Genomic DNA, 144,179 nt, shown 5'->3' on the forward strand with positions numbered 1-144,179 from the left:
CTTCACCGCTACACCTGCAGCATATGGAAGTCCCTAGGCTAGGGGTTGAATTGGAGCCGCAGCTGCAGGCCTACACCACAGCCACAGCCACACCAGATCCGAGCTGCATCTGCAGCCTACATCAAAGCTTGCAGCAATGTTGGATCCTTAAGCCACTGAGTGAGGCCAGGGATCGAACCCACATTCTCAGAGACACCGTGTCAGGTTTTTAACCCACTGAGCCACAATGGGAACTCCAGGATGAGCTCTTTATAGCAAAGGTTCTTCAATGTCATCCTCAACAATCTGAGGTATTTTTCACTAGCTTAAAGCAATAAGAGAAAAATCTGGATAATGCAGTGAGTTTCTGTAAAGTTACATTTATTCAATTTAAAAGTCTATCCTTCATTCTGAGATTATGGCTATATATATTGCAGAGTGCTAAAAATGTTAAAACTTCCTAGGAATTGTTAGTAATATTTCTTTCTTTCTTTCTTTCTTTCTTTCTTTTTCTTTCTTTCTTTTTCTTTCTTTCTTTTTTTCTTCCTTCCTTCCTTCCTTCCTTCCTTCCTTTCTTTCTTTCAAGGCCGCACCCTCAGCATATGGAGGTTCCCAGGCTAGGGGTCGAATCAGAGGTATAGCCGCTTGCCTACACCATAACCACAGCAACATAGGATCCGAGCCACATCTGTGATCTGCACCACAGCTCACAGCAACGCTGAATCCTTAACCCACTGAGCAAGGCCAGGGATCGAACCTGAAACCTCATGGTTCCTAGTCGGATTTGTTTTTGCTGTACCACAACAGGAATTCCCCATGCTAGCTTTTTTTTAAAAATGCCATTTCTGGCAAAATAAAATCCTGTCGGTCCCTCTTTGCCACCACCAATTTTTCTTTTCTCACTGATCTATATAACATTACTGTCCAATAGAAATATAATGTGAGCCACACATGCAATTTTAAATTTTCTAGCAGCTATATTAAAAAGGTAAAGATAACCAGGCGAAGTTAGTTTTAATAAGATTTCATTAACCCAATATATCCAAAATATTCAACATGTAATCAGTACAAAACCTTTATTGAGATTTATATATATATATGTATATATATATGTATATATGTGTATATATGTATATATGTGTATATACGTATATACATATATTTATATATATATACATATATATATATTTTACTAAGTCTTAGAAACTATCAGAGTTCCTGTTGTGGCTCAGCCAGTTAAGAACCCGACATAGTGTCCATGAGGATTCGGGTTCGATCTCTGGTCTCGCTCAGTGGGTTCAGGATCTGGCATTGCCTCAAGCTGCGGCATAGATTGCAGATGCAGCTCAGGTCCGGAGCTGCTGTGATTGTGGTGTAGACCAGTAGCTGCAGCTCTGATTCGACCCCTAGCCTGGGCACTTCTGCATGTGGCAGGTGCAGCCCTAAAAAAGAAGAGAAAAAGAAAATCTATCAAGCAGGCTGATAGATTCAGCTGGTAAAGAAACAAGAAACCCACACAGATCCAGGCACTTTATTACTTATAGAAACAGCAAAAGCAAGGCCCACAATTGTACCCATTCCCTGTGTCCCTGTCCTATAGGATGACACTGGGACAAAAGGGACCAGAGGACATGCACCATGAATGGCGGGACACCGTGCTGCTGAGTACCAACCCCACACTGAGGCTAAGCAGCTCTGTGGCCTGCAGCTGGACCCTTTGGGGCAAAGGGGTGGCAGTGCAGCAGAAAGTCCCATGCCTCACCAGAATGAGGGAAGCAGATGAGAATATGCCGTGTGACAGCTTTCCTCAAAATAGAGAGGTGAATGAGAAACGGTCTTGTCACGAATTCTCAGGAGGCTGCCTTTCTTCCCAGGTTCCAGGAGAATCATGGGGCATCCTCCCTGGGGCCACCTAAAGTTGAGCCTTGCCTACCTGGCTTCTGTAGAGAGTGCGAGGTTGTCGGGGAGCCAGCACAGAGCAGTTCCCCTGCAGAAACCCAGTGCATGTTTTAGAGACACACCTTGGTTTGGACTAGCTGTGTGTCCAGTGTTCGAAAGCCCCATGTGGCTAGTGGATACCATATTGGAAGTGCAGTTCTGCAACACGTCAAAGTCAGAATCACTGGGTTGTAGAAAAGGAAAACTTCCTGAGGTATCACATGTTGTGTGTGTTGGGGAGGGAGGGCAGCAACAAGCCTTGGGTGACTGGAGGGCAGTGGGGAGGAAGTTCCGTGGGGTTGCAATGAGACGTGGTAGCAGAGGAATGGAAGGGCACTGCAGGTACACGCATGTGCTGCTGCCCCTTCTCCTGTTGTCTTTCCTCCCCCACTGCCTCTGAGCAGAACTCTGGCTGCTCTTGGGCTGCAGTTTAGGGACAGAGGCTGAACTAGGGCTCTTCTACCTCTCTCAGCCTTGGACGCCACTTGTGGCATATGTGCCACTCTCACTGGCCTGGGTTTCTCCAGCCAGGGTAGTTTGGGTTTCTGCCCCAGTCCCCTGCCAGCCTTCATCTGGAAAGGTCTATCTTCTTTTCAAATCCTGCCTCTTCTCCCAGCTTCTGCCTCTGACAATTCCTTTTCCATATTCTTTCTTCTCATCTTTTAAATTCTGGGTTTCTGTGTTTTTGGTTTTTTTTTTTTTTTTTTTTTTTTTTTTTTTTTTTTTGGTCCTTTTAGGGCTGCATGGCGTATGGAGGTTCCCAGGCTAGGGGTTGAATCGGAGCTGTAGCCACAGGCCTACGCCACAGCCACAGCAACTCCAGATCCAAGCCTTGTCTGTGACCTACACCACAGCTCATGGCAATGCTGGATCCCCAATCCACTGAGCAAGGCCAGGGATTGAACCTGCAACCTTATGGTTCCTAGTCAGATGCATTTCCGCTGCGCCATGACAGGAAGTCCCTGTGGGTTTTTTTCTTCTTTTTTTTTTCTTTTCTGGCTGCCCCCACAGCATATATAAGTTCCCAGGCCAGGGATTGAATCTGAGCCAGAGCTGCGACCACAACGGCAACAGTACTGGATCCTTAACCCACTGTGCCAGGTCAGGGATCAAATCTGCGCCTCCACAGAGACAAGCCAGATAATAACCCAGTGCACCACAGTGGCGACTCCTAAATTCTGGGTTTCTGAAAAAAAAATTTTTTTTTAAACTATCTTGGGGAATTCTCACTGTGGCTCTGACTAGTATCCATGAGGTAGCGTGTTTGATCCCTGGCCTCGCTCAGTGGGTTAAGGATCTGGCCTTGCCATGAGCAGTGGTGTAGTTCACAGACACAGCTCAGATCCTCTGTAGGCCGGGAGCTGCAGCTCCGATTCAGCCCCTAGCCCAGGAACTTCCATATGCCTCATGTGCGGCCCTAAAAAGCAAAAGAATAAAATAAAATAAAAAATCATCTTGGTTTTCAGGTTGTACTCTAACTTCTCTCCTGATCTGGGCTTCATTTTGTTTGTCCTTGTCTCTCTCCCTTAGTCTCATTTCATTCCTGCATTTGTCCCCAGCATTCTTTCTGTCTTCATCCCTCCTCCATAGGCCCTGCCCATACATACTGACTTCCCCTTCTCTGCCCTTGGCTTATTACGTTCAACTTGGAATAGGAGCACTAAAAATGGCAGAGAAAACTTGACAGTTCATTTCCTATAGTGGTACCAACTTTATCAATTGGGATCAGACCTGGGTCTAGCCGGGCTACTTCCAGAAAACCTTCAGATGCCTCTTGGTGATAAGCATAATCAGCCTTGATTTCCAGATGAGGAAACAGAGGCTCCAAGAGGAGTAGGAACTTGCCCAAGGAAGGTAGCAGAGCCAGGATTCCAACCTTATGTCCCTTCCACCACAACATAATTCAACGAAAATATTGGAGCTGCCATTTTTTATCACTTCTCTGTACCTTCTCTTGAAATCCCAATGATGTATGGTGAATATGAGATGATTTGCTTAGTTCATTAGGAGTTATCCTAAGAGCTCTTTGGAAGGATGCCCCAATATTGACAGCATCTTTTGTTATTTCCTAATTGTGGAGTTTACTGCTTGTCTCACCAGTTTCCTTCTGGATATTAATATACTTATCATGGGAGCTGTTTAATAAAGTGATAGTAATCCACTTAAGATAAGGAATTTATTTATTGCTTAAAGAATACAATCTAGAAAATCTTAATACAGATGAAAAAAACCCCAACCAGCCCAGGGTTTTTAAGGAGGTTTTCACAGGCATAAGAGGTATCTGTTTTTTCCTAACCTTTTCTGATGAGGTTAGAATGAAGAGGCTCAGAAAAAGGATAAGAGCTCAGAATTTCATCTCTGCTTTAACTATTCCCAGAGCTGCCAAATAACAGCTAGACACCATCCTAAAAACACAACAATGGAACAAAGACAGCAGCAGCAGGAAATCAGCCTCTAATGCCTGAACAGAGACAGAACACAATCTAGTATCGGCTATTGCCAGGTAGGCACTTAAATTCACTGTGGCAGGTCCTAGCCCTTGGTAGAAATGGCTTGATTTGTTCTGCATTTTAGGAACTATTTTAAACAAACAGAAGAAGAAAAAGCTAAAATGTATGCAAACTAGCTATATAGCCTTCAGGCTAGAAGGTCTGACTTTGGTAAGCAAGGCTGAATCATTTGATGGCACCACAGGACAGATGAAATATAAGTAATTCTCAAATTGATAAAGAGAAGCAAAGTCCTATAGATGAGTTGGGTCTTTAGGTCTACTACTTTTTTATATTCTGTACCTTTCTACATGGCTACAAACTTTCAATATAACTAGCAAAAAAGGTTCAGAGAAACAAATACAAATGATTCAATATAAGGCAATGAAAGGAGAAGCAGCAGAAACAATTTCATCTTGTCTTCAGTCTGGATGGTGAATCCAGGATTTATGCGCCAGGCTGAAGGCTCTCCTCACTTCTCCAGAAAATAGTTTAGTTGTTCCCGTAGAGAAATAAGCTGTGGGGTAAGGCAGAAAACATGAAAAAAAAATTCATCTGAAATCTTAAGTTCCGTTACTTGATCTAGAATTTGCTTATATAAACCCAAAGAAAAGATCATACTTCGGCATTTGTAAGGTTAACTTAGTCTTACATTGTTCCAAAGAACAGTGCCACAGTCAAGAACGCAAACATAATGATGTTGTCCTTCACCACTCCAACCTTATAAAAGGAAGCTTTAAAACTGAATATGCTTAAGAAATTAAATATGCTTGCTGTTAATATGCTTGCTGGGAAGAGTGTCCAGAGAACACAGCTCACTGTAGGGACAAAGGAGATGGGATTAATGTAGCCACAGTTGAAGAGTCAGAAGATAAAGCAGGAGTTCCTGTCGCGGCTCAGGAGAAATGAATCTGACTGACATCCATGAGGATGCAGGTTCGATCTCTGGCCTCATTCAGTGGGTTAAGGATCCAGTGCTGCTGTGAGCTGTAGGTCGCAGACGCGGCTTGGATCTGGCATTGCTGTGGATGTGGTGTAGGCCAGCAGCTACAGCTCTGATTCAACCTCTAGCCTGGGAACATCCATATGCCATGGGCGCAGCCATAAAAAATAAGGTGAGGCAGTTGCAATAGCCTTTTGTCCCACTGAACACATTGGGTCTTAAACCGAGTCTTAGCTGCTGCCTCCTCCCACATTATGAGACCCTTGAAAACCCGGTCAGAGTCCTAACCAATCAGGAGCCTGATAATGTTCCTCTTACCCTGATGCCTTCTAAATCAGAAGCCCTGAGCCTTTTGTGATATAGGATGGAAATTTTTCTTTTTTTACTTGAAATGGCAAAGTGACCAGTAACACTTAGAGAGGTATACTGTCTTTGAGACAAAGATTGTTTTTGAGTACTATTTAATTTAGGTTGACCCAGACCAGTGTGTGATTCCATTCTGTGGAATGACAAGAATGGAGCATTACAAAATGATCCTGGGCTATATATCAGCTACAGAACTGCTATAATTGCTACCTGTTATAATTGATTGAGAGCAACTTTTCACTCAGATGCCGACCATGATTACACCACTGGCTTCTCAGGTTCATTCTCCTTTGTATGCTCTTTCTCCTCCCACCACCCTCTAAAGGGGGGTATGGTTCCCTAGGTTCAGGGTCTGTGGTGAAGAGGCAACCTGGCTAACTCACCTGTCCCCACAGCTTCAATGATCATTTCTATGCATAAGACACTCTCCAATCTCCCATTTTTCAAAGTTCTTCCAACTCAACTCATCATCGTCCCCATCCCCTAACCTGCCAACAACCCTTTTCAAGTTGTCTTCATTCCTGCTAGTGGCACACCATTTTCCGATCACCCAGGTTCCACACTTCTCTTTGTTCCCCTTTTTGTCCTGAAAATCCAATCAATTTTAAGTTCTAAATCCTTCTATCACTTGCATCTTCCTCTAGTCTTTCCCCAGTCCAGTTTCTCCTCTATACTGCTGGCAGAGGTATCTTCCCGAGTTACTCCCCCAGTGAAAAAGATTTATGGTTTATTATGACCTACCCCCCAAATCTAAACTCTTAAGTCTGGCATCACAACCTCTGAACCATTGTGCAGGCTACTTTCTATACAGCATGCGTTCATTTCTCTATTGCTCTAAAAAAACCCGACCTATCTCTTAAGGCCCCAAACAAACGCCACCTCTCTACAGAGTTTTCGGTAATCTCCATGGACAAAAGTGAGCTCTCATTCCTTTAAATTCATACCCCTCTCATGGATTTCTCCCCAACTGAAGGCAGAGACTGTGTCATAAGCAGTCTGTAGTTCCCTGCAGAGCCTAGCTTAAAGTAGGCACCCAATAAATCTATGTTGAATCAATGAGCCACCATAAAGGGCTCTGAGCAAATAAAGTTTACAGCTATTGTTCTGTGTTGAAAATAGAACTCCCTAATACTAACTACTTACATGGAGGAAAGCAAAGCTGGTTAGTGGGTGGTAAAGCAATTCTAGCATTAACTGTTTACATGGCTGTTTAAAGGCAGTATTTGAGTGAGTGATTTTCTGAGAGGAAGGGAATATACAGAACACAAGAATTCTCCTGGATTGCTAGTATGGGGACAGGCATGGGGGATGGCATCACTACCTTAAGAGCCCCATGCTAAGTCCATCCTCATAATATTACCTCCAGTCTCTTTAAAACTCTTACCCTCAACAGTATGGGGCTGGAATCTGCATACATGTATGTCTGCAACAGCTACCTGACCCTCCCTTATCCCACACTGCCCTTTTCACTCTGCTCATTCTCTTGTGGCTTTAAATATACAGTCGTTCAAGTTAGAAATATGGCATACATCCTTAACCCTCCCTTCAACATCCAGTAACTGACCCAAATCCCATTTATTCTACCTTTAAAATACGTTATCTCATATATACATGTTCACAGCAGCATTATTCATGATAACCAAAAAGTGGAAGCAACCCAAATGTCCACTGATGTATGAGTGGATAAACAAAATGTGGTATATCTGTATAATAGAATGTTATTCTGCCATAAAATGAAATGAGGTACTGAACGCACCACAACATGAAAACAGTGTGCAAAGTAAAAGAAGCCAGACATAAAAGACCATATATTATGTTTCCTTTTATATGAAATAACCAGAATAGGCAAAGTAGTAGAAAGTAGATTAGTGGTTGCCTAGGACCGAGCAGGGGTGGGAGTGGGAGGGATTCAGAAGAAATGGGGAATGACTGCTAGTGGGTAGAGGTTTCTTTTGGGGGGGATGAAAATGTTGTAATGTTGTAAAATGGACTGTAGTGATGGTTGCACAATTTTGTGAATATACTAAAAGCCACTGAATTTAAATGGGTGAATTGTATGGTATATGAATTATACTCCAATAAAACTGTTATAAAGCAGTTTTATTGCAGTTAAAAAATATATATTGTTTCCAAATGAAATAATGCCATTTGCAGCAACATGGATGGACCTAGAGATTATCATACTAAGTGAAGTAAGTCATTAAAAGAAAGACAAATACTACATGATATCACTTCTATGTGGAATCTTAAAAAATGAACTTACCTACAAAACAGAAACAGATTCACAAAGAAAACAAACTTATGATTACCAAAGGGCAAAGGGAGGGATAAATTAGGAGTTTGGGATTAACATATATATACACACTACTATATATAAAATAGATAAACAACAAGGGAACTATATTCAATATCCTGTGATAAACAATAATGGAAAAGAATGTGAAAAATAATATATATGTATAACTGAATCGTTTTGCTGTACACTTGAAACTAACAAAGCATTGTAAATTAACTATACTTCAATTTTAAAAAGAGAACAAAAATTATTCTTTCCATCTCCATTTCCACCTCCTTAGTTCAAGTTACCATCATCACTTAGACTACAACACAGCCTCCCAACTGGCCAGCCTGCTTCTAGTTCTGTCCTCCCACAATCCATTCTACAGATAATAATCAAATCAATCTTTAAAACTTTAGAATTAGGAGTTCTTGTTGTGGCTCAGCAGGTTAAGAACCCAAAATAGTCTTCATGAGGATGTGGGTTTGATCCCTGGCCTCACTCAGTAGGTTAAGGATCTGATATTGCTGTGGCTGTGGCATAGGCTGGCATCTGCTGCTCCAATTTGACCCCTACCTAGCGTGGGAACTTCCATATGCTACAGGTGTGGCCATTAAAAAAAAGAAAAAAAAGGAAAAAACTTTAAAATTAAATGTGACTCTCTTGCTTAAAACTCTCCAAGGGGGAGTTCCCGTTGTTGCTTCATGGCAATGAACCCGACCAGTATCCATGAGGATGCAGGTTTGATCCCTGGCCCCGTTCAGTGGGTTAAGGATCCCGCTTTGCCATGAGCTGTGGTAGGTCACAGATGTGACTCAGATCCTGCATTGCTGTGGCTGTGGCATAGGCTGGCAGCTGGAGCTCCGATTTGACCCCTAGCCTGGAAACTTCCCATTGCACTTAAGACTAAAACCCATCCTCCTTAACATGGCCTGCAAGGGACCATGCAATATGGCCTCTGCCTACTTCTCCAACCTCATGTTAAGTCACTCTCCTACTTGTTTTAAATACTCTAGAGGTACTCAAAGAAGCCAAGCTCTCTTTCCATGTGGGACCTGGCATATGCTCCATCCAAGAAACTCTTCATACCCTTTTTGTCTGGACTTAATCCTCCAGGTCTCAGTTTAAATATTACTTCCTCAGAAAGGCTGATCATGATCCCCCCAATTTTTTTTGTTTTTGTTTTTTGTTTTCTTTAGGGACACACCCTTGGCCTATGGAAGTTCCCAGGCTAGGGGTCAAACTGGAGCTGCAGCCACTGGCCTACACCACAGCCGCAGCAATGCCAGATCCTTAACCCACTGAGCGAGGCCAGGGATTGAACCTGCGTCCTCGTGGATGCTAGTCAGATTCGTTTCTGCTAAGCCACCGCGGGAACTCCCAGATCCCTAAATTTAATTCAGGACTCTTTTTATTCGAATAGCAACAGTGACTTTTTCTCCCTCACAGCTCTTCTTTATTCTTTGCACATTTGTATTTGTACAATAATTTGGTTCTTTTTTTTTTTTTTTTTTTCACTTTTTAGGGCCACACCTGTGGCATGTGGACGTTCCCAGGCCAGGGGTTGAATCGGAGCCATAGTTGCCAGCCTACGCCACAGCCACAGCAACTCGGGATCTGAGCCATGTCTGTGACCTATACCACAGCTCATGGCAATGCTGGATCTTTAACACCCTGAGCGAGACCAGGGATTGAACTGGCATCCTCATGGACCCTAGTTGGGTTCGTTAACCACTGAGCCATGAAGGGAACTCTCTGTACAAGAATTTGTTGACTGCCAATCTTCCCTGCTAGACTGTTAGCTCCATAAGGACAAGTAATGCACCTGACTCATTCAACACTGCATGTACATCCAGTGCTTTTCACTTAACAGCACTGAGTGAGTGAATTTACACAAAGACTTTGCCCCAACCTGCTACCCATATTTAGAAGATCTGGCCACTACTATTCCTGTGAAAAGAACAGCCAGAAATGAGATTGGGCGAGGGGAGGGGGGTTCTTTGCATCAAATGTTTTTTGGTTGATGTGAAAAAACACTTCTCACCTGCTCACTTTTTTGTTTTTCCTGTAATTTAAGCTGCTCCAGCACAGACTGAAAATGACTCTGGAAAACAAATTGTATAAATGAATGCAGAGTCTCAAAGGAAAAGAGAACCAAGACAGACAAAGAGTTTGGCAAATAATTTGATAAGAAAATCACCAGTCGTAACAAAAGAGTACTTTTTCAAAGAGAACTTAGAGCATTCCCCAACTATACTTCTCAACTACAGGGTCATCTGATTTGATTTTATACACCCTACACAGCATTTTTTTTCTTGCCATAAAAAAAAATAGTTGGAATGCCTCATGTTACCTTTTTCTAGTTTAGCACAAATCCTTTGACTGTGGTGAACTATTTAAAAAGCTGGCTTGGAATTTGGTGCTGACTCCTTCATTCCTCTGCACTAGGGCAGAATATTGCTATTTTTAACTAGTATTATATGCAACAACAATCGTAATAATATTACATATCTGTATCTTTCAAAGTAGAGCCACAATTATTATCTCACTTGTTTATTCTGAAGGACAACCCTCTAAATAAGTATAGTTCTGTGTCAGGTTGCTCCCCTTCAATGACCATAACTCTACAGAAAAAGAAATCTGGCAAGTCACTCTCCAGATGCTTCAGAATTTCCCTCACTATAAAAAGGGAAGCAAACAGGGTCTAAACATACATTTTCCTTTAGCTGAAATGTGTGTTAATAAAATATGTATTGATAACAATAAAGCACAATATTAATTCTTATTCAAGCAGGCATTATAAAAATTTTAAATTAATTTACCTTAATTCTCTTTCACTGCAATGACTATATTTTGGTACAGAGCAACAGGATTCAATCTATGCCCTACCCACTTACTGTGGTGCCTTGGCAAGTTACTTAACCTCTTTGAATTTCAATTTCTTATCTATACAACGGGAATAGTGGCAATGCCCACATTTTAAGGATGTCAGGATGAAATGAGATAATACATGTAAAATGCTTAGCTCTGTATGTGCCTTTCACACAGTAAATACTCAATATTATCAGTTATTGCCTCAAGTCTCCTGGTCCCTTCCCAAAACAGATTACATGAGATGATAAAAATTAATAGGTAAATAGTGCTGCAATGAACATTGGGGTGCATATATATTTTTGAAATATGGTTTTCTCTGGATATATGCCCAGGAGTCAGATATCTGGGCATATGGTAGTTCTAGATTTAGTTTTTTTAACGAATCTCCATACTGTTCTCCACAGTGGTTGTATCAGCTTACATTCCCACCAACAGTGTAGGAGGGTTCCCTTTTCTTCACACCCTCTCCAGCATTTATTGTTTGAAGACTTTTTGAGGATGGCCATTCTGACTGGTGTGAAGAGATACCTAATTGCAGTTTTGATTACATGGAAACAACCTAAATATCAATCAATAGAGGCTTGGGTAAAGAAGATGTGGTTCATATATACAATGGAATGTTATTCAGACATAAAAAGAATGAAATAATGTCATTTGCAGCAGCATGGATGGACCTAGAAATTATCATATTAAGTGAAGTAAACCAGTCAAGACAACCTATAAGATCACTCATATGTGGAATCTAATAAAAAATGATACAAAAGATCTTACAAAACAAAAACAGACTCAAATATTCTGAAACTAAATTTATGGTTACCAAAGGGGAAATGTGTGTGTGGGGGGTAAATTAGGGGGCTGGGATGGACACATATACATACTATATGTAAAATAGATAGGTAACAAGGACCTACTGTAAGAGCATAGAGTAATCTAATCGATATTGTATAAAAACCTATATGGGAAAATAATCTGAAAAGGAATGGCTATATGTATAACTGGTTTACTTTGCTGTACACCTGAAAGTAACACAACTTTGTAAGTCAACTGTACCCCAATAAAGTTTATTTTAAACATTACTAGGTAAAAGGAAATAGGCTATCTTCTATTAGGGGTTTCTAAGAGGTTATTCAGATTTACAAAAAGAACAAGAATGCTGCATAGAGATGACATGAATGGAAACACAAAGATGGGATTTTGATAGTAAAATATCAAGATATCTTTATACCAACCAACAGGAATTTACCTTGAGCGTCAGGTTTTCCACTTTCTTGATGAGATCCTTTTGTCTTTGTGCTTTGCACCGAATCTGTTGCAGCTTTTTCTCCACGTAATGAGTCCGCTTCTGAATTTCCATGACTAACAGAGATAGACAAAACTTCATGTATCTAAACATGGACTAAACTAGTAGACCAAGATCAAAATCCGTGAAACTCTACCACACATTTCAGCAATAACTTCTCAAACTTAACTTTGCATCTAATGTGTGTTTACAGACAGTCTTTAGCACTGCCACCCACTGTGTCCCATCCCTTTGTTTTTTTCCTCTAACTCACCCACTGAACTGGTTCCTTCCTTTGCTTCATACTGGCCAGATTCAATGAACTTGGCCTGTAGCTCCCTTTCTGGATCCTCTTCAAAATAATCTTCCTCTTCTTCCTCCTCATCATCCACATCATCATAGTCATCCTCCTCCTCTTCATCATCCTCATCCTCATCCTCATCATTATCACTGTTACTGCTAGACTCACTGAACACTTCCCGAAGCACATTATATTCTATGGGTGTTAAGCAAAAGTAAGGTGAAACTATCTGAAACATTTCAAATGACTTCCACTCCAGCTGCAATTATACTCCCCATCAAGTCTATTGGGCAACCAATGAATTTTCAAAATAATTTTTCTCACAGGAAGATCATTCCCTTTATAAAAACAAGAACAGGAAATGCAGAATACTGTAACATTCATTATGTATTCAATGATCAAAATATTTAGAGAATCCAAGGGCCCACAGGAATTTAGAATAACAGGGTGGGATATGAGAAGCCCAATCTAAAGCCCCTAGAGTTAAGGGACCAATAAGAGGAGAGAAGGGCAAAAGCACCCATTTTCTGTGATTGACCTGTGAGTCCATGGAGAATGGTCCTGTACCCAGTCAACACTCACCCTCTCTGAAGCTCCTGCTATACCTATAGTGACGTACCTGGTGAGATAGGACCCTGCTTATAGCCACTCATTCCTGAGGCTATCCCAAAGCTTGGAATGGAGCCTTGACTCTCTATTTCTTTGGTTTCACCTTCAGCAATGACCTCCCATCCTGAAAGGAGAGGCAGTCAAGGAAAAAAGCTGAAAGGAGAAGGCAAAGTTGAAAGGGAAGAGGCTCTCTGGCTGAAAGTGCTATTTAATTTAGTCCACCTTCAGGCCATTTGTACTTGGATTCCTAGTACGGAAAAGTGAGTTATGTTGAATCACACAAATAAATAATTTCTATTACAGGAATGTACTGTTCCTAGCTAGAAAGTAACATATCCCAAAATCCTGAGTTCTGTACCTTAAAATTGGCAAACAAATATCAGAAATGAGGGCCTGTCATCAAGTGCATATGGGGTGAAACAGACTACCCAGAAAATAATTAGTATAAAAGGATACGGGCACTGACGGCTTCAGCATCTGAACACAGCAATCTTTTCACTTCCTTTTCCACATCGGGAGATTCAATATACTGAACCAAAGTAGGAGGGGAAGGGGGAATACCAGGAATGTCATTTAACACCCTGTGTTTTGCAGGAATGCCCTTTTCCTACATACAAATGAATTCAAATAATTAGGTCTCTTTATAATACATCCAATCAAATTCCTACTTTAAACAATGCTATTTATGAAGGAAACTTTAATCAGGGTCTGTATTTTTGTAGAGTAAGCTTATTTTTCCCAATCAAATTACTTGAAACATTTATTCTTGTCAATCTGCACCTCTGTGTTAAAGATCTTTCTCAGAGGCACAACCTGTGAGCCTCAGTTACTAATTATTTACCCTGACCCACAATGGCAAAGAATTATAATTCTTTTTTGTTACTTAGAAGTAATTTTGTTTTAAAGGTCCAAATTCCCAGATTTCACTTTCCCACATCTTTATTATTAGAGAGTTTCCTATAAAAACTGGGTCTTAGCTACATGTTCTCCCTTAAATCCAGTTTTAGACAATTATCTCCACAGCAACCAATTCGTCATGCCACAAATAGAAATTAGAACTTTGAGGGAGAATAAGCAATTGCAAACAACTGCTTGTAAAAGTGAACTCTGGCTTCCAAGAAATGGTTTTTAAAATAAGTATCACAGAAAAGAAGCAAACTAAAATACACAGGGTCACTGACCAAATTGTATCTTTTGCTCTAGGAGTTATCAGACATTAAACAATGAATTCATTCTTCAGTGAATCAAATTCAGTGTATGTCTATATGAGTGGGGGTTACATGTGAGAAGAAAGGCTTGAAAGTAATCTTTATGATTTTTTGATTTGTTTGGAATTAACGAGCTATGCAATTAAACACACTATAGGTAAACAATAAAATTATGTTATGATTGCTCTACCTCAGTAAAGCTGATTTCTTCGATTTGTTTGAAATCAATGTGCTATGAAATAAGAAACAATGAAGTTATATTACAAGTAGTTATATTACAACTGTTCTACTACTTTACCAAAGCTTACAGAGTTCTAAAACTATTCCTTTTTTTTTTTTTTTTTTTCTTTTTAGGGCCACACCTGAGGCATATGGAAGTTCCCAGGCTAGGGGTCTAATCAGAGCTACAGCTGCCAGCCTACGCCACAGCCCCAGCAACACCAGATCCGAGCCATGTCTGTGACCTACACCACAGCTCATGGCGACGCCAGATACTTAACCCACTGAGCAAGGCCAGGGATCGAACCTGCAAACTCATGGTTCCTAGTCCGATTCACTTCTGCTGTGCCATGATGAGAACTCCCTAAAACTATTTTTAATGTAGTTTTACATTTAGTAGGTACTTCATAAATGCTGTTGATTAACAGTATAAAGCTAAGATAACCATGTTCATAGATTGAAAGACTCAACACAGTAAAGCTATCAATTCTCCCCAAATTTATCTATAGGTTTAATATGATTCCTATCAAAATTCCAACAAGGTTTTCTATAGACATAGATAAACTTATTCTAAAATGTATATGGAAAGGTACGGGCTCTAGAATGGCTACAACAATCTAGAATAAAAAATAAAGTGAGAATAATTTTCCTGATTTCAAGAATTATTAAAAAGCTACGTTGTGGAACTGGTGATCAACACATGGGTCAGAATAGGGAACCCAGAAAAAAAAGCTCTCACAAATATGCCCAACTGATTTTTGACAAAGGTGCAAAAGCAATACAATGGAGGAAGGATAGCCTTCTTAACAAATAGTGCTGGAGCAAATGGACATGCAAAGGCAAAAAAAAAATCCTTGAACTAACTCACATCTTTAAAAAAATTATTTTAAAAATGGATTGCAGACTTAAATGTAAAACTTTTAGAAAAAAGAGGATAAATTATCAGGATCTAGGCTAGGCAAATAGTTCTTATACTTGTCACAAAAAGCAAGATCCTTCAAAGGAAAAATCAATAAATTGGACCTCATCAAACAAAAAACTTTTGCTCTTTGAAAGACTGTGTGAAGATGAAAAGACAAGCTACACACTGGGGGAAAATACTTGCAAACCACATATCTGACAGAAGATCAGTATTTGGAATATAAAAAAGAGCTCTTAAAACTCAACAATAAAAAACAATCCATTTAGAAATGAGCACAAGGCATGAACATACATTTCACTGAAGTGGATATATAGATGGCAAACAAGCACGTGAGAAGATGCTTAACATCATTACCCATCAGGGGAATGTAAATTAATACCACAATGAGATAGATCACTACATATCTATCAGTATGGTTAAAGTAAAAAATAGTAACAATATCTACTGCTGGTGAACAGGTAAAGAAACTGAATCACAAGGACATTGCTGGTGTGAATGTAAAACGGCGCAGCCACTCTGGAAAGTGCTGTCAATAGCTTCTTTTAAAACTAAATATGCAGGAGTTCCTGTTGTGGCTCAGTGGTTAACGAATGCGACTAGGAACCATGAGGTTGTGGGTTCGATCCCTGGCCTCACTCAGTGGGTTAAGGATCTGGCGTTGCCGTGAGATATGGTGCAGGTTGCAGATGCGGCTCAGATATGGCGTTGCTGTGGCTCTGGTGTAGGCCAGCAGCTCCAGCTCTGATTCGACCCCTAGCCTGGTAACCTCCATATGCCTCGGGAGCGGCCCTAGAAAAGGCAAAAAGACAAAACAAACAAACAAAAAAACTGAATATGCAATTTTCACAGCAACTGCACTCTTGGGCATTTATGCCAAAGAAATGAATACTTATGTTCACACAAAACCCTGCGGATAGCTTTATCTATAATAGTCAAAAACTAGAAACAGGAGTTCCTGTTGTGGTTCAGTGGTGACTAACCCAACTAGTATCCATGAGGATGTGGATTAGATCTCTGGCCTTGTTCAGTGGGTTAAGGATCCTGCGTTGCTGTACGCTGGTGGCTGCAGCTCTGATTGGACCCCTATTCTGGGAACTTCCATATGCCGTGGGTACAGCCCTAAAAAGACAAAAAAAAAAAAAAAAGAAAAGAAAACCCAGATGTTCCTCTATGAATGAATAATTAAGCAACCTGTGGTTCATTCATAACATGGCATACTACTCAGCAATAAAAAGGAAGGAACTATTGATACACACAATAACTTGCATGGACCTTAAGGGAATCAAGCCCAGTGAAAAACAAAAGCCAGTTGTAAATGTTATACTTTGTATGATTCCATTTATATGACATTCTTGAAATGACAAAATTACAGAGATGAGGAACATACTAGTGATTACTAGGGATTAGATAAAACTTGGGGGTATGGGGTGGGAGGGAGGTCAGTGTGGCTTTAAAAGGGCAAAATGAGGGATCCTTCTGGTGACTGTGAAGGTGGATACACCAACATACACATAGGATAAAACCACATAGAAATAAACATGCACACACATACAAAGGAGTAAAAGTATAAGTGGAGCAATTTGAATAAGATTGGTGAATAGTAATTATGTCAATTTCCTATTTGTGATATTGTACAATAATTTTGCAAAAAGTTACAATGGGGGTAACTGGGTATAGGGTACACAGTACCTCTCTTTAATTGCTTACTACTGCATATGAATCTATAATTATTTCAAAACAAAAATCTAATTAAAAAAGAAGCCAAAGCATAGTACTCCTGTAGCTTACCGAGGGTTCTAACAAATCTGAAGTAAGATTAGGAATACAACCGCAATTCTCAATTCCCAAGTTCTAGATGAGTTCACTTTAAAACTAGATTTTAGAATTGAAAACTAAAAGTGTTAGCAGAAGTTTCAAATTCATGACACATTTAGATCCTTAAACGACTAGTCTATAACTTCAAGAATCAAGTCTGGTTTTTTTCATTATGCATTTCCAATTGTTAGCACACAGTGCCTGGCATTTAGATTACACTCAGAAAATGTTTACTGAACATATAAATGAGTGAACAAACAAATACCTTCCCCCCCTACTCATAATCTTCTTCCAATTCACCCAGTAGACACAGAAATAGCATGCAACTAACCTTTTTTGTTGTTTTTCGGAACCTTTTCTTTTTGACATTCTTAAGTGGTGGAGTAACTAAAATAAATTCAACATGGTGAAATGTATAAATGACGGATGGTAGTCACAGATCTCTCTGAATTTGATAGAGAAAGGTCATGCTATAAGCCACTGGCTCATAACACAACTCATTCCTCTAAGAGTGTCTGGATGCCTACTGAACCAAATACCCAAGTGTGGTAACAGTTCCCTAGCTCACAAGTAATCAGAATTCAGCAGATAAATGTAGTCAGCCAGAATGAGCAAGGGACCATTGACTTACTGCCATGCTTCCAGATATATTTTTTCTGTCTCTGTTTTTCATTTTTCCTGATTGCTGTAACATCAGTAGAGGTAACTGGTTCTTCAGGAGGAGCGTGAACACCACCAGCAGCAGTGCACACAAGCATCTACATTTAACAAAGACAAAGAAGTTGACTATGGCCACAAATCTTGGGTTAGTAATGGATCATGATCATTCGTGCCACCAGCAACCCTGGAGCATACAAATAAGGATAATGTTACTTGGCATTTCTGGAAAACCATGTATTATATACACTAATATTCATCCTCTCACTATCTCGGCAATACTGCATATGGACTCTGAGGTTGCTGGGGTTTTTTGTTTTTTTTTTGTTTTGTCTTTATACTTAGAAAGGAAACAAACAAACAAAAATCAACAGCAGAGATGATGAATAAGAATCAATGTAAATCTCCAGAGTTAACAGCATACTGCTTTAGCAGGAAGTCCAGATGAAGATACCAGACGCTCATATTTTTCAAGTAGTGAAAGTCACTATAAATGGCAAACAGGAGGCTCTAAAAGTTATTTGGATAAATAGTGAAAAGTTGAGGATCAAACACCAAACCAGAACATGACATTGTATTCCTGTAAAATTGAGCCAAAAATGAGACATGACAAGCAGATGAAGGAGAATGGAAAGAAAGCAGAGGAGGGAGAAAGGAATTCTTTGAAGGATGTGAGGGCAGATGGGTTAAGAAAACTTGTCCTTACCTGGGAAATATCTGCTGTTTTGTAAAAAGTTTTTTTATCCAGAGTTTTCAGGCTTCCAATAACACAAGGCAAATCAACCAGCTTAGCAGCTAGTGGGACATTTTCCACCTCAACAACTGCATGACGTCCGTCGGCTGAAGAGAAGTTGAAAAGATTAAAGTTGACATCTTTCCAATGTACTCTTAAGACTCCTGGGGTTTTAATGATGAAGACTTATGTGGGACACACGAGTCTTTCACTGAAACTTACTATTTCTCATGATGCTAGAATCATGTAGGCAACCAGTAACTTCCCAGAGGAAAAAAAGGCAGAGTATATCTAGCTCTTTTTTTTTCCCCAGGGTATGTCACGCCATCAAAAGTAGCTAGGTTTCTTGGTAATGGTTGTGAACTAAATGTGGATGAAGTGGTAAATATTTCATTCTCATCTTGAAAAGCCAATTCCATTCATTTGGACCCATTCATTTGGACACCATCAGGAGCATTTGATCATGTCATTGCACATGGGTGTTTTCAAAGGGCTGAGTAAGGGAAGGACTGATTCTTGGATAGTGCTAATAAGTCTCAAGTTACAATCTCTAGTTAGCTTCACAAAGATAAAGTTCTACACAATAGACATATGGGGATATATATATTATATATATATACATATATGTGTATATACAGACAACCTCTGAATCCTGCCTAGATGTCTCAAACATGAATGTCTTTTGACACAAGAGGATTCAAATGTAATCTTCTAATAGTAAATGTAAAAAGAAAGATGAAGAACCATGTTTGACATGACACTTTTTGCGTAAATTATCTTTAAAAATATAGAGAGACTATTGAAATGTATTATGCATAAAAGTTTTGTCTATAAGGAAATGCAAGGAGAAAAAGTTATTTTTTGCATTGAGGTTGGGGCACTGTGAAGTAGTGTTTCACTTTTCCTTTTGAACCTTTCTGTTTTATTTGAATTTTTTAATCCATGCACTTATATTCCTGACATGCATTCATGTCAATGAGTGCTAGGATTATGGGCCATTTTAAATTTTATTCTTTATACACATCTCTGTATTTAAAAATCTAATAAATATTATTTAAATGAGAGAAAGGTATGTCAGTTTCATGAACAAAGAACAGTACATGATAATTCATGCCTTTGTCATTCCCTTGGACAGTGAGAAATCACAAAACTTGCACATAGGAGACAATCAGTAGGATGCAAATCCCACAGTTGACCACCAAGTTCTTCCTTATATACGCCATGATAATTACCTCAAGCTGCATAAGTTCTCCTTCTTTCCTTTGTTTTTGTTTTTGTTTTTGGTCTTTTTAGGGCTGTACCCATGTCATATGGAGGTTCCCAGGCTAGGGGTCCAATCGGAGTTATAGCTGCCAGCCTACACTACAGCCACAGCAACTTGGGATCTGAGCCATGTCTGCCACCTACATGACAGCTCACAGCAACGCCAGATCCTTAACCCACTGAGCAAGGCCAGGGATCAAACCTGTGTCCTCATAGATACTAGTCAGATTCATTTCCACTGAGCCACAGCAGGAACTCCTCCTTCTTTCCTTCTTAAAAGAAAAGATGGAAGTGACTTAAGCCTCTCTTCACGAGTCCATCAAGGCAGAGACCACATTCTAATCTCTGTCACATTTCTGGTATCTAGTATTGAGCCTGATACATAGCAATCCCTTAATAAATTACTGTTCAATGTATGATGAATGGATATTAACTACTTACAAGATAAGTCAATTTTTAGTTTATCCTTCATGGCTCTTCCAGAATGTACCATCTTCCTGACAGTAGAAGCATGTTCCTAAAAAGGAGGTAAATTGAAAAATCAGAAGGATGAATTATCTTCTTAGCAGCTAATAAGGAGATGTGTCAGAGACAGACATCTCTTAAATAAAACCTTAAACTTCCCAAACATTTGGAAAAATGTCATGGTACCACGAGATACTGTTCACTGTGTACGTCAAGTTAGGATGAGGTTGATTCTAATCTCGTTGCTGTCTTTTAGTAGCTACAGAAAATACCTTCCAGCTTTACATTCCAGCCTTTTACTGGAATGAGCTACAACTTCAGTTGTAGTTGCTAAGGAAAGGTTGCACTGCAGTTTACTGGGTATATTAATTAATCCTAATTGGAGAAATACCTTTCTGAAGCCCATCCTTAATATACTTTTCTTAGACTAAATAAGACTTGAATACAGGTATTAATAGAAGAGACCCTAACACAATATTGAGGTGAGCTTCAACAGTCTTCCATGGTGATGAATTTGAGGAGAAAGTGCTGATCCCTCCACTGCCCCTTTTGAGGTGACAGAAAGGAACTCTCTTTTAGAAGAGCCTTATCTTGGCTGTCCAGTGGGCGAGGCTGTTAGCATCTGTCATAAATGACTGAATCCATCATTGTCCCACCTGTTTGCCAGGAAATCAACCCACAATGATAGGTTGCATGTGCAGGACGAAAGAAATATTGCTTAAAAGAATACTTGATAGGAAAGGACTGCTTAATAGGACATGATTCCTGGGAAACAAATGTTTTCGGTTTTTATAGCCAACCTTAAATAAACAGAAATGCTACTGAATGGAAACAGACCTAATATTATACACTGAAGATGTATGGTCTGAGATTCAAGGGTTTCTTACCAGAGGCAGACGCAGTATAAACTGGTTCTCAAGTTCGTGAGGAGGTTCATCCTGGCTTTTACTCATCTCTTGTTTTTAAGTTCACGAAAACAAAAACAAAACCAACAGAAAGTTACCAAAAACTCCTCTTGCTCCCTCTACTGACCACTTCTGGCAGTACTGATTACTTTACACAAGATCTTGCTGATAACCCTCACTGGAATGATGTGTGTACAAGCTCCGAAATACCTTATCTGACATAACTTGATTATTTCTAAAAGTCATCTTATCTCTCCTCCAATGTGTGCAGATTTTCCAGTGGTAGTTCTAACTGCATAATAACAAATGAAGCAAGAGCTGTTAGGCATGATTTAGTCTCCTGGATATTCTCAGACTCAAGTAAAGGACTAATTCATCAATTCAGTGGGGACTACCAAAGCAAACTACATACCTTTGCAGAGAAGAATGTCAACCAAAGGCCGAAGTCAACCTGAAAATAACTGCCAGAAATGCACTATGATGATTTGAAGGAAACAGAGCTTAATTTTCAACACTTCATTCACCTTCGTGGTAGGAATTAGAAACAGTCCAGCAGAAAGCAGCCAGCTTTTTAATGACTCTAGAGCCAGCATCAACAGCTCTGAGCTACCTCGGGGAAAAGTTAGGAGTCCCGATCTTACAGCCAGTCTATCTATATGAGTACATCTAATTTCATGGAGTAGACACATTTCTGAAGGGATGACATGGAAAAAAAAAAAAGTAAAATCCAATTCGATTTACTCATTACTAACATTTACTGCATGCACTTCATGTACTGGCCCCTACATTAAGTGCATCAGGTCTATTATTTCATTTAATCCTCACAACCACCACTTATTTGAAATACCCCTAAAAGCTATTTGAAGGAATCCTAAGATGGATCCCTTATATATTATACATAAACCTTCTGTAAAGTGAATAACCTCCAAGTTAATCTTACGTTTCATCTTATTTTCCATCTATTTGGGATATATCTGTATTGGCTTGCATTTGGGGTTTAAGGGCCCATGCTACTTCTGAGGAATTTTTTTCTCAAAGATGGAATGAAAGCAATGTAATCACATGAAAACTGACAAAATATTCTTATGTTCTAAGTACACTATGCTAGACAACAAGTTATAAAATCTTATACTTTAAGTGAGATGAAAAGCTCCAACTAATGTACAGCTCCTAATACTCTGTAAGCCACTGAGTTCTGAGTTTTGAATTCAAATCTCATTTAAAAGCACTGGAAACTTTTTAAAAAACCACATGCAAGTGAATGTATCTGTTCTCACAGAGAGAACAAACTAATGGTTATTAGTGAGGAGAGGGAAGAGGGAAGGGGAAATTTAAGGGTAGAGGATTAAGAGGTACAAAATATTAGGTATAAAACAAGCTACGAAGATATATTGTACAACACCAGGAATATAGCCAATATTTTATAATAACAATAAATGGAGTATAACCTTTAAAAATTGCAAAATCACTATATCGTACAGCCGTTAACATATAATATTGTACATCAGCTATACTTTAATAAAAGAAAAAAGGGGGGGAAAGCATATTTAGAATTATCAGTTAAAATAGAGAAAAAGGAAAAACAAACAAATAAAACTACATACAAGTGAGTTTGAGACCCTATTACAGTTAAATCATTCACCAGTTTTGATTTCAGTTCTTCAGGCTGATTTCAGAAACTACCAGAAAGCCAAAGAAAGCACAAGAGAAATCAGGAGTGAAAAATCAGGCATCCAGGATGAGGGGAGGGGAGAAAAATAGAAAGAAAGGGAGGAAAAAACCCAGATATTGACTATTTGTGATAGTCATTTCTCCTTTTCCTGCTTCATAGTTATACACACACACACACACACACACACAGAGAGAGAGAGAGAGAGAGAGAGAGGGAGAGGTACAAAAACTAAATGTAAAGGTAAGGGGAAAAGTTAATTAAAATAAAGTAAATTAAATAAAAAATCCTGGGATTGGGTACACTGTCTAACAAAAGAGTAACAAACACTTAAGGCTGGGAGCAGAAATACAGATTTGAAGAACTAGCTGCTAAGCAAAATTTTATCAGATCAGTAGTAACTTTTATATTTCCCAGCAGAACTAAGACTAGGGCATTTTGTTCATTTCAATGCCTTTCTGGCAACTCCTCTTATGAAAGAATATATGAACTGAAACTATTTCAGAGAAGGTGGACACCCCTTCTTGAAATGAGTTTTAGTGATTTTTTTAGATGTGTTACCTGCATTCATACTATGAACTGGTTGTATCATATTCATTTTAAGAAAAGGCATCCACTTTTTTCTAGCAAGCAATCTTTGATACCTAATTAAATTAAAAGGACCGCTCTCCACCATCCACCCACCCCCAGCTCCCTCACTTCACCAGAATTATAACTGGAATTAGAATTACAGCTAAATGGAGGGCACCTGACGCATGCTCCCAGCAGAGCAAGTCAGCACAAGCCTAAATTGGTACTTTCTCAAGTTCATAGCCGCTGGCTGCACTTCGGAAGGCAGTGACCACTCCATCCTTATCCCTGGGGCACTAAGTTCCCAAGAGAAGAGTGCAGTCTCAGGCCTTGATCCCATTTCCCTAGAAAACCTCTCTTGGGGCCAAGGAACCCCAAGCCTTCGAGACACTTCAGGCGGGCTGGGGAGGGAAGCTCAGGGAGCTGCCCTTTGACGCTGACCCGGGACCAGGAGCCCTCCGATCGCCAGATCCCCAGACTCACTCGCTGCTCCTCCGTCGACTAGCGCAGGGACAGCGTCTCCGAGGGATGAGGAGGCGGGCCGCGGGTGGCAACAGGTAGGAGCTTCTCGCGCCACCCCTCCCCACCTCGCCACGCCCCGCGTCCCCGCCTGCCAGAGGCCAGCTTGCCGCGTGCCAGGTCAGTCGGGGAGGCTAGAAGGGTGTTGATCAAGGTCGACTGCTCAGGGACCTTGGGCAGCAAGGCTTTAGAACAAATACCCTTTACACAGGGGCGACCTTCAGGGCGGCTGTGGGAGTTTTACCAGTACACAGTGATATCTATAAAAGGGGTGGCCTAATTGGGCACTCTGCAAATCCGTTAGCTTGGACCAATTTGTTCCTTGGCGAGGCGACCTCGCCTGGTGACAAATACACTGCCGCACAAATCCATTAAATAACTAGAATCCGCACCCAAACTACTCTAACAGAATTAGCCGCTCCCTTTTCAACAGACACTATTTTACATCTTTTGGACAGAGATACAAGTTACTCTATTTCTCTAAAGGGGGGTGGGTGTCGAAGTTCAAATAAACTTCTTGCAGCTCCGTTCTCTCAAAGATTCTTAGCTTTTGAGGGAAAAAAAATCTTAAAACCACTTACCTTTCTCTTCTGGTAAGTTTTCCAGAGGGGTTTTGGCAGCAGCCTGGGTGCCGGTGGCGCCATCTGTTTGGGCGCCATCAGTTTGGGCGCCACAATCGGCAGGAGTTTGGGTGCTTTGATCGTGGGCTGTTGGGGCGCTGAGGTCGTCAGCAGTTCCAGCTCGGGGGTCAACAGGAGCTTGGAAATCTTGGAGGCTTGTTACTTCGGATGTTGAAGTCGATGACACTAAATCATTTTCTGAGGAACTGGGGGGCTGTTGTTTGTCAGGGCACTCCATACTCTATCTCGTTGAGGTCCTAAAATGGCTTCCAGTTTAGTCATGTGACCTAAACAATTCTAGAACTTTCCTAAAAATGATGTCAAAGATATCCTCCTTAAAGACGCAGGGGTAATATTAGAGACGTTCCGGGGTGCCTGTTAGAGATTATAGCCGTGATATCTTCGTCGCCTTATGCTTACCTAAACGTCATGGAAAAGAATAAATATTTTTAGTAGATGAATTATTGTACAATCATTTCTTCTGGATATGCGATTTTTTTTTCACTCAGTAAAGCTATATTACCAGAGCTTCAGAGCTAGACAGAACCATTTTTTGTTCCTCTGAGAATTCATCCACTGATCTTTACATTAGCATTATGTGGTGGGCAACGCTGAGAATCCTAATACAAAATAGACCAATGAACCTCGTTTTTCATTTATAGTGGAATACACTTGATGGCACTTATTATATAAAAAATAATTCTTTAAAAATAACTAAAAGGAAAAATTCTATATTCAGTAACTGAAATAGCTGAGTAAATTGTGTGTTTTGAATCGTATGGACACTGTGAATTATGTAATTAACTTTCTTTGCAATGGCTGCTAAGAACCTCAGAACCAATTTTTGCAACCCACCTCTAACAATTGTGAACCCTACTGGCATGTATTGCTCTTTCCCTTGTCTTAGATAACCACATTCTCTCCCAATCCCTAGTTATTTTTATACTGTGTGGTATGTAGCACTAAAAACTGCTTCAAAACTGTTTTCAAGGAGAATCAGATATAAATATTAGGAAAATAAAGCTATGCTCTGACAGAAGTGTCACAGGGAGTATTGCTATGGATGAAGGAGGGGAGCATAGTAAGCAACTGCTCACTTATAAATTCCGTCAACCAACACATGTTAACTGAGAATCTAATATGCCAGATTTGATTTGAAATATTTATAAAATACTTAATATGGTAGTACTTTCATGAAAAGAGTCAAAAAATTAAGATGCAGGCATACATGTGTAATTTCCTCTTTATTGCCAGGTTTCCAGTCCTTTCTTAAGTAAGAAGAGAATGAAAAGTGAAAAAAAAAAAAAAAGGAAAAGGCATGAATTATGGTTTTTCTTGGTAGGAGAGCTGATTCAAGAAGTAGCAGTGATGTACAGGTAAAAAATCCTGTCGTATACATACTGTCATATTTGTCAAATAGAATATGAATACCCTTCTGGATATTGTTCTGTAATGTTGCTGTTTTTCTGAAAAGTTCTTCGGGGCCCCCATCCCTTCAAAAGCGCTCCTCCCTCTCCTCCAACTATGGCTTCATATAATTAATTATATAATCATTATAGCAAATACTCACTTGAATATATTCCTTCAACAGGAATTTGAGTTATGTGCCAGGAACTGTTCTAAGGTTAATAATGGCTAACATTCACTGGGACGCTTAATAGGTGCTAAGCTCTTGACTAAGTGTTTTGCATGCATTCTCTCAGTGTGACTCTGATCTTGTTTTTTTTTTTTTTTTCTTTTTTTCAGATGAGTGAATAGAGATTTTTAAAAGGTTAATTATCTTGACTCAAGTTACACATCTAGTAAATGGCAGAGCCAATACTTAATTTAAGCTCAGTTCCATTTGACTCTGTGTCTATATCTACATATTCCGACTTCCCCTAAACAATTAGTTGTGCAGTTATTCCCCATTCCCCCCAGTCCCTGGTAACTTATTTCTACTTTCTGTCTCTATGAATTTGCCTATTCCAGATATCTCATATAAGTTAAATCGTACAGTATTTTTCCTTCTGTGTCTGGCTTCTTTCACTCAGCATAATATTCTCAAGGTACATGTTGTAGCATGTATCAGAGTTTCATACCTTTTAAAGGCTGAATAATATTTCCTTGTATGGATATACCACATTTTGTTTATACATTTATCTATCGATGGACATGTGGGATGTTACCACCTTTTGGCTACTGTGAATAGTGCTGCTATGAGCATTGCTGTTCAGGTATCTGTTTTAGCTCCTGCTTGCAATTGTTTGAAGGTGTATACCTGGAAGTTGAATTGCTAGATCACATGGTAAATCTGTGTCTAAAATTCTGAGGAACCACCAAGCTGTTTTTCATAGGGGCTGATCCATTTCATATCCCACTAACTATGCACAGAGTTCCAGTTTCTCCACATCTTCATATACTCACCAACACTTGTTATTTTCCATTTAAAAAAACCAGCTATCCTAATGAGTATATAGTGATATCTCATTGTGGGGTTTTTTAGCACTCCTATTCATTTTTATTATATGCATTTTTGAACAAATCTCTAGAATATCACAGAAGATCAATCACATCCATTCCCTGAAATAACACTCTTGTCAAAGTAGCTTGCACAGAACACTTATATAACCATGATTATCATTGTGATTTTGATTTACATTTTCCTGATGATGTTTGATTCCTCTAGTGATGTTGAGCATTTTTTCATGTGATAATTGACCATTTGTATATCTTCTTTGGTGAAATGATCATTCAAGTTCTTTGCCCATTTTAAAAATTGAGTTGATTGGTTTTTATTTTTTGCTGTCATTGAGTTGTAGGAATTCCTCATATATTCTGGAAACTAACCACTTATATATATATGTTTCAAAAATATTTTCTCCCATTCTGTGGATTATTTCATAATCATCATTGTATCCTTTGATGCATAAAACTTTTGATTGATTTTGATGGCATACAATTTATCTGTTTTTCCTTTGTGCCCTGTACCTCTGATGTTATATCCAAGATATTGTTACCAAAACCACCAACATCATGAAGATTTCTCCTTTTTTTTTTTTTTGGCCGCACCTGTGGCATGAGAAAGTTCCCAGGCCAGGGACTGAACCCAAAGCCACAGCGGTGATAATGCTGGATCCTTAATCTGCTAAGCCACCAGGGAAATCCTTCCCTATTTTTTTTACTTCTTTTATTTTAATTTTATTTTTTTTTTCAAAATAAAATACATATATTTAAACACAATTACATTCACAGATTATTATATCATGGATCTTAAGAAACAGATTGAGTGTCTCCCTCTGGAGAAGTGGAATGGAAAATATGCTGAGACAAATAGGAAATTTATTCTGTACTTTATCCCATTTTGTATGGCTTTCATCTTTACTATTTAGTATTAACTATTACATTTCAATTTTTCTTTAAATATTAGCATTATATTAAAATTGTGTATATTGTGCAACTAAAATTTATAAAGACGAAAGCCTTATATACCATTAAATATTTTATATAGCATAATAAAAAGAATAACTTAACTGGTAAGAATAACAGAAATAATACACCCTCTGAAAATAAGTAAAATACAAAATGCATAAGTTGGTTAAAAAACAGTGTAACTATATAAATATGTCCTCACAATTTGTTACATCTTATTGATTCTTCAATATAGGCATTACACCATTCTAGGTGATGTGATAAACAAGACTTTATAGACCTTACATTGTACCATGGAGAGAAATGGTTATTAATAATACAGTTGTAGAACTGTATTATTTAATTGTGCAGTGGCATTATTTAATTGTAATTATCAAAAATTCTTTGATGGGGAGGAAATCAGAATCAGATCTAAGAAGACTTCAGCATTCCAAGAATGATGTCAAATGACCCCCTTCATGGTGGATTATGCACTTATTTACTATGAGATATGTTTCTTCTCCAGAGATTCCTTGTTTGTGTATCAATTGTAGACTTTTGGTTTGCAGTTACTCTGAAGTTTTGATATAAGAGTCTGTATGCATATGAGATTGTTTTAAGTTGTTCCCTTAATTGCAAGTTCATCTCCAGTGTCCTGCATTTGTACCCTCCTCTTCTTATGATTTCCAATTTTGGTGGCATAATTGTGCATGGATGATTTCACATCTTTACTGTATATATACCTTTACTGGTGAGCCTTGTCATTTGTGGAAGTTTTGTTTCCTGTTGCTGTGTTTTCTTTTCTGCCTAGAGAAGTTCCTTTAGTATTTGTTGTGAGGCTGGTTTAGTGTTGCTGAATTCTCTCAACTTTTGCTTACCTGTGAAGGTTTTGCTTTCTCCTTCAAATCTGAATGAGAGCCTTGCTGGGTAAAGTCATCTTGGTTGGAGGTTTTTTCCTTTCATCACGTTAAGTATATCATGCCACTCCCTTCTGGCCTGCAGAGTTTCTGCTGAGAAATCTGCCAATAACCTTATTGGGGTTCCCTTGTATGTTACTTGTTTCTTTTCCCTAGCTGCTTTCAAGATGTTCTCTTTGTCTTTCATTTTGGTCAGTTGGATTAATATGTGTCTTGGGGTGTTCCTCCTTGGGTTTATTTTATATGGTACTTGTTGTGCTTCCTGGATTTGAGTGAGGGGTTCCTTTCCCACGTTAGGGAAGTTGTTGGCTATTATCTCTTGGAATATGTTTTCTGTCCCCCTCTCTCTCTCTTCTCCTTCTGGCACCCCTATAATACGGGTGTTGGTGCGTTTGACGTTGTCCCAGAGTTCTCTGAGACTCTCTTCATTTGTTTTCAATTTTTTTTCTCTTTTCTGTTCCGCATCCGTAATTTCCAATCTGTCTTCCACCTCACTTATTCGTTCTTCTGCCTCCTGCATTCTGCTGTTGGCTGCTTCTAGTGAGTTTTTTATTTCAGTTATTGTATTTTGCATCTCTTCTTGTTTCAGTTTTATATCTTGTATCTCTTTGCTCAGTGTTTCCTGTAAGTTATCCATCTTTGCCTCCAGTTTATTTCCAATGTCTTGCATCATCTTCAGCATCAACAGTCTAAAGTCTTTTTCCTGGAGGCTGAGAATCTCCTCCTTGCTTAGCTGATTTTCTGGAGTTTTTCCTTTCTCCCTCATCTGAGTTATAGTTCTCTGTCTTTTCATTTGTATAGGTTTTTGGTGTGGTGACCTATTTACAGATACTAGAGTTGTAGCCTCCCTTACTTCTGGTGTGTGCCCCCGTGTGGATGGGGTCGGTTTGGGGGCTTGCTGTAGGCTTCCTGATGGTAGGGGCTGGTGCCTGCCCACTGGTAAGTGGAGCTGATTCTAATCCCTCTGGTGGGTGGGGCTCAGTCTCTGGATGGGATTAGAGGCAGCTGTGTGCCTGAGGGTCTTTAGGTAGCCTGTTTACTCAGGGGCAGGGCTGTGATCCCACCTGGATTGTTGTTTGCCCTGGGGCTTCTCAGTGCTGACTGATGGGTGGGGCCAGATTTTCTCAAATGGCCACCTCCAGAGAAAGGCAGCTGCTGAATAATCCTGAGAGCTTTGCCTCCAATGTCCCTCCCTCACAATAAGCCACATTCACCCCTGTTTTCCCAGGATGTCCTCCAAGAACTGCAGTCAGGTTTGACCCAGATGCCTATGGAGACCTCACTCTGCCCTGGGACCCAGTGCACGTGAAAGTCCATGTGCGCCTTTTAAGAATGGGGTCTCCATTTCCCCCAGTCCTGTGGAGCTCCTGCACACAAGCCCCACTGGCCTTCAATTCCAGATGCTCCAGGGGTTCTTTCTCCCAGTGCCAGATCCCAGCATGTGAGGGTTTGATGTGGGGCTCAGACCTCGCACTCCTGTAGGTGGGTCTCTGTGAACCAGTTAGTTTTCAGTCTGCGGAGCTTCCCACCCGGCAGGTATGGGGTTTTTTATAACATGAAATTGCCCCCCCACCTCTTGATGTGGCCTCCTCTTTTTCTTCTGGAGTAGGGTATCTTTTTTAAGGTTTCCTGTCCATTTGGGTGGAGATTGCTCAGCCTTTAGTTGTGAATTTTGTTGTTTTTAGGAGAGAATTTGAGCTCCAGTCCTTCTATTCCACCATCTTAATCCTCTCCCATCATGATTCAGTTTTGATAGTCATTGGTTTCTAGGAATTTCTCCATTTCATCTTAATTGCCTAATTTGCTGATGTACTGTTGTCAAAAGCATTCTCCTATAATCCCTTTTATTTATGTAAAATTAGCTGTAATGTTTTTGGTCTCTTTTCTGGACTCGCTGATTTGTTTTCTTTTTGTCTTGGTCTAGCTAAAGATTTCTCAATTTTGTTGATATTTTCAATGAAATATCTTTCAGTGTCATTGATTTTCTCTATCGTTTTTCTATTCTCTATCTCTGCTCTAAAATTTTCTTGTGGTCCTCAATCTTTTTTGGTTTTATTTTTGCATGCTTGCCCATGTTAACGCTTTTGTAAGCATCCTTAGATTTTATTTTAAGATTTCTATTGTATAAATTTCAGGTGTACAACATTGCAGTGTAACAACTGTATACACTACGGAGTGTTCAATGCCACAAATCTAGTTACCATTCATCACTATGGTTGATCCTCTTCACCCACCCTCTAACCCCCTTCCCCTCTTGTAACCACTAATCTGTTCTCTGTATCTGTGAGTTTGTTTTATTTGGTTTGTTTTATTTTGTTTTTAGATTCCACATATGGGTGAAATCACATGGTATTTGTCTTTCTCTATCTGACTTATTTCACTTAGCATAATACCCTCAAGGTCCATCCATGTTGTCACAAATGGCAGGATTTCAGTCTTTTTATGGCTGAGTAGTATTCCATTGTATGTATATACAACATTTTCTTTATCCATTCATCCATTGATGGACATTTAAGTTGTTTCCATATCTTGGCTATTGTAAATAATTCTGCAGTGAAGAGGGGTGCACATATCTCTTCACATTAGTGTTATTGTGGTCTTTGGAAAATACTCAAAAGTGGAATAGCTGGATCATATGGTAGTTCTATTGGTAATTTTTTAACATTTTCTATTTCTTTGTTGTTACTTTGTTATTAACTCTGTGTTTATCCATTCTTTTCTCAAGTATGTTGAGCATCTTTTTTTGTTGTTGTTGGGTTTTTTTTGCCATTTCTTGAGCTGCTCTCACGGCATATGGAGGTTCCCAGGCTAGGGGGTCTAATCCGAGCTGTAGCTGCCAGCCTATGCCAGAGCCACAGCAACGCGGGATCCGAGCCGCATCTGCAACCTACACCACCGCTCTCAGCAATGCCAGATCGTTAACCCATTGAGCAAGGGCAGGGATCGAACCCGCAACCTCATGGTTCCTAGTCAGATTTGTTGACCACTGCACCACGATGGGTTCTCCTTTGTGTGTGTGTGTGTGTGTGTGTGTGTGTGTGTGTGTGTGTGTGTGTTGAGCATCTTTATGTCTATTACTTTGAACTCTTTATTAGGTGGATTGCTTATCTTCATTTTGTTTAGTGCTTTTCCTGAGGCTTTGTCATGTTCTTTTGATTGGAACAACCTCTGGTTCCTTACTTTGCCTAATTCTCTGTGGGTTTTTTTTTTTTTTTCTGTGTACTTGGTAAATCGGCTACCTCTCTCAGTTTTGAAGGAATGGTTTTATATAGATATCTGTGGGGCTCAGAAGTGCACTCCCACCTGGCCACCAGAGCCAGGCACTCAAGGAGTGCCCCTATGTGGGCTGCTTACACTCTCCTGTTATGGCATGATTATGGCTGCACATGAGCCCTTCAAGAGTGGGTTTTCTGTTTCCTGTAGTTCTACAGTTTTCCTGGATATATTACCCATTGATTTTCAAAGCCAGGTGTTTGGGGGTCTTGTATCTCCTGTGCAGAACCTAAAGGTTGGGGTGCTTTATGTGGAGCTCAAACCCCTTACTCACCAGGAAAAATAAAGTGTTTTTTGTCATTTTGCTATTTGTTTTCTACATGCCTTATAGCTTTTTGGTCCCTCATTTCCCTTTGTGTTTAGTTAATTTTTTGTAGTGGCACATTTAGGTTCCCTTCTCAATGTTTAGGTTCCCTATTCATTTCCTTTTGTGTGCAGTCTATAGATATTTTCTTAGCAGTTACCATGGGGAAGACATTTAACATCCTAAGTTTATAACAATCTAATTTGAATTGATATCAATTTAACTTCGATGGTATACAAAAATTCTTCTACTGTATAGTCCTGTCCCTCACTCTTTCTGTTATTAATGTCACAAATTACATCTTTATACATCGTGTGTCCAATAACATAGATTTATAAGTATTTTTTAGGTATTTGTCTTTTAAATACTGTAGGAAAAAAAGACAAGTTACAAGCTAACTATGCAATAATACTGGCCTGTAAATTTACCTCTGTAGCTCTCTTTGTGTTATTTCTTCATATGGCTTTGAGTAACAGTGCATCCTTTCATTTCAGCCTGAAGGATTTCTTTTAGCATTTCTTGTATAGCAGGTCTACTAGCAACAAACTCCCTCAGTGTTTGTTTATCCCTCTGGGATTATCTTAATTTCTATTTTGTTTTTGAAGGATAATTTGACAACATATAGAATTCTTGCTTGACAGTATTCTTCCTTCAGCACTTCGAATATGTGACCCCATTGTCTTCCAGCCTCCATGGCTTCTGAAGAGAAAGAGGCTGTTAATCTTATTGAGGCTTCCATGTACATCATGAGCCACTTCTTTATTATTTCAAAATTATCTGTTTGGCTTTGGCTTTGGCTTTTGACTGTAATGGGCCTCTGTGGATCTTTTGAATTTATCCTCCTTTCTGGTTGTTAGCATACACACACACACACACACACACACCCACACACACACACACACATTCACATCTTTCATCAAATTTGGGAAGTTATCAGTTATTATTTCTTCAAATATTTTTATTTCCCTTTCTCTCCCTTCCCTCCCTACAGGAATACCATTATGCATATGTTAGTATGATTGATAGTGTCTCATCAGTCTCTTAGGCTCTATTAATTTCTCCTTCCTGCTCCTCAGACTGGATAATCTGGATCAATCTACCTTCAATTTCATTGGTGCTTTCTTCTCCTTGCTCAAATCTTGCTCAGAACTCTGTCCTCTAGTGAATTTTTAAATTTCAGTTATTGTACTTTTCAACTCCAGAATTTCTTTTTGGTTCCTTTTTACAGTTTATATATCTGTATTAATATTTCTTGCTTAGTGTGACATTTGTTTTACTATTTCCTTTAGTTATTTGATCTTGATCTCCTTTAGCTCTTTGTGTATATTTAGGACCCTTGATTTAAAAATATTAGTCTAGTAAATCCAGTATCTTGGCTTCTTTAGGGATGGTTTCTATTAATTTTTTTTCCTGTTAATGGACCATTCTTCCTTCTTTCTTTGTATGCCTTGAAATTTTTGTTGAAAACTGGATAATTTGAATATTATATATGGCAACTTCTGAAATATGACTCTTCCCCTTCCCCAGGTTGTGTTTTTGCTTCCTATTGTGCCTGTTTGTTTAATTTAATGACTTTTCTAAACTATTCTTTGTAAAGTCTCTACAGTAGTCTCCCCTTAAACTCAGTTTTACCTTCCATGGTTTTAGTTACCCACAGTCAACCATGGCCTGGAAATATTAAATCGAAAATTCCAGAAATATACAATTAATAAGTTTTAAATTGTGTATTATTCTGAGTAGCATGATGAAATTTCACTGTCCACTCTGTCTCACTTATGATATGAATTATCCCTCTGTCCCACATATCCTGCCTGTTAGTCACTTAGTAGCCATCTTGGTTATCGGATCAACTGTCATGGTATTACAGTGCTTGTGTCTAAGTAACCATTATTTTACTTAATTATGGTCCCAAAATATAACAGTAGTGATGCTGTAAATTCACATATGCCATAGAGAAGCTGTAAAGTGCTTCTTTTAAGTGAAAAGGTGAAAGTTCTTAATAAGGAAAGAAAAAAATTGTTTGCTGAAGTTGCTAATATTTATAGTAGGAACAAATTTTCTATCTGAAATCATGAAGAAGGAAAAAGAAATTCACATTAGCTTTGCTGTCGGACCTCAAACTATAAAACTTATGGCCACAGTGCATGATACATGTTTAGTTAGGATAGAAAAGGTGGAGTTCCCTGGTGGTCTAGTGATTAGGTCTTGGCACTTTCACCACTGCAGCCCGGTTTCAATCCCTGTTCTGGGAATTGAGATCCTACATCACGTTGCTGCATGCAGCAATGCTCTAGCCAAAAAAAAAAAAAGATGGAAAAAGCATTGAAGGTGTACAATATAATATTTTGATAGAGACTACATTCACATAACATTTATTACATTATACTGTTATAACTGTTCAATTTTATTATTAGTTTTTGTTAATCTCTCACTGTGCCTGATTTGAAACTTGAGTTTTATCATAAATATGTATGTATAGGAAAAAAACACAGTATATATACATAAATATATAAAATTTGGTACTACCTGCAGTTTCACTGACCCACTGGGCGTATCCCCCACAGATAAGGGAGGACTATTATATTGTGTAATATGACAGTTAGATCTGTATTCTGTTAGCTTAGTGGTCAACTAGTATTTTCACATAATTTTCTTAAATGCCTGGCACCAAGAAAAGAAATACAGAAAGGAAAAAAAGAGAAAGAAAAAAGTACTCTCCCAGTGTTTGCAGACTGGCTCTGTGTTGGGCGACTCTGTAAACGCCTAGCCAGTCCATTTACAACTCTTGTCTTAGCCTTCAGTTCCTATTTGCACAAATCCTGAAGATCAGCCAGAGGTGAAAGCTTAGATCTTCTCAGGCCTTTTCTGAACATGTGTCTAGCTCTTGCATACCTGTGGCTTTCTCTGTTCTCTGGTATACACGAGTGCTATTGGAAGGTTTCCTTTCCCAACTTCTTGTTTCCTGGGCTTTTCAGCCTGTCTATTGCTTGTCCCTACTGTTATCTCTTTTCCTGGGCTGCTCTAGACAGTATTTCTGCATTTAAATGTTTTCGGCCAAAGCCACCCAGGAAAAGATTTCCTGCTGTTGCACAGTGGGTGAAGGATCCGGTGTTGCTGCAGCTGTGGCATAGGTTGCAGCTGCACCTCAGATTTGATCCCTGACCCAGGAACTTCTATATGCCATGGTGTGGTCAAAAAAAAAAAAAAAAAAAAAAAAAAAGGCACCCAGGAAACCCTGAGAATGCTCCAATTCTGGTGAAATAAAGGCAGCCCCTTATACAAGTCCTCGAGGGTGCCACTAGTCAGATTGAAACAGACAATCACAATCTTTGGAAACAAGGTCTATATTGCTCACTCTGACAATATCAACCTGTGCCAAGAGTGCAGGATGTCATCTTCATGGCTGCCACTAACCTGGGAACTGAGGAGTTGGTAGGCAGGTGCTTAAAAATATGACAGCACTCTTTTACTGCAGCATGGCCACTTTTTCCTTCATTAAGCTTTCCCCTGCTTATTATATTTCTTTAAAAATTAGATTCCAGGGAGTTCCCATCGTGGCGCAGTGGTTAACGAATCCGACTAGGAACCATGAGGTTGCGGGTTCGGTCCCTGCCATTGCTCAGTGGGTTAACGATCCGGCGTTGCCGTGAGCTGTGGTGTAGGTTGCAGACGCGGCTCGGATTCCGCATTGCTGTGGCTCTGGCGTAGGCCGGTGGCTACAGCTCCGATTCAACCCCTAGCCTGGGAACCTCCATATGCCGCGGGAGCGGCCCAACAAATAGCAACAACAACAACAAAAGACAAAAGACAAAAAAAAAAAATTAGATTCCAGAATTCTGCAAAAATTGACAGTTTTTTCTCACTTATTAGTTGTTTTTCAAACCCAGGTAAATATCTCGTTTTACAAATGGAATGCAAGAAATTTGATGAATGTAATAAGGAAAAAAATCCAAGCTTCTTTGTAAAGTGTATAAAGAACCATTACATTTTTCAATTATCTTTTCACCTGAAGAAAAATATAAATAGCCATAGTATATTATTAAATTACAGTGCTTTAGAATTGATATAGTAATAATTTTTCTGCCTTTATTTAGGTCATGGTGGCCACACATAACTGAAGGAATGGTTCTGGTGGGTTGGACTAATATTCAGTAAGCACTTTTCAGTTTACAACCTATTGGAATTATATTTAACCCAGTGCTCAGATAAAAAAAGTTTGTTTTTTCCATGGATCTCAGTCCAGTTTAGAATAAGCCAAGAAGCATTCAGGGTTGCTCTTTTTCCCAGATATTTGCAGTAAAACCTCATTTCCTCCCATAATCACATGCACACTCATATACACATAGTTACATAAGCATAGATACATATTTACTTACTTTTATATAATAAAAAAATCATCTCAAGAGTGTATTTCTGTCTCTGCCCTACATTCAGATCCATTTCTGTGTGGCTAAGCAAAAGCAAATTTAACTTCAGCTCCTGTTGCCTTGGCCTAGAGTTTATACAGTTGAGTCTCACTTCTCAAGGCCTGAACTACAGAGAAGCAGCTTTGCTAGGAAAATCATCCACATGGGGAGGCACTCTGGGAACAAATAAGAGAAAGAGACAAGGATAAAGTCAATATCAGACTCTAAAAATTGAGGCTGTCTGTGAACCTTTCAATAGAATCCTGCCTTTTTGGTTTTCTGTTCTAGCAGAAATAGAGCTTTCTTAATCACTGTAAAATATAAATTAAATGCTGATCTGCTGCTCATTTCTCTAGAAACATGATGCACTTTTTCCTTATTTACCAGTCATTTGTGCACATTTACTGCTACTTTGATTAGTGGGTCATAACCTATTAGAAACTAGGAACTTAAAAAAAAAAAAACTGTCAACCTTGGATTACTGGAATAATGATAAAATTTACTAGGGCATCAGTTAAGAACTGTCCTGTTAGGAGTTCCTGTTGTGGCTCAGCAGAAGTGAATCTGACTAATATCCATGAGGATGCAGGTTCAATCCCTGGCCTAACTCAGTGGGTTAAGTACACGGCATTGCTGTGAGCTGTGATGTAGGCCAGCAGCTGTAGCTCCAATTTGACCCAAAGTCCTGTTTTATAGCTTCTGTGGGATTTATTTAATCTGGAAAAAGGGTAGTGCTAAACTGGAATTTTGGTAGAAGTTCAGAATTTATACAGCACAAGTGGATGTATAAGAGCTTTTGATTCTTTATGTAGACTGGACTTAATATTAAGTATAGTATATGTAAAAAGTACAACAGATATGCCAAGTTTTGTTTATACATAATCATGTTCCCTCATGTAACCATGAACTTTGTGAACTCCTTTGAAGTGGGAATTGGAGACACTGCCAATTTTGTAGCCTGTGCCTTTGCCCTAGCAACCCTTGGATGCACTGAGGGTATCAGTCAGATAGGCAGAATTTTTTATCTGGGACTTCTGTTAGTATCATGATTTTTACTCTGCCTTTCTCATTTTTGATTCTTATACTCCCAAATTAGTTCTAACTGATAGTATTTTACTTCTGTGGAAGATGGTCTTTTATTTCATTTATCACTTTTTTTTTTCTTTTTAGGGCTGCACTTGCAGCATATGGAGGTTCCCAGGTTAGGGGTCTAATCAGAGCTACAGCTGCCAGCCTATGCCACAGCTCACAGCAATGCTGGATCCTTAAACCCACTGAGCGAGGCCAGGGATCGAACCTGAAACCACATAGTTCCTAGTTGGATTCATTTCCACTGTGCCATGATGGGAACTCCTCATTTATCACTTTATTTGGGAGAACTTTTAATTTGTAGAGTGTTTAGAAAATACTATATATTTCAATGAATATTTGCCTATATATAAAACTCACCAACTGTGACTTTTTTTTTTTTTTTAGGGCCGCACCTGTGGCACATGGAGGTCCCCAGGCTAGGAGTCAACTTGAAGCTGCAGTTGCCAGCCTACGCCACAGCAATACCAGATCCAAGCCGTATCTGTGACCTATGCTGTGGCTTGCGGCAACGCCAAATACTTAACCCACTGAGCGGGACCAAGGATCGAACCTGCATTCTCATGGATACTAGTCAGGTTCTTAACCTGCTGAGCCACAATGGGAACTGCCCCCACCAACTGTAACTTTGCTTAAATTGTTACCTCAGCAATAATTTTTCTTTAATTTATCTATCTTACAGGCCCCTTGCTGCCTGTTATTTTGGCCGGGAACAGCCCAGTAGAATTAAACCCATCAGCCATTTTTTTAATTTCTATTTGACACACTAAAAAAAAAAAAAATCTGTGGAGTATAAGGACTTGTAATAATCCTGTTTACTTTCTACCATTTTTCCAGGAATTGCCTAGCCTAAGTCTAGAGAAGGAATTTTAGGCTTATTTACCTTTTATCTGTTTTCTCCTAGTTCAGTTTTATCTTCTTACATTTCATATGAGTAATTAAATATGCATGTGAAGATGGGCTGCAACCTAAGTGGTCTGAGCTATATAGAAATGGTGATCAATGCCCAACAAGGGGGACAGAGTTCTAGCTTGTCACAGCAGAGAAATAGAAAGATCTAGGTACTGATGAAGAAACTAGAACATAATTTCTAGTTTAAAAAAATCACTTTGAATTTTTTTATTTTAAAAACATTTAATAACAAGTTAGGCAATCACCAAACATGGTTTATTCCAGGAATGAGGGTGGTTAGACTTAAGAAAATCTATCGTCATAATCCATTATATCACCAAATTAAAGGAGAAAAGCCCATGATCACATAAATAGTGGAAAATAATGTGAGGAGTTCCCTGGTGGCTTAGCGGTTAGGGACTCGGTGTTGTCACTGCTGTGGCTCAGGTTACTACTGTGGCTTGTGTCCAATCCCTGGCCCGGGAAAAAAAATTAATTTGATAAAATTCAGCGGGAATTCCTAATAAAACTCTAAGTAAAATGGAAATAGAAAAACCTCATATATAGTAGCCTGTTTACCAAAAACCAAACAGCAAAGAGTATTTCAAGTAGCAAAAACTAAAACTTTTGATTAAAAGCAGGGACTATATAGATAAACCCACTATTGTTATTATTTAACATTATTTTAGATAATCTAGCCCTGTGCTATTCAATATGGTAGCTACAAGTTACATGTGGCTGTTAAAATTATATGAGATTTGGAGTTCCCGTCGTGGCGCAGTGGTTAACGAATCTGACTAGGAACCATGAGGTTGCGGGTTCGGTCCCTGCCCTTGCTCAGTGGGTTAAGGATCCGGCATTGCCGTGAGCTGTGGTGTAGGTTGCAGACGCGGCTCGGATCCCGTGTTGCTGTGGCTCTGGCGTAGGCCGGCGGCTACAGCTCCGATTGGACCCCTAGCCTAGGAAACTCCATATGCCGTGGAAGCGGCCCAAGAAATAGCAAAAAGCCAAATAAATAAATAAATAAAATAAAAATTCTTGGAGTTCCCGTCGTGGCGCAGTGGTTAACGAATCCGACTAGGAACCATGAGGTTGCGGGTTCGATCCCTGCCCTATGCTCAGTGGGTTAACGATCCGGCGTTGCCGTGAGCTGTGGTGTAGGTTGCAGACGCGGCTCGGATCCCGCGTTGCTGTGGCTCTGGCTTAGGCCGGTGGCTACAGCTCCGATTCAACCCCTAGCCTGGGAACCTCCATATGCTGCGGGAGCGGCCCAAGAAATAGCAACAACAACAACAAAAAAAGACAAAAAGACAAAAAAAAAAAATTATATGAGATTTAAAATGTTGAAGTTTCCATGTGGCTCAGCGGAAATGAATCTGACTAGCATCCATAAGGATGCAGGCTCAATCCCTGGCCTCACTTAGTGGGTTAAGGATCCGGCGTTGCCGTGAGCTGTGGTGTAGGTTGCAGACGTGGCTTGGATCTGACATTGCTGTGACTGTAGTGTAGGCCAGTGGCTATAGCTCCGATTCAACCCCTAGCTTGAGAACCTCCATATGCTGTGGGGGCAGCCCCAAAAAGCAAAATAAATAAATAAATAAGTAAATAAATAAATAAAATGTAGTTCCTTGTTCTTAGTAGTCACATTCAAAGTGATCAATAGCCATATGTGTCTAGTGGCTACTGTATTAAAATGCACAGCTGTATAACATTTCTATCATCACAGAAAATTCTACTGGACAATGGTGTTCTAGGGAATGAAGTAAGATAAGAAAATCTGTATATACAGTGCAAAAGATGAGATTAAATGATCTATCTTGTTTGGCTAATATATAGAAAACTCAAGAGACTTTAGTAACAAAAAAATCTATAATTAGCTAAAGAGTTTGGATTTAAGATAAATAGACAACAATAAACAATCTTCTGTATTATAGCTATACACATCTAGAAATGGAAATGAGAAAAATATTACATTTGCAATAGCAGAAAAAAGAACTCATAAGTCAGACAAGGAAATACAAATACTGCCTGATTTTACTTATGCGTGGAATCTAAAAAATTTGAACTCATAAAAGCAGAGAGTAGAATGGTGGTTTCCAGAGCCTGGGTAGATGAGGGGAATGGGAAGATGTTTGTCAAAAGCTGCAAAGTTTCATTTATGTAGGATGAATATGTTCTGGGGATCTAATGTCCAGCATGTTGACTATAGTTTGTAATACTGTATTATACACTTGAAAAATTTTAAGAGAGTTAATCTTAAGTGTTCTCATCACAAAAAAATCATAACTATGTGAAGTGATGGATATGTTAATTAGTTTGATTGTGGTAATAATTTCACAAAGTATGGGTACATCAAAACATCACGTTGTACACCTTAAATATATACAATTTTTATTTGTCAAGTATACATACCACAGTAAAGCTGAAAAAAAAAAAAAAACTTCCAAGAACGTGTAAAATACTTTGGAATATATTTAGCCAGAAAGACACAGGACCTATATGAAGAAATCTATAAAATCTCATCATAAATATTTTATAAATGTAAGACAATCTCATGAGCTAATAAAAAGGTACATACAGCATTCTCGAATGAGGAGACAATGGGAAAATATCAATTCTCCCAGAATTAATATGTAGATGTAATGAAATTCCAAAAAGAATCCCAAGATATTTTAGGGGGAGTTGGATAAAATGAGTAGTCAAGAAAAGTCTGAAAAATATGAACATTGAAGGAGAATTGGTCTTGCTAGGTATTAGGAAATGCTATTAAGCCAGTGTGATCAAATCAACATAATATTAATATAAGATTAGACAAACAGGTCAGTGAAACAGAATAACAAGTCCAAAATGAGATACTGGGATATGTGAAAAGTTAATGTATGACCAAGGCAATAGTTCAGTTCAGTTGGAAAAAGATATATCATTTAATAATTGATACCGGCACAATTGGCTATCCATTTAAAAGAATAAAAATGGATTCTTATCTTATACAATTTTGAAAAATAAATTCCAGGTAGTTTAATAAAAAGTAAAACAGTAAACATGGAAAGTCTGGTAGACTGTGGATACAGTATAGGGGCAGAAGAAATCTTGCTAACAAAGACTGCATATCAAGAAGCTATACAAAAGAAGAGAGACTTTCAACTAAATAAACATTAAAAGTATATTTTTAGAAAAACTAAATCAGTTCATTCTGATATTTTCAGTTCAAAATTAAAATTATAGAATCTGCACTCAACTTCTTAGTTTTTTTGTCTTTTTTTTAGGGCCACACCTACAGCATATGGAGGTTCCCAAGGCTAGGGTTCAAATTGGATCTGTAGACTCTGGCCTATACCACAGCCATGGCAACACCAGATCTGAGCCACGTCTCCAACCTACACCACAGCTCATGGCAATGCCAGAACCTTAACCCACTGAGCAAGGCCAAGGATCGAACCTGCATCCTCATGGATGCTACAGATTTGTTTCCGCTAAGCCACAATGGAAACTCTCTCAATATCTTTGATTTTATATTTGTATCTCTTTTCTCATGCTGAAATCTCAGTTGCTAATGACATTAATTACTTATTTATTCTACAATAAATATCTTACAGTTTTAAAATAACAATTCCAGTACAACTGTTTCCCTGAGTTCTGTGAGCCATTCTAGCAAATTATTAAACCAAACTCAAGGAGGGGGTCATGGGCACTCCAATGGCATGCAGAAGTTCTGGGCCAAGGATAGAAGCCACAGCAATGACAATGCTGATTCCTTAACCATTAGGCCGCCAGGGAATTCTCAGGAACCCTGATTTTTAGCTGGCCAGTTAGAAATACGAGTGACAACCTGGGACTTTCAATGGGTGTCTGAAGTAGAGGCAATCTTACGGGAGTGAACTCTTAATTTGGGGGATCTGACACTAAGTAGATAGCATTAGGATTGAATTGAATAGTTGGACACCTAGCTGGTGTCAGGGAATTGCATGATGTGTGGAAAAACCACACATCTGGTGTCAGAGGTATTGTGTGGTAGCAGTGTGAGAGTAAAGAAGCACAGGAGAATGAATGCTTGCCCCCATACAGGTATTCTTACACATCGATGATAGAAATATTTAGTATTACAGCTGTGGTAAACAATATGGAAATAACTATTGATGTATATAATACGATCCCATTAAAAAAAATCAATGACCAAAAACATCTACCTATCCATCTATCTATCTACCACTACCTCTCACCTATCTTATCTAACCGTATAGATTTCTTTCAGTATGGGGAAAATAGAAAGATACATATTAGGTTACTAACATGTGTGGCAGGGGTAGAAGTGGAGAAGAGTTGGGGTAACCAAGCGAAAAACAAAGAAAAAAAGGCTGTGGTTAATAAATAAAGCATGTATATATTCACATTTATGCATTCAGGTTAAATTGTGTAGATATAGGTAAAAGTATTTTTAATTATTTAGAAAATATAATGGAGGGGAAAAGATCCCATTTAATATAGCAGTGTAAACGTTTAGATTGCCTAGGAATAAAATGTATGTAAGAGCCTATGTGAAAAGAATTTTGAATCTTTTATGATAACCATGAAAGAAGACATGACAGAGGCATTCCATATTGCATGAATTTTGCAATACTGCAAAAATGTCTGTTCTCAAGTGATTTGTAATTATAAAGCAATCCCACTAGAATTTTTATTTTGGAATTTGGTAAAAGATTCTGAGTTTCATGTAGAAGCAGAAGTGGTGATTTTTTTGGAGAGAACAATAAGGGGTACTTACTCTATTAGATATTAAGATATAAAGCAATAGTAAATAAGACAGTATGGCAATGGCACAAGAATAGGCAATGGATAGGGTGACTAACCACTGTATCCAGTGAGGGGGTTGCCCAGGATATGGTACTTTTGGTTCTAAAACCGAAATAGTCCTAGAGTTCCCTGGTGGCTCAGGGGGTTAAGGATCCAGTGTTGTCACTGCTATGGTTCTTGTTGCTGCTGTGGTGGAGGTTCAATCCCTGGCCCAGGAACTTCCACATGCCATAGGCATGGCCAAAAAAATTTAAAGTTTATTAAGAATTTATATGACAAAAATGGCTAATATCCACATTTTATTGCTATAAAACGTTATATAACTTAATCTGTATTATATGTAGCATATAAATATATATACATATAACACATATATATTATTCAATATGTAACCCTATAGCATAAAAACAAATTAGAAAAATGAACATCTCTGAAGAAACATGGGTAAAGCATATAAATACGTCGTCAATATATGAAAATATATTCAATTCTATTCTCATTAATTACCAATGGATATGTAAATAGTTTCGGTCTTTTTGCTGGAAAGCAGTTTGCCAACTTATATTAAGAGCCTTAAAATGTTCGTATTTTTTTACTTAGTTTAAGTCCACTTCAGACTGACTACCCTAAAAGGTGTATCTGAAGTACATATAATGTTTTACAGGCAAAGATGGGTTATTTTATTAATTAATTAATTAATTTATTTATTGTCTTTTGTCTTTTTAGGGCTGCACCCGCAGCGTATGGAGGTTCCCAGGCTAGGGGTCGAATCAGAGCTGTTGTTACCGGCCTACACCACAGCCATGGCAATGCCAGATCTGAGCTGCATCTACAACCTACACCACAGTTCACAGCAATGCCAGATCCTTAACCCACTGAGCGAGGCCAGGGGTCGAACCTGCAACCTCATCATTCCTAGTCGGATTCATTTCCACTGAGCCACGACGGGAACTCCAAAGATGGGTTATTTTAATAAGAAATAAGTAGAAAAGGGAGTTCCCATAGTGGCTCAGTGGTTGACGAATCTGACTAGCATCCGTGAGGACGAAGGTTTGATCCCTGGCCTTGCTCAGTGGGATAAGGATCCAGCATTGCCATGAGCTGTGGTGTGGGTCACAGACGCAGCTCAGATCCCAAGTTGCTGTGGCTGTGGCGTAGGCCAGCAGCTATAGCTCTGATTGGACCCCTAGCCTGGGAAACTTCATATGCTGCAGGTGCATAAAAAGCGAAAAGAAAGACAGAGAGAGAGAGAGAGAGAGAGAGAGAGAGAGAAAGTAAAAGATCTAAATGTGCAACATTTGGGGAATATTGTGATGAACTTTATGATTTCTGCATACTATGAAGCCATTCAAACTCATCGAAGAAGAGTGTAGCATGACAATCAAGAGAATTGGTTTTGGATACATCTGAATTCAAGTTGAAGCACCATCACTGGCTATATGTTTTGGCAAATCACTTTAACAGTCTTTTCTCATCTGTAAAATAGGAGCAATAACAGTTTTAACCCACAGGGATTTTGTGAGGATTAAATGATATTATTAATGTGTTTAGCATAGTGCCTGGCAGATAGCTTAGTAAATAGTATAATTCACAATAACCCTGGGCTGGAGGTTCTTACAGATGAGAAAATGAAAAAGGACAATTCACTTAACCAAGATCACACAGCTAGTAAGTTGTGAGCTGAGATTCAAACACAGAAAGTTTGACTTCAAAAACCAAGGTTCATAACCACAACACTGTTAGCTGTTGTTTATGCCTTTGTTGCTGCTGTTGCTTAATGACATGGGAAAAACTTTTGGAAAAATGTTGTGTAAAAGAAATAGAACGCAAAATTATATGTGTGCCATTATCCCGAGTTTTCTTTGAAATTTTTGTATATATACATAAACATACTTGGATAAAAGACTGGAAGAAAATATGCCAATATATTAAAATGACTGTTTTTTGAGTAAAGTGTTGAGTAAAGTGAGAACAATCCTGGTACATAGAAAATGTTGAGTATTAGCAATTTATGATCATTTGTTTTGAAGATCTGAAGTTTCACCAAAATAGTCTAGATGTGAATTTAGCTTGTATTTTTCCTGCTCAGGAATCTGAGAAATCACATCTTTAATTCATCAGTTCCAGAACACTCTGAGCCATTATTTCTTTGAATATTATTTTTTTCCATTTGTCCTGTCTCTTTACCTCTCAATATTTTTAATTCTTTCTCTCTCTGCCGTATTTTGAGCATCTGTGTTCCACTTTATCATTTTTTCTCTTTAGCTGTGCTCAATCTATGGCTATGGTTTAATCTATCCATTAAGTTTTGGGTTTTTTTTTTTTTTTTTGGCCATACCCACAGCATGTGGAAGTTCCTGGGCCAAGGATTAAACCATGTCACAGTAGGAACCCAAGCTGCTACAGTGACAACATCGGATCTTTAACCCGCTGTGCCATGAGGGAACTCCTCTACCCATTAAAGTTTAAATATTAAAACTTTTTAAAATTTCTAGAATTCTCTTTCAAAACTATTTGGTCTCGGATTTCCTACCATGGTGCAGGTTCAGTCCCCGGCCTGGTGCTGAGGGTTAAAGATCTGGCATTGTTATCACAGGTGTAGCATATGTCAAAGCTGTGGCTTGGATTTAATCCCTGGCACGGGAACTTCCAAATGCTGTGGGTGCAGCCGTTAAAAAAAAAAAACAACCAAAAAAACCCCAACCCTATTTGGTCTTTAAAAAAAATACTGTCTTATTCTTTTTCATGTTTTCAATTGTCTTTAATCATTTTAAACAGTTATTTTATAGTGTGTATTAGATGATTCTATTATCTGAAGATTTGGGGTCTAATCCTGCTGTAGTATCTTGAGACATTGGCTTATGCTGGGTGTTTCTTCATGTGTTTTTGTAATTTTTTATTGTATATGCAGCCTTACCTGTGAGGATCTGGGGGATTTGTCCCTCTAGAGATGTTTTGTGTTGTTTCTGCCAGGTAGTTTGAGGGATATCGACAGCTTGGGACCCACTTTGTGCTAATTTTTTTTTTTTTTTTTTTTTTTTTTAGGGCCACACGCGCAGCATGTGGAGGTTCCCAGGCTAGGGGTCTAATAGGAGCTACACCTGCTGGCCACAGTCACAGCCACAGCAATGCCAGATCTGAGCCACCTCTGACTATACCACAGCTCACAGCAACGCCGGATCCTTAACCCACTGAGCGAGGCCAGGGGCCGAACACACAACCTCATGGTTCCTAGCCAGATTCACTTCCGCTGTTCCACGGCGAGAACTCCTGTGCTAATTTTTAGACCTGGAAGATTCCTAGACTTTGCAGGAAGTATATACATTTTGAATCTCAAGCCCGTGTGAAAGATGACTTGAGGTTACAAAACCTCATAGGAAGACCTTTTTTTCTACCTTCCCAGATCCCAAGTTGTCTCCCGATGCTAGTGAATGGACTGTTGTCTAGTTCACCCTTATTGAAAATGTAGTCCTTTGAAAGTTCCAACTTTCCACAGGTGGCTCAGCTCCAACTCCCTGCCTTACTTATGCCCAAGGCTCTGTCCTCTGCCTCTACCTGGGCATCAGAACCTAAGCACCTTACTTGGTGAGATAACCAAGCCACCTGCACCCCACCATCGGAGCAGCTAAAATTTCAACTCCCACTAAATGCTCTGGTTTTCATTTTTCCCCTTTGTGTTTTGGCCCTTAGTGATTTCCTTTACTTACTTGCAAACTCAGCTATACATTTAAAAGAATGTTATATTTTATTCTGCATTTCCAAGTGTTTTGTAATGTGGGAGAACTTTCAGGTCATTTTGGCCACCATATTACTGGAAATTGACACCAAAGATTATTTTTAAAGGAAAATAATCTTAGGATGGCAGGCAGCATTGTCTTAGATACAAACTACTATGCATAAAATAGATAAGTGACGAGGATATTTTGTACAGCACGGGGGAATTATATAGCCATTATCTTGTAAAAACTTAAGAGTATAATCTGTAATAATACTGAATCACTATGCTGTACACCTAAAACTAATATTGTAAATCAACTATATCTCAATTAAAAATTCTTATTTAGAGGGAGTTCCTGTTGTGGCACAGCAGAAATGAATCCAACTAGTACCCATGAGGATGCAGGTTTGATCTCTGGCCTCGCTCAGTGGGCTAAGGAATCCGGCGTTGCTGTGAGCTGTGGTGTAGGTTGCAGATGCAGCTTGGATCCTGCATTGCTGTGGCTGTGGTGTAGGTCAGCGGCTACAGCTCCGATTAGACCCCTAGCCCAGGAACTTCCATAAGCCACGGGTGCAGCCCTAAAAAAAAACCACAATAATGTAAATGTACTTTCTGCCCTATTTCATCATCTTTAGGTATTTTTTGTTTGACCAAAAAAGAAAACGTCAACCTACCAGTTACCTGAGGTCTGTTGCCTTTATTTTTACCCTAATCTTGGCACATTTAGTAGAACATCAGATTTCATGCCAGGTTCTTGAAAAGGATTTTTTTTGCAAAGGGCTATAGTGAGGGTGAGGAGAAGGCTACATTTCACATATGCCATGTATACACACAGACACACACACACACACACACTTGTATTATGAATGTGTCGTTTTTTTCTTTCTTTTTTGGCCTCTCCCATGGCATATGGAGTTCCCAGGTCAGGGATGGGAATCTGAGCCAGAACGGTGGTCTACGCCACAGATGCAGCAATGCCACTTCCTCAACCCACTGCGCTGGACCTAGGATCGAACCTGCACCTCCAGAGACAAGCCAAAACATTAACCCACTGCACCACAGCAGGAACTCTAATGGGTCATTTTTAATATGAAAAAATTGATCAGATTAATGATTCTCAACTTTTTTGGTGAGCTCTGCTACAAAGTAAAAGGTGCCTGACATACTTCTTAGAAAGGAGAAGGTAATATATTTCCTCTCACATATTTCAAGAACAAACATGTAATACAGATACAGGTTATAAATGGCCTAATCTTGAATGGTGGGTCATCCTTTTTTTCCCTTTTGCTCCTCTTATTTAGTCATCAAAACCTATCCTATCTACCTCAGAATTACATTTCTAAGTTAAAAATCCATCAGGTCTCTACTTCTAGTCTTATCCTTTTCAGTCCTTGACACTGGTGCGATTACATCAGGAGGCAGTTGAGCTCTGGAGTCAAACTGCTTGGGTTCAAATCCCACCCCTACAACTTATTAGCTGTGTAACCTTAATTTCCCCAAGCTTCAGCTTCTCCATCTGCAAAGTGAGTATGATAATAGTTTCTCTCCCACAGAATTGTCATTTGTAAAAAGATGATGATATAAAATACTTAGGTACAATGTGTGGCAAATAGCATGCATATCCTCAATAAAGCATAGCTATTACCATTACATTACAGATGCATCTCAAAATTCTGTTGGCCCTTTTGCTCATTTGGAGTTCCTCATCAGTATATCTGGATCCTGGTTTGCCATATCCTAATTGTCTCTTCTATGTTATTTCTGTGTAGCAAAAACTGTCATAATTATATTGCATAAGCTTTGCCTTTTTGAGGGTGATTTTTGCAAGATATAGCTTTAGGTACACAAAACAAATTTTAATTCACACATTAAATGGCTAACTGCTCAAATGCTGCCTATTTATTAAGGTGTTATGAATGTAATGAATTAATTGTCAAATTGCTTTAGCATTTCTTGTATAAGTGCTAACAATAGTAATTCACTTCTTTTATTGTGGAATTAATTTTTCCCCCTGTATACATATAGTGATCAGTTCCATTTGCCTGTTTTCATAGTGGGACCTCAGGGTGGCTGGAGTAACCTGCTGATGTATATTCTCACCTGCTCTTCTGCTGGCTCACTTTCTGTGACAGGTGTCAAGTTTGGATATTGCCTTGAAGCAGTTGTTTTAGGGCAGCCAAGGACAGAACCAGCACTGGACTGGACAGTCTTAATTTGTCTTTTGTGTAAACATTCAAATAAACTATCAGAACAGGGCCTTGGATATTTTCAGTACCTATGCAATCACTCCCATGTAGTATTGCCTTTCCCTACGGCTGTTATCACCTTCTCTGCCATTCTTTTCAAGAAATGGTAGCGTATGGCCCTCAACAACTTTAGTAGTACCTCCTGTGATTTCCTTTCCATAGTTCTTGGCCCTTGTTCCTCTATACCTTTTGAGATGTCCCTTTTGGTCCTATTGCCCTCTGACTTAAGATCAATAAATCTAAACAATACCTTACTTCTCCATGGAATGAAAAAGAAGGTTACCAGAATTTTTTCTCCATTAACCTCTTTTGAGTCCAGATGATGCCAACAAAAATGATGCTGAGAGTATGAGGAGTCTTAAAAGAAGTACTATAGGGAGGACTTTGGGTTAAAACCTCCCTGGGCCCAAATTTTGTACTAAGGTATTGATACAAGGGAAAATTGGTTAAAAAAGGACCACTGATTGCTTTCTGCGTAAAGGCTATTTTACGTGGGGGTTTATTGACTTATGTTTCTTAAACTCCTGTTAGCATAAATAAATATCAAGTTCTTGCTCAATTTCCTTGTACTTTTTATCTAATATTCATTCATGGATTCATGGGCAGGGGCCCTTAGTCTGGATCCAGTTTTCACAGTACACCTGCATAAACCCTAGAGGTCCTGAGACAATGCCTTAGGCAAAGGGGTGGCAGGGGTGTTGGGGTTGGCAGGGGAAGGCAGGGAGGACCGGGGGGAGGGGAAGGAGACAATAGTAAGTAGGCCTCTGGAGCCACTTGGCTTTTCTATCTTATGGTTTAGGCTTCATTTCTTTCTTTGCTTTTTAGGGCCACACTCACAGCATTTGGAGGTTCCTGGGTTAGGGGTCCAATCAGAGCTGTAGCTGCAGACCTACGCCAGAGCTACAGCAACGCAGGATCTGAGATGTGTCTTTGACCTACACCACAGCTCACGGCAACGCCAGATCCTTAACCCATTGAGTCAGGCCATGGATCGAACCTGTATCTTCGTGGATACTAGTCAGGTTTGTTATCCACTGAGCCACAATGGGAACTCCTGACAGTACCCTTTCTATCAAGGTTCTGAGAATAAATTTCTGAGACTGATAAAACAAGCAAGTTCAAATTGTTGCTCTGGTATTTAACCTCCTAGAGAATGTGGGCAAATGGTCTACCTTTTCTTTCCCCTTATATCTAGTAGCTAGTGTCGAACACATACTTGGTGCTCAAGCATACTGCATGTATCTGGCAGACCCTCTTTCTCATTTTTGTATATTAGTGGAGCAAGTGATACTTTTTACATCACATCACTGCCTGTTAAAAATCCTCAAATGGTTCCCCATCTTGTTTGGTAAAAGCTAAGTCCTCACAATGGCCCATAATGCCCTACATGATCAGTGCATGTCTCCATCCCCAACCATTATCTGTCTCTGACTGTATTTTCTTACTATTCTTTCTCATTTTACTCCAGCCATAGTGACCTTTGACTCTTCTGCGCTGGCATCACAGCATGTGGTTCCACCTTGGGGCCTTTGGCTCTATCATCACCCCTACCTTAAATGTTCTCTCAGATACCTACATGGCTTGGTTACTTTATTCTTTCAAGTCTCTACCGAAATGCCACCTCCCCTAGAAGGCCTTCTCCAACCATCTTTATCTAAAATAACAATGCCCCACAAATACCCTTACTCCGCTGCTTCTCCATGACACTCATTATACTGACATATTGATGTGTTTGTCACCTGGGGCCCCTCTCTAAAGCATAAGCTCCACACAGGCAGGGACTGTTTCTGCACACTGCTGAAATCCTGGCACCAAAAATACTGTCTGGCAGAGTAAGTACTTAAATGTTTGTTGAATTGTGTTTTCATCAGGAGTTTTAAAAATTTCCTAATAGTGCCTATATGGTCAGAAGTTAAACAGGGACTTGAAGCTTCTAGAGATGTGTATCTCCCAACCTTCATGGATTTGCACTAGAAGCTGCCAACAAGTAGTTCCATTTTAGGTCTACACTTCCGGTCAACTAGCATCCGAAGAGGGAATCCAGTCACTATCATCTCTTCTACTACACTCAGGGAATTGACTATCAGCACTGAATTCTTTTCCTCCCCATCTCATCTCAAGGTTCTCTTTTCTCACAAAAAGGTCAGGGGTGGGGGTGGGGTCCCTGGAATACTGTGCCATAACTTGCACAGGATGGGCTGCCCAGGCTGACTACATTTCAGCCTTGGAACTAGCCCACGTCAAATCTCTCCAGGATGTAGGAGACAACCAGAATAGAAAGCCTTCTCAATCACAGACTTCAATCTTGTAGAAGCTTTTATTTCGGTGATTAAAAGAACGCAGTAAATGGAAACTATACTGATTTACATTACGCATGCACCTCTACCTGAAATTGTATTAGTTTTTGACTGGCCTAAATTTTTATAACGTATTTTTTTTTCATTTAGGCACATCTTTGAATTTTTTTGAACCCTGATATACAGGGTAAGTTAACTTCTTCCTTGCGGCAGTTTAGTATGACAAGTATGTTTACTGGCTACATTCCTTTAACCTTAAAGGCCTCTAGACTCTCAGGCTACCTGTACTAGCTTGAGACTGTACTTTATAGAGATACTTAAGTGAATCACAATATAAGAGAGGGAGATAATCTAAAAAGCTGAAATGTACTGTATTCCATACATTTTTTTCCCCAGCACTGATAGTCCAACACTAGATAAGGAGGCCTACAGTTAAGTACCAAATTACTCTTTCCCCACTGCTGTCCTTTCTGAGAGATACAAAAATATGTATCAATCTCCCCAGAAATCTTCAATGAATCCACACAAATAACAGATCTTTACCTATGTGGTTCCACTATCAAAATTATAGGAAGCAGTGAATTAATGGGGCTATGAGAAAAGCATCGTCCCTCACACAGTAATATGCATCTAGTAGAGTTTTCCATTCATCTGTCAATTGTTTTCACAAGATTAGCATTAAAAAACACAATCCCAAACACATTTGACCCTCAAACCCCACACACACAAAAATTGGTCTTTGTTCTTTCTCAGAAGACAGGATGTCCCAAGAGTGACAAGGTGGGAGCCAATCCCCCCATAGCCTTTTCTTCAACCATCCCATCAACCGCTCTTCATTTCTTGAACTACCTTCCTTTTTCCAAAGAGGTAATGCTGAGATCAGTCAGAAAGGCTTTCTGAGAAGACTGGCTTGGATTTCTGGGTCTGTTCCAGTCGATTCAAGATGAACTGGCTTGTATCAATGAAGCGCTCAACGCAGTTCACAAAACAGGCCTCAGCCCGATTGTCCAACTTTGGCCCAGGCTTGTCCATGCACTTTTCCTGCTCAGAACAAGATACAGTATCACAAAGGGAACTGGGGGTGTTGGGGAGGGAGGGAGCTTCATGTTGCTTAGAGGAAAGACTTCACTAAAAAACAGTATCTATATGTTAATAGTTTCCATTTGACAGCTTACTTTGTGGCAATTTTCTACAGACTTACAATTTTTTACAATAACCACCCAATAGATACTATTATTAGTCTTCATTTTACAAAGAGGGAAGCTGTGGCACAGAGATACTTTGTCTCAAGTCATAGGGCCAGAAAATGGTGGAGCTGAGATATTACAAAGCAAGATACAAGGGAAATTCATCCGAATTTGGTTAGAACTCTGCAATGCTGTTTGCATTAAATGCCTTTAACTTAACTGCAGAATAAAAGGGTTAAAGGATAAATCTTTGCAGCAAGACACCCTAAAACCTACCAAAGACAGAAAGAAAATGTATGACCCGAGATTTGTAACACTGTCTACTTAAGCCACAGGTTCTTGAGTCCTCAACTACACCCCCTCCTGGCCCAAATGTAAATGTATCAGATTTTTTAAAATAATCAAAGCACTCTGGCTCAAGGCAGACGGGAGTTAAGTAAGCATTTGTTAAGGGTCAGATTTCAGCTTTACCATAAGTTTATGGTTCAAATGAATTTTGTTCATTATTCTCAGTTGTGTACACAAGCCTCTCAGACCCTCCACTTGTACAGAAAATGATCTTTGTCTCTTTATTCTGTGAATTTTGTTATGTCAAGGCAGGGCAGTTACTCTGTCCTTGGCATCCAGAGAACACTTTGATCCCAAGCTGCAAATAAGTGCCTTCTACCCTTTTGCCAAAGTTCCCTCACAACGCATACTCAATTCCTCAACCTTCAGACCTGAAACGGCTTGGTATTGCACAACAATCCAACTAGAAGGCAAAAAAGTGTGTATCTTGGTAGAGATTACGCCATTTTTATAGTTGGTGGGCTAGAGCCATTCACTTCTCACGAGGGACGGTTGGAGCAAATGAATAATCAAGGTAAACTCTATGAGTGCAGGGACAGGGATTCATTAACTCCTTGGGAATCAGGGTGCCAGAAATAAAATCCCAGTACTGGAGGTTCTCATCAGTCTTAGAGACCAGCCCTAGGAAGGTTCAACCTTCGGTTCCTAAAGCGCTGGTTGGGACAACTGCTTAAGACTGCTACAATCAATCTCCAGTCCTCTGCACTAACAAAGCCGAGGTCCGGTGTGACAGTTCCCTGAGAAGTGGAGTAACCCTTTCTCCCTTCAGGCTCGGCCTGAGGAACCTAAGGAAACCGAGGGGATGCTGCCAGGTCCTTTCCCTTCCCCGAATCCCAGACGTTGTGGTGAGTCGCGCCGGGCAAGGACAGGGGTGAAGTAGGTACACTGGCTAGATCCCAGCCCCAGGCTTCTCACCCAACAAAGTTCCGTCATCTGGTGCACCAGCTGCTGGAAGCGCTGTTTCTGAGTCTCCACCTCGATGAAATGCTGCAGCTGCGGGTCCACTGAGCCCAAACCCGCCGCGGAGGAAGACGAGGAGGAATCCATCCCAGCGCGGCCACGCGTGCCGAGACGAACTCCGCACCAACTCACCGACCTTCACGTGTCTCCGTGGCGGAACCGGAACCACAACCCGCCGCCTCCGGGACCGCCCCGTGAGCATACGGCGCCGGCGCGCGGCCCAGCACCAAGGACCGCCTACGCCCCTCCCCGGAGCCCCCCCTCTCCTCTCCGGACTTTCCTCCCAGTCGCCGGCTCCCCTTGCTCCCGCCCCTGCGACCCGGTGGCGGCGCCCTACCTGCGCCTAGAAGTCTCAGGACTGGCGGCCCAGCGCTGTGGCGCTGTCGAGACGTTATTTCAAAAAGCAAAGAAAAAAATAAGGTAAAAAAGGGAAGTTACTTCAGACCACGTGGCCCGTTCCCGAAGGGCCCAACAGCCCCGCCCCTGACCGCTTCCAAATTGGCCCGCGCTTTCCCAGCTGCAGCTCTGGTGCTAGGCTCGGACTGCTTGGTCCATCATTTAGTCGTCCCGGACCCCTGGCTCTACCTAGTTCTTTGATGGAGTTCACCCGTCCTGACGCAGGGGGAAGAGGCTCCGGCGCAGCTTGTCCCCAACTGTCAGATTCGTTCCGATAATACCGCATGCCTACTGTGTGCTTTTTAGTTTGTGATCACTGTCTCTGATTCAGAAGCAGAATTTTTCTAGAGCCAGAGGGGTTAAATGCGAAGGATCCCGTCGAGTTCTCAAAGTAGGAATATGACAAACTAAGGTCACACAGCAGTTTCCTGGAACACTGAGATAGGGCGCTTCAGGGGCGCTGCATGATTAATCAAAATAGCAAGAAACTTTCATGCTTTCCAGTAATTTTATTTTATCAAAACACCCTCCCCTCCCATTTTTATAACACCGTTTCATTCCTGCCAAATTCTACCTCCCTCCCCTCAAGTTCTATTGCCTACCTAGAGAGCGGTTGGACCCCTTGTGAGGCTATTTACATCCCTCCCTCCCCCCAAAACGTTTCTATTCCCAATTCAGTCTGTCTTAATACTCTTAGGAAATGTCCTCTCTGGGGGAAAATACCAGGCACAATAATTCCTTGCCCTCAGAAGGTACTATCCCAGGAAAAAGAGAGGCATTCCTAGATGTAGAGAGGGGCCTTTGTGTATTCAGCGAGGGTGCAAAGGCTCCAGGGCCTGTAAGCCTGGGATTTCCTCAGAGAAAGTGAAATTGGGGCTTGCGGAGGCGAGGAGTGGAACCAAGAAACTTATTGGTGAGCTCAGGATTCTTCATCCATGACATCTAGAATGTTGCTCAGAAGAATTTTGAAAGTGGGACGTTCATCTGCTTTCTAAAACCAAAGAAAAAAAGAGTATTATACTGAGCTAGAATCCAGAATTCAAGGGAAATGCAATGAGTAAATAGCAAATGTTAATAAAGTTTATTTTTACTTTTTTAATTTATTTCTTTCATTATAGCTGGTTTACAGTGTTCTGTCAATTTTCTACTGTACTATATGCCCAGTAGCATACCCTGTGGATTAACCCCTCCCCCCCAAAAGGGAAAAGAAATAGAAGTGCTCGATAAAGGCTTTGTGCACTTTATTTATTTATTTATTTATTTATTTATTTTTTGTCTTTTTGCTATTTCTTGGTCCGCTCCCGCGGCATATGGAGGTTCCCAGGCTGGGGGTCCCCCCGCGGCATATGGAGGTTCCCAGGCTGGGGGTCCAATCGGAGCTGTAGCCACTGGCCTACGCCAGAGCCACAGCAACGCGGGATCCGACTGCAACCTACACCACAGCTCACGGCAACGCCGGATCGTTAACCCACTGAGCTGGGGCAGGGATCGAACCCACAACTTCATGGTTCCTAGTCGGATTTGTTAACCACTGCGCCACGACGGGAACTCTGGCCTTGTGCACTTTAAATCTTTGGTAACTCAGGTTATTAATGCGGCTAGGACAATTTGAGAATTTCGCTGACAAACATCGATTAAAACTAAGGACAAATTCATCACGTAATGTACACCAATGCATTTTTATTTTGGAAACTCAAGTGAAAAATGGCTACCAGCAAAGTTTAAGTGGTTGACAGAACTGAAATCCTATAAACTGTGATAATTTGTAGTTTGGTTTCAAACTTGTTTCTATCACCCTGTAGCCAAGGCTAGCAAAGGAATTAACATTTCAAGACCACAGGCTGCATTACTGGGCAGGGATCCTAAGCACCTGGGACCTCCTATTACCACCATCTAGCCTCCAGGCTAAGGTCCTTTGTCACAGCCATGGCCCATAAGTCCCTGAGGCATTTAGTAATTCAGGGCATATTCATGCAAGAAAGGTCTCAATCCATCAGAATGAAAAAGTCTTGAGTTTCTTCTTCCTTTGAATCAGTGGGGTTTTTTTGTTTGTTTGTTTTTGTTTTTTTTTGTCTTTTTGCCATTTCTTGGGCCGCTCCCGCGGCACATGGAGGTTCCCAGGCTAGGGGTCTAATCAGAGCTGTAGCCGACGGCCTACACCAGAGCCACAGCAATGTGGGATCCGAGCTGAGTCTGCAGCCTACACCACAGCGCAAGGCAACGCCGGATCATCAACCCACTGAGCAAGGCCAGGGATCGAACCCGCAACCTCATGGTTCCCAGTCGGATTCATTAACCACTGCGCCACAATGGGAACTCCTGAATCAGTGGTTCTTAAACCTACCTGAGTATCAGAATTTCCTTGCAAATTTAAAAAAACATACCTGAGTTTCCCTCCAGACATACCCAATCAGAATCTTTGGAGATAAGGCCTAGTTGTCTGTATTTTTAAGAGTTCCCAGGGATTCTGATGTGAATCCAGTTTCATGACTACTACTACCATGGAGAAAGTGGTTTCTTAAATACTTAACTAGCATAGTGAGGATGTCCTGGTTGGGAGGAAGCATAGCCAATCACCCTTAATCCTGTTCAGCACAGGACAGAGAAATGGCTCCTCAGGGTTCTCCCTTACTCCACTTTTTCTTTGTGACCTCAGTCATTTGTCAAAGGGAAAGGATCCAGATGCTTTCACCCCACAGAGACGGCCCCAGATTCACAGATGTGCTTGTTAGACACTGTCTGTCTTTCCCTGTTTCTTGTGGGGCAGAACTGAGAGCTGAGCACTCATTTCCTACTAGAGAATTAGGTTGCCAAATTAAGGTTGCCAAGGATCTGGAAAGTGGAGAAGGTACCCCTGGAAGAACCCAAGGTTAGAAGAGCAAAGCATTCTAATAATAGTGGGACAGGCTCTTTATTTTCAAAATACCACATCTACCCACATATCCCGTAATGCACTGCATTTTAAAAAAAAAGCCACGAGCACTACCTATTTTAGTTCCTTTTCAGGCCTTGGGGTTTAAAAAAAAAATGATCTCATTTAGGACCACAGCCAGAAAAGTTTCAGTTAGTAGAGTAGAAGAAGGGCCAATGATCCTCAAAGAATGAATATAAATTTTAATGACTTTTCTTTTTTTCATGTCCATACACTCGTTTGAGTGCCTTTGGCTGCCTACCTAGGCCAGGTAACATAGCCCCCCAGTAACATAGCCCCCATACCCCCACTCCCTAAAGCTGAGTTGGTATTGGGGTCTGCTTATGATACTCCAGTGATGATTGGAGTGGGGCTAGAAAAACTCCTGGCCATGAAAGGACTGGGATGCAGGCCAGGGCCTGAGAATGGTACAGCTATTGGTCTGTGCCCATCTGCTATGTACCAGGGGGAGTGGGGCCTGGGTGCCTGGCCAGCTAAATGGCAGAGTAGGTTCCAGGAAAATAATTTAAGAGGTCTCAAGAAAATTCTTACCTCATGCCAGCAGCTGTACATGATGGTATAGACCCTCTCTGAAGCTAGATGAGGCCTGTAGAGACGTAGGCCTTGGGCAATGTGTTCAGCTGTTTCGCTGTTGGTAAATCTCTCATATGGCATCTTCCCCAGAGAGTAAATTTCCCACATCAACACCCCTAGAAAATGGAAAAAAATGTATTAAGTTGTTTTGGGGTAGTAGGGATCCTAGTCTTCCAAGAACAACGTCAGACCTTACATTCAGCCGATTCCCTCCTCTGTGCTTTTTTTCAGTTTGTTCAGACTTCAGCTATATTACTGACTATATTGGACAGTAATCAGAGTTGCCCTGGACTGTTGGCTCTTCTGGGAGAGAGACAACATCGTATTTGTCTTTGCAGTTATAGGGTCTGGCAGAGTCCCTAGTACATAATCAGTATTCAGAAGCTGTGGAATACTGAATGAATGAATACTGTTTGTTTCCCTCAATATATTTTAAGTTCTAAGAAGGCAGGGATCACGTCTAATTTACTGTTTTTAATCCCCAGAAACCCCTGTGGTGCCCGACTCCCTAAAATGAATAAAATGAAAGCAAGAACAAATAAGTTTTTCTGTGCAAGTTGCAAAGTGTGAATTCCCCCACTGCTTTCCTTTTTCTTTGAGCTCTGTAGTCCATATGATCTTATCCACTCACCAAAAGCCCAAATATCAGATTTGCTGCTGAACTTGCTATACATGAGGACTTCTGGTGGAGACCACCGGACTGGAAATTTGGAGCCTACTGAGCTTGTGTATTCATCATCCAGAACATACCTGCAAAGGATTCAGGACTTGTTACTGTTAGGATTTGGAGAGTTTGATGGTTGCTTAAATTTTCATGGCATAGTCATAAGAATTGCACAAATACACTCCTACAGGCCAACCAGTGTCTTCTACAAATGTTACTTCTAATATATTCTTGTTTTCATATACGATTTAGCTTTCCTGGTTGACAATATGATTACAGCAAGCATGAAGTGGAAATAAGATCTAATAGATGCTCCCTTCCTCTTCTCTATCCCTCTTTCCTTTCTCTTTTCTTCTCCTTCCCTTCCTTCTATTCTGCAGAGGTCAGTGGGAATTAGACCGATTATGAAAGGAGAGATGGAGTAAAGTCGGCAGAATTAACAGATCAAGATAAAGTGTTGGGAAAATTAGCTTTAAAAAAAAAGAGGAAGGGGTTGGATTCCCCTTGTGGCTCAGTGGAAACAAATCTGACTAGGATCCATGAGGACGCAGGTTCAATCCCTGGTCTTGCTCAGTGGGTTAAGGATCTGGTGTTGCCATGAGCTGTGGTGTAGTTGCAGATGTAGCTCAGTTCTGGTGTGGCTGTGGCTGTGGTGTAGGCTGGTGGCTACAGCTCCGATTCAACCCCTAGTCTGGGAACCTCCATATGCCGTGGGTGTGACCCTAAACACACACACACACACACACACACACACACACACACACGAAAGAGGAAGGGAGAAAGGAGAAGAGGGGGAGATAACCATAAAACAACAAGGGTGAAAGAAATGACAAATCATTCAGAGAAAGAAACGGGTATAGAAAGATGGTGGAAAAGATTAGCATTAAGGGCGACAAGGGAGAGGATTAAAAAGGCATGCTCACCTGGATAGGCCAAAGTCTGATACTTTAACAACTCCTTGGTCATTCACCAAACAGTTCCGAGCCGCCTGTAGTGCAACAAATTCCAGTGAGACTCTGTCCCTGGCATGCAGGTTAAAGGCACAGGGCTTCTGGCCAGCAGGGGAGGGAAGCCAGGGAAGCCAGGGAAGCCTCATCTCCTTCACCTAGAGACACCTTCCCACCTAACAGGAGCCTGCTGATGCCACTGAGAAATTGTGATTCACTTTCACCTCATGGAGAGCAACTTGCTTTGTAGGCAGAAGTAAAGCACTGAGGACTTGCAGAATTGATTTCACTCACATTGGCAAGTCCATAACATCGCTTCCTGTGCTGAAATGCCGAATTAAGAGAATGGAAGGCAGGTGTGTTTTGTTTTCTACATTTCTGCCAGTGGCACAGGGCCGTTTGAGCCTTGGCCTGGCTGAAATGAACAGGGGCCAAAACGCAGATGGCTCCAGAAGGCAGGCAGGGGAAGTGATAGAGTGAAGGGGGGGTGGGGTGGAGATGGCAGGAGAGTGAAGAACTCAGAACTGGTCAAAAAGAGGCCCCTGCTCAGCTCCAGCTGACTGTTAGCATAGCCTGTGAGAATGTGGGCCTGGTGTTACCAGACGGTCTCGATTTTCAAGAGAAACTGAAAATTCAGTTCTCTAACTGTGAAATATTTCTTTTTAAGTGTTTGCTCATTAATATATAACATAAAAAACCCCACCAAATGTACCAATGGGCCCCCAGTTTGTGACTCTGGTGGAACCCGATGATGCTTCTGTGCTAAGAGCAGTCCTGTTGGGAAGCAGGGCTGCCCTTTTGCCCCTGAAGGACCCCAGCATTTCTTTGTCATGGTAGGGGGCTGGGAGTGGGCGCTCTAACTCCCATGGTAGCAGAACTGGTAATGTTGAGCCTGGAGATTGTTGACTGGCTGACCTCTGAGGGAGAGGCTCAGCAAACTTTGAGTGTTTTCTAGAACTGAAATGATGGTTCCAACAACCCTCTTCATCCACTTGTCTTCCTTTTCTACTTCCACCCCCCCCCCCAGCCCTTGGACCCAGGCTAATCCTTCTGAGGTCCTACCAGGTCTCGGTGGAGGAACTGCTTTGACTCCAGGTATTCCATAGCTTCACAGACATCCTTGCACATCTCCAGCAGCTGCTGAGTCTGGAAGCGGTGGCGCATCTCCCTCAGGTAGTTCAGGAGGCAGCCATTGGCCATGTACTCAGTGATGATGAAGATGGGGCGCTGTTTGGTGCAGACACCATACAGCTGCACCAGCTTCTCGTGGGAAAGATTCCTACAGGAGAGTCAACGAATTAGTCCCCCCTTTCTGGCTCTGCATACTATTCAGAAGGGGGCTTGGGAGGAAAGGAGTTGGCCTGGGAATAGAGTATCAGATAAGGGACCATAGTAACAAGTTGACTTTCTTCTTTCCCACCCTAAACTCCAGAAGTGCCTAATATGTGATGGTGAGTTGGGATTTGGAGCCCATCAGTAGAACAGGAAACAAGCCCAGGGCTGAATGAGCACTAAGGCTACATCAGAATCAGTCTTCCTTTTCAAAGTCTCATTTTCTATGTTCACCCCCAGATGCTACTAAGATGGTACCCACCCATGATCAGTACTCTTCTCCACCAAAATCCAAGGCAGAGAAATGAGTACCTTAGCAGTTAGGACTCCCACAAATCACATGTTGACCTCAGGCCCTGGTCCCAAATCTCTTTTACTGTACATCACCTTAAACTACAGTGGATTCCTAGACTGGATTGAGAGTTGAGTTTAGATTGTAACTCACATCATGACTTTGGCTTCTTCAATGAACTCATCCTCAGACATGGAGCCTTCTTTGATCATCTTGATGGCCACATCATACTGGCCCCTCCATTTCCCATACTTCACTACTCCAAATTGTCCAGTCCCCAGCTCCTTCAAGAAGGTCAGGTCTTTTGGATCAATTTCCCATGATCCTGTAACAACAAAGCCTTGATGTGATTCTTTGGGAGTCATGCATGTATAATTCCTACATAAGAATCCCTACTGGGGGTAAAAATAGACAAGCAGGAGTTCCCATAGTGGCTCAGTGGTTAACAAATCTGACTAGGAATCGTGAGGTTGCAGGTTCAATCCCTGGCCTCGCTCAGTGGCTTAAGAATCTGGAGTTGCCATGAGCTGTGGTGTAGGTCGCATTGCTGTGGCTGTGGTGTAGGCCAACAACTGCAGCTCCAATTGGACCCCTAGCCTGGGAACCTCCATATGCCACGAGTGCGGCCCTAACAAGCAAAAAAAAAAAGTAGACAAGCTGTAAAAGGGAAATTCTTGGGGGGGGGGTGTACCAATCCATCTTTGCTCAAGGACAGGAGATTACTGATTGGATGAATCTGGAAATTTGAGGTATAAGTCAACCGTAAAGAAAGAAGATCAACTAGACAACTTCTTAAGATCCCTTTCTGATTTTTTCCCCACAATTAAAATAAAAAATCCTTTTAGGAATCTATGTTTTTGCAGTCCCAGTAGGAGCCACCAGAGGGAGAAAATCATCTGCTGACTTTTGTTTGACTCTGTTTTAAACCTTCCTGGTGGCAGCAGAGACAGGACAGTGTGCTGGAGAGGCAAGATCTGATGGGGTCTTCCAGACGTAGTCCTTGCAACTGGCTGGTCCACCCTACTCTAGAGAAATAAGCAGTTACCGTAGCCCAGGCCTGCAGTGGACGGCGCATTCTTGTTTTGTTGAGACACTGGATATTTGAGCCTAGATATGAGTCCTGAAACATAACAAAGAGGGTCATGCTGCTGGCACCAGGCAGGGGGTGAGATACCTCACACACCCTCCCTTAAAGCCTCACACTGTCAGTGTTCATCCTTCTAGTACATCTTAAATCCCAGAAGCTCTCCATGAACCCAAATTTTTCTGCAAGTTTCTCCTCTCACAAATGTTTTTCAGGAACAGAAAAAGAGAATACTAACTGAAATATACTCCCCAACTAAATTCACCCCTACCTCCCAGCCCAGGCTTAGTTCACATCCTACTTCTGCTTTTGATATTGAAAAATAGGACATAAAATGACAGCCTTGACACTGCCTCACCTGGACGTGGTGGGCAGCAGTGAGCCTTCTTGATGAAACTTTTCCTGTGTATTCATGCTCTCACCAATCTCCCAATTTTTAGAATGTCTACACTGTTTAGAAACTCTCTTCTGATGTGTTCAAGCCTGTATGTTTTTTGAGGGCAAGGACCTTGACTAAAAATTTTCCTGTGTCCTCTAGCAATGAGGAAATTGTTGAGCACACACCAGGAACTCAATGAATATTGCCATCTCTTCTCTTTCCTTTGCTCTGAGCATCAGTCACCAAATAAGAAGTCAGTCCCTCCTGGGTGGAAGGTCTGCCTTTGACCACCTCTTCCAGCATCACAGGGGCTTATTTTCACAGCTAATTCCCACTACCCTGTGAGGCTTATTCTTCCCCTCACCACCTTGTCCTGAATTACTTTTCCTGGTGCTTGTCATAGCCTTCTTCTCTGGGCTGTCCTGGTACTTACCTGCAGAATTATGCTGGTGGTAGTTAATGAGCTCAGGGATGGTGCTGAAAAGGTGCTTCTCAGCCAGATAATACTGGCTCTGAGGTGTGGAACACACAACATAATGACGTATCACCCCTTGAGGTTCCCTGAAGAAGTGGATGCTGAGTCAGCAACTTGGGAACAAGGGTCCAAAGGACCCAAGAAGTGAAGAGAAATGAGTTTTGAGTTTAAGGGACTGAGGAAGTGGGAGGAGCACTCCAATAGGGAGCTGTTGGGTGGTCACCCCCTGTCCTTTGTCCCCAGGGCCTTGAAACAGTAAGACTCACCCTGTGGCTTTAGCAAACACAGACACAGTATATTTTCCAGCTTTGCTGGAGTCTCTGACAATGAAGCCTCCTTCTTTGCCCTGAAACAATGAAAAAGAAGCTGACCATCAGGAGGAAGTGGCATTCACCCTGCATCCCACCTGCCCAGACCCGAGAGAAAATAGAAGCCCTGATTTCACTGCCAAGTTCCATGTTTGAGCTGCAGCCTCATTGCTTCTGACACTGAAAAGTATATTTGGGACCCCATAAAATGACAGCCTTGACACTGCCTTGCCTGGAGGTGGCAGACAGCAGCAAGCCCTCAATTCAGGATCCTCACTTGTCGTGCAAGGAGAATGCCATTTGCTCGTGGTTGCACACTCACCTCTTGCTTTAGCAGTTGCTCAGCTTGACTCCGAGTCATGTGTTTGGAATACCACCTGCAAAGAGAGAGTGCTGGGGTGGCTCCTAGGCCATTGTGTGAGCGGCTCAGAGGTTAGAGTGCCCTGCAGCTCATCCATCCCAGTAAGTGAGTCAATTCACTCAGCCCCTATTAACTGAGTGCCTATCTGCGCATAGCACACTACATCCCTTTCCCAAAGCCTGCTTGGCACTGAAGATTCATGGACATGGAGAGTAGAGGGCAAAGGCTGGCGGCAGAAGTTTGCAGGGGCAAGGAGGGGATCAGGGACAGACCCTTCAAGGACAGCCCACTTCCATGGTTAGGGAGAAAGGAAACCGCAGAAGTCCGACATGTTCACCCTTTCAAATGTTTCCCATCAGGTTGTCAACACTTTTGAGTGTGATTCTTCTGGATTTGGGGGCGAGGGGGATGTGGTGACTCTCTGGCTTTCATCAACAGGATGTTTAGGGTGAGGGTAAGATGTAGGCCCTAACTTGAGCTGGTGGCCTTATTTGACCCAGTTGACACTGATTTTAATATGTATACTGACATAAAAATTTTGTTGAAAGTACAACAAAGTTTATACTATAATGGTTCCTATGGGAAGATCATGCTGCTGGGAACAAAAGCATACTCACTCATACATTTCTATGGAGTCTTCTGCTTCGGTTACATAGTTACTAGGGATGTAGCCTTCCTGCCTGTAGAGGAGACAATATGGCAGGTCATCATCCATCATTCCTCATCCTGGGAGAGAGACAGCTTGGGATGCCCTGTATCCCTCGGCTCAGAACCAATCTCAAATGGAGGTATATAAACCGTGCCTCTCCCTCAGAGAGGACCATGTTGCTGATGCACAGCCAGGCCAGTGAAGTGCGTAGCCTCTGCACATGTGGTGTTGATTACCTGTTCACGACATCATGTGGGCCAGACTCTATAGGCTTAGAGAGGTGGCCCCGTGTAGAGCTGAACTCTGGGAAGTACTTAGAGGGGGAATATATTCACTTTGGCGTGGGAAGAACAATTTGTGATCAAGATACCACAGAGGGGATCATGCATGTGTGTACAGTGGGCGGACGAAAGGCTCAGGAAGGGCAGGCGTGGACTCACCCATTTTTGTCCCGGGCTCGCCACCAGGGTAAGTTGCTCTCCTCCAGGATAAAATACTCGTCGCCCTTCCGCAGCTGTAGATCATTTGCATTCATTGGCATGTAATCATAAAGGGCTACAACCTTTTTCAGCTCACTTGTCGAGACCGGTGCTGCTGTTGGCTCAGGGGGCAGTGGCTTTTTTAAGATCTGTGTTATTAGGATAAAAAAGTAGGGGGGTGATTGGCTAGATATTAAGCACTCTCCTGTTTTCCCCCAACTCTTACTTAGGGACACCATTCTAACCTATAGTAGGCAAAATAAAAAAGTATATTCAGGAGTTCCCATCATGGTGCAATGGAAACGAATCCGACTAGGAACCATGAGGTTTTGGGTTCGATCCCTGGCCTTACCCAGTGGGTTAAGGATCCGCCATTGCCATGAGCTGTGGTGTAGGTTGCAGACATGGCTCTTATATGATGTTGCTGTGGCTGAGGCATAGGCTGGCAGCTGTAGCTCTGATTAGACCCTAGCCTTGGAACCTCCATATGCCACAGGTGCAGCCCTAAAAAAGGTATATTCAGCATTCATTCAATGACCATTTTTAAACACCCGTGCAGGGGCTCTCAGCCTGGAATGTGTATCAGGACCATCTAGGGGGCAGTTAAGAGTCCCTATATCCAAGCAGTGGCAGTTGCAAAATCTCTGAGGATCGGACCCAGGCATCAGTATTTTTCAAGCTCCCTGGACAAAAAAATGTACAGCCATGATCGGGAAACCTTCTTGGCCCTAAACCAGTATATGAATCTATTAAGTGGATCTGAATCTTCTCTATTTTTTGTTTGTTTGTTTGTAGAATGAACATAATAATTCCTGCCTTGCTTACTTACAATATATGAGAAAGGGCTTTATAGACCTCAAACAGGAACCTCCTAAAATCAAGTCTTAAAGTAATCTGTTAGTGGTAAAATCAAGATATTGGTATACGGAGTATTCATGGTTAAACTTTTTCAACTTTATGTTTGAAATTATTTTTCGCTGAAAAAAATCAGGCTTTGTTTTGTTTCAAACAGGTTATTGGGTTAAATGGTTGCCAAGAGCTTCCTAATAGCCCTCTAGTTTTCCACAAAGAGGAAGTCCTAATTAGAAGGACAAATCTCAGCAAGAACACCAATTTCCACTACCAGATCCTAGGGATAATTCTAAGACTCTGGTCAGTTTCCAGGGTGTGACTGTCAATTTCTATTTAAGCAGTAGCAGCACTCAATTTCCCTGTATACCTGGTCCTCCTCAGGTGTGGGAGGAAGAGGCTTTTTCGTCTTTCGGTGTGAACTCCCAGGTTTTAAGCCTGCAAAGTAAGAAGCCAGTGATGATACAGAGTGCATCTTCGGAAAGGGCTTAGGGACAGCTTTGGTCAGGAACTGTGTTCTTTCTTAAACACGGTGCCTTTAGGTAAGTTGGGAAAAGTCTGGATGGATATCGCCCAGTTCCAGGTCACCAAGCTGGGAGAGCAGAGCATCAGCTGGGTTTTGGCCCCCACTAAAATCCCCTCTCCCAGGCTCCTTTGTGTGCTGGCCAAAATGTACAAACCTGGGTTTGAGAGCCCCTGGGAAAGTGGATAGAGTCAGAAGAGGGAGAAATTACACTGATCAGATCTCTTACTTCCATTTCTGTTCTCCAAAATTTGGCAGCCCATAGCATTTTTGGCTGTCTGAGAGCAGCAGAGATACTGCCCATCAATCCAGAAGCAAGGGTGGTATTTCTGTACCAGATCACTGTTGTACCGGATTACTGTAGCAGGAGAGAGAAAGAGAGAGAGATCACGTCTTGCATATGGGAGAATCCACCATAGACATGTTTTCCTCATTGAATTTAGTGGTAACTTCAAACAACCTGCCCCTTCCTCAGCCACCCTGAACGGAAGCAGACCCAGGACCAGTTGGCTCACATGCTTGGCCCTGGAGAGTTCCTGTGTCATTCTTCAGTGGTCAGTCTGTTATGATGACTATCTCTCAACCAGTGACCAACATGATAAGCCTATCTGATGCCTCCACATCCCCAGAACCAAAATATGTTATCTGTGTTTTCCCAGTAGCCACTACAATCTTCCTGTAAGGCAGGTGTCCACTTCAGTGGTCTTTTACAGATAAGAGAAACGGTGTGCCCATGTCAGACTCTCACTTCAGCTCTCCATATACCAATGGCTCAGCTCCTTAAGTCACCTTTTTGAGATATTTGCCTGTGTAAGAACTCCTGCCTCCACTTTCTGTATTCACAGGTGAGTCAACAGAGCAGAGCTCAGGATCAAATATAGGTGATTCTACCTCGAGAATAAACATGGTTCAGCCTTCCTAGGCCCACTTAGGTGGGTTGAGCCCATAATGGGTGACAAACACAGCAGTTCCATTTCCCTCACTGATTTTGAGGCCCCAAAGATCTCCCAGGATAGAGAAGAGATGGTTTACAGACAGGAGGAATGAGTGTTACAGTTTTTAATACTGTGGCATTGCAAGCATTTTAACCTGAAATCAGTTAGACAAGTCATCCTGGGATTTGTCAGATAACAGAGAAGCAAAGACAACTGAAATAATTGACAATAGCTAGTGTGGAGGCAAAGACCTAGGCTGGTCTAAGAATATATATGTTTGCGGATACATATATTTCAGCATTGAATGCTAAATAGAAGCCTTGGATAACTTTTTCTAAAAGATAAAAACAAAACAAAATCTTCCTCTGTAGAGACCAGCTTAAGTCTTAAGAGCTTGCTAGTCACACTCCAGTTACTTAAGACTTTAGGGGAAGCCTAAAAGCTATTGATGGCCAGGTGCATTTTACAGGCAAATGAACAAAAAGCCTAAAAGCTACTGATGGCCAAGTGCATTTTACAGGCAAATGAACAAAAAGTGCTATCTTTTTAAAAAATGGAGTTCTTAGTGGTGACAAACCCTACTAGTGTCCATGAGGACTCGGGTTCAATCCCTGGCCTTGCTCAGCGGTTTAAGGATCCAGTGTTGCCGTGCGTGGCTGTGGTGTAGGTTGCAGATACAGCTCGGATCCTGTGATGCTGTGTCTACGGTGTAGGCTGGCAGCTACAGCTCTGATTTGACCTCTAGCCTGGGAACCTCCATATGCTGCAGGTGTGGCCCTAAAAAGCAAAAAAAAAAAAAAGCTATCTTGATGCTTTTCTAAACATAGATACAAAGATTTCTAACTAGTCTCCTCTGCCCACTTTCACCCCTCACTTTTTCAGCATACCCCTTCACCATTGCACTGTTTAACCGGCTAGCTATATCATCTGTAGAGAACTTTTAACTGATAATAAAACCAACCAAAAGTCTGTCTGACTTAACATTATTTCCAGGTACTGGCAGTTCTGAACAATGTTCCAGATAATCCTCCCAGCCAGGACTGATTGCTCCCACCCTCTGCCCTTCCTCCCATGTTACTACCCTTCATCCAGGGATTTGAAAGTCCTTGGGTGCAGGCCTGGGCACCAGCCGACATGTCAAAAAAAAAAAAATTTTTTTTTTGTCTTTTTGTCTTTTGTCTTTTCAGGGCCGCACCCGCAGCATATGGAGCTTCCCAGGCTAGGGATCTAATCGGAGCTGTAGCCGCTGGCCTATGCCAGAGCCATAGCAATGCCAGATCCGAGCCGCATCTGTGACCTATGCCACAGCTCACGGCAATGCCGGATCCTTCACCCACTGATCAAGGCCGAGGATAGAACCTGCAACCTCATGGTTCCTTGTCAGATTCGTTTCCACTGTGCCATGATGGGAACTCCCATGTCAAAAATTCTTAATTAACAGCTAGCTGCTCTGATAAACTAAGCTATGCTAATATGCTCATGAGAGGCTATAGGGCTACCTGCCCTCCCCACCTCTAGCATGCTCATTAAGAACTCACCCTGCATTTCCAAGTAATGTCTACTTCTTAAGAGGTCCTTCGAAGATGAACCCCTTCTTTTATTGGTTAATGCAGAGCTAGTGTTTCCAGCTACTTAGGAGAGAATTGCCCAAGCAGAGTGTTACAGACTGAATGTTTGTGTCCCCCAAAATTCATATGATGAAGCTCCCCACCACCCCTGCCCCAGTGTGATGATGTTAGGAGGTGGGAACTTAGGGAGTTCTTAGAAAGGACTTAGGTCAAGAGAGTAGAGCCCTCGTGATGGGATTAGTGCCCTTATAAGAAGAGACTGGAAAGAGTTCCCGTCATGGATTTGCAGAAATGAATCTGACTAGTATCCATGAGGTTGCAGGTTTGATTCTTGGCCTGCTTCACTGGGTTAAGGATTCAGCATTGCCATGAGCTATGGTGTGGGTCGCAGACGCAGTTCGGATCCTGTGTTGCTGTGGCTGTGGTGTAGGCCTGTGGCTCCACCTATGATTTGACCCCTAACCTGGGAACCTCCATATACCGAGGGTGTGGCCCAGAAGAAAAATAACAGACTGGAAAGAGATTCTTTCTCTCTGCCATGTGAGAACACAGTGAGAAAGTGACCAGTCTGCAAGCAATGTAGAGAGTTCTCACCAGGAACCAAGTTGGCCAACACCTTGATCTTGGACTCCTTAGCTTCCAGAACTGTGAGAAATAAATGTTTGTTGGAGTTCCTGTTGTGGCTCAGCAGTAACATGCCCGACTAGTATCCATGAGGATGCAGGTTGGATCCTGGCTTCGCTCAGTGGGTTAAGGATCCGGCGTTGCCATAAACTGTGGTATATGTCGCAGATGTGGCTCGGATCTGGTGTTGCCATGCTTTGGCGTAGGCCAGCGGCTATAGCTCTGATTCGACCCCTAGCCTGGAAACCTCCATATGCCGTGGGGGCGGCCCTAAAAGAACAAAAATAAATAAAGTAAATGTTTGTTATTTAAGCCATCTGGCCTATGACATGTGGTAGTCCGAGTTGACTATGACAGAGTCCAGGTGGGAGGGCTAGAAGACTGCTTACTTCACCAATGCTTAGGTCCAGCCCTGTCTGGGAAGTACTAATGGTTTTTGCACATTCCGAGCACTTGATGGGCTGCTCTCTCATTTTCATATTTATCAGGATAATGGCTAAAACTCTGTTTGGGGTATGAATGAATTATTCCTCCCCATATATGTCATTAGAGTTTCACCAAGTTCACTCACTCATTTTGGTGAGGTCAGATCATTTGCTTATTTTTGAAGTTCCAGTTAGGATTGGCTCTATTGAGCTTCACCAAATAAAGATTCCAGAGTGAATGCAGAAAAATATCTGTGGTGCTCTAACATTAAATGGCCCACTGTCACAGTCAAGGAAATGGAAGGAGAGAGCCCATGGCTAAGTCCTCTGTGATACAACCTTGGCATGGAATGTGTCACTGAAAAAAGATGGCAGTTCAATATGAGGTACCTGAGGCCCTACTTTTAAAATTGAAGTATAACTTACATTTAATAAAATGTGCAACATAAGGTATCCAGCTAGCCACACTTGTCTGCAGCTGTTTAACTACCACTTGGATCCAGCACCTTGGAAGTCTCCCTCATGCCCCATCATAGCCGAATACCACTGCAGAAGTAGCCAGTGTTCCATGTGGTCTCCTTCTCTCGTTAGTGATTTCCAGTGGGTGCATTTTACCCTGGAGTGGGATAACTTGTCACTAGAGTGGGATTTTACTGCTTCTAGAATATCTCACTATTGGCATTGCCAGAACCTGGGGCTGTTCTGGGATCATTAGGACTTACACCTAAATTTCCCAGCAAGTGTGGTATTTGTTGCAAGGCGCCTACTTTTGGGCTTGTCAGCCCAAGCAGATTCAACAAGACATACACTCAGGTCTGGAATAACTGGGGGGGGGAGGGATTCCTTTGGTAAAGTACAAGGGAAGAGAAGGCAAAATTGTACCTTTCCCACACTGATGAACCAACTGTTAAGTGGTGGAATTGGCAGTTTCTGTTTGTTTTGGCCTTATTTTTTTTAAATGTTGTAATTTTTACTCAGTAAACTTAAATAGCAAGGCATAATCAACATAGTAAGGTTAATATCAGAGTCAATAAACTGCATTTACAAGCTGGATATTCTTATCCTCAGTCATTACTTATACTTTGAATATAGTGGGCATTTAATATTTGTTGGGCTAACCTACAATTGGTTTTGAAATTAGTGTTTGAAGTGTTAAAGGAGTTACTAACTTATACATGCCACATTGCTCCCTTTTGTTTCTCCCTCAACTAGTTATATCCCATCTTCCCCTATTTCCAAGCTAAATCCTAGCTGTCCATCAATGTGGATCCCAAGTTGGTGGTGGTTGTTTACTCTCACAGAAAAATCAATTAACACACCTATTTGTCAATCCCTTTCTGTGTGCAAGGCACTGTATAAGGCACTGTGGGGAAAACCAAAGTAAGAATATATATGCCCTCTGGAGCTCCAGCTCAGCCTCTGGGTATATTTCTCTGCCTTGGAGGTAGCACCTTGATTTAGAGCCTGAGTTCAAAGCCTGACCCTGCCACTCACTAACTGGGTGGCTGGCTTTCCTGAAAAACTAGGCTATCTGGAAACCCTGGGCATGCATTTCACTAACTAGAGCTAGAATGATGGGAATGTACTTTCCATAATGCTGTGCTCCAGCTTGACCCATTCAGTCCCAGTACAGTGGTGGAGAATATGGAGTTTCATAGGCAGACTTCTGGAATTGAATCCTGTTCTGTCACTGGCTTGGGAAGCAGCTTTTCTTTTATAATCTCAACATGGCTTTACTCTAAAATATATTGCAGCCAGCTACAGGTGCAATTTCTGGGCTTGAGAACCAAGCACCAGAAAAGTATGCAATGAGCTTAGGCTTTGGAGTCAAACAGACCTAGGGATGTGATAAGAACACAGGCTCTACCACTCAGTCACTGTGTGCGCTTGAGCAACTTACTTAACCCCATAGCTTCAGTTCCCTCATCTGTAACTAGGGGAATAAGACATACTTCATAAGCTTATTGTGAGGATTAAATAAACTAGTACGTTTGAAGCACCTGGCCCAGAGGCTGGTACAGAGTTAGCGCTCATTAAGTGTTAGTGTTTTTAGCCCAAGGTTGCTGTGAGGCTTAAGTGAGATCATAAATATAAGGTATTTAGCTTGATATCTGGTACATAACAAGAACTCAGTAAACGAACCTACTCTTCCTTTCTCCTCTTCTCTTTCAGTTTGAAAGATTTGATGATTTTTATGTTGGCCAATCAGACTTGCATTCAAGGGAATGAACAAAGCTGGTGTAGTCAGCTACCAAATATCAGAATCTAAATGTTTATTAAGACAAAGGGCTGTCATGCAATAACCCAACCATGCCGTTATCAGTCTGCCATCCTTCCTGTTTCTCTAGGCAGCCTTTCCTGATGTCAAGTCAACCAGTTAATCTCTAAGTCACTTGACATGTGGCTATATATACACACAAATATGTGTGCATGCATCCTGTGCTACAAGCATTTACAGTCAATGTTATCCGAGCACACTCTATGGTCTATGCTGAACTATGTTCAAGTTGAGGTCCTCACAAAGCAAGGAACAAGAAACAGTTTCTTGGAAAATATTTATCCACAATGAAGAGATATATAGTGCTTTCCCATTTTCCATGTGCTTTCACATACATTACCTCATTTGATACTCAGGACAACCCTGGAGGTAGGTATGGTAGGCATCATTATTACTTCTCTTTCAGCAGAAGAACCTGAGCCTCAAAAAAGCTTTTGGCTTACTTACCAGCAGTCACCCAGCTTATTAGTGGTAGAATAGGACTTGGATTGAGGTTCTTTACTCTGACCCCAAACACTCTCATAATCATTTATTTAATTTTTTGGAACTAGATATTTCATACCTAGGGTTTAAAATACTGAAATAACCATTGCATGCTACACCAAACCACCCTTGTAATTGGTGTAAAGAATGGGACTTTTTTTATAAACAGGGAAATGGAGGAGCCTACAACTATAGAATTGCACTACATAGACAGTAGTAGAACTGGGTTGAAACTCTTAGTCTAGCACGTGATCTTTTATTCATATGCTGGAATAGTAAACTCAATTGTAACAGTAATATTGAAAATGCAATATTCCTCCCCCCACCCCCGTCATTCTCTCTCTCCTCCCTCCTCTCTCTGCCTCAGTCCCTTCCCCTCGTTCTTTCTTCCTTTCATCTTCTTCCTTCCATCCATTCTTCTTTCCTCTCTCCATTTCTCCCTTCCTCCTTCCCTCTCTCCTTCCCTCTCTCCTTCCCTCTTGACCCCCTTTTCTTCCTTCTTTTCTTTCTTTCTCTTTTCTTTCACCTCTCTCCCTCTTTCTCCCTCTCTCTTTCAAATTCTCTCTTCCTCCCTCAAATTCTCTTTCCTTCCTCCCTTCCTTTCTTTGAAAACTAGTTTATTTTCCAAATAATTCTCACCACTTTTGAGCTGGTGAATCCAACGCTTTCTCAGTTCTTCAGTTGGGGAGAAGACGTAGAGAGGCCCTTCATCATATACAACCTGGGGTAATGGACACACAGACTTCAGAAGTAGGAGTCGTTAAAAAAAAAGAAAGAAGTAACTTGAAGGAACTTATCTTAAGGTACAACTTTGTATAATGATAGTGGAAAACAAACAAACAGGTGAAAAAGGAGGATCTTCAGTGAGCAGTGGGGCTGGGGTCATGTCCACCATCTGAAAAATTCCTGAACAATTCATATCCAAGGATATAGGACTTAGAAACTCTTTAGCTTTGTGACTTCTCCTAAGTCCTCTTGACTTGAATTTCAATTTATGCGTTAACTTAGTTCATAATCTTCAGTCCCTGCTGGAGACAGGATTTGCATTTATCCAACAAAGAATGTTTTAGTATCTTACTAAACTTTGGGTTTGTATATAAGATAATTGATGTAATGATTTTTGTAACAAGTCTTGATTAGTACATACGGATTATACACTTGGTCAATATGGAGCAAAATTTTAACTCATGGCTAATGTTCCCTCCAGTGCCTAGTGGCCTCCCCTTGCCAATATTAGCCAAAATAAACTAAGTTTGAAACCACAACCTACTTCAAAAAGAGTGAAGTACATATTAAACATTATCATCAAATAAGTCACTATTTTTTTGAACACCACGCATGTGCAAGGCATTGTGCTAAATGTTTCAAAGAAGTACAAACCATACAAGGTGTGGTTCCAACCCTCACAGACTTAATAGACACCACATAGTGGATTCTGAAGTCAAATGTAAAAAACAAAAACAAAAATAAAAGTGGTGCAGTGGATTGGGAATCCAACAGCAGTGGTTCAGGTTGCTATGGAGGCACAGGTTTGATCCCTGGCCCGGCGCAGTAGGTTAAAGGATCTGGCACTGCAATGTAGGTTGCGGCTGTGGCTGGGATTCGATCCCTGGCCTGAGAATTTCCATATGCCTCAGGTTCAGCCATTAAAGAAATAAATAAATAAAGTCAAATTTAAATTGGTTTTGAATTATATGCTATTTAGCATTATCTACTAGCATGGTCAAACTATATAAACTTGTTGAAAAACAGTGGTAGTTAAGACTATGTCTAAGACATCCCTCCTTAACAGGTTTTATAAACTTTGTCACAGTCAGGGACCTGAACAAGATCCTTTTACATTTTTCTTTTTGTTCGTTAGTCTTAATGTGCTCATAAATCCATGACAGAAAGCCCACTCCCCTGAGACTTTCCACTTCCTTTTCTGGCTTTCACTGCTGCAGAGGCTGCCGTTTTCATGACACGTGGCCTACAGAGTTCTCAGGACAGAAGCAAGCCAAATCGAAGATGAATCTGAAGCTCTTGCTCTTTTTTATGGCTCACATTGCATCTAACAAACATATGTCTATGTGGCTCTTCAATTATTCCAGATTAGAATACAATTTAAGTTTACATGTGAGTCTAATAAGCCTTCCTCACACTTAACTTCCTAATACTGCTCCTTACCTCCTCTTTTCTGTCTTTTCAACCCACATGACCACCATTAGACAGATAGGCAGAACCAGAAGGAAGTTGAAATGCTCACACAACAAACAGAGCATCTTTCTCAATGCAGTTACCATAGACAAGACACACCATAACAGAATTAGTGCCATTGAGAATTAGTACATTGAGGTGTAGAGACTAAAAGAAACTATGTTGGATTGAAAAATAGAAAAGCACAGCTCTCAGCCCATGCCATCCCTAATGATTACATTACAGCTCCCTTTGTGAGCTAGTGAGAGAAAATACCTCACCTGGAAGGGGTAAGGGAACCTTTCAATAATTGAAATCTGCTCCATTTCACTGGACTCTTCACCCCTTCTCTGCAATGATAGAAGAAATCATAGTTATTGGTTGATGCACTGTTCTTTTCTGGAAGTCCTTTGCAATGGTTCCAGAAGGCTCTACTAAACAGACAATGCTAATCCTTAGTGATTTCTTTCTATATCCCAGTAGGGACACATATCCATAGGATCCAGCACATACTCATTCAAAAAAACAAAAACAAAAAACAAACTCAGGCATCTCAAATTACTAAAGAGAGGGAGGTTAATCAATAAATGGTTCTGGGACATTTAACCACTAATACTGTCAGAGGTGAGGGGGTTGTTAAGGCTGCTATTTCACAACATACACCAAATTAAATTCTGGATGGATTCAAGACCTTTATATTAAAAAAAATAAAACTATGAATAACAGGAAAAAAAGACAAGTGATTATTTATATAATTTTGTGAGAGGCAAGCCCTCTCTAATATAATACTAAATGTTAGAACCATTAAGTTCTAACATTTAGTATGAGCTAATTTGATGACACAGGCTTTAAAACCCAGTTTAAAAAAAACCTAGTTTTTAAAAAAATAAGTGTTCCCATTGTCGCTCAGCTTGTTAAGACCCCAACATAGTCTTGGTGAGGATTAGGGTTCAATCCCTGGCCTCGCTCAATGGGTTAAGGATCCAGCATTGACATGGCTGTGGTGTAGGTCAGCAGTTGCACCTCTGATTCAACACCTAGCCTAGGAACTTCTACATGCCACAGGTGTGGCTGTAGAAAGGAAAAAAAAAAACACATAAAAAATTCAAAGATAAATGAAAAACTGGAAAAATATTTTCACATATAGTTAAAGTTAATGTATCTAGATCTCTTAAAATGTACAAGACTAAGGGGAACATTTCAATAGAAAAAATATGGGCCAAAAATTAACAGGCAATTCACAAATGGAAAATTATAAATGAGTTGTAGATATAAAATTGTTCAACCTAACGAGTAACTAAAAAATTGCGAAATAAGTCAACAATGAAATATTTTTCTTGGTTTTCACATTAACAAATAAAAATATCTGGTACTGGAACACATATAGGGGAATAGATACTCTCATACACAGCTTGTAAGAGTGTATAATATTCAAATTCTACTTCTACAAAATAAAATGGAGTAAAAATATAAAAATAACCAAAGCTTACAGGTTTCATAAGAAAAACAACAAAATATTACTCCTAGGAAGTTATCATATGGGAAAGAATGGAAGAAGTAGATAGAGATGTATGCAAGGATATTCCTCTCAACGTGATTTATGATATCAAATGATTGGAAACAACTTAAATATGCAGTAATAGGAGATTGGTTAAACAAACTACAATGTATCCATAATAGAGAATACTATAAGTCATTAAAATCATATTACTAAAGAGTATCTAGTGTCATGGGGAAGAGTTTTCATATACTGTTAAATTGAAAATGTAGGTGGCAAAGCAAGATGTGTAGTATGACTCTATGTTTTAAATACATAACATATATATTAGTGTGAGCATATGTATAATTAATGGAGAAAAACATCTGTAAGTCCATACAGCAGCATGTTAATTTTTTTAGCTGAATAATGGGTTTATGCATTATTTTTATCTTCTTTTTTGTGCTCTTTTTGTATTTTCCAGAGTTTCTATAATAAATATATATTATTCTTGTCATCAGGGAAAAATGATATTTCAAAAAATCAGCTAGGAAGTCAGTAGCTGTTATGTCCTGAAGAGGCTCTGGGAAATAAGAGAAGAAACAGTGAGCTATTAAAGAATATCATGACTCAGAGTCCCAGGGTTCTGGCTTTCAGATTAACTCAAGCCTGTAAATCTGATCCTGGTGCCTGAGGGAGTAAAACTAATCATCTCTGATCAGTTTGAAAGCTTCATATGATATTGTCTTAAAATTGGTGTTACAAGGTTTCCAGGTTAAGTGAGTTGTTCTGTGTCTGGGGAAAAGATGTCGAGTCTCAGTATAGCCAATATGAAGAATTAAGAATTTGTAAGGGAGTCTTACTGTGTCTCACAATGCACAGCATCCCCAGTTTATTTACAGAAAACTGAAGTACCCCAAGTTTCTTAACTGCACACTGCCCCCACCCCTCGACCCCCAGGGTGTGGCGCCCAGCCTCAGTTCTGACAATGTTCTGTTCTCACCGGAATCTGTCTTTCAGGGGGAGGATTTTTCTCAGGAACAACTGTTTCAACGCAGGTGATCTTCTCAACATCTATTGAACCCTTCTTACTGCCTCTTCTCTGAGAAAGAGAATGAGGAAGAAAATGGAGAAACATTAAGAGCAATTAAGCAACCAGATGATTAGATTTCATTATCTAATCATTCAACATAGTTGAGGTGACACCCACAATCTACATCAGGACCTGTCGTTTTGAAACAAACAAACAAAATCCAAATAACTTCCAGATCTATTAATCTAACTATTTTTGACTACTAGATGGGGGGCAAATACTAGAGAAGAGTGGATGATTTGTATTTACTTTGCACTTGCCTTTATAACAAAAAATAAGGAAGCAATTTCCAAGTCTTGGATTTCATTCTCAACAATTATTTAATGAGTGCACATCAATTGCAAAAATCCATGGTGAGACTTTCCCCCATGGCTTCTTAGCACCTTTGAATTTTTGCTCCAGTATGACCGTAATTACTTCTGGGCTAGGAAATATTTTGCTGAGTTTGAAGTGTATTTAAGTCGCTTCCACCTCTCTCCTCCAACCAAACATGATCTACCTCCTCCTCAAGGTAGATCTAAGACCAAGTCCTTAAAACTCAGGTTTCACAGCAGAGAACCTTACCCCACGTTCAAAGTCATACTCATAGTAGGAAAGTTTTTGCACGGTCAAGAGAAAGAGGCGCTTCTTGAAGTTCAAAGGTGATGTTTTCTTTTTCTGCTGAGATCGTTTCAGAAAGATGCTCTCCAGTATCACCGCAGCCATAGCTTCTTCTTTCTGGAGCTCACTGTATGCTGTTGGTAATGAAAGTTCTTGAGGACCCAGCACATTGATCCTCATCCCTCCTCATTTCCCCTCAGCCTAGCCACCTAGTTTCAAATGGAACAGAAAAGTTCAAAGCTAACAAAGAAGTTTCTAACCATGAGGTCCTCCTCCCACAGCCTCCACATCTGCCAGTTTCCTGGTATAATGGAGGCACATTGGATTGGAGGGATTAGTTCTACCTCAGGAATTCACATAAGCTGGGTTCTTGTATAAGGCAATGGGATCCTCTGGATATCAAATGATATGTATCCATGTGCTTGGTATTGTCTGGAGGCTGTTCAACACTAACCACCCTTTTATGATATGTGCAGAATCTGTGAACAGCAAAAGTCTATGTGCATCTGTTGACCCTGATATCCCCAGAAGAGATAATGCAGGTGCCAGAACTCCACTGAGGCAGATATTGGACTTTCAGTTCCTGGTTTCCTAGACAGTGAGTGTAATTTTTCACACATTGTCCTGCTGGGGTCTGTAACCAAGAGGTCTAATCAGGATAGGGGGCTGCACCTGCAGTTATGGACATATATTAACTGCCACACAACTGATTTTGCCCATCACCCTCTGGCTGAACTACAAAGGAGAGAAGCTTTGTTCTAAAAGTGAAAAACAATTTTTTTGACAGGTGATTGCTTCAGTCTTTTGGCTTTTCCCTTCCTTTTGGCTTAGATTAGTTCTTATGGACACAGCATCAGGCAAAATCGACGCAACTTGTCTTACTCTCCTAGATACCATCGCTGATCATTACGGAAACTAACTTGTTTAGCCTCTCTAAACCTTACACTACTTCAGAAAGATTCAGCTTAGGTAACTGAAATACAGAAAGACTAAGGAAGTTACAAAAAGTCACCAGTTGATTTTTTTTATATTCACACAAAACACATTCATATCAGTTATTCACTTAAATACATGGTCTTGTATTATTAATCCCTAAATTTCATTGACCAGATAAGGTGAAAATATAAATACTGCCACACACACACACACACACACAAAACAGAACACTAAAAAACACTGAAAAAAATTTACCAGATTCCTCCCCCTCAAGTTTTGTTGGAGGTGGGTTTTTTCCCTGAAGGGGATAATTTTTTTTTTTAAGTAACTACTTGTGCTTTAGGTGGCATCATGGAAGAAGAACAAATAAAGTCAGTAGTTTTTTCTACTTGTCAAGCATAGGTTATTGCTCACACCAGGAAAGCAAAGGAATGGTTTTATCGAAGCCTGAGGCTATCCACACCATTATTTTGCTCTTTCCTGTGGTGTAGAAGGTTCTATTATCATGCTGGGGAAATAAAAAAAGGTTAAAGGAACACCAGGAATGTTCAGAATGATCTTTTTTGCTACTTACCCCCATGTGGATGCCACTGTTTTCTGGTGGTTGATTAGTTCAATGTTTCTCCAATGATATTTTGAGAAAAATTGCAAAGAAGCAAAACTTTTCCCACACCCTGCCCCACAGTGCTCTCCTCTGACACCCCGGGTTAAATGGTCTCTCACGGGAGTGGAGTGGCAAACTGATAGGAGTTTCCTACCAACGAGAATTCTCAGTAGCATTGAGATTCAGCTCAAATTCCAAAGAGATTTCTTTTAACATTAAGATTTCCATGTACTCAGAAGTAGTGGTAACCAAGTCATGATCATTTAGTCTCAGGAACTGCCAACTTAGGGAGATCCCTGTACTAATATCACATTCGTTCCCATGGTGAATTCCAATTAAGCACCTATTCACAATCAGAGACTCAACTTACAGAAGACAAAATAATACTCTAAAGAAATTGAGTAACAGTAAATTGGATCGGAAGAATCCCAATAAACCACGTCCAGTTGTGCTTCTTTTAGCTAAGTAAAGCACACCCATCATTTTACCTTAAGTTTTGCTGCAATTTCTTGGAGGATACAATCTCTGCTCAGACCCAGCATCTGCTTCAAGCTTGACCTCTGCTCTTTATTCCCTATAAGACAAGTCCTCCTAGAAGCTGCCTCTGTTTTTTTCTTTTTAGAACAAATCCAGTTTGTACAAGAGGAAGCCTTCCTCTCTTTCAAGTGTCTGTGTTGGGGTAGGGTTTATTGCTGGTCTAAGTATGAGGAAGTAAGTAAGCCTCTCACTAGCCATCGCCCCTCTGAGCTAGGGGTGAAATGGCCTCTACCTCTAGATCATTGATTTGGAGGACTTCCGGGACTTCCATGGCATGGTTGCCCCTTTTTGGGTTGCTTTCCCCATATTCCTTGTGATCCATTCCAGACACACACAGCCTGAAAGTGTATTAGTTTTTCCTTAGTCGCCACTGGTTCATCCACCACTAAAGTGAAAGCAGAGGCATCTGCCTTTATGTCTTCGTGAAAGTTGGTGTGTAATGGACACTCTGCTTTAGAGGGTAGTTGCAGCTTCTTTGGGTACTTATTATGGAAGGTCCAAATTTTTTTTCTAACAATTTCAGCAGCCCACAGAGTCAATCTGACCACAAAAGATGCACAGGGAGGGCTGACCCTGCACCTCACTCAAGTGGTGGGGGTGGAAACGGAAGTGACACGAATATTACACACACGCACACACAGACACACACACACACATACTTCATATAGAGAAAGAAAGGGGAGGAGAAAAAAGAACAGAAACACACACAGAGCTCTTCATTTAAAATAGAGTTCCAATGTTATAATGTTCTCTTTATTAAACACAAATGCAAGGATTTTTCACACAGGCACTTTTGCAGGTTCCCAGCTCCCTATGGAGTTTTAGAATTCCAAAAGGGAATGCTTATTACTGAGTTCAGCCATTTTAAAAACTGCGCTATACCAAAGAATTAATATTAGTAGCACTTGCAGAACTGGTTTCTATCTTTGTTCATTGCTAAGATAAAACACTGTTAGGAACTACATCAGAGCAAAAATCAGAAAAGGACACACAGCCTGTTTATGATTGGGGAGGGTCTGGGAGATGCTAGTTAGAAATAGCCAGTCATAGTTCAAGTAACTACTTGGCCAGACTATCCAATAAACAGCATTTTCTGTTTATTTCTCCTTTAAAGCATTACTTAATTGCCCAGGAAGAAGATTCTGGCCATTCTCTTTTATCCTCAGAGGTATGGAAGGGAACTCCTGTTTCTCTTGGCGCAGCCCATCTATCAGGCATTTTACACACATTCTTTCATTTATTCCTTCCTCACAACAAACAGATGAGGAAAGTGATATTTCTGAAGGTTATCTGACTTGCCCAGCTTCATCTATTCGTGACTCCACAGCCCTGTGAGAATTCGGGATTCAAGGGCACTTTCCTCTGTAATATTCCTCTAGGCTAGAAATCTTGATCTTGTCCCTGTTAATGGACAACTGTACTTTTTCCCACATGAGGACTCTTCCGACCGGTTTTCTTACATTTTCCTTTAAAGCCTCTACAAGATCTTGTTTAATTGGGGTATTCTAGAGTCATCGGCTATATTTCCTTCAAGATTTTTCATTGTTAATGGGGTAAAAACACAGGGTTTAGGTAGAACATCAACTCTGTTTTAGGGTTGTCATTGTCTACTGTGAATATAAAACTTTGCTTGAATGTACTTTCTTTTATATTATGAAATATTGCAAACAGGCAGAAAGTACAGAGAATAAGATTACACTCATGTATTCACCGCTTAGCTCTATAGAATCCTAACATTGTGCCATATTGTTTCCAGTTTTAGGGGTTTTTTAATGGCCACATGCACAGCATAGGGAAGTTCCCAGACCAGGGGTTGAAATCCCAGTAGCAACTATGACCTACAGCAATGCTGGATCCTTTAACCGACTGAACCCAGCTGGGGATCGAACCTGTGCCTCCGCAGTGATCCGAGCCACTGTAGTTGGATTCTTAATCCACTGCACCACAGCAGCAACTCCCTTCAGTGTGTTTCTATAGAAATAAAATACGGTCAAAACTCTTTTGTGTACTCCCCCACAATCTTATTCCCCCTCCCCCCCCATAAAGATGACCCATATCTGGAGTGTTGTGTTTTATATTACTACTACATATGTAAGTATCCAAAAGAGATGTATAGTATTGGTTTGCATGTTTTGTGTTTTAATATAAGTGGTACATAGTCTTCAGCAAATTTCTTTTTTTTCTCAGTGTGATTTTTTTTTTTTTTGTCTTTTAGCCATTTCTAGGGCCACTTCCGCGGCATATGGAGGTTCCCAGGCTAGGGGTCGAATCGGAGCTGTAGCCTCTGGCCTACGCCAGAGCCACAGCAACGCGGGACCCGAGCCGCATCTGCAACCTACACCACAGCTCATGGCAACGTCAGATCCTTAACCCCCTGAGCAAGGGCAGGGACCGAACCCGCAACCTCATGGTTCCTAGTCGGATTCGTTAACCACTGCGCCACCACGGGAACTCCTCAGTGTGATGTTTTACAATTGATTTATCTTGGTAACGGTAGTCCGTACATTTTATTGGGGGGGTGCTTTTATTTTTTTAGGGCCACACCCAAGGCATATGTAAGTTCCAAGGCTAGAGGTGGAATTGGAGCTACAGCTGCAGGCCTACACCACAGCTCATGGCAATGCCAGATCCTTAACCCACTGAGCGAGGCCAGGGATCAAACCTGCAACCTCATGGATACTAGTTGGGTTCATTTCTGCTGTACCACAATAGGAACTCATTATCCATACATTTTAATTCATTTTATATGCATCAAGTATTCTATATGATGACTACATCACAATTTATCCATTTTCATACTGATGGATATTTAGGTTGTTTGTTTTCAATTATAAGTAGTACTACCATGAACATTCTTTTTTTTTTTTTTTTGTCTTTTTGTCTTTGTTGTTGTTGTTGTTGTTGCTATTTCTTGGGCCGCTTCCGCGGCATATGGAGGTTCCCAGGCTAGGGGTTGAATCGGAGCTGTAGCCACTGGCCTACGCCAGAGCCACAGCAACGCGGGATCCAAGCCGCGTCTGCAACCTACACCACAGCTCACGGCAACGCCGGATCGTTAACCCACTGAACAAGGGCAGGGACCGAACCCGCAACCTCATGGTTCCTAGTCGGATTCGTTAACCACTGCGCCACGACGGGAACTCCCCATGAACATTCTTATACATGTGATCATAGTTTTCCATTCTCAGAATGAATTCTCAGTTACTTAGACAAAGCAGCAAATCCAGGTCTGGCTTATGTATTGGACTATGGACTACGTGTTACCCCTTGTTTCCATTTTAGTCCTATCTTCCTGAGGATTTACTATGAAATCGGGTAGAATTATCAATGGTCTCTAACTAGAGTAGAGTAAAACTAATAGGATAAATTTGGCCTACTCATAATCTCTTCTCAGTCCTAAGAATCTCAGATTTTGACTGACATTTTGACTGAGAGTTCCCCTGTCTTGGAACCAGAAGAAAAGTCTTCTTTAAAATATCGTAACCATAGCAACCAAGAGCTGTAATTACTCTAGTTAAGTTCCCAAGAAGCTTGGTTCAGGCCCCAGTGAAACCTAATTATTTGACCATAAGCTTCAGGGTGAGCACTACAGGTGACCAAATTTGTGGTGAAGGCTTCCAGCCAAAATCAGTTTTCTGGCTGCTGGCTAACCAGGGAAGTTCTCATTTGCTGTAGTCATTGCTAAGGGTTCTCCCTGCTCTTGTTCTTCTTCAGCATTTCATATTGTTAACATTTTATAATTTTCTTCTGTGGTTTTGGAAACTTCTGGGTCTCTGTGATTCATCATCTCTTCAGCCCTGTGCCAGAGGAAATAGATTCTGGCCAAGCAATAATGATAGGAGAGCCAGTTAGCTAATCTGCCTGTTTGGATTCAGCATCAGGTTGGTTGTAATACTTTGAGCAGTGCCCCCTCTGCCCTGAGGGTGACTGATGGGGTGTCTGTCTTTCACTGGGGACTTGTGTGCCCCTTTGGCCTTCTTAATTTTTCTTTTTGGCAGCGCCTGTGGTAGGTGGAAGTTCCTGAGCCAGGTGAGTTCCCATTGTGGCTTAGCAGTGATAAACCCAACTAGTATCCATGAGGACTCGGGTTCAATCCCTGTCCTTGCTCAGTGGGTTAAGGATCCGGTGTTGCCGTGAGCTGCGGTGTAGGTTACAGACCCAGCTTGGACCCAATGTTGCAGTAGCTGTGGTGTGGACTGGAGGCTACAGCTCCGATTTGAGCCCTAGCCTGGGAACTTCCACATGCTGTGGGTGCAGCCCCAAAAAGATGAAAAAAAAGTTTTTGAGTCAGAGATCAATCCCATGCCACAGCAGTGACAATGCTGGATCTTTAACACTCTGCACCACAAGGGAATTCTTTGGCCTTCTTTTTCAATTGAGTTTTTTTTTTTCCTGGTCTGAACATTTTCTTTTTTCCCCCTTGATATCAGAATAACACATGATCATTATAGAAAATGCTTTAAGTACAGGGATAGTAAAAAGAAAACATCACATAATCTCATTATCCAGAGGCATGAACATTTAGGCATATTTCTTTCCATTCTTTTTCTCTGCATTTTTCTTAGCATATTTGAGATCATATTGCACATACTATTTGTAGTTTGCTTATTTTTCTTGACATTATCTAAGTATCCATCTATCTATCTATCCATCCATCCATCCATCCATCCATCCATCCATCCAACACACCTTTTCCCAGAAATATCTAAAGGTCTCATTTAACATTATTCCTAAAAATTTCCCCATGATAATAGGATCTCTATGTAAGCATCGTTACCAGGTCAAAAAGTATGTACATTTTGCATTTTGAAACATGTTGACAAAATCGTTTCCAGAAATGCTGGTAACCAATATCTATGCCAAATAGCGATTTGAGAGAGCCTGTTTTCCTCACACATTTTCTCTTCTATTTCTAATCAGTTTTCTTTTTACTCTGTTTCTATTGCAGACAAATATGTAGGGATGAGCTAATAGTTCATTTTCATTTCTGGGAGGCAAGCCTGTGAGAAGAGTTTCTCCTGGAAGTTCAGCTAAGCCATGTTAACCCTAAGGGCAATAATGGTGGTGGCTCTCAGAGAATGAGGTGGAAAGCCTGGGATGAAGGCTTTTGTGTTTCGAATGCTCTCCCAACACCCTCAGTCAGTGCACATGAACCTCCAGAGAAACTGAAAGTCACACGTGGCCCATTTGTTTCAGGGTCCTCAGAGGAGATCTCTCTCCCCCTCCCGGATGGCTTCATTTGCATAACCTAGCAGCTTTGGAGTGAATTAGGTCAAGGTCTATCTCTAGCTTCTTAATGAGCACAGCCTCGCTGAAAATTCTAGCTCCCCCTTATTCCTAGGAGCTAGCAATCAGACATCGGTGTGGCATCCATGGGTGAAAGGCAGCAGGTATCTGATGACTTTGGAGAACACCCCAACTGGTTTTCAAAAACCAAATCTTCCCCTTATACCTAAGTCACTTCCTGCTATGGGTCTAGGCCACTGAAAGGAAACTCTCTGTAGGAAATTTGCTCGAATGGAAATAGTAAATCATACTGATGATAATTTAAAATTGCGCCAAGACCCTAGAAGAGGATGGAAAGTTGCACTAGTTCTCACCATAAGGAGTTAACAAAGGATTCTAAACAAACACATCACTAGCCATAAGCCACAGGAATTTGAGTTTTAAGGCAAGAGGATAAATAGTCTGAATAATAAAAGGGGTCAGAAGAGACCAGAGAGGGCTAATGCTAAAGGATCCCTTTTCAATAGCATGCTTTATATTATGTAGGGTCTTTGCATTTTGTGACTTATTTGGTAGGTGACATTGTTTTATTAAGAAACTGAGGCTTCAAGAGGCAATAGCACCCTTGGTCAGGGGCTTGGCATGCAAAATGAGGCAAGGAGCAGAACTAGCACCCAACTAACAATACAGAAGATAGCCCCTGAACTGAATGGAACACTGCTTCTAGAAACAGCATGAATAAGAGACCAAATAGCATGAATAAGAGAATTTGCCCCTGGAGAGCTGGGTGGCCAGGAAATTGGACCAGGTTTCCATTTGGAGGTCCAGCAGTACATCCAAAGATGTCTTGGTCAGTGCTGCACCCATGGCTTATGGAAGTTCCCTGGACCAGGGGTTGAATCTGAGCCATAGCTACGACCTATGGATCTATGGCTCAGCTGTGGCAACTCTGGAACCTTTATTTTTTTTTCTTTATTTTTGTTCATTTGGCTTTTTTTTTTTTTTTTGCTTTTTAGGGCCACACCTGCAGCATATGAAGGTTCCCAGGCTAGGGGTCTAATTGGAGCTACAGCTGCCGGCCTTCACCGCAACGCCAGATCTGAGCTGAGTCTGCAACCTACACCACAGTTCACAGCAATGCCAGATCCTTAACCTGCTGAGCAAGACCAGGGATTGAACCTGCAACCTCATGGTTCCTAGTTGGATTCGTTTCCACTGCACCACGACGGGAACTCCAACTCCGGATCCTTTAACCCATTGCCACTGCACTGAGCCTGGGATCAAACCTGAGCCTCCACAGTTACCCGAGCCACTGCAGTCGGATTCTCAACCTACTGCACTACAGTGGGAACTCCAGTCCCTCTTATTCTAAATGCCACACTATTCTAGGCAAGCCCTCTGCCGACACTGGCAAGTCTCAAGCAGAATAAAAATAATCACAAACACTGAGATAGGAAACCTGACAATTGCTGGGCACTTTTAACTGCTTTACATAGATGAATACAATTACTGCTCACAGCAATCCTATGGGGGAGGCACTAGGCAAGTAGGGAGAAAGGGAAAAGCAAAAACAGCAAGGGAAGAAAGGGGCAAGAAGAATCCAATGCAATTCCACCATTATTTATTAAGCGCTGACTCTGTTCCAGGGGTAGTAGTGAACACAATAAAGGAGGGGATAAAGAAGAGGGGATAAAAGTAGAGAAAGGAGAAGGAGAAAGAGAAGGAGAAGAGGGAGGAGGATGGAGAGGAGAGGAAAGGAGAGGAGAAAATGATGACTAGAGGAAGGAGAGCCGTGCACATGGCAGGCAACGGTAATAGGAAAAAGCTTCCCCGCCACCTCAGGGGCTGGCCGCACTGTCTGGGCTGAGGCTGAAGCTGTTTTCTTCTGGCCCCTTCTCGTACCCACTATTACCACGAGGTTGGTACACACAGTCCTTCCACCAAGCCAGCCCTGATCCCAGCAACACTGGCCCGCCCGATGCTGCCTGAGGCAGGTGGCTTTCCACCCTGGTTTAGCCTGTGCCTTTCCTTAGCTTACAAAGGTCAAAGGCCTGTTGTGGCCTGTGAGCTTGGACCACTTTCTCAGATAATCTACCTCGTCAACTTTCTTCTTCCTAAGAGTCTCATGAACACAGCGTATTCATTTGGTGTGTTCTGGCAACATATGACCTGAAGGCTTTTTTTTTACCCTGGCTTATTTTGCCCCAGGCAATAAATAGCACTTTTGCTGCCAAGTTTTGCAGAGGTGCCTCTTTCCGACATTGGCTCCCTGTTCAGATGGTCACCTCATGTCGCTTTTTTCTCTTCTTGTCCCCTCCTACTCAACCTCCTCAGAAAGGGCCCTTACAGCCCCTTTGGATCATCAGAAGGGACACCCAGGGCCTTGGGCTGATGACACTGCCACCCTCCGTCAGCCCCCTCTGCCAGCAGACTCTACCGCACCAGCCATGCCTTCCCTCTGGCCTTCAAGGGTTCCACGCAAGGTCGTTGTTGCTGCTGCCCCGCCCTTGCCATGCCCCAGACCCACCTCAGTCCTGACTTTAATGCAGGTAGCTTCCTGGATGCATTGAGATGCCAGGACTTTGAAGGTGGGACTCGATGTCAGAAGACACTGGCCCTGGAGACATATTCTTACAGTCCAGAGAGGAAGGACAGTCTGAGCAAACCCCACCCTTTCACAGCCACTCAGTTCCCTTTTTTTGTTTCCTGACTTAAACCAATGTCTTTTTTTTTCTTCTTCTCAGCAGCATGGTATCTGGTTCCCTGCTGCTGTCCCTATTCACCCCCCAACCCCCAGCTGTCCCCGCCCTTCATTTGCTTGGGACCTCTGACACTACTATCTTGAGTCTGCTCTGAAAGAGCCCTTCTCAACATTACCGGGGGCCCAGAGACGCTAAACTGGGCTGGGACGAACAGGCAAGTCCTCAGGCCAACCTCCCCTGAGGGAAAGGGCCAACATAGCTAAAGGACTATGGGAATGGTCAACACAGAGAGTGGAGACTTCCAGAAAAGAGGAGAAATGCAGAGCTGTGGAGACAAAACAGAGGGGCTGGCGAGAAATGGCGTCTTCAGTTCCTCATGTCTTCTAAGGCAGAGACACAACGCCACACAGTTAAACTTGAGAGTGAAGGATGAAGAGTGCTCATGAAGGGACCCCAAAGTACAGATCCTGACAGAGGTAGAGACAAGACTTCCCCCTGCTGAGTCATTTTCTAAGAAAGCATTTTTTTTTTCTGCAGATAAAAATGTCTGAATGTAAGCCCACACACTGACTTGTGCCCTTCCCATTTTCTGTGGATGTTGATTTTTAGAAGCGGCCTCAAGGATTAACTCTTAATTTCCTGAATGTTTTCTCAGCCAACTCCTAGCCTATGTTCTAGCAGCAGTCTTCTCCTGCAGGACGCTCCTAGGAAACACAGACAGTACTGGCCAGACAAGAGGCCCTGGTGATTGAACTGCTTGCCTGTCTTGGACTCATCAGGCACTTCCATCTTTACTTGCCCCAGGCACTGTATCCTAATGTAGAAACAGACCATAAACCCCACTAAAAGAAGTTGGTCAGAATTTTTAAGGGATCAGGACTTTTTTTTTTTTTTGTCTTTTTATCCTTTTAGGGCCACACCCGTGGCATATGGAGGGTCCCAGGCTAGGGGTCGAATTGGAGCTGTAGCTGCCAGCCTGCACCAGAGCCACAACAATGCCAGATCTGAGCTGTGTCTACGACCTACACCACAGTTCACGACCTACACCACTGGCAATGCCTGATCCTTAACCCACTGAGTGAGGCTAGGGATCGAACTCGCAACCTCATGTATCCTAGTTGGATATGTTTCTGCTGTGCCATGACAGGAACTCCTTTAAGTTTTGTTTTGTTTTGTTTTGTTTTTTTTGGACAAGGACTTTTAAAAATGATATTTGTAGGAGTTCCTGCTGTGGCACGGTGGTTTAAAGATCCGGCTTTGCTGAAGCAATGGCGTAGGTTGCAGCTGCAGCTCGGATTTGATCCCTGGCTCACGAACTTTCATAAGCCATGAGTGTGGCTAAAAAAGAAAAAAAATATTTGTAGGATAGTAAAATAGTTAATCCTCACATCCGCATAAGATAAAAGGGCAGCAAGTGTCACTTAATCTTTCTATTTTATTGACTAGTCACCTCTGAATAGCTGCCTGCCTGAGAGTTGGTAACAGACAGTCACCTTCCCTCCCCCTTTCTTCAGTCAGCTGCTACTTGTTGTCACATGCCCTGTCCCTTCTCAAGGTCCTTCTTGGGGAGGAGACTGGGTGTTGACTAGAGGGTCAAAACAAGGGAGAGCAGGACAAGGGAGTGGGGAAAATAAAACCAGGCACTTCTTTACCCTCTGCCCATGCACACTCCCCTGTCAGGCTTGTCCAAGTGACAGAGGGACTGCACCCAAATAGTGCCAATATGTAGACATAGGAAAGTGAACAGGCCAAGTACTTTGAGACCAGGCCATTTCTAGAGTTCTGTGTTCAATTCTGAGTTCCTCATCTTAGGGGAAATCAACGAGCAGGAGCATGTCCAAAACAGACCAGGGTTAGTGAAGGGAATCTAAGCCAAAGCTGTGCCACATGGGGTCTGATAGAAAGAATTAACGGAGTTCTTATTGTGGCTCAGTGGAAATGAACCTAACTAGTATCCATGAGGATGTGGGTTCGATCCCTGGCCCTACTTAGTGGGTTAAGGATCCAGCATTGCCATGAGTTGTGGTGTAGGTTGCAGACATGGCTTGGGATTGAGTGTTGCTGTGGCTGGGTGTAGGCTGGCAGCTGTAGCTCTATTTGACCCCTGGCCTGGGAACTTCCATATGCAGCGGGTGCGGCCCTAAAAAGCAAAAAAAAAAAAAAAAAAAAAAAAAAAAAAGAAGAAGAAAGAAAGAAAGAACTAACATTGATTACTAAGAGGGACCATGTTCGTTGTCATCATGTTTCTATGATACTAACATCAAAAATCTCTAGAAACTCCTCAAAGTCCAGTGAAACTGTGTAAGGGGCTGGAGAGAAGGAAATGCTGTGAGCCTACAGGCTGGATCTTGGGCAAAAAAACTTTTTAGGAAGTGTAGCAGTCAGTGGTAACGTTTTCATTATCTTATTCCCAGAGACTGTTCGACAAAATGGAGATGATCAGAGAGTCAGCTGTGAACTCATGGGTGTTCCTGGAGGACTATGCAAGCAGGAGACCCCAGGCTTTCATGGTTCCTTAGCCCCTAGTCCACTGGCACCTTGTCATCATCCTCTACCCTGCATGTGCTCCTGCTTTTCCTGTGTGATGTCATGGTTAAGTGCAAGGCTGCAGTGTTAGACTATCTGAGATCAAATTCCAGCTCTGCAAAACAACCACTGCTGTGACTTTGGGTAAGTGAATTTAATGCCTCATGTTTCAGAGTTTTCTCGCCTGTTAAATATTAATTCTGGTAAATGCCGCCTGTGTTTTTAGGATTAAAATAGGTAGTATGTAAGGTAGTTAGGAAAATGCCTGACTTATAATAAGTGTTCAATAATTATTAGCTATTATAATTACTAGGTCACAACAGCCATATTATACAATAGATAAAGGAACCCAAGTTCTGGAGTCAGATCACCTGTGTTTATATCCTGGCTCCACTAAATTCTATCAGTATTGGGCAAATATTTAAAAATCCTATGGCCCCAACTTCCTCATCTGTGAAATGGGACTAATAGCATCACCTACATCCTAGAAGTACTGAGAGAATTTTATAGGATGACTCATTTAATATGTTCAGTACGCTGAAGTCTTTCTCTGCTGGACTCTCTGGAAACCTAGCACTGAGCCTTCTGCGAGGTATTTGAGGAAGGGAAGAGCTGCTGGATACTTTCTATCTTTTTGCCTGGTAATTGTTCTTGGAGCTGAACAATTTCACCCTCACTTTGCAGAACCCAGGGCAGCCAACTTGCTCCCTCAACAAAAGGGGGCTGTTTAATGCCGAACATTGTTTCTTACAAAGTCTCTGTAATTATACATCTATGAACTTTGTTATCTAAGTACTGTGTCCCTCCCTAGAATAGTGCCCGACACAGGATAGGCATTCAATAAATATCTGTTGAATGGAACAACTGGCCTTGTGATAGATAAACTAGCGCATTGGCTCCCTCTAAGCCTTTTGTGAACCAGCAGTTCACTGTGAAAGATGTTCCCAGTGTCCTTAAGGTGAAACAATAAATGGGACAGGTAGGTGGGGGGCTCCTCCTCTTGACTAGTCCTGGTTCCTCCCAGGGATAGGGACAGGGAGGCCAGAGGATCTGGAAAGAGAACTGCTTCTTTAAGTTAACGCTGCCACGCAACAGCATCCATCAAAAGAGGTGTAGCGAGAAAAACTTGTAAAGCTGTATGGGCGGAAGGAAGTAGAAGAGGTTGTATCAGCTTCAGGCAGAGCCCATGCTTAAGCTTGCTCTCAAAGTCTCCGAATCGAGTCCTCTCAGCCGCCAGAGGGCGCTGCTCACAGAGCCTTAGACTCTATGGTTGCTCCCACCGACTCCCATGAGGAAGCGCGACCAGAAACCTCCTATATACTTCCGTTTCCGACCCTACCTCTTTCTTTCCGTGCCGATAGTGCTCTCGCAAACATGGTAGGACCTTGGGTTTGGGACCGGGTACTATCCAGTTTAATCTTTCACTCCCCTTGGATGATGCCATCCCAGAATACGTCCAGCCTCGTGCGCGGACTCGATATACCAAAGAAACCCAATGTTGCCGGGATCGAGCCCATAGGGACCGGGCTTCGGGGCCAGGAATTGAAGTGATGGGATCAAAGAGGTAGACTTAGCCAGTGGTAGAATGAATGGTCTCTTTTCACTCTGGGACTCGGCGGAGGCCGCTGTACTTGAAGCACATGGGGCTGACCACCTTCTAGTTGGTGTTGTGTGTTAGCGAGGAGTTTGAGTCGAGTTCTCGTGGAATGCCTTAGCTTCGTCTGGGTCGAGTAGGGCGTTGTGCCAGTTGTCCGAACTGCACGTCCTGAACGGTTTATTTTTTAGGTGAACGTTCCTAAAACCCGCCGGACTTTCTGTAAGAAGTGCGGCAAGCACCAACCCCACAAAGTGACACAGTACAAGAAGGGCAAGGATTCACTGTATGCCCAGGGTAAGACGATCTGAACGTGATTTGTTTGTTTGTTTCTTTTTTTTTTTTTTTCTTTTTGCCACACCTGCAGCATGGCCTGTGGAAGATCCTGGGCCAGGGATCCAACCCGAGGCACTGCAGTGACAACAGCGGATCCCTAACGCGCTGTGCCACAGGGGTACTCCAGGATTTGGTTTTAATGATGCATTCACCCAAAGACACAAGTCCAGTTCCCCCTCCTTTTCCCACTTGGGCATTGATCACTCTGCTGGAAAGTGTAAGATAAAACCTGTGAGAATACTTTTCCATGATTTATTATGTTTGCTGTATCCTGACAAATAACTTTCATTCCCCCAGGAAAGCGGCGTTATGACAGGAAGCAGAGTGGCTATGGTGGGCAGACTAAACCAATTTTCCGGAAAAAGGTTGGTAGTAATTACTGTTTAACATGCTTCCCATTTACTGTGATGGAAACTTTGCATTTGCTTTTAGCCCTCACACCTTGTGTACAGGTATGGGTTTTCATAGTTTTAGTGTAGTTATCACCATTACCTGCAGTGACATATATCTAGCAGTCAGTGGATGGAGCTGGGAACACAGTCTAGTCTGACTACATACTACACCGGCTCATCATCTTGTTTTTTGTTCTTCTCTTTTTGAAGAGACAAACATTAAGGAATGTGCCCTACCTTCCTAAGGACTGAAGTTTAATTAAACTTTTAATTAAATTTTAAAAAATTTTACACAAGTAAATCCTTTCCTTTGTTGTTCTCTACTTTTGTCCTAGTGAATCCTCAGCTCATGCTTGTAGTAAGGATTGTTTTATATTGCTTATCAGTTCAGAAGCCTGCAGTCAATCTGCTACCTATCACTAAATCTTAAAACTCTTTAATAGGGCTTTTTAGTTATTTCACTTAGTATGAGAATCTCTAGTTGAATCCATATTGCTGCAAATGGCATTGTTTCATTCTTTTTTTTTTTTTTTGTCTGTTGTTGTTGTTGCTATTTCTTGGGCCGCTCCCGCGGCATATGGAGGTTCCCAGGCCAGGGGTTGAATCGGAGCTGTAGCCACCGGCCTACACCAGAGCCACAGCAACGCGGGATCCGAGCCGCGTCTGCAACCTACACCACAGCTCACGGCAACACCGGATTGTTAACCCACTGAGCAAGGGCAGGGACCGAACCCGCAACCTCATGGTTCCTAGTCAGATTCGTTAACCACTGCGCCACGACGGGAACTCCCTGTTTCATTCTTTTTTATGACTGAGTAGTATTTCATTGTGTATGTAGAACACATTTTAATCCATTCATCTGTTGATGGACATTTAGGTTGCTTCCATGTCTTGGCTATTGTGAATTCAGTTAGAGATTTTCATACTGAGTGAAGTAACTCAGAAAGGCATATACCATATGATATCACTAATATGTGATATGGCACTTATATGTGATATGGCACAAATGAACAAAACTATCTGCAAAACAGAAATAGACTCACAAACATAGAGAACAGACTTGTGGTTGCCAAGGGAGAGGGAGTAGGATGGACTGGGAATTTGGGGTTGGTAGATGCAAACTATTAAATTTACAATGGATAAGTCATGGGGTCCTATCGTACAGCACGGGACTATATCCAATCTCTTGGGATAGAATATGATGGAAGACAGTAGGAGAAAAAGAATGTATACATATGACTGGGTCACTATGCTCTACGCATAAATTGACAACACTAAATCAACTATACTTTAATAAAAATAATTTTTAAAATAGCCTTTTAGGTCTTCCACTGGCTTCCTGAATTTCCTGTTGTTCTTAGCTTGAATTGCTGAGTTTCTGTTCAGGTTATTTATCTACCCCTTAAAGTACACAGTGCTTGGAGCATACATAGCCTTCCCACAAACACAGCATTTCTTTTGGTACTTAGCTCCTCATTCAGCTTCTTTCCAGAAAGTATTCAGGAATGATTTTAGTATTCTTAGGTGCAATAAATGGTTTGACCTCAAGGTGGTAAAAAGAATACTTGAATACCTTTTCACATTTGAGTAACTTGTTTAGGAGACGGGGACAATGTACCTTTATTTTTGCTCTTTTGAGAACTGCAAACTAACAGCAATAGAATTCTGATTACAGGAGCAGGCTTTAAAAGTTGAGTGTGGGGAGTGCACTTTGAGTTAAATAATATAGTTGAATACATAAAAAATCTGGATATAATTCATTCTTGGTAGGCTCCAGAGAATAGATTTTTTTTTTTTTTTTGGTCTTTTTAGGGCCACTCCCGAGGCCTGTGGAGGTTCCCAGGCTAGAGGTCTAATTGGAGTGCCAGCCCATGCCAGAGCCACAGCAACATCAGATCCAAGCCACGTCTGTGATCTACACCACAGCTCACGGCAACGCCGGATCCTTAACCCACTGAGCGTTTAACCCACTGAGCGAGGCCAGGGATCAAACCCGCAACCTCATGGTTCCTCGTTGGACTCATGTCCACTGCGCCATGATGGGAACTCCAGAGAATAGATCTTAAGTAGCTGGTGAAAGGTGATCAAGGTGGTGTGATGAGTGCCTGTTTGATAAGCACTCTAGGATTTTTGATGTGAATGGAGAACTTGATGTCAATTAGATAATCTGCCACCTTTGCTATTAAATTTTCTCTTAAATCCACTGATTTTCACATATGTTTTCTCCCTATAGCTAAAGACAAATTGTCACAATTCCTAATCATTTGGAAAGCTTAGTACTTGACCCAGCATAGTTATTTTTGAGGAAAGAGATTAAAATCTGCAGTGACTTATGAAGGCTTTGACTTTGACTTTTCTCCAGGCTAAAACTACAAAGAAGATTGTGCTGAGGCTGGAATGCGTTGAGCCCAACTGCAGATCTAAGAGAATGCTGGCTATTAAGAGATGCAAGCATTTTGAGCTGGGAGGAGATAAAAAGAGAAAGGTATATACAATTATGGATGGAAGGTGCATTCTTTCCTTTGTGGCTTTATTATGTTGAGTGGTGAACATTTCCGCCTCCTCATCTTTGTGGCAATCAAGATCAGGGCAGTCTCTCAAAATAACTAAACTAGATCTGTGGCCGAAAGTATTTTGGTATTGGTTTTGGCCTGACTGTAGGAAGGGGAAAATGAACAACTGGCTTTAAAGGATGGTGATCCCTTTTAGGAATAGACATGATTCCTACAAAATACAAAAATTCACCCTTTTATTTTTTCTGATCTGTTACAGGGCCAAGTGATCCAGTTCTGAGCTTCATACTTTTATTATGAAGACAATAAAATTTTGAGATTGTTTACTTTTTGTTTCAGTTGCTTTTTTGGAAGGGAAATAAACTACCATCAATAAAAGTATCCTTGGGAAATTTGAGCTTGATGGTTCTGGATACTTTACTCATTAGTGGTTGAGTCTGGTTGAACTTAGATGCTGCGATGGTCTAATTTGGCACTTAATCACTTGGGGCTTCATGGGATTCCTTTTGCTGTTAAAAAGCAAAAACTGTTTTTGGTTATTATGGGACATATGTAGAGACCTGAAACTCAGGGCTAATAGGATAAGGTTAGTAACAGTTACATCCATGGTGAATATGAGGTTCACCAGGAGTGAAATAATTTGTCTCACGTATTTACTGCTAAAATCACCGAGTGAGGGATTTCAACCCGGTCTCTAGGCACAGCATGCTATGTATGTCCCTAGACGTATTCTCATACCCCCTAAACTTTTATATATTCATAAATTTTATGGAGAAGTTATGTTGAAAATAACTCAAAGGGTAGAATTTCTAGTGAGTTAAAAACTCCCCAATGGAATCTATAGGGATACCTATCCGTTTTGTAAAATGCCTAACAGTTGAAAAATTTACATCCGGTTTGTTACTCTTAAGCATACATTAGGAGCATATGAAGCATATTCTTGTGCAGCAAAATTGAAGCAGATAAACTACTGGAAGAAGCGTATCTCAGAGATGGAACAGTTTTCTTCCAAGTTAGTTTCTGTGGATGAATAAGATGTGAATTTACCAATTCTATTCCAGTTTTAACAGCCTTCAGGTTTTATGGAAAGTAACTGGTAAATCACCTGACAGGCAGAGGAATTGTTACAACATGCACTTTGTGTTTTGAGTGGGCCTTTTGTGCCCTCTTAGCTTTGGTATTGTCATGCATGGGTGAAAGGAATACCCTTTTTAATGTGGGATAAAAAGGGAGGTGAGGAAGGAGCTGGCCTGAGGCAAGGCAGGTAAACCAATCTGAGGAAAAGGAATTGGAATATCTGGAAATACCCTCAAAATGACTCATTCCTCCATATCCCGGTTTGAAGTTCATTGCCTCATCATGGGACCTTGAGAGAGAAGGCAATTGATCTTAAAGCAGAAGGGGGTCTTCTGGCCAGGGGTTTGGTATTTCAGGTTGTAAAGCATAAACTTGGTGAAAGTAAGCCATTTGCATTTGTTGGATCTAGATTGCAAGCAACTGGGATTTGGAAACCTAGGTAGTCACCAGGATGTTTCTTGACAAGATCCTTCCATAAAAATTCAGTAATGGGGTCTGTTGGATTGCCTCTAACCTATTCATGAAGGTTATTCCTGCTGGGGTATTTTTTTTGCCCTTCAACTGAGTAAGTAGTTTTCTTTTTCCCTTTTGGCTAAGACTAGTTAGTGCTATCCAAGTACCTCAGCAAGTGGCGGTGTAAGGGTTAAAAGACTAGGTTTAAATCCTGGCTGCAAGGTACAGTAAGTACCTGCATCAGGGTTGCAAGAATAAAAATGAATCACTACACCTTAATAAGCATCTAGAATAGTGACTGGCACACAGTTACAATGCAGGCATACCTCAGCAATATTGTGGGGTTGGCTCCACGCCACCAACATAAAGGTAGTCACCAAATTTTTTGGTTTCCCAGTGCATATAAAACTCGTTTATACTACACTGTAATCTATTAAAGTGTACAATAGCATTATGTCTAAAAAAGCAATGTACACACCTTAATTTAAAAATACTTTATTGCTAAAAAATGCTAACCATTCTCTAAGTCTTCATTTGAGTCATATTTTTTTTTGTAATAGTAACATCAAAGATCACAATCACCATGATAAATAATAATGAAAAAGTTTGACATATTGCTGAAATTACTACAATGTGACACAGACATTAAGTGAGCAGATGCTGTTGGAAAAACAGGGCCGACAGACTTCTGATGGACACAGGATTGACACAAACGTTCAATTTGTAAACAAAGCAAAAACCGTAGTATTTGCGAAATGCAATGATATGAGGTATGTCTATAAATTAACATTTTACTTACATTATTAAGCTATTATTTCTCAGCAGTTTACATTAGGTTCAAAAGCTTTTCCCCAAAACATTCTCTTCAGATAGTTTTAAAAGTAATTATCAAAAAAACGCAAGTGTGAAAAAATTTACTCAAGGAAATAACAGCTGAAGGTAGACAGAAGAATAAGACTTTTTTTTTTTTCCTTTTTTGGCTGCCCCGTGACATATGGAGTTCCTGGGCCATGGATTAGATCCAAGCTGCGGTTGTGACCTACACCACAATGCTGGATCCTTTTAACCCACTGTGCCAGGCCAGGGATCCAACCTCCGTCCTAGCACTGCAAAGACACTGTTGATCCTGGTGTACCACAACGGGAACTCCAAAACAATACATTTTAAAGGAAGCTTTTTGATGCAGTCGAGCTTGCTCTTTCTAGCCGAAGCAAAACAGTGCCTGTGGGATTTATTTGAGTTTTTAAACTTGAAGTCCATTCATAAAACCCAAGCCTCCTCTTCACAGGGAGGAGTTGTGTGATCAGACAGTCAGGATTACAGGCTAGTCCTTGACCCAGGGAAGTAAGAGAGATGGTATAAGCACGAGGGCCACCGATCTCCTGCAGGTTTACCATAGCCACAGCCCAGGCTAAGTTCAAGAGAGGCCTTTCCCACACTTCAAAGTTGTTGTCCTAAAAAGTAAGCCAAGAAAATAGGTGTGATCATTTGGTAACTAAAAATAAGCTGCCTTGTTAAGTTGTAGCATTAAGTCTTATAATCAGAACTACTGAGCACTTCTAGGAAAAATTAGCCAAGAGGAGCCTCATTACTGATTATGATATTGAGATTAAAAAACACATTCTCAAAAGATCAGTGCATATCTCTAATGTAAAAGATTCAGGCCCAAGACCAACTCGGTACTTGGGTATTAAGCCATCTTAAAATAAACACCCCAAATAAACATTTGGATGAATTATAAACTAGAAGGCAGGAAACTATCTTCCTGGCCAATTCCTTCTTTCTCCCACAGAATGTTATCTACTACATACCTTTCTGAGCCGGTGCCCCTGCTTGCCCAGGGGGTCTTGGTTGATGGCTATTACATCTTTATCCTGAAGAAGAGCTTTGGCTTTGGGGCTGATGTGTCGGAGGTCATTGGACATGAGTAATGGAGCAGCCATGATAGCCCAGAGGGCCATCTGAGTTACCTCCTGATTCCAGCTGAGGCCAAAGTTGCCAATCACCAGCTGGGGCAAAGAATGAAGTTAGAATTCAAGTGAGATAAGACAAAACATCCTTAAAATTGCTAAGGCACAGAGAGAAGTCACATTCCCAGGCACTCTGCTATTGAGTGCTCTCACATAAAGTCTGCTCCAGGGAACTGATTTATCTTGGATGCCAAGTAGGAAAACATGTTCACTGTGGGGGCTTGAACAGGTCGATTCAGGTTCTTACCATATCTGGATCATTCCAACCCCCTGGTCCTGCAACAGGAACAATTTTCTCCTGGTTAGAAGATGTCCAGTCCAAAATATTCTTTATACTTTGCCAGGAATCATAAATGTCAGCAAAATTTCTCCAGTGATTGCAGTACTCTCGGATTTCGGTGTAATTGGGCTGTGAAAACAGACATAACTCTTGTTTATTTTCTACATTCCTGTGAGATGAAAACAGTCATATTTAATAAAAACAGTTATAGCCTCTTTACAGAGTAAAAGTCTCCAGGAGGAGAGCTAAATCTTTATTATAATGGAATTTCATTGTAAGAAGTTTGCTTCAGAAGTACACCATATAACTTAAAACCCCACTTAAAATGGCTTTAACACTGTTTTTTTGCTGGAAATTTACCAAATGGCAACTAAGTACATTAGTCCCCTCTTATCAGCGGGGGATATATATTCCAAGACTCCCAGTAGATGCCTGAAACTGCAGATAGTACAGAACTCTATATACACTGTTTTTCCTATACAGGTGCTAACAAGTGGGGTAGTGTACACAGTGTGTATATGCTGGATAAAAGGATGACTCATGTCCCAGGCAGGATGGAGTGGGGTGCTGTGAGAGTTTATTGTGCTACTCAGAACAGTGCGCAATTTAAAACTTATTGGAAACTTTAAAAATTTCTGGGATTTTCCATTTAAAATTTTCAGACTGTGGAAAGTGAAACTGTGGATGGGGGACTACTGTATTGAGAAAAGATACATAAGATTTTAATTTTCTTCACACTTCATTGTATTTTCAAACTTTTCCAAAGTGAACATGTACTACTTTTATAATCAGAAATAAATGAAAAGACCACCTAATATTGCAAATCAACTATACTTCAATAAAAAAAAAATAAAATGATCTTAATAAGTAAAAGCTGCAAATTATGCAGGACTCGGCAAGCATTTTGATCAGGCAGTTTGAATCCCAGGCATATCATTTGCTGAAGGAATGAATAAATGGGCAGGTGGGAGATTTGAGGTTTATATTGAGAAAGAGGTGAGAGAATTTTTGCAGCGATCAGAAGGAAATAACGGATCCATTCTATAAATAATTGTTCAACACTTACCATAAGGTAGGGATACAGTGATAAAGTCAGACAAGGTCCCTGCCCTCCTGGAGCTTACATTCTAATGGAGGAGACAGACAATAGGCAAATCAACAAGCCATATAGTGCTAAGCTCTCAGAAGGAAATTGAATAGGTTAACATGATAAAGGATAAAGTGGGCTGATTTAGGATACACTTGGTAGATAGTGCTGAGAGAATTGCTGGTGGATAGGATGTAAACTGTCAGACAAAAGGAAGAATCAAAGATGACTGGCTTCCCAGGTGATGGTAGCTGAGTCTCCAAAGACAGCAGTGGTGATGGTGAGAAGTGGGTGTGTCCTGGGAGAGATGGTAGGATGAGACTGTTGGCTAAGTTTGGACTTTTGACAGAGGACCTTTGTCTCCTTTGTTCTTGACTTTTGAAAATCTAGCAGCAAGGCTCCATTGGATTCTGGGCTCACTCACTCACCTTAAAAAAGGGCTGCATATAAAGGGGCCACTCACAGGAGTACACAATGCTTCTGCCAGTCCTGTTCAGGGCCAAGGACATTTGCTTATAACCTGTATGAGAAAACAATGTGTAAAATAAGGGAAAGAAGGGAATCTCCAGCTGGGGCTGTATGTATATTTTTAAGAGGGGAGTTCCTGTTGTGGCTCAAAGGATTGAGAACGCAACAGAGTGTCTGTGAGGATGCAGGTTCCATTCCTGGCCTTGCTTAGCGGGTTAAGGATCCGGGGTTGCTGCAAGGTGTGGTGTAGGTTGCAGAGGCAACTCGGATCCTGCGGGTCCTGCATTGTGTAAGCCAGCTGGCTGTGGAGTAGGCCCGCAGCTGCAGCTCCAATTAGACCCCTAGCCTGGGAATGTCCATATGCTGCAGGTGTGGCACTAAAGAGAAAAAGCAAAAAATAGAGGCTGCCTAGAAGGGCCATGTTTATATTTTAAACCAGCATCAGAGACAGGTGACTGACCTGTGCTTATACTGTGTGTAGTACCACCCAGACTTCTGGGATGGTTCTGAGGAGATAGGACAGGATGGTACATATACTGAGGAAAGCCAGGGATGAACAGGCTCCTTTCTCTGTGACTATTTGACATTCTGGATGCTTCCCCAAGTGATGTACAGAGAGTTACAACTGCTCTCTGTAGTTAACTCAGAGCCCTTCTGAATGAAAAGTGCACAGTATTAGCTGTGGTTAGGCACATGTAGGTTTTACATGCATGAATGAAGAAATGCGTGGACAAACTGAAAGAGAAGAGATAGGAGCTCTGGCTCATTGAGGGCAATTATTTCCAGTAATGTGACTGGTATTTCAAATGCAAGGATCAGTTCTTTGGATGCTCAGCTCCCTTGGCCTCAAAGTTCTGCCCTCTGCTCATGGCTGAATATTGTGAAGGAAACGTACCGTCTGCCAAATGTTTTACACTGTCACAGTAACAACCATCGAATTTGAGCAGATCAACTCCCCACTCAGCAAAGGTCTTGGCATCAATGTCATAGTAACCAAAACTGCCAGGGAAGCCAGCACAGGTTTTATTTCCAACATCTGCATAAATCCCTAGCTTCAGTCCTTTGCTGTGGACCTGAAAGGAGAGAAAAGAGTCACCTCAATAGAAGGGCAACCATGTAGTAGAAAGAGAAAAACACTCCAGGCAGGAGACAGAGAACCAGTATTCTTCACTAGGTACTGGGGGGGGGCTTTATTTTCCCCCACAATCCCCCCAAATTATCCAGATGAGTATGTTGGCAGATAAAGAGCAAAGTCTCCAACTCTGCCGATTTCCAACGATGCATGTAACTACAGCACAGAACTGAAGGGAAAGCTGTCAGTAGATCTAATCTTCCTCTGATGGGATCTTAAAAGTTACCTTTTCAGGGCAGTGAGAGTTTTATTTGGACAAAGACTCTCTCCTTGACCAAACCTTAGGCCCCTCTGAACCCTCCTCTCAAGTTGGCCTCTACCTTGGCCTTCTATGGCCAATTTTAGCAAGAAGACTGATAAGTCATCCCCCACCCTTGGTATCTGATCAAATTCCTCATGCCCCACTCTTGATGTCTAAGTCCTTGGCCTGCCTTTAGCAAGAATCCCCTTCCTCTTGGTAATTTTCCATCCAATGACCCTCACAATCTGCTCACTGGCTAAAGAACCCCTTTTAGTGTATTTGGCACTGAACTTGGCTTTGTTCCCTTTTGCAACAGTACTGAATTTTACTCAGTATCTGTCTTCACTCTTCACTGACTTTAACAAATGTCCAGCTACATTACTCTTTTTTTTTTTTTTTGGCTTTTTAGGGCCACACCCAAAACATATGGAAATTCCCAGGCTAGGGGTCAAGAATCAGAGCTATAGCTGCCGGCCTACACCACAGCCACGGCAACACAGGATCCAAGCCACATCTGCGACCTACACCATAGCTCACGACAATGCTGGATCCTTAACCCACTGAGAGAGGCCAAGGATTAAACCCTGGTCCTCATGCTGCACCACAATGGGAACTCCCTCCATTACTCTTTAATCATCTTCAGAATATATTCCTTCTGTCTTCTAAAATTCTACTTTATAGTCCAACTGTAATAGCTGCTCAAAGCTTATATGGAAATATATGCACACATGTCAAGAACCAAGTTCCTTCTTTCTCCTAGAGAATTCATGGGTTTCAGCAAAAGGAGAACTGCTCCAAGATGGGCCTCAGGAACTACTGCAAAACACAGACCTGCCCATGGAATGAAAATTCTATCTGATAAGCCTTACAATTCATTCGAGTTCAGATAATGGCAGGCCTTTTGCTTCCTAAGTATTTCTGAGAAAGCTCAGGTACAGAAGTGCTGCCAGTCTCCCGAATGAAAAAGAGAATTATCTATAAACTCACATAATCGGCTAGGCGGCGGATCCCACCAGGAAAGCGTTTAGGGTCTGCCTGAAGTCTGCCTTGGGAATCCCTTTTGGGAGCCATCCAACAGTCATCAATGCATAGGTACTCATAACCTGCATCCTTCCAGCCATCTGAGGCCATGAGCTCAGCTATCTGCCGGAAGAGCTTCTCGCTGAAAGAGAAATAGAGAAATCCAAAAAATCATTCCAATGCGTTAAACAAATGCTTGGGGATGCCTATTTGTTAGGTACCTTGGGATTTTACGATTTATTTTTCAACCCAGTAATAATGTGGTAGTAATTGCAACCAAAGCAAGGTAAAATGGACTGGGCCTTTTTCTTCTCATTCCTCTATCCTCTTTTTTTCTTTTTTGTTTTTAGGGCCACATCTGTGGCATAAGGAAGTTCCCAGTCTAGGGGTCAAATCAGAGCTGCAGCTGCCAGCCTACACCATAGCCACACCAGATCAGAGCCTCATCTGTGACCTACATCACAGCTTGCAGCAATGCTGGGTCCTTAAACCATTGAGCGAGGCCAGGGATCAAACCAGTATCCTCATGGACACTATGTCAGGTTCTTAACCTGCTGAGCCACAATGTGAACTCCCTCTCTCCTCGTAATACTTCCACCCTAAGGACCCCAAACAATTAAAATAGGACTGAGAAATACATGAAACTGGGAGTTCCCTGGTGGTGTAGTGGTTAGGACTCAGTGCTTTCACTGCTGCAGCTCGCATTCAATCCCTGGTTTGGGAACTGAGATCCCACATCAAGCTGCTGCACGCTGCGGCCAAAAACAAAAGCAAAAACAAACCATACGAAATTGAAAAGGCTATTAGAACTAAGAACAAAGTTCAGTAAGGAAAGAAACTACAAAGGTGACATAATAAACAGCTTTCTTAGATACCAATGATAACCTAGTCAAAGAAAAATATGCCATTCACAAGAGCAACCAAAAAAGTGACAAACAAAACCCAAAATACCTGGAGATAATTTTAATATATGTGCAGAGTTCATACGAATAAAACTACGATGTTTCCAAATTATTTGAATAAATGGAGACATTATTTGGCTCTTGAATAAAAAACCCTCAATGCTAAAAAAATTTTTCCCCTTGTACATTTAGTAAAACCCTGAAAAAAAACCCCAAAGGACTTTTTTCTTTTTAGGGCTGCATCTGTGGCATATGGAAGTTCCCAGGCTAGGGGAAATAGGTGGCCTAGGCCAGCTCACAGCAACGCCAGATCTGAGCTGCATCTGTGACCTCGTTGTTTGTGGCAACACGGAATCCTTAACCCACTGAGCAAGGCCAGGGGTCGAATCCACATCCTCATGGAGACTATGTAAGGTTCTTAATCCGCTGAGCCACAACGGGAACTCCAATTCTGTCACCTTTGATCAACATCCTGACTTCGTCTGTAAAGACATTCATAGGAATAACTTATGGCCACTGTGATGTACCATATGCTGCTTACAGAGGAGCCTATGCACCAAGCATGTTATTATGTTTTTAACACTATCAGTCAGGGATTATTAACCTTTTCTAGACTACAGATCCCTGTGAAAATCTGAACAAAGTTCAAGATTCTCTCTTCAGAAAAACACACATACTTAATATTTGCAAATTTGCCTTATTTTCCCCATGCAGTTCAGGTTAAGAACATTTCTTCTATATGCCCAAGTGCAGGGCCTGGTACTGCACTGTGCTTTTTTTGGTCTTTTCTTTTCTTTTTTTCTTTCTTTTTTTTTTTTTTTTAGGGCCACTCCCGTGGCATAGGGAAGTTCCCAGGCTAAGGTTTAATGGGAGCTGCAGCTTCTGGCCTATGCCAAGGCTACAGTAATGCAGGATCCGAGCTGAATCTGTGACAATTTACAGATGAAGGCTGTGTGGATCAGATAGGATCAATATCTGTCTTATCCAGTCTAACCTTTTATCTTCAAAAGATAAAGGCCCTTGACGTCAACCTTCCAACCAGATGTTATACTCAAGGGCTACAGGAAGGGGTGATCTCAGAGACTCCATGGTCTCTCTAAATTGCTTCCACTTACAGCCAAGGAACCCATGACCCAAAAAGAGGAAGAAAGGGCACGTGTCATAGTCCTCTGTCCTTCCTACTCACCACAGCTGTCTTCACTGCTAGTACCTCGCAGAGAGAGAGCAGTAGCTCTTAATAAGGGTCTGAACAGAACCAGATGATAAGTGGAGAACATCCTTAACTGGGTGATTAGGCAGAGAGAGGCGGAGAAGTAGAGGTCTCTGGCCGGACTCCCACCCCGGCGGGTGGGGTGGGGAGGCTACATGGAGAAAATTTAGGGCTAGTTCCCATCCAGGCTAGTTTGCTGGCGATAAAAAAAAAAAAAAAAAGCAGGAGCAATAGGGCAGCTCTCCCTGGGGCTCGAATTTTCTCGCTGCGACCCTCCATGCCTTCAACGGTAGCCGGAAGGAAAGGCGAAGGGAAGAATGTACCCAGTATTTCTGATACCTGATACAGGAATCCGGATCTTCTTGACAGTCCACATTGCACATGAAGCGCTCCCAGTGCAGCCAGCCCATGGTAGGGGTCCTCGCCAAGCCGTTGTTCAGGGCCCGGGCCCCTGGGACGCCCCAGAGAACCTGGGCCAGGAAGCAAAATGGCAGCACGTAGCCCAGCCGCCGGACCCTGCTCACCGGCTTCATCGTAGCTGTCATCACGCAACAGAGATCTCCAGGAGTCACCTGGGCTTCTAGGTTCTTAAGGGCTAAAAAGGCGGAGGCGGCCCGCGGAACCCAACTTCGCTCGCCTACCCAATCATCGGTGAGTTGTTAAGCAATGACGAAACTGTTTCTCCGGCAACTGGGATGGTTATCCCCAGAGGCGGACCAATAACCAGTCAGAGAAGACGCCCCGCCACCAACCATACCATCTTTTTCTGAATATCGACCCGCCCTATTGTCATACCAGAAGGAAGTGCGGCACTTTAATGATCCCGCGGTAGAGCCGAGCAGTGCTCACGTGACCGAGATCTCACATGACGTAGGTCCTCACGTGACCAGTCGCTTACGTGAGCAGAAGTAGTTCTGGTCGTCGTCTACCGTCTCGCTATAGCCGTTTGAGGGAAGAAAGAGGAAAATTATCCGGTATCGTTAGAGGTTGGTGTGTGGGTGGGAGCCGGGGCCCCGGGGGGTGGTGATGATGAAGACCAAAGCGGGGTCCGCGGGCCGCCTCCGCCTTTTTCGTTCCCTGCTTTCCGCTCCCCCGCTCTCCCCTCCCCCCGTCTCAGTGCCGGGAAGCCGCCTTTGCTGCGCCTGGTGGGGAAATGGTGGACGTTTCGTGACTGTGTCTGTGTTTTTGTATATCTGTCTGTCTGGGCGGGTCTCAGAGGACCCTTAAGAGAAACCATAAGCTGAAAGACATTGGAAAACCACGTCCCTAGTTTAGGAAGATCCTGATCTTGAGACCAGAGGTCTGAGTGCTGGTCCATCCATTCAGGCACCCAGTCTCCAGTGCCTGATTGTCTGTCTGTAGGGGGAGGCACCAAGCGAATTTGATCTGTAGAGTCACGTCTAGGCAAATGCTGCGTGCCTCACAGAGGCGCCCAAGGAATTTTTAAAAATTGAATTAAATATTTAAATAACGTTTATTTTTCTGCTTGTAACAATTCACATGCTCAATTTTGAACATTGGAAAAATAACAGTATACTATAAATTAAAAAAAAATACACCCAGAGATAACAGCTCAGCATTTTGGTCTATAAAAAGTCTGTACATATCACAGGCATAGGTGCACAAATTCTTCACTCCTAAATGGAATCCTGGGTCCTACTTCAGGCAACAGAGTCCTCGTGGCCTTCCCAGGAGTCACAGTAATGAAGTAGAACTTCCCTGCCACTACAGTGGGGGACGTGAAAGCCTAGAGTGCTGTAGGGACGTTAAATGGGATGGGTCATCCAAGAAATAAGGCAGGCAAAATACCAGTTCGTAAATCTGTCACTCAGACTAAAGACGGTCCGTAGGAAGGCTATTATCATGGCAGATGCAGTGTTCCAGGCACATAATAGGCAATTAGTAAATGTTGACTTGAATCCTCAGTGTAGTTTTAGGGCAGTTATTACACTTTGTCCTTTCTTTCCAAGAGGCCCAGTGTTCCCCAGACCGTGTCAGATAAGTCATCCACATACAAAATGAGAAAATTTTATAAAATTTGCTCTACCAATCCCAGAAAAGTAAACATTTTGTTAGTTTTCTGTTATTTTTCCCTGAAATAAAGGTAACTACTCTCTATAGAAAATCAAGAAGGCACAAAAAATTGACAAAAATTTTGAAAAATCCATAAATCTACCAGAGTAACCACTATTAACATGTGCCATATTAACACGTACTTTTCTAACATTGCTCTTTATTCTAATTACAGTGATTTAAAAGTTAAAACTATGTAGAAGTATACAGGGTAAAAAGTGAAAAATCCACTTCACTCTTCCTACCCGCTAGTCCTCATTTTCTCAAAAAAACAACTCATATCCCTCCAGAACTTCTCTGCATTTACATATGTATATACATGCCTGGGTATACTTTAAAATAAGTAGGATCATACTATGCATATTCCTTCACTTAATGTATTTTGGAACTCTTCCTATGTCAGGGCAGATTTTTTAAAAAACAGCAGCATGATATTCTGTTTTAAGGGTAAAGTGTAATTCAGCCATTCCCCTGTTGATGGATGATTAGGTTTCTAATTTTCTGCCATTACCAGCAGTGCAGCAGTGAACATTTGTGAGAATTTCTCTTGACCAGGTTTCTGTAAGGAATTCCAGCAGGGTCAGAGGATATGTGAACACAGATCTTTTTCATAGTTGAGGTTGTAAAATAGCTATGATCTTGGGTCACTTAAGATTATAGCATGAGTATTTCTCGTGTCATTAGATGGTTTTATAATTTTTAAAGTGTGTCATGTTTTATCTTTCTTAATAAAATACCTTTCAAAGAACATATAGCTCCATAAAGCTTTGTCTGAATTTCAGACCATTTTCTCAGGGTACAAAACCAGAAGTGGGTTTCCTGTATCAAAAGATGTTATACATACTTCCAAATTGCTTTCCTGAGAGACCTTATCAACTTCACTCCTCTGGGAGTGTATTTGCGAACCCTGCATATCTATGTTGACCTATCCTACCTGTTTAATTTTCACTATGTTAATGGGTGAAGAACGGTGATTAATTCAGGCTTTAACTTGTATTTCTGATAATTGATGAGGTTTGAAAATTTCCCAGACTCCTCTCCTGTATCCTCACATCCGTACTGCCGGTATATTTAATCTATTAGTAAGTCCCACGGACTGTGGTACGCTTTGAATGGCTAGATCTTATCTTTCTTCTCCCCACCCCCATTTTTAAACTGCTGTTGCTTTAAGTGAATCCCTTAGCATCTCTAAGAGACTAGAGTTCTAACAGATCTTGCTAGTGTCACCCAACTCCTCCTGTTTGAGAGCCACACTGTTGCCATGGCGATCTTTCTGAAAGGTTCTGATTACTTCATTCTCCTCCCCTCACTTTGCTTCTTTCACTTTCCTCCCCTCACTCCCCTCCTTGCACCCCCCCCTTTCTCCCCTCCCCACAGCCCCCAGTTTAAAACCCTGAAAAGGCCCTTAGCCTTTGTCCGGATGAGACCTTCCAGACCTGATCTCTCCATAGCCAGCCTTATCTCTTGCCTTGCTGCCTCCTATTTTAAAGTTTGTGGCTCCCTGAGCCAGTTAGTCCTTTTTATTCGACCATTCTTCGCCAGCTGAATTAACCAGCCAGTCCCTGCTTTATACCACCTCTTCACCCCACACAGAACCCTGTCATAGCAGGGATACTGTTTCTTTGCCCTTTTTGTCATTAGTTAAGTTGTGTAGCAGACCCTGTAGGACCATAAGGCCTCTCTGGGCTGATTGAGCCTTGTATGCCAGAGCCGAGTGCTGGACCTGGCAGCTGAAAAATGCCAAATGATGGTGTGAATTCTCCGTAATGTCTTTTTTTCCATTTATCTTTTTGGCCTTAATATTTCCCTGATTTTATTATTTCGTATGAGTTTTTTAAATATAATAAGGATAGTAATGAATTTGTTGTAGGTATCTTCTCAGGCATATTGTCTCTCTTTTCTAATCTTACTGTCTTTTCTAATCTGATGTAATGAAGTTTTTCACTTTAATATAGTCAGAGCCATCTTTGATTTGTTGACGTCTTCTGCTGGGTTTGTCACCATTAATTTTGGATATCTTTTCATCTTTTGTATATCTTTTCTGACTCTGTTTATATATGGTCAATGTGGAAAGCTTAGAACATACAGAAATGTCCAAAGAAAACATTCTGTGAAACAGAAAGTTCCCATGATCCCTTGACCCAGAAATAGCCAACATGTAATAGGTATTGAATAAATAGTTGTTGAATGAGTGAACGAGTTAGAAATTTAGTGAAGTCTTTTTGTTTATACAAATCTCTTACAAAAAATCTATTAGTGTAATTGTTTTCTATTAATAGTTTGCTTTTTTCTCTTACCATATTGTGAACATTTTTCCATGATAATAGTCTTTTAATTTTTTTTCAGCTACACCGAAATTACATTGAGCCAAGCTTGCCACCAAGAGCTCAACAGTGACCATGATGCTGAGCACAGAAGGCAGGGAGGGGTTCGTGGTGAAGGTCAGGGGCCTACCCTGGTCGTGCTCAGCTGATGAAGTGATGCGTTTCTTCTCTGATTGCAAAATCCAAAATGGCACATCAGGTATTCGTTTCATCTACACCAGAGAAGGGAGACCAAGTGGCGAAGCATTTGTCGAACTTGAATCCGAAGATGAAGTGAAATTGGCTTTGAAGAAAGACAGAGAAACCATGGGACACAGATACGTTGAAGTATTCAAGTCCAACAGTGTTGAAATGGATTGGGTGTTGAAGCATACAGGTCCAAATAGTCCTGACACTGCCAATGATGGCTTCGTCCGGCTTAGAGGACTCCCATTTGGCTGTAGCAAGGAAGAGATTGTTCAGTTCTTTTCAGGGTTGGAAATTGTGCCAAATGGGATGACACTGCCGGTGGACTTTCAGGGGCGGAGCACAGGGGAGGCCTTTGTGCAGTTTGCTTCACAGGAGATAGCAGAAAAGGCCTTAAAGAAACACAAGGAAAGAATAGGGCACAGGTACATTGAAATCTTCAAGAGTAGCCGAGCTGAAGTCCGAACCCACTACGACCCCCCTCGAAAGCTTATGGCTATGCAGCGACCAGGGCCCTATGATAGGCCAGGGGCTGGCAGAGGATACAATAGCATTGGCAGAGGGGCTGGGTTTGAAAGGATGAGGCGGGGTGCCTATGGTGGAGGGTATGGAGGCTATGATGACTATGGTGGCTATAATGATGGGTATGGCTTTGGGTCTGATAGATTTGGAAGAGACCTCAATTACTGTTTTTCAGGAATGTCTGATCATAGATACGGAGATGGTGGGTCCAGTTTTCAGAGCACCACGGGGCACTGTGTCCACATGAGGGGATTACCTTACAGAGCCACTGAAAATGATATTTACAATTTTTTCTCACCTCTCAACCCCATGAGAGTACACATTGAAATCGGACCCGATGGCCGAGTTACTGGTGAGGCAGATGTTGAATTTGCTACTCATGAAGATGCCGTGGCAGCTATGGCAAAAGACAAAGCTAATATGCAACACAGATACGTGGAGCTCTTCTTGAATTCTACCGCAGGCACAAGTGGGGGCGCTTATGATCACAGCTATGTAGAACTCTTTTTGAATTCTACAGCAGGGGCAAGTGGTGGTGCCTACGGTAGCCAAATGATGGGAGGGATGGGCATATCCAACCAGTCTAGTTACGGAGGTCCTGCTAGCCAGCAGCTGAGTGGTGGTTATGGAGGCGGTTATGGTGGTCAGAGCAGTATGAGTGGATATGACCAAGTTCTGCAGGAAAACTCCAGTGACTATCAATCAAACCTCGCTTAGGCAGAGAAGAAGCACTGAACATCTGCAACAAAAGCAAGCCTTGCATTTATGGGAGTTGACTAGAACAGAAGAGATGGCCAGGCATATCCAATATGATTGTTAAATGGGAAATATCATTGATTCTGATCACTCTTTCCTTCTTTGTTTCCTTCCTTCTTTCTTTCTTTCTTTCTTCTTTTTTTTTTTTTTTTTTAAGAAAACAAAAACTAAGTTTAACAGTTTTGCATTACAGGCTTGTGATTTATGCTTACTGTAAAGTGGAAGTCAAGATTGTCTTAAAACTTCAAGCTCAGTAATTTTGAACACCGAAACATTCATCTAGGATGTAATAACAAAGTTCAGTATTGACCATAACTGTTAAAACAACTTTCAGCTTTCCTCAAGTTAGTTACGTTGTAGGAGTGTACCTAAGCAGTAAGCGTATTTAGGTTAAAGCAGTTTCACTTATGTTAAATGTTGCTCTTATACCACAATACATTGAAAACATTGGATGCATGTTGAGAAACATGCTTTTCTGTAAAACTCAAATATAGGAGCTATGTCTACGATTTAAAGTGAAAACATTTGGCATGTTTGTTAATTCTAGCTTTTTGGTTTAATATCCTGTAAGGCACGTGAGTGTACACTTTTACTTTTTTTTTTTTAAAAGCTCTGGGACAATTTCAAGATGTAATACCAATACTTTAGGAGTTTGGTCGTGTCGTTTGTATAAAATCCTGAGGCTTTGATTTAAATCTTTCCTTGTATTGTGATTTCCATTAGATGTATTGTACTAAGTGAAACTTGTTAAATAAATCTTCCTTTTAAAAACTGGAAAAATCTTGTACAGCTTGATTTTTATTATGTTCTATCATATGAGCCATTTCTTTCATATACTGCTCTGCTGTTGAAATTGTTTTTAATTAAAAATTTATTAAGGTATAGTTGATTTACAATTTTCTATCAACTTCTGCTGTACAGTGAAGTGACCTAGTCATTCATAAAAATTTTTTATTATAAACCTTAGCATCTTTTTTATGTAACATATACTTTATTTTTCCATCACTTTTTTGTTTTTTATTAAAGTATAATTGATTTACAGTGTTGTGTCAATTTCTACTGTACAGCATGGTGACCTATTTATACATATGTATACATGTTTTTTCTTTTTTTTCTTTTTTTAGGGCTACACCCATGGCATATGGAAGTCCCCAGGCTAGGGGTTGAATTGGAGCTGTAGTTTCTGGCCTACACCACAGCAACGCAGGAATTGAGCCAAGTCTGCGACCTACACCACAGCTCACGGCAATGCCAGATCCTTTAACCCACTGAGCGAGGCCAGGAATCCAACCATGTCCTCATGGATGCTAGTCGGGTTCATTACCACTGAGCCACAACAGTAACTCCCTACATTCTTTTTCTCATACTATCTTCTATCATGTTTCACCCCCAAGAGACTGGATATAGTTCCCTGTGCTGTAGGACCTCACTGCTTATCCATTTATACATACATTATTGTATATATCATTATTTCTAAGATACATTCCTAGAAGTGAAATTGTGAAATCAAAGTTACACACATTTTTAGGACTTTTTGATTTATATTCCCGGAAGGTTATTTTACTTTGTGTTTCCACCACGAGTGTATTTTTTTGAAATTTTCCTGTATAGCCTCCACAATGGTGTGCATTATTCTGCTGATCTTGGCCAGTTTGTTAGCTGAAAAGTGGTATCCCATTGTTTTAGTTTGTATTTCGTAGATTAATACTGAGGTAGTGCATTCTTCTGTTTCTCTGTTTACTGTCACCACACCCACAGAACTATTGAGCTACTCTGGAGACCCTGTCCTTAATCAAGACAGCATTCTCCAGAAGCCAAAGAATTAAAAGCAAATAAATAATCCTCTTTATCTAACCATAAATTAGATCTGAGACAACTTTATATGTTTTTAAAAAGAAATAGGCCTCAGAAGTAATTATAGAAATAATTCGGTCTCCTCCATGAATCCATTAATAGTTTCCAAACACCCTTTAAGGTTTTTCAGGGGCATTTGAAACTTGTTTATTTTGTCTTTTTAGGGCCGTACCGGCGCCATATGGAGGTTCCCAGGCTAGGGGTTGAATCGGAGCTACAGCTGCCGGCCTACACAGCCACAGCAATGCAGGATCAGAGCCATGTCTTTGACCTACATCACAGCTCATGGCAACGCCAGATCCTTAACCCACTGAGCGAGGCCAGGGATCTAACCTTTGTCCTCATTGTCCCCATGGATGCTAGTCAGATTCCTTTCTGCTGAGCCACAACGGGAACTGCTAAAGTTTATTTTAAATCAATGGTTCTCAAACTCGTGTGCACTGGATTCATCTACAGGGCTTGTTAAAACATTGATTACAGGGCCCCACTCCTAGAGTTTCTGAAATTTCAGTAATTTGGGGTAGTGCTTGAGGATCTGCTGGTGCTGCTTGGTCTCATGCCCATGTTTTGTGACCCGTCATAGTTCTCTAGTGGCTAAATGCCTTTTATAAACCCTAAAAAGGCAACTTGAAGAAGCACTTGCTCCATGATCCCCAATTGCCTCCCCTGCTTTCTTGTAACAAGTAGTTTAAGTTTTCTATTAAAGTACAAATTGCATGTGATTATTATACCTTGTACTTCCCACGAGGACTTTGAGAGCCTGTGACATCTGGGGTTACCTTACACTTCTGCCCATTTTACAGTGGCCATTAAAAATTACAGCTCTCAATGATCTTCAGACCTGGATGCCCTCAGGTCAGGACCAGCTGCTCCTGAACTTTAGTAGCTCTTTTTGTAGATCTGGCTAGACTAGGAATGGATTGTTATCCTTGGTCTGTTTAGAGGTTGAGGCCCAGTGAAATGCTCTGAGCAGGGACGCAAATACCAAATTGGTATTACCCGACTCCGTTGTATTCAAGGACACTTTTTATTGAAAACCATTCATGCTGAGGATACACTGGGTAGTGATTTGAGATCATCAATGACTTCTAATTTCTGTCATAGCTGCCAAGAGAAAGAAATCCATTTCAACTCATGTCATAATGAGCCATTTACCCACCCTCCTAAGGACTTCAGGAGGACTTTTTCAAAACGTTCACAAATATGTGTTTTTGCTTTCCAGGATGCCTAACTTTCTAGAACTTTCTCTAAGTATGAGCGAAGATTCTCCAGTTAGCCACTAGATGGCACCAAATCCCAGGAAAGGATTTGGCTGAGCCCTGCCATCCATGGTGTTTGCTTCCTTTGCTGGATAAGAAAACTCAAAAGGGTTCAGGGAAGCAGTTAAAAGAGAGAAACCCTGGAGAAGGTCAGTGGTCAGCATACGAGGTGTGGACAGGAACAGCAGTACCTATGGGGACAGCAGCACTGAAGCTCATACACATATATAATACCTCTAACTATCTCAAATCTAGCACTGTCCAGGAGTGTTTGCTGGGAGGTAAAACGGGCAACCCATCCAGACTCTGCAACCACCAAGTCAGGATTCATTTTAGACTGCATCCGTGGGCGACTTGGCAGAATCAGGCCAAAAGTTTGCAGCCACAACAATCATGGCCTAAAAGAGTCTCCCCTGATAGTTTATGCCAGTGGTTCTCCGAGGGCCTCTCTGGACCAGCAGCCTCAGCAGACCTGGGAACTTGTTAGAAATGCAAGTTCTCAGGCCCCATCCCAGACTGACTGAATCAGAAACTCTGGGGTTAGGACCCCAAATCTGTGTTTTAACAAGCCCTACAGGGAGTTCCCGGTGGCTCAGTGGGTTAAGGATCCTGTGTCATCACTACTGTGACGAGGTGATCCCTGGCCTCAGGTGCGACCAAAAAACCCCCCCAAAAAACGAAAAACCAAAAAAACCCCAAATACAACAAACAAAAAACCCCCCTAACCCCCCCCCCAACCCCTACAGGTGATTCTGATGCTCAGAACCACTGGCTTATGTATAGATTTCCTTATTTACCCATTCATTTGCCCAACCATAAATGAGGTCACTAAGCCAGAGACAATCCTATCTGTAAGCATGTCATATCTTTTGTACCTCAGCAGCCCGCAACCTCCCCCTTCCCCACGAACTGATGTGAAAATGCACTGCAAATTCATTTACAGTTCGAAGTCCTTTTTCTTCAGGAAAAATTCCTAATCTGTCAGCAAAAATGAAGATTTTTCCATGCTGGACCTGGAGGGCTGTTGCAAAACATATAGCTGCTAATGGAATGAAATTTCACTTGCAGTGCCTGATACCAGGCTGGGACAGTCACAAGGGCCATTTCACAACCTGCTCTCACACTGACCAAAATTCAATGTTGTGACTGTAAAACACACACGTACTTGGAGTGGCCAGTTTAGCAGGGTACAAGACCCTATTAGGGAGGTGAGGGGGTTACCTTGTGCCTGGAGCCTGTCCATGGTAGGACTTTTTTCCCAAGAGTTCCTTTTCTCACTCCCTCTCTCCCTCCTCTTCCTGCCCCCCACTCCTTTGCACTGGCCTTGTTTCTGAGACATGCCATATCATTACCCATTAAGGCCATCCTCACTTTAGAGATGAGGAAATCTCAGGGAGGGTAAGAATCAACTTGGGGGAAAAAAGCAGAATGCTGGAGGAGGGAGGAAATAACATCTGGCAGGGAAAGAGAAGGAAATGGCTCAGATCTGCAGTGGATGGTTTAAGGGTGGCTATGCCCTGGGACCTGAGTGGGGAGGGTGGTGGTGACCAGCGCTGCGTCCAGCTCCTTCTTCATCGCTCCCCAGACTGCAGTCCATTTCCCCAACGCTAGCCCGCCCAGGGGTGGGGAGAGGGGCAGGTTGGGGGACCCTCAGGAAGAAGGAGAGAGAATTTGATAACAATTGGTTCTTCTCATCTCCTTCCCGCGCCCTCCCCCACGGCGCTTTCCAGAGACCCTTGACCACCGCCCTCTGACCCCATTCAGTATATTTCCTTCCCCAAGCGGATGGGGAAGAGGCCTGGCCAGGGCCCGGGGGAGACTGGCGCCAGCTGCGGGGAGGGGGGCGTGGTCAGCACGGTGACTGACAGCTGATGGCTTGGGGAGGAAAGGAAGTACGGGCTCCCAGCCCAGCTCTGAGAGGGAAGACAACCACTTTGGTAACCACCCCAGGCATGTTAGGGCTAGTCCTTGGAGACGGAAAAAAAAAAAAAAATCAATGGTCAATTTAAAAAAGACATGGAAAATTTTATTTGAGCCAACCTGAGGATTATAACCTGGGGAGGCCGTCTCTCCGAGAATTCTGAACACTGTTCCAAAGAGGCAGGGGGGAGATTTTTTTTTTTTTCTGTACCTGCTGCATATGGAAGTTAGCAGGCTAGGGGTTAAATCAGGGGCTTTAGCTGCCAGCCTACACCACAGCCACAGCAACGCGGGATCTGAGCTGGGTCTGCAACCCACAGCCACAGCTCACAGAAATGCCAGATCCTTAATCCACTGAGAGAGGCCAGGGCTTGAACCTGCAGGCTCATGGACACAATGTCACGTTCTTAACCTGCTGAGCCACAACAGGAACTCTGAGGGGGAGATTTTAGAGAAATGAAAAGTGAGAGCTGTGAGTTTGTTTTATTTGGGGATTTGCTTGAGGTCTGTAGCTCTGGAGACAGCTTTTCAGTTAGCTCTGAGGAAGTGCTCCTAAGAGGTAAGGGGAGAGGTCAGCAGTTATGTGATTTTAGCAAAGGTGGGCCAGTATAACCAGGCACGCATCTCAGTAGGCGGTTGCTGCTAGTCACAAGGAGTGGATATCTTGGTTAATAGTTATCGTGCTTTTCTAAGGAGGGGACATGCAAGAATCCAGGTTCATAAAAATTTTCTCCTGAAAGTATCTAACTATGTGAAGATCTCTTCTGCTAGTTTTCTCAGAGCACAAAGTGCCTCACTCCTGATCTGATTATCCTTAATATGATTCAATTGTTCTCACCGTTAGGTAGCTTTAAATGTAGATGACCATATCCTGGTGTTAGCCATATAAATCCATCCCCTAACTAAAGAAGGTTGTACTCTTTTACTGAAATTTAGCTCTGATTGAGCTTGAGTAACTTTAAAAATAAAGTCATATTTATGTCGTGGTCAGACCAAGTATGATTGTTTGGCCAAGTGAGGGGGTCCCATCTAGCTAACATTAGTAGTGGCCCAAAGAGACCTATAAATTCTGTACTCTAGAATAAATTTCCTAAGGGCCATCCAATCAGAGCCTTGGAGAGGAGAAATCCACCAATTCTAAGGTGACCTAGAAATAATGGATGTAGATAATTAACCATAAACCCAACATTGGGATTAATTTTTTTTTTGCTCTTAGCGGCTTTATTTATAACAGCCCCAAACCAGATCAAACCAAAATATTCATCAGTGGGTGAACAGATATGCAAATTGTTTTATATCTATATAATGGAATACTAATGTGCAGGCCAGAGGAATGAACTATTGATACTTAAAACCATGGAAGAATCACAAAATAATTATACTGAGTGAAAGAAACTAAGAGAAAAGTACATATGACTCCTTTTATACAAAATTATAAGATAAATTTTTAAACTCTGCATAGGATTTGTGCCCATAAAAGAAAAACACTGATTTATGCAAGAGTCCAATAAATTAAGAAAGCACTATAAATAATTATATGAATCAGGTCCAGCACCTTGGGATAGCTTTCTACTTCTGATATCATCCTCTTCTTGTTCTATTGCGGGTGTAGTTTCTCCTCTGTTTGAGCATAATTTTAAGATGATTTTGAGGTCAGCAGTACTCTCTATAGACCGTCCAATGCAGGGACACTTTATAAGTGGAAAATATGAATCCAAGAGTCAATCCCCTTCAGTTTCACAGTGCATGAGCTCGCTAAGATTACATGGTAAGGGTCCTTCCATCTAGGTTGGAGAAAATCTTTTAAATTATGTCTTTTCCAGTGTGCATAATATCCTAGTTGCAGGTCATGGAACATCTGATCTTCATTGAAAGATAGATTACTGTGATAAGTTTCAGAAACAAACTAATTTGTTATAATGATTTTTATTTTTTCCATTATAGCTGGTCTTCAGTGTTCTGTCAATTTTCTACTGTACAGCAAGGTGACCCAGTTATACATACATGTATACATACTTTTTTCTCACATTATCATGCTTGATCATAAGTGCCTAGATATAGTTCCCAGTGCTATACAGCAGGATCTCATTGCTTATCCATTCCAAAGGCAATAGTTTGCATCTATTAACACCAAATTTCCTACCCATCCCACTCCCTCCCTCTCCGCCTTGGCAACCACAAGTCTATTCTCCATGTCCATGATTCAGAAACAAAATTATAATGTCCTTTTTATAGTTGAACTAAACTTTGTAACAGCATAATATTGCAACAAGGAGCCATCTAGGAAGTGAGTGTTAGGTAGTGAATGCCAAACCTGGCACTAGAACTTAATATCCACAAGGTATATTATTGAAACATACTTTTTTCTCTCTAAAATTACCCTTATTCCTACCAAACATACCTAAATTAAGACTAATTTGTTTGCAAAATAAGTTTGGTTTTGATAAACTTGGCCTGATTATTTACATATGTGTAATTGATCATACAGGCTTTAAAAAACATTGGCTTTGGTGGAACTTTCCATAAGGAATCTCAGATTCAATTTTCAAAAGGACTTTCAAGGCCAGGAAGGCCATACCACATGTCTGCCATCAGATTCCAGCTGTTGTATCTATAGATTTGAGTGAATTTCTCTCTTCTCGAGGTCTGGCAAGATCTCTTGAGATTCCTGACCTGTCAGAAGGTGACCTTGCTTATTCACCTGGTAATGCTGTTGGGAACCTAAGAAATTTCAATTTCTGGAGGGATCAGGTAGAGAGAAAAGATAAATGTTTCAACTTTGCTTACGAAATTGTAATTTACCAAATTGCTTTAAGTCATAATTAGCTTAAGGAAAAAGATTTCTTTATATCTGGAAACCACAGATTAAAAGCCAGTAATAGGAATTCCTTGGTGGTCTAGTGGTTGGGACTCTGCACTTTCACTGCTGTGGCCTGGGTTTGGTTCATGGTCTGAGATCCCACATCAACCCACTGTGCACCATGATAAAGAAAGAAAAATAAAGTTTAAAAAAGCCAGTAATATTTCATAAAAAACCCATAAAAATAATAACCATATTAATGAGTTCACTCAGCCTTATGTAACTAATTCTTGATCATTTGGTAACGGTTTTATGAAAGCCATCAGTGTTTCATTAGAATTATTTAATTTCTTACCCAGTTCAGTGGTATAATCTGACATTTATCAGAAACACATACTTGTCAAAAAGTCTTTTCTATGAATCTTCTTAAAGATGAAGCATTTTTGCAAAGGCATCAGAGTAAAACAGTAACTGTCTGTAAATGACAAAGACTTAAAAAGCCACAAAGACCTGATTATCTTCTACAAAGGAGGCAAGAATATACAATGGATAAAAGACAATCTCGTCCACCCACAAGTAGTGTTGGGAAAACTGGACAGCCACTTGTAATCAATGAAGTTAGAACACTCCCTCATACTATATACAAAAATAAACTCAAATTGGCTTAAAGACTTAAATATAAGCCAAGATACCATAAGACTCCCAGAAGAGAACATAAGCAAAACATTCTCTCACGTAAATTGTAGCAATGTTTTCTTAGGTCAGGCTCCCAAGGCAAAAGATAAAAGCAGAAATAAACAAATGGGACCTTATCAAACTTATACGCTTTTCCACAGCAAAGGAAATCATAAACAAATCAAAATGACAGCTTACAGAATGGGAGAAAATATTTGCAAATGATGATACCAACAAAGGCTTAATTTCTAAAATACACAAACAGCCCGTACAGCTCAGTATCCAAAAAGCAAACAACCCAATCAAAAAATGGGCAGAAGACCTATTAAATGGACATTTCTCCAAAGGAGACATCCAGATGGCCAAGAGGCACATGAAAATATGCTCAACATCACTAATTATTAGAGATATGTAAATCGAAACTACAGTTCACCTCATACCAGCTAGAATGCCATCATAAAAAAAATCTACAAATGATAAATTCTGGAGAGGTTGTGGAGAAAAGGGAACATTCCTACACTGTTGGTGGGAATGATAATTGGTGCGGCCACTATGGATAACAGTATGGAGGTTCCTGAAGAAACTAAAAATAGAGTTTCCATATGGTCCAGCAATCCCACTCTTGGGTGTATATCTGGAAAAGATGAAAATTCTAATTCAAAAAAATATATGCACCCCAATGTTCATATCAGCACTATTTATGATAGTCAAGACATGGAAGCAACTTAAATGTGCATCAGCAGACAAATGGATAAAGAAGATGTGATGTGTGTGTAATATATGAACATTACTCAGCTACAGAAAGAATGAAATAATGCCATTTGGCAGCAACATGGATGGACCTAGAAAAGATCATATTAAGTAAGTCAGACAGAGAAAGGCAAATATAATATGATATAACTTATATGTGGAATCTAAAAAAAGGATATAAATGCTCTTATTTACAAAACAGAAATAGACTCATAGATGTAGAAAACAAACTTACAGTTACTGAAGGGGAAAAGAAAGGGAGGGATAAATTAGGAGCTTGGGATTAACAGATACACACTACTATAAAGAAAACAAATAAACGAGGTCCTTCTGTACAGCACAGGGAACTATATATTTAATATCCTTTTAAAAATAACAAATACCTTGAAATGGCCTATTAAGGAAAAGAATCTTAAAAAGAATATATATTTGAATCATTTTTGCTGTATACCAGAAACGAACACATTGTAAAATAACTATGCTTCAGTAAAAAAGAAAAAAAAAACCTGATTACAATGAACCTGACAAAGAAACTTATTTACTGCTGTGACATAAAACATTTTAGGATAACTAGAGTTATGACATACTATTTTACCAAAACATACCAGATTTTTAGGAATTCCATAATTTATAGAATATGTATATTAATAACTTTTACCCATACAATATAACCTAAGGTTTCTCACTCATTTGATAATGCTTCTTAAGTAATTTAACATGCCAAATAAGCCTAACGATTTTAATAGCTCTTTCTGAGATGCCTCAAGGGCCCTCTGACGCATCCCAAACCTAGCTAGAGATCAAAAGAACTTCAATCAGGATTTGATCTTTTGGAATTTTGTCAAAAATATCAAAAAGGCTTTAAAACATTTGGTGAAATAGGATCATAGGTCATTGTGAAATAATATTTATTCACCTAACCAAGGGACAATAAAAGATTTCAAAAACAAATATAGAAAGTACAACAGATTATTTCAAAGGAAATTTACAATCTGTTATGAAAAGCAGTTATTTCAAGAAAACTTTGTTCTCTTAACAGAGAGAGAAAGCAAATTAAGGTTCTGCATCTTCTTACATTCAAAATTAAAATTCATTTACTCGATTAGGGACTTCCCATTGTGGCTCACCACAACATAGTGTCTGTGAGGTTGTGGGTTCAATTCCTGGCCTCGCTCTGTGGGTTAAGGATCCACCATTGCTACAAGCTGCAGCATAGGCCACAGATGTAGCTTGGATCCTATATTTCTGTGGCCCTAGTGTAGGCCAGCAGCTGCATCTCTGATTTGACCCCTGGCCTGGGAACTGCCATATGCCACAGGTTTGGCCTTATAAAGAAAAAAAAAATAGTTACTCAATTAAATTTATTCTAATCTTAGTCCTGACCACACTGACATCCTTTCTAAAGATTTTAAACAAACCTTTTACAACTTTCTATTTCCTTATTAATTTTCTTTCCCATTTAGAAATAACCAGTTTTAGGACAAAATTATTTACTTTTTCCCTTAACAAAATGCATTTCTATTTCTTGTACCTTCTTTTTTCTTGCATATGAAAACATTTTCCTTATTAACTTTTAGTAGTTTTAGTTACATACATTAATTAGAATTCCCAACTCTTAAAAACCTTACTTTCTGGTGAAAACTAAGAAGTAAGTAATTATGAACTCTCTTTTACATTAGCATTTTGTAGGTTGGCAAACTATAAACATTATTTATGGTTTCTAAAAACATGTGTCTTCTTGTAGAAAATGTCTCAGTGTGGCACCAAACGTATTTTTTTTGGTCTCGTTAGGGTCACATCCATGGCATATAGTGATTCCCAGGCCAGGGATCAAATCGGAGGTGTAGCTGCCAGCCTATGCCACAGCCACAGCAAGGCCAGATCCGAGCCATGTCTGCAACCTACACCGCAGCTCACAGCAACACCAGATCCTTAACCTACTGGGTGGGGCCAGGTATGGAACCCGGTTCCTCATGGATACTAGTCGGGTTCGTTACCACTGGGTCACAACGAGAAGTCCAAACATATTTATTAATAATCCTAAATATCTTTAGTTTCTCTGTAAAAGGAAGCCTATGTTAATTAATGTCCCAATATCTTATTTTATTTGGAAATGACATATATAGTTAATAAACTTCCATCAGTGAACTTAATTTAGCAAGTTAAGCAAATCTTGAGAGACTATTTTTAATTAGATATTCATAAAATAAAATTATTCCTAAAGAGTTTACCTAAAAGCTCTTATCTCATTTACATTTAATTTATTTATAAAAATTTTCTTTTTCTTTCTTTCTTTTTTTTTTTTTTACTTTTTAGGGCCACACCAGCAGCATATGGAGGTTTCCAGGCTAGGGGTCTAATTGGAGCCACAGCTGCTACACCACAGCAACACAGGGTCTGAGTCGAGTCTGTGACCCACACCATAGCCCAGGGTGATGCCAGATCCCTAACCCACTGAGCGAGGCCAGGGATTGAACCTGCAACCTCATGGTTCCTAGCTGGATTCGTTTTCTCTGTGCCATGACAGGAACTCCTAATAAAAGTATTATACTTGATAAATCTAAAGAAATGTCTTTATTATTAAAGCAATTTAAACTAATTTTATACCAGATATTATAATTTAATACTGAATATTTCCCAGATAACATGAACCTCAAATTCATTCGAGTTAATTTTTTTGTATTTCTGAGAATTTATATGTTTTTAATTTGTTTTAAGGCAATTAAAAAGAACTCACAGATTAAATTCTGTAATATTGTCCCCAAGTAAGACAAATCATATTAATAATGTACACACATAGACATACATATGCCTAGATATTTCATAGTTTTATTTTTAAAACTTAGTTATGAATTGAGTATTATGATACATAAAAACTCACTAGTTTATGAATAATAGAATAAGTTATTTTACTCACTTGAATTTTAAAAGTTCTCTTTTCTCCTTTTTTCCCCTCAGTCTCAGGAGTTAGAGATGGTCTAGATAAGTGTTCCTGAGAGCCCTGATAGAACATTTGTATTTCAAGCACAGAGAGAGTAAAGCAAGTTTTCCTAGAAGGACTTGTTTCCTCATAATCAGAATTCTGAAAAGATGGTTTACCAAACTATCTTTCTCTAACTTAACTGCATATTCAGTAAAAGAGTCCCGTTTTGGCCATTTTCAGGGTGAGATTTCCTTTAATTACCAAGTAAGCAAGGGCTTGTAAGTGTAAGTTTTGTATGTACATTAACCTGGTTGGGATGTTAGTTGGGGGCTGGCTGTTTTTTCCTTTTTTTATGGACACAGCTGCAACCGACGGATCCTTTAACCCACTGTGCTGGGTCAGGGATTGAACCTGAGCTTCTGGAGAGACCTGGGTTGCTGCAGCTTAAGTTTGGATTCTTAACCCACTGCCGCCACAGTAGGAAATCCTGGAGGCTTTTTTTTTTTTTTTTTTTTTTTTTTGTCTTTTTGCCATTTCTTTGGGCCGCTCCCGCGGCATATGGAGGTTCCCAGGCTAGGGGTTGAATCGGAGCTGTAGCCACTGGCCTACGCCAGAGGCACAGCAACGCGGGATCCAAGCCGCGTCTGCAACCTACACCACAGCTCACGGCAACGCCGGATTGTTAACCCACTGAGCAAGGGCAGGGACTGAACCCACAACCTCATGGTTCCTAGTCAGATTCGTTAACCACTGCGCCACGACGGGAACTCCTCTGGAGGCTTTTTGATGCACCTTGTTTAGGAAAGATGTTAGTCCAGACTTCTCCTAATCACCCAGTCCAGACCACTCAGTCTTTCAACTGAGCAAACCCAGTGTCTTTCAACTAGGCTCCCTCAGTAGCTTTTAACTTGGGATAATTTTTTTACCAACTGCCTTTCAACAGGGTTCCCCCACTATCTTTCAACAGGGGCCCATGTACCTGTAATATACTGCCAAATTAAACTCAGGGTCATCAATCAACAATCAGGAGATCCAAGAACCAGGAGAGGCTTACCTAAATTCATCTGGATTCACTGAGAAAGTGGATGGGCACAAGGGGTCCTGGTGGTACCAAGGTTCCAGATCCTTGTAGAGTTCAGGTTAAGGAGAGAAGTCTGCTCTTGGTCTCAAGGCATGACATGAAAGCTGTGATTTTTAATTTTATTTGGGGACTTACTATGGACTATATCCTGGAAGACAGCCTCTCAGATATTCCCTTCAACTGCTTCAAAGAGGTAAGAGGGGAAGTTAGCACATGTGAGATTTTGGGAAAAGGGGTACATGTAACCAAAAACACACATCTTGGTAGAATGGTTGCTGCTAGTCAAGAGGAACAGATATCTTAGTAAATGGTTATTGTGCATTCCTAAGTAGGGGAAGATGCAAGAATCGAGGTTCATAAAAATTTTCTCCTGAAAATATCAACTATGTGATGACTGGTTCTGTCAGTTTTCCCAGAGCCCAAAGTGCCTCATTTCTGATCTCTACCCTGAACTCCTTTTGGGGTGTGTTAAAGGTCATTGACTGCAGTGGCTAATGACTCAGTCCTTGTAGGGCCAGATGGATACTGACATTCTTCAGTTGGCAAAGGGTATGTGCAATCAATTATATATATACATTCTTTTCCTCATATTATTTTCTATCAGCTTTTATGAAAGCCATGGCATTTGTTTAGAGGTAAAACTGAATAAACTAGTTGAATACACCTGAAACTATAAGAGACAAATCAAGAGTGACTTAAAATCTACTCAAAAAGAACGAAGAGACAAGAAATCAAGGTGGCTGGAGAAGTAAAAAGTGGTTTCAAAGAGGAGGTGAACAACTTTCAGTATATTCTGCAAATGGAAGAGCTACCATTATTTGTAGCAAATTTTCCTATCCAGCACCCATACACTTCCATAAATTTGAAGATAATGTGTAACAGTTTGTGAATTGTTTGTCCTTGATCTAGTCAGCAGTGAGAGCTAGAACAGAAGGAAAGTGTGTCATCACAATTCATAAGCAATAAATCCAACTTTCAAATCGAAATAAATGTGTGTATGAGCACCTACTGTGTGCCAGGCAAGGGACTCTACATGGGGAAAGGTGGCCTTCGTCACCCCTGCTTGGTAGCCGCAGCCCTAGTACAGATTCTTTTCCTCAGGGTTTCCACCCTTCCTCTTCTCCCTCCTTGACACCCTTCCTTCACAAAATAGATAAGAGTAGGGGCAAGAAATCTGGAGATAGAGCTGGAAGGGAAAGGGCAAATTCGTGTCATTGCCACTAATGGGACTTCATAATAAACACCACTTATGTCACATGAGTATAAACTAAAGATATATATTCATTTTGTCATTTAATCTAAAAACAACTCATTTCCCCCACTCTTCTCTAATTCCCAACAATCTGCTTCTTTACCAAAGATAAGTCGGGATCTTCCCCCTCCTTGAGACTTGGTTCCTTCTTCTATGAAATGAGAATAGCAATGCCCCTTCGTGGGGTTGATCTAAGGATGGAATTGACCTCATGGGTATGTGAGGAGCAAACCTTGTGGAAATTTAACTTTAGCATGTTAAGGGGTGTGGAAATTGCAGGTCTCTCCTGAAAGAGCAGACAATGGTGCAGTTTGCCAAGAGCACATAGGTCTTGGAAGAGAGGACTGGAAATGTAGTTTAGATACATAGGGTGGGGAGTTTTGAATTCCAGCTCAGGACTTTACAAATAATGTTAGAAAATCCAGCCTGAATAATGTGCTGTTGGTTGGGGCAAGGGTGAGGATACTTGGCATAAGAATATTAGGAATAAACACATTTCAAGTGACAATGACATACAGCCAACTAATCTATGACAAAGGAGGCAAGAAGATACAATGGAGAAAAGACAGCCCCTTCAATAAGTGCTGCTGGGAAAACTGGACAGCCACAGGGAAAAGAATGAAATTAGAACACTCCCTAACACCATACACAAAAATCAACTCAAAATGGATTCAAGACCTAGATATAAGACCAGACACTATCAAACTCTTAGAGGAAAACATAGGCCAAACACTCTCTGGCATAAACAACAGCAACATCTTCTCAGATCCACCTCTTAGAGTCATAACAGTAAAAACAAAAATAAACACATGGGACCTAATTAAACTTAAACGTTTCTACACAGCAAAGGAAACCCAAAACAAAACGAAAAGACAACCCACAAAATGGGAGAAAATATTTGCAAAGGAATCAACTGACAAGGGATTAATCTCCACAGTTTATAAACACTTCTGCAGCTCCATACCAAAAAATCAAATGACCCCATCAAAAAATGGGCAGAAGATCTAAACAGACAGTTCTCCAAAGAAGACATACAGATGGCCGAGAAACACATGAAAAGATGTTCAACATCACTCATGCTTAGAGAAATGCAAATCAAAACCACGATGAGGTAGCACCTTACACCAGCCAGAATGGCCATCCTCCAAAAGTCTACAAACAATAAGTGCTGGAGAGGGTGTGGAGAAAAAGGAACCGTAGGACACTGTTGGTGGGATTGTAAATTGGTGCAACCACTGTGGAAAACAGTATGGAGATGCCTCAGAAAACTACACATAGAACCATCATTTGATCCAGCAATCCCACTCCTGGGCATCTATCCAGAGAAAACCATGACTCAGAAAGACACATGTACTCCGATGTTCATTGCAGCACTATTTTCAGCAGCCAAGACATGGAAACAACCTAAATGTCCATTGGCAGAGGAGTGGATCAAGAAAATGTGGTACATATACACAATGGAATATGACTCAGCCTTTAAAAGGAACAAAATACCGGCATTTTTAGCAACATGGATGGACTTAGAAATTATCATGCTAAGTGAAGTCAGTTAGACAATGAGTCACCAACATCAAATGCTTTCACTGACACGTGGAATCTGAAAAAAGGGCAGAATGAACGTCTTTGCAGAACAGATACTGACTCACAGACTTTATGTTTTCCAAAGGAGACAGTTTGGGGGGTGGGGGGATGTGCTTGGGTTATGGGATGGAAATCCTATAAAATTGGATTGTGAAGATCATTGCACAACTATTAATAAATTCATTGAGTAATAAAAAAGTGACAATGACATATATTATCCTTTGTCTCCTTTCACTTACTTCAAGATCTTATTTATTATGGTTAATGTGCATCATGTCTTATTTTCTAGAATCTTAATGCCTAAATTTCATCTCAAAAGAAGTTGTATACATAAACAACATTAGCATTTTACTCAAAACTTTCTGACAACAATGTTATTCCAAGACCTTGGGAGATGGAGGGAGGTGGTAGCCAGGGTAAGCAGTATATCTTTCTGTTGATAGGCACTGGGACGTCTCTGAGACTGTCTGGGTGATTAGATCACAACCAGCGTCAGGAGTCCTCTTAGAAGCTAATGAGCTTCCCAGAATCCCACGGAACTGATATAATATATGCTCAGGGAGTTCCCATTGTGGTTCAGCAGTAATGAACCTGACTAGCATCCATGAGGATGCGGGTTGGATCTCTGCCCTTGCTCAGCGTGTTAACACTCTGGCATTGCTGTGAGCTGTGATCTAGGTTGCAGAAGCAGCTCACATCCAGTGTTGCTGTGGCTGTGGTATAGGCTGGCAGCTACAGCCTGGATTCAACCCCTAGCCTGGGAGCTTCCATATGCTGCAGGTGCGGCCCTAAAACAAACAAACAGACAGACAAACAAAAACCACACACACACAAAAACCACATGCTCAGTAAATAATGACATCTCTTCCTTCAGAGACTCTATCACCACTTCTTACCCTAAACCCAAAGCTGTTCATTCCTAACACAGATCCCTATAGCAGTCACACTTCATTTGTGGAAAATAAATGGCTAAATTTGAGGGTTAACAGTCATCCCTCACATGAGGCTTAGTGCTTGATCAGTGCTAAATAGATATTCCTTTGAATGAATGAACAATAGGTGGATAGGTAGGTGATATTTGGCCACACTACTCTTCTGCTGCCTGTTGCCTCACAGCCATACTGGCATTCTTTTAGTACCTTTTACTCCCTAAGCTATCTCTGAACACAAAGCCTTCAGCCTTCTCTCCAATCCTCAGCTCCAAACTTATTAGTCTCTACACTTCCGTTTCCTCCCAGCTCAACAATCACGTTCTCAGAGCAACATTCCTGATTTGACTCGTCAAGTCTCCCTATTTTATAGGTCCTCATAGCATCACGGACCCCATATTTCCGGTACTTGTCCATACTGCAAGTGCACACTTGTAGAGATATTTGCATGCTATTTGGCTCCCCTACTAGATTATGTATTCCATGAAGACAGAGACCTTGTAGATTATTTTTTGCTCACATCTGTTTCTTTAGCACCCAGCACGGTGCCTGGCAATAAGCAGGCCTTCAAAAAGTATTTTGTGAATGAATTAGTATGCATTTTTAGTGGTCTTTTTTTTAAAAGTTGTCCTCCCAAAAGGCCAGAGTGATACATACTACCAGAAGCACTGTCTGAAAATGCCTTCTGTCAAAGAGAAATGGAGCCAGACACCAGATAAAAGCAGTAAAGACAGATTTTATTCAGTACTTTGTAATAGAGGAAAAGAGACTTCACTATAGAACTGGGCTCAATTCTGAATATAACAGGAACAAGGAACAGAGTTAAAGAGTCAGTAAATGGAAAAATGACTAAGAGCAGACATCAAGGGGAGGGAGATTCTTGCAAAACTGACAATGGAATTTTTGCTAAAGGCAGGTCAAGGTAATCAGGTAACTAGGGTAGGGGGATGACTTCACAGGATTCTTGCTAAAACTAGGCTAGGGATGCTGAGGATGTAACCACAGGACAGGGTCCTAGGATGAGGCCTAGTTTTTGAAGGGGTCTTAGAAGAGCCAGTCTAAAATTTGGTCAGGGAGAAAATCTTTGTCGATTCCTCAGGCCATTGTATTTTTATCATTATGACCTACCTCTCCCATTAGTTTTCCCACAAAATATGTCATATTTTCACTATTTTTTACTTATTACTCCACAGGAAATTGAAATATTTATTTGAGGTACAATTTATACTCATAAAGTTCATCCATTTTAAGTCTACAATTCAATAGTTTTTAGTCAATTTACAGAATTGTGCAAACCATCACCATAATCTAAGCTTAGGACATTTATCTCTAAAAGAACTTTCATGCCCATTTGCAGTCATTTCCCCCTTCCCACTCTATGGGCACCTTTGAAGACTCTCATATTTGCCTAAGGATAAAATGTAGAGCCCAATTAGCAAGCAAAACTCAAAACTACCACATGTGAAATAATTTCAGAACCACCAAGTAAGAACTGCACAGTCTGATTATTTGCTCAAAAAGATTTAGGAGAGGACAAATAAGTGTGAATTGAGGAATAAGATAAAGTTTCAAGGAAGAGGGAGAATATTTTAAGTGTTTGCTGAAGAGGAAAAAAATACCAAAAAAAGGAAAATAATATGAGTTGAGAAATACTCAAACAACAGAACTAAGATGTTTTCAGAATTTTTTAAGTTCCACTATGGTGTTGTGACAGTTGGCTAGTCAACAATGGGAGCTTCTAGAAGAGAGTGAAAAGGATTAATCACAAGCCATAAAAGTTGAATAACATGCAACTGAAAATAAACATGTATTTAGTACTTACTGTGTCCCAGGCAAGGGGCTCTGCATAGGGAAAAACTGCTTCCCACAGCACACCAGAGGCTTTCTCCTACCAGCTCACTGGGCTGCCATGGGGTGAGGGAGCTCTGGGCACAGGAAGAACAACTCACCAGGGAACCAGCCCAAGATGACCCACTGAAGGGGTGTTCAGGGAGGCTCCAAGACCTTTCCTTCCATGCCGCATAACCTAGTCTGACCTCAGGCCTCCTGCTCCTAGTGTCCAGCTGGACCAAAGGGCATGAGAGAGGCTTGGGAGAGCAAGTGCGACTCCAAGGTGATGAAATAAAAATTCACATTTTAAGGCAAGACAAGAAAAATTTAAACATAAAAGTTTTTCTCTGCCCTTTGGTCTCCTACCACCCCTCTACTGTGCCGTCTGCTTAATACATTAACTAGACCTCCCCAATGCCAGAAATACCTGATCTGTCATAATGATAAATTTTTCTTCTTCTGATACCAGCTCTATAATTCCTTAGACGATAACATCCCTTTCTCAATCCTGTAGGGGATCACAGTGACCCACCACTCACCCTGCACATGTAGACATCTTTGTGGAACTTTGTGTTTAATGCCACTATATCGTTTCCATTAAAGACAGTGCAGAATGGACTGGTCATATGACCTGGGGAGATACTGCGCCATATCTAATGGAAATTCTTAAATACTTATGACCTTGTTGATGTTACTAGCTATATTGCTTGTATTCTGCCTATTTCATGTAACAATTGTTTCTTGCATTACCAAATGTGTGACTGAGACTCAGATAAAATTAATGATGATTAGACCACTTGATACAATCAACCAAATATTGTTCTATATGATCAATGATTGTACTAGTGTAACTGTAGATATGTGAAGAAGCAACAAGAGGGAATCATTTCCTGGACTATAACAGTCTAGTAAGACAGGTGGTCCAGAGATTTTGGCTACTGTTAACAGGGCCTAGTCCAGTAGTCCAGTAATAGCATGTTGAGTGGCCTATCAATGAAATCCTGGCCTGACTTAAGAATGAGCATTCTTAGAATGTGGGACAAAATGTTCATGAAATACTTCCCAAATTATGGTCAAAATTAAAACCAAAAGGGAGGGAATAATAATATTTTAAATGTTGTCCACTATCCAGTTCCACAAGAATTAAGTCATTAGCCACCAAAGTTGATGACCAACAGTGCTCCCTTAAAGGAATTCAGGACAGGAGGAGTTCCCGTCATGGTGCAGCAGAAACGAATCCAACTAGGAACCATGAGGCTGTGGGTTCAATCCCTGGCCTCGCTCAGGGGGTTAAGGATCCAGCGTTGCCGTGAGCTGTGGTGTAGGTCGCAGACACGGCTCAGATCTGGCATTGCTGTGGCCCTGGCATAGGCTGGGGGCTACAGCTCCAATTCGATCCCTAGCCTGGGAACCTTCATATTCTACAGGTGCTGCCGTAAGAAGACAAAAGACCAAAAAAAGAAAAGAAAAGAAAAGAAAAAAAAAGAAAGAAATTCAGGACAAAGATCAGGATTAGCTGCTTTGTGCTCTAGGAAAGCTGACAGAACTAGCCCTCAGTTAGATATTTCCAAGAGAAAATGTTGTGAACCCAGTTCCTTGTATCTTCCCATATGCACACATGTGCTTCCCATATATGCTTTTTAGAAAAGTACAAAAACCATTAACTAAGATGTCTGTTCCTCAAAATAGCAGAAACATTGTACCAAGATGTGCAATTGATTGCACATACCCTTTGCCAACTGAAGAATGTCAGTATCCATCTGGCCCTACAAGGACTGAGTCATTAGCCACTGCAGTCAATGACCTTTAACACACCCCAAAAGGAGTTCAGGGTAGAGATCAGAAATGAGGCACTTTGGGCTCTGGGAAAACTGACAGAACCAGTCATCACATAGTTGATATTTTCAGGAGAAAATTTTTATGAACCTCGATTCTTGCATCTTCCCCTACTTAGGAATGCACAATAACCATTTACTAAGATATCTGTTCCTCTTGACTAACTATATATTTTTTTTGCTTTTTCTAGGGCCATAACGACGGCATATGGAGGTTCCCAGGCTAGGGATCTAATAGGAGCTGTAGCCGCCGGCCTACACCAGAGCCACAGCAACGCGGGATCTGAGCCACGTCTGTGACCTACACCACAGCTCATGGCAATGCCGGATCCTTAACCCCCTGAGCGAGGCCAGGGATCAAACCCACAACCTCATGGTTCCTAGTTGAATTCATTAACCACTGAGCCACGACGGGAACTCCAGATGTATATATGTTTGACTGGGTCACTATGCCATACAGCAGAAATTAGCACAAGACTGTAAATCAACTATACTTTAATTTTTAAAAAGTATGGGAAAATTAAAAGAAAACAAGTAAATATAAATAAACACAAAATAATAATAGTGAAAGTTAAAAAAAATCTGATTGAGTAATATGTGATGAAGAGCAGATATGTGATGTCTCAGGTGGGGAGAGTTGTTAAACAAAACCATGGGATAGAGGATGGCAACTTCTTACATTGCTTCCAGTAGTATATAGGTCTGCCTTTCAAGGGGAACGAATTATTGGTTATTAGTCTCTTATTAGTTATCTGTGGTGGCGTAATTTATCCCCAAATGTAGCAGCTTAAAACAACAAACGTTTATTATCTCATGAATTTCTGAGGGTCAGGGCTCTGGGAGTGGCTAAGTTGGATCTGGGTCTCTCATGAGGTTGCAGTTAAGATGTTGGCAGGATTGCTCCCATTTGAAGGTGTGGATGGTGTTAAAGGATCCACTTACAGGATGGTTCATGGGGTTTGCAAGATGTCTCAGTTGTTAACTATGTGGATGTCTTCACGGGGTTGGTTGAGTGTCCTTATGCCATGGTTATTGACTTCTTCCAGAATGAGTGACCTGAGGGAGATCAAGCAGAAAGCTCTGAGACCTTTTGTAACCTAGATACACACTGCCACTTACATCATATTCTTTCAGTTGGAAGTGAGTCCAGCCCACACTTAAGGGGAGGGGAAGCTGCTGCTATCATCATTGTGTTGTTTCCTTACAGCAGAATCAATAACAACAGAATCCTGAAAAACTTGCTCCTGGTATTTACAGAGTAGGTTGGGAGATGTGAACAGGGATATCAGAAAGAAATCAGATGATGAAACAAATGTGAAGAAAAGTTTTAATGGTGGCCCTGGATTGGGAAAGGCTGGGTAGAACCTGGACTGCCCACCCAGTACTTAGTTTTACTTCCTCCTGTCTGTCTGTGCTTGTGTTTTTTTTTTTTTAATTTTTTTTTATTTTCCCACTGTACAGCAAGGGGGTCAGGTTATCCTTACATGTATACATTACAATTACAGTTTTTCCCCCACCCTTTCTTCTGTTGCAACATGAGTATCTAGACAGTGTTTGTTTTTTAACAGGTAAAGACACCGGCCAAAATATGCTTCCTAGAGAAAATGTATGAATACAATACACATCTTTGATAATAACTGAGAAAATCCAAAAACTGAAAGGAAATCCCACTAATTCATTTGAAAAACTGTGATGGTTTTTCTTTTAATCTTAGGTCTCTCAGATCGATTCTTTGCACCAGGTAGAAATGATCTTATGATATCGTGTACAAAATAGAGTTTATTTTTCTTTTCTTTTTCTCTTTTTAGGCCCTAACTGCAACATATGGAAGTTCCCAGGCTTGCGATTGGGTCCAAGCTGCAGCTGTGACCTATGCCACAGCTGTGTCAATACTGGATCCTAACCCACTGTACCAGGCTGGGGATTGAACCCGTGCTTCCACAGATACAATTCTGGATCCTTAACCCACTATGTCTGTTATTTTCCTTTTTGCTGTTAAATTTCCAAAGGCTCTCTTCGGCATGACTGGACTTTTATTCTGAATTAATTTTTTTTCAGAAGGGAGGGAGGGAACTTACATTTGATAAGTAACTACCATATGCTAGACACTTTATATAGGTTTTCTCACTTAATTCTCACCACCACTCTGAAAAGAAAGTACTGTTATTATCGCCATTTTACAGATGAAGAAATGGATGTTTAGAAAAGTTAAGTAGTTCTTTCAAGATCATTCTACCAGTGAATTAAATAAGCAGGACCCAAATCCAGGCTTTGTTTAACTCCCAAGCCCATGGTGTATATTAGGGTGTTTCTTTTTCAGGTGGTGAGCCTCCAAGCTTCAGCATCAGGTTGATTTTAATTGGTAAAGTAATAAAGTTATTTTTTGTTTTAGTGACAGAATGAATATAAATATTTTCATGGTACATAAATAGTATTTATTTTTATGAAGTACTATTAGCATTAACACCTTAAACTCCATGGCTCTAAGGACCTAACTGATTGGTTACAGAAAATTCATCATTTTATAGATCATTGCTTCTCAAACTTAAATATGTATACAGATCACCTGGGAATTGTGTTTAAAATGCAGACTCTAATCCAGTAGGGTCTGGGTGGGCCCTAAGATTCTGCATTTCTAACATGCTCTCAGGTGGTAATGATGCTGCTTGATCTCAGATCATACTTTGAGTAGCAAGAATATGGAGTATTCCTCCATAAATATTTTTGGAATCCCCAGGGGTACTTCTAGCTATCCAGGAATTTGTAGTCATAGATCAAGAATAGTTTACTAAGTTAGAATTCTTAAGCTTCTGGCCATAGATATTTTAGATAGTTTCTCCTCTACATCAGACCTCTGTTTATGGTACCATTTCTATGTCCTGTATATGAGTGGATTTGGAAATCTGCTATGTCAGATATTACTGGATCTGCATACTATTGGAGGCCCTTGATGTTAACCTTAAGAGGTGGTTGATGAATAATGGCAGCCAATAAGAGGGCAAATCAGAAAGGCAAACACTACAGCCTTTTCTTTTCTTTTTTTTTTTTGGTCTTTTTGCCATTTCTTGGGCCGCTCCCGCGGCACATGGAGGTTCCCAGGCTAGGGGTCTAATCGGAGCTGTAGCTGCCAACCTACGCCAGAGCCACAGCAACGCGGGATCCGAGCCACGTCTGCAACCTACACCACAGCTCATGGCAACGCCGGATCGTTAACCCACTGAGCAAGGGGCAGGGATTGAACCCGCAACCTCATGGTTCCTAGTCGGATTCGTTAACCACTGCGCCACGACGGGAACTCCCACTACAGCCTTTTCTGCTGCTTGATAGGGAGGAGAGAGAGGGAGCAGTTGACCATGGCTAACATAGTCCATTCTGTAGGGCAGACATATACCTGTGTGGAGATGAAATGTCTGCATCAATTCACAGCTTGGTGACACAGGCCATGGAATGCATCCAACTCAGACCCTTGCTTTGATTCCATGCTTTTCAGGCAGACAAGTTATCATTGAAGATGGCAACCAGGAACTATTGTCTCTGCTAATGTTTCTCCCAGGGTTGGCAAATATTTAGCAAGCATGCATTCTAGTCATTTACTCAGATAAATAATGTGTCAAAGATACAAATACTAATGTGTCAAAGTTATTAATATAGAAACTTCTGAGCCAAATAATGAATAATGTTCTAGAGATACTATCTCTACCCTCAAGAAAATTTCAGCCTGGAGGGAGGCACAAACAAGTAACCTACAGTACATAGTGATGTGTGTTAGGGTATTATCAGAGCCCATAGCAAAGCTATCTAACCCAAATTTGAGATGGGTGGGGAGGAGGCAGGGCAGTGGTTTTCTGGTTAATGTTTAACAATCAGTCTGTGAAAAAATTAAAAGCCCTGATTTGTTAGTGTCTTCTGATTGTCATGGCATAAATAGTTTGATCCTGGGCAGTCTCAAGCTACTACTTGATGTCATTGAACATGGAGTTGTGCATCATAGGCTCTTGAAAGTCAAAGCAAGTTAATTCTAGTACACCATTGGGGAAGGGAGAAGAAACAGCAAATACAAATGAGTCAGGTCATAGGAAACATGTAGCTCTGGCAATAAGCACTGAAGTTATCACATCATGTACAAAATAGAGCAATAAGTGTTGGCAGTCTGAATTGAAATGAATAACGTTAAATTTACCAAGTAGGCAGACTAAGCACATACTTAGGGCACCAGTAGAGTAGAAGAACCAAGGAAAGGAAAAGAAAAAAATTATCTCTGAAGAAATTATTAATAAGTTTGTAATCAGTAAATTTGGAAGAAATGTCAAAGAAAAATTATTATAACTCTTGTTAAAGTGGTAAGGGAGACTTTTTTCAAGATTATTGTAACAGAGGAGAGACTATTGCAATAGGGGAGAGCGACTGAACTCAACTTCAAATATAGCAATGACAGTTGAATGTTTACACAGCTTATGAGCAGAGTGAGAGGGTCAGTGGATAGAACATTACTAAGAGGAGACCTCAAGGTTAGGGATATTCTTGCCGAACTATCTTAACAGGTAGGCCAAAGTTGAATCTTAGTCAAGAAGAGGTCTCAGAGAAACCTAATTAAAGTTTGGTCAAGGAGGGTGTCTTTATCAGAAGCTATTTTAATTTTAACATGCATATAAGTTTAGAAATATTGAATTATAATAGAAATGAGAGTACCTCAATCTTTTTAATTCTTAGAGCTTCTAGTTCTGGAGATGGGGAAAAGATATTTGGAGAGAGTCAAAAGATATTAATGCTGTAGAAATAGAATTTCCTGGCTGATTAGGGATAAGAGAGAGGAATAAATCAAGAATTACCCCACTTTTCTAACTTCTGCAACTTATTTGATGGTAGTGCCTGTGATTTGGTAACATTTGAAGTGGAGAACATTTGGAAATAATATGTATCAGACATATTTGAATTCGAAGTACTTCAAAAACATCAAGTGGAGATGTCCAATAGGCAGTCAAGCTTATAAATTTGAAGCTCAGCAGAGAAAATGTGGCTGGATTTATATGTTTGTGAGTCATAAGTATATAGCCTGTAATTTTAACCAAGAAAATTCCTCTTAGGAAAAGGATATAGAGTGAGAAAAGAGAAGAGGGTCAAGAAAAGATCCCTGAGGAACCCCAATTTATGGAAGAATCCAGCAAAGGAGACTGAGGAATGGTTAGTAGGGTAAGAGGAAAATTAATAGACAATGGTGTCCCAGGGCCCAAGAGAGGTAACTCTTTCAAAGAAGGAATTATCAACTGTTAGGGCATCACGAAAGAAGACAACAGAGATGTGTCCATTGGATTTGGCAACATGGAGGTCTTCAGTGCCCTTGACAAGCGTAGTTTCAGTGGTGTGATGGAGATGGAAGCCATTTCAGAGTGCACTGAAGAATGAATGGGAAATTAGGAAGAGGAGTCAATGAGAATAGATAATTCCTGAGAAAAAATTTAATCTCAAGAGCTGTTGAGAAATTGAGTGGTAGGGGTAGGTGGAGAGGAATATGGATCAAGGGAGAGATTTTCAAAGATGAATGATACTAGAGCAGGTTTAGGTGCTACCATGATCTATTAGAATGATCTATCTAGTACAGAGGGAGAGATTAAGGATGTAAGTGAAGTCTATGAAGATACTGGATCAAAATGGATGCAGAATACAGGTGGAGAAATGACCTTAAACAGCAGGCACTCATAATGTGTAAACTCACTTTTTGGCACAGACATTATTGATAGAATGTCTCACAGTCTGTGGATAGATGGAACATCAGGACATGAAAATATTGTAGCATTTAGACTCTTCTGATGTTTTTAAAACCTGTACCCCCAGTCTCTTCATTAATAAAATAGTTATATCACCTTCAGAACAGGGGGCCCCTCAAAACAACAGAGACTTGTGTTTCATTTTAACAACTATTTTTTGAATACTTAAATTGTGCTATGCAATGCTCTAAATGCTGGAAATAAAATAGCGAACAAGCTATACCTGGTTATTTCTCTTATAGAGCTTAGAGTCTAGTGGGAGAAAAGTATATCAAACAAATAACTATAATGCAGTGTGATAAGATCTATGATTGGAGAAGTACTCTGTCAATGCATAGGAAGGACACTACATCTTATCTGGGAATAGAAGAGTTAGAGTCAGAGAACTTCTAGAAAGAGATATTAAATTGGCATATGAAAGATAAATGAGTTATCCAGAAGAATGAGGTCAAGAAGTAGGGTGTAAGGAAGAGTTCCAGTTACATGTAACCATATCGATGAAGACCTTGACACAGAGGGAGTGTGATGCAGTTGAAGATCATAAGGTCAGGGTGACTGGACTTCAGAGAGTGAAAGGTGGGAGACCAGCCTAGAGAGGTGGCAGGGACCAGATTATGCATGGTCTTACATACTATGTTCAGGATTCTGGTATTTATTGCAAGACCCACGGGAAGACATAGAAGGGATATAGGCAAGGAAAAGAGCTCAGACAGGATTTATATTTTGAAAACATGCTAGCTGCAATGCTAAGAATTGATTGGAGGGGCCAAGAGTAAAGTCTGCAGAGTTGAGAGGATATTGCAGTAGTAGGGATGAGAAATTGTGATGACATTTGCTAGGATAATAGTGGTAGAGATGGAGAGAAGTAGAAGTATTTTAGAATTATTTGGAAATTAATAGCTCTTGATAAAGAACTGGATATGGAGAATGAAGAAGCAGGATCGGGTCAATGATTCCTAGGTTTTTGGCTTGAACAACTGGTTGGATGAGATGATAGCAGCTTTTACTGAGAGAAGAAAGGCAGAGTAGGAGCCTGGGGGTGAAGGTAGAGACTGGAGATAATCAAAGTTTGCTTTTTAAGAAGGACTAACTCACTGTCATCATTCTCCTATCAGATGTAGTTGCTAAGACTCCAACCTTAAAAATGCCAAGAATATCTGAAAAGCTCCAGTATTACTTTTATCTTCTTTTTCTTTTTTTCTTTTTATAACCACACCTGCAGCATTTGAAAGTTCCTAGGCTAGGGTCGAATCAGAGGTGTTGGTGAATATGCCATGGCAACACCAGATCCTTAACCCACTGAGTGAGGCCAGGGATCAAACTTGCAAACTAATGGATTGAACCCGCAACCTCATGGTTCCTAGTCAGATTCCTCTCTGCTGCACCACGACGGGAAATCCTTTTTATCTTCTTAATATCTTGAGTGGCTATGGATGGATGAAGGGTTTAGCTTATTTTTTTTTTTTTTACTTACTATCCTTGACCTTCATAGTTCATTTTTATTATACTTCTTTTTCTGACATCATTATTGCATTTTTTGAGCCATATTTACCAATAGACCAACAGTGCATTTATGTTCTTGATGAATTCAACTCTTAGTAGGGACACAAATTTATAGTAGGAACACTATAGGTATATGCTTCTTACTTTTTTATTGTGTACTTTTTCAAACATGTGTATATATAAGAATACAGTAATAGATTACTGTACTCTCATCAACCAACTTCAATATTTATCAATTTACTGCCAATCATATTTAATTCCTCTAGAGAGTATGGGCTTTAAAGGAAAATAACTTCAATATCATTATTATTCATAAAACAATTTAAAATATTCCTTAATATTATAACATTTCCATTTAGTGTTTTAATTTTCCTGAATGCCTAATTTTTCTTTTACAGTTTGTTTGAAACAGGACTCAAATAAGGTCCATACTTTATTTTTGTTTATGTCAAGTCTCTCAATTTGTTGGTTCTCTGTCTGTTTTTATTTTTAAATTATTGTTTCAGTTTATTTTTTGAAGAAAATTTGTTTATCCTGTAAAGTTTCTCACATTCTAGATTTTGCTCATCACATTTTTGAAGTGTTAACATATGCTTCCTGGTAGATCTGGAACCTTGATCTGATACAACATTGATTTTTTTTCTTTTGTTTTTGGAATTCACGTTGTGGTGCAACAGAAATGAATCTGACTAGTATCCATGAAAATGCGGGTTTGATCCCTGGCCTCGCTCAGTGGGTCGGGGATCTGGTGTTGCCGCAAGCTGTGGTGTAGGTCACAGACATGGCTTGGATCCTGGGTTGCTGTGGCTGTGGCGTAGGCCAGCAGCTGTCACCTCAATACGACCCCTAGCCTGGGAACTTACATATGTCATAGATGTGGCTGTAAAAAAAAAAAAAAAAAAAAAAGAAGAAGGCAGTGTAAGTACACTAGTCAGACTTGACTGTCCTGCTGCCTTTGAAGTCATGCTCTCTTTTTTTGTTTCTTCTTTCCTGAAGACTTTAGTGTCTTGGTTAGCCACCCCGTTCCAGTGGTTTTCCCTTTTGCTCCTCCTTTCCCTCTTGTTTGGACTTTTTCCCCTGCAAGTTTATCCTTTCTTGTTGCCTTTTCATTTTAGCTTACTTTCAAATATTGAAGGAGCAGGTTTAGCTAAAACTTGTGTATCTTCTCTTGGACTCTTTCCTTACTGCTTCTTCAGCTGCATTGACCTTCTTAGAAATCTTGATAATGGCATCAGTGAGGAAGATGGGTGCCGAGGTCCGTATGGGTCTTCACAAACCTTGGTTATTTGCTGCTGTCAATCCCATAGCCTGAACTCCTGGGGCCCAAGATGGGAGCAACGGGAAAACCTGATAGAAATGGGTCGGGGGTTCTGCCCATTATTTTGATTTAATATAAGGAATCTATCTGTCTATCTATCTATCTATCTATCTATCTATCTATCTATCTATCCATCCATCTTTCATCATCTATCTCTATCATTTATGTACTTATCCCTCTCTCTCCCTTTTTAGATAAACAGAAGCATAGTATATATAATTTTCTCCACCTTAACAGTATACTAGGAGATCACCCCAAAGTAGTACATATTTGTATTTTTTATTTTTTTGGCCATGCCCGTGGCATGTAGAAGTTCCTGGACCAGGTATCCAACCCACACCACAGCAGCAACCCAAACTGCTGCAGTGAAAACAACAGATCCTTAACCTGCTGAGCTGTAAGAGAATTCCCAAATTAGCATATAGAGCATACATTTCTCATTCTTTTTATATCAGCATAATACTCCATTACGTGGATGTATTACAGTTGATTCAACCAATCGTTTATTGATGGATATTTGGGGTTTTTTTTTAACCTTCTGCTATTACATATAGAACTACAGTGAATAACCTAGTGCATATGTCTTATTGTATTTTTGCCAGTGTATCCTTGGGATACATTCCTAGAAGTGGAATTACTGGGGCAAAGGGAAAGTGCTTTATATAGTTTTACAAGATTTGACAATTTACTCTCCATTGGGGTGGTACCATTTTATTCCCACCATAAAAGCATTAGATTGCCAGTTCACAGACTCACCAAAGACTATGTGGTGAAACCTGTGAATTTTTGCCAATCTAAGTGAGATATTGTATCTCATTTTAATTTTAGTTTATATTTCTCTTATTATGAGTAAGGTTGAATACTTTTTGATATATTTAAGAGTCATTTGTATATCTTTTTCTGAGAACTGGTTTGATAGTTTAAAAAACATATTCAACATGTTTCAATCTGTTCTAGTCATTTTTTGGGGGTCTTTTTAGGGCTGCACCTGCAGCATATGGAGGTTCCCAGGCTAGGGGTCTAATCAGAGCTCTAGCTGCTGGCCTATGCCAGAGCCACAGCAACTTGGGATCTGAGCCACATCTGAGACCTACACCACAGCTCACAACAACTCTGCATCCTTAACCCACTTAGCAAGGCCAGGGTTCAAACCTGTGTCCTCATGGATACTAGTCAGATTCATTTCTGCTGAGCCACATTGGGAACTCCTGTTATAGTCATTTTTTAAAGCTCAAGTTATATCTTAGGCCAGTGGAAGACTCTTCAGGGTACCTCCTGTGTCCTTTTGACATGACCTCAATATTCCTTTATTTTTCTCCCCAGTAATCCTTGATGGCATCTTTGCTAAATGATATAAGATATTCTAGACTTATCTTGTATGTTAAATACCTCAGAATTGGTATTAGCCATTTCTCCAAGCTGTGGGTGGAATAATTCTATTTTCTAAGCCCCATGTTCACATGCACATTCATAGCACTTACCATTACTTCACATTACAGTGTATATAGTACTTCATTATCTATTGTCTCCTTCGTCTTAGAATATACCTTCTTAGAGGTATATTCTAAGACTTTAGAATATACGTTACATCCATGTCAAGCATTTGTTTTGGTCACTAATGTACCTCAAACACCTGGAACAAAGCCTGACACACAGAGGTCCTTGGAACCTGCTTCCTTCCATTTACCAGAGGTCATAATTGCAGCCCACTGCATGAGGAGATTGGTGATCATCCAGGGACTGAGTCCAGGAGTTACTATCATTCATTCATTTATTCCCATGTACTGAGTGACTGGTATTCTAGGTATTCAGTGTTCTAGGTAAGATGGTAATGTTTGCATTAGGGCTGAGGCTCAGGCTGAACCTCTAGCCACACTCATCACGCAGAAATGATTCCTCTCCAATGTCAAACTTGAGCTAAACTAGACTAATAGGGCCAAGTAAGCACCTGGAATAAAGGAAAATGGTGGGAGTATTTTCTGCCTTCAGGAAAGTTCTGAGTGCTCTAATCTCCCTAGGGGCTGGCACTTGATGCTCCCCAGGATGTTGCTCAATTTCTATTACAATGGACTGTATTATTTGTTAATAAGCACAAAAATTTACCATTATAATTTTTTTAAAGTGTATGTTCAGTGATATTCAGTGCATTCATATTGTTGCACAACATCACCACCATCCATCTCCAGAGTTTTTTTTTTTTTTTTTTTGTCTTTTTGTCTTTTTAGGGCTGCACCCATGGCATATGGAGGTTCCCAGGCTAGGGGTCGAATCGGAGCTGTTGCTGCCGGCCTACGCCAGAGCTACAGCAATGCCAGGTCTGAGCCACACCTGCAACCTACACCACAGCTCATGGCAACACTGGATCCCTAACACACTGAGCAAGGCCAGGGATCGAACCTGCAACCTCATGGTTCCTAGTCAAGAGTTCCACAACGGGAACTCTTCCAGAACTCTTTTTACCTTTTTTTTTTTTTTTAATGGCCACACCCAAGACATATGGAAGTTCCTGGGCCAGGGATTGAAATCCAAGCAACAGCCATGACCTAGGACAAGGCCAGATCCTTTAATCCACTGCACCCATGGGATCAAACCCTCACTTTTGCAGTGATCTGGGCCACAGCAGTCAGGTTCTTAACCCACTGAACTACAGCGGGAACTCCAAGAAATCTCTTCATCTTATTCCATGCTCATTAAACAATCATTTCCTGTTTCCATCAGCCCCTGGAAACCACTATTTTACTTTCTGTCTCTGTGAATTTGACAACTCCAGGAGCCTCATATAAGTAGAATCATACAGTATTTGTTTTGTGTGTCTGGCTTCTTTCATTTGGCATGTGTCAGAATTTAATTACTTTTTAAGGCTGAGTCATATTCCAATGTATGGTAGTCATCCATTTGTGGACATTTGGGTCACTTCCATCTTTTGGTTACTGTTGTTAAAGAAAACCAGAGCTTATAGCAGTTAAAGTGTTAAAAACAGATTTTATTCAGGAACTATTGTAATATGAATAAAGAGAACTGAGATTATAACTGAGCTTAGCTCTGATATGGGCAAATGCAAATTCATAGCCAAGGGGAAGGAGGAAGCGGGGGTCATTGGATAGAAAATAGAAGCAGAAACATCAAGGGTGGGATGGGGGGTGTGATTCTGGTTAAATTGATCTGACCAGGGTTCTTGCTGAAGGTAGGCCACAGAGATCAGATATTAAAGGTAGGAATTCTTGCTAAGTTGATTCGGCATCATTCTAAAATTGGGCTATGCAAGGATGAACATGAGTCCAAGGGTTGAAACCTAGTTGAGAAAATGTTCAGAGGAACCTGACTAAAATTGGGTGAAGGAGAAAGTCTTGCCAGTGTGAATAATACTGTTATGAACATTGGTGCACAAGTATTTCTTCCAGTCCATGCTTTCATCTCTTTTGTATATATACCTACAACAGGGTTGCTAGATCATACAGTAATTCTACATTTAATTTTTAGAGGAAACTCCATACTGTT

The 144,179-nt window shown here is 41.0% G+C and overlaps 6 protein-coding genes across 10 annotated transcripts; 2 read left to right on the top strand and 4 right to left on the bottom strand.

The window, feature by feature from the left end:
- Positions 4,075 to 24,882, bottom strand: TAF7L (TATA-box binding protein associated factor 7 like). Of its 4 annotated transcripts, none has more exons than XM_003135238.4 (13): positions 24,583 to 24,882; positions 21,226 to 21,293; positions 20,315 to 20,390; positions 18,584 to 18,717; positions 17,852 to 17,978; positions 17,552 to 17,607; positions 14,455 to 14,496; positions 13,513 to 13,585; positions 13,067 to 13,180; positions 12,421 to 12,642; positions 12,111 to 12,223; positions 10,038 to 10,097; positions 4,075 to 4,923 (listed from the first exon to the last, which is right to left on the bottom strand). In XM_003135238.4, the coding sequence occupies exons 1-13, from the start codon at positions 24,857 to 24,859 to the stop codon at positions 4,879 to 4,881; spliced, it is 1,407 nt and encodes a 468-aa protein (XP_003135286.2). In that variant the 5' UTR covers positions 24,860 to 24,882; the 3' UTR covers positions 4,075 to 4,878. The 4 variants fall into 4 exon arrangements, with proteins under 4 accessions (XP_003135286.2, XP_005673822.1, XP_005673824.1 ...); XM_005673765.2 differs by having other exon boundaries at positions 13,513 to 13,663; XM_005673767.2 differs by lacking the exon at positions 13,067 to 13,180.
- On the bottom strand, positions 51,945 to 54,855 carry TIMM8A (translocase of inner mitochondrial membrane 8A). The gene is made up of 2 exons (XM_003135239.3): positions 54,394 to 54,855; positions 51,945 to 52,984 (listed from the first exon to the last, which is right to left on the bottom strand). The coding sequence occupies exons 1-2, from the start codon at positions 54,523 to 54,525 to the stop codon at positions 52,823 to 52,825; spliced, it is 294 nt and encodes a 97-aa protein (XP_003135287.1). The 5' UTR covers positions 54,526 to 54,855; the 3' UTR covers positions 51,945 to 52,822.
- On the bottom strand, positions 55,329 to 88,292 carry BTK (Bruton agammaglobulinemia tyrosine kinase). The gene is given in 19 exon segments (NM_001243576.1): positions 55,329 to 55,825; positions 58,298 to 58,455; positions 58,971 to 59,089; positions 59,927 to 59,991; positions 61,013 to 61,229; positions 61,728 to 61,899; positions 62,620 to 62,694; positions 63,471 to 63,598; positions 63,779 to 63,858; positions 64,143 to 64,197; positions 64,799 to 64,861; positions 65,271 to 65,458; positions 66,529 to 66,596; positions 66,911 to 67,039; positions 73,634 to 73,715; positions 75,451 to 75,519; positions 77,650 to 77,748; positions 78,304 to 78,473; positions 88,170 to 88,292. Coding segments are annotated over 18 exon segments (1,980 nt in total). The 5' UTR covers positions 78,445 to 78,473; positions 88,170 to 88,292; the 3' UTR covers positions 55,329 to 55,753.
- Positions 92,122 to 96,102, top strand: RPL36A (ribosomal protein L36a). Its single transcript, XM_021079666.1, has 5 exons — positions 92,122 to 92,247; positions 92,656 to 92,761; positions 93,098 to 93,165; positions 95,555 to 95,677; positions 95,965 to 96,102. Exons 1-5 carry the CDS (start codon positions 92,137 to 92,139, stop codon positions 95,983 to 95,985), a joined length of 429 nt encoding a protein of 142 aa, XP_020935325.1. The 5' UTR covers positions 92,122 to 92,136; the 3' UTR covers positions 95,986 to 96,102.
- On the bottom strand, positions 98,399 to 106,090 carry GLA (galactosidase alpha). Its single transcript, NM_001177925.1, is given in 7 exon segments — positions 98,399 to 98,689; positions 99,047 to 99,244; positions 99,453 to 99,614; positions 101,001 to 101,092; positions 101,936 to 102,113; positions 103,401 to 103,575; positions 105,885 to 106,090. Coding segments are annotated over 7 exon segments (1,302 nt in total).
- Positions 106,342 to 112,186, top strand: HNRNPH2 (heterogeneous nuclear ribonucleoprotein H2). Of its 2 annotated transcripts, none has more exons than XM_021079664.1 (2): positions 106,342 to 106,531; positions 109,965 to 112,186. In XM_021079664.1, the coding sequence occupies exon 2, from the start codon at positions 110,018 to 110,020 to the stop codon at positions 111,365 to 111,367; it is 1,350 nt and encodes a 449-aa protein (XP_020935323.1). In that variant the 5' UTR covers positions 106,342 to 106,531; positions 109,965 to 110,017; the 3' UTR covers positions 111,368 to 112,186. The 2 variants fall into 2 exon arrangements, with proteins under 2 accessions (XP_020935323.1, XP_020935324.1); XM_021079665.1 differs by having other exon boundaries at positions 106,382 to 106,519.

This window comes from Sus scrofa, chromosome X, assembly GCF_000003025.6.
Source record: "Sus scrofa isolate TJ Tabasco breed Duroc chromosome X, Sscrofa11.1, whole genome shotgun sequence".
Classification (NCBI taxonomy): Eukaryota; Metazoa; Chordata; class Mammalia; order Artiodactyla; family Suidae; genus Sus; species Sus scrofa.

Coding starts and splice junctions, on each gene's coding strand:
- TAF7L (XM_005673765.2), bottom strand. CDS start 24,859: ATGGAGTGCCCTGACAAACAACAGCCCCCCAGTTCCTCAGAAAATGAT. Junction 17,608..17,851: donor ATATATCTGGAAGCATGGCA/GTAAGTCAATGG, acceptor AATTTATTTTAG/TTACTCCACCACTTAAGAAT. Junction 12,643..13,066: donor GCAGGGTCCTATCTCACCAG/GTACGTCACTAT, acceptor TAACACCCATAG/AATATAATGTGCTTCGGGAA.
- TIMM8A (XM_003135239.3), bottom strand. CDS start 54,525: ATGGATTCCTCCTCGTCTTCCTCCGCGGCGGGTTTGGGCTCAGTGGAC. Junction 52,985..54,393: donor AGATGACGGAACTTTGTTGG/GTGAGAAGCCTG, acceptor TGTTCTGAGCAG/GAAAAGTGCATGGACAAGCC.
- RPL36A (XM_021079666.1), top strand. CDS start 92,137: ATGGTTGCTCCCACCGACTCCCATGAGGAAGCGCGACCAGAAACCTCC. Junction 92,762..93,097: donor GGATTCACTGTATGCCCAGG/GTAAGACGATCT, acceptor TCATTCCCCCAG/GAAAGCGGCGTTATGACAGG. Junction 93,166..95,554: donor AACCAATTTTCCGGAAAAAG/GTTGGTAGTAAT, acceptor ACTTTTCTCCAG/GCTAAAACTACAAAGAAGAT.
- HNRNPH2 (XM_021079664.1), top strand. CDS start 110,018: ATGATGCTGAGCACAGAAGGCAGGGAGGGGTTCGTGGTGAAGGTCAGG.